The sequence below is a fragment of the Rhinoderma darwinii genome, chromosome 2 (assembly GCF_050947455.1).
Source record: "Rhinoderma darwinii isolate aRhiDar2 chromosome 2, aRhiDar2.hap1, whole genome shotgun sequence".
Taxonomy (NCBI): domain Eukaryota; kingdom Metazoa; phylum Chordata; class Amphibia; order Anura; family Rhinodermatidae; genus Rhinoderma; species Rhinoderma darwinii.
The window spans coordinates 357,220,143-357,364,321 of record NC_134688.1 but is presented as its reverse complement, the minus strand read 5'-3'; the positions used below and the strand labels follow the sequence as shown (position 1 = coordinate 357,364,321).

Genomic DNA, 144,179 nt, shown 5'->3' with positions numbered 1-144,179 from the left:
ACAAGTCTATGAGCTATACCCCATAAATTCATACAGTGTGATAGGTAAACCCCATAGGGTATGTTCACATGCGGCAGATTTATTGCAGAAATTTCTGCGAGTGTTCCATACATCTGAATAGGCTTTGCAGAAATCGATGCACACACTTGTAAAATGCAGATGGGCCCCATATAGTATAGGGCCCACTGAAGGTTTTGTCGAAGAATAGATGGTGTGAAGACAGGAGACAGTTGCGAAATTGAACTTGAGTTTAGTGCCAGTAGTAGACACAAGCACACAAATGCTCAGTTCCTACCAATATGAGGGCAAAGCCTTTACACACAGTTCAGATAGGAATGGTTGGTGATGACTGGCTTGCTGTGATACTGTAGCAGACAGGGCCATGGGTATCCTATCCTAAGGCAGGGTTTTGTTTGGAAATAAGGCCTAGTAGGCTGAAAAATGCCTGGCTGCCCACGTGCTGTTTGTGGGCTTTCTCCTGCCCACACACACCACTGCTCACACAATTAGAAATGACAAATGGAACAATGTTAAACAACATAACATTAACAAATATTGTCTCATTAGTCCTTCTGATGTCCCAATCAAGAATTGCCTCATTATGTATGCAATCTCCTTTAGCTGGACCCTTTCCACTTCTTATCACTGCTACACTGTCTGCAGGGTTCTCAATTTCGAGCATGTCTACATCACCTACAGGAAAAACACAGTCAAAGGTAAATCAAACATTGAGGCCATTCCTAGCCACATAAGTGCAATAGAATACAGAGGCTGGACTGACCAATTCCCCTCTGCAACACCACCTAGGGGCTAAATAGCAGATAGCAGCAGAAAATAGCATATCCTTAAAGGTACAGTGCCATATTATACTTTCATAATATTTCCGATACCACGGAGGGCCCAAAATACAATGACATGTAAAGAGTAACATTCACATTAAACTTAGCAACTTGTCCCCCACACTATATACACTGCCAGTATCGCCATTAGGAATTTCTTGGCTCCATACAGCCAAGGAAGCTAAATGGGTCAGAGGTGAGATGCAAATTGGCAGGGGCAGGGTGGAAACAGTAGGTGGGCAGAAGCTCTTTCAGGGGGAGAGACTAGTTGGCAGGGCTATGTGGGGCAAAGAAAAGGGCGGAGATGCAACCAAACAGGGGCTCCTTGGAGAGGCAGGAAAAAGATAGGTGTGCAGGGGCTTTGTGTCAGTGTAGGGTGGGGCAACATAAAAAAATCATTGCACTCAAGCTGCAGAGTCACTCATCAAGATGCAGTGCTGGCTGCTGCTTCTGGCTCCTGCAGGCTCTAAGATTGTCCACCAATGAAGCCTGCCTTCTCCTCACACGTGGAGCCCACAACAACTACATAGACCCCAGATCAGATAGTGAAATTAATTCAGAATCAAGACCGGACCACTAAAATAATTTAGACCACACACCAGACCTCTAAATTAATTGACACCAGACCAGACCCCTAAAGTAATTCAAATCCCAATACAGACCCCCAAATTAATTCAGATTGTAAATTAAAGAGATTTTCCAGGACTTTGATATTGATGACTTATCCTTAGGATACAGTAAGTCATCAATATCAGATTAGTGGGGGCACCCACTGATCAGATGATTGAATGGGACGCGGCGCTCCAGTTGATTGCTTGCCAGGCACAGCTTCGTACAATAAAAATAAGAATATAAGGTTAGATAGTTACTTAGGTTGAAAAAGACAAATGTCCATCAAGTTCAGCCTTTCTTAGATCAATTATACATAATTTATTGATAAATTATTTATAACCCTTAATGCCTTTTGTTATTAGATAAGCATCTAACCTTTTTATTTAATACTGTCATAATATCTGCCTTTACTACCTCTTGGGGTAGGGCATTACATAATTTAACTACTCTAAGGGTATGTTCACACGACAGCGTCCGTAACGGCTGAAATTATGGGGATGTTTCCACCTGAAAACATCCCCGTAATTTCAGCCGTAACGGCATGTGCAGGAGCTTGAACGCCGCGTCCATTACGGACGTAATTGGCGCTGCTATTCATTGGAGTCAATGAATAACGGCTCCAATTCCGGCCAAAGAAGTGACAGGTCACTTCTTTGACGCGGGCGTCTATTTACGTGCCGTCATTTGACAGCGGCGCGTAAATATACGCCTCGTGTGAACAGACAAACGTCTGCCCATTGCTTTCAATGGGCAGATGTTTGTCAACGCTATTGAGGCGCTATTTTCGGACGTAATTCGGGGCAAAAACGCCCGAATTACGTCCGTAATTAGTGCGTGTGAACATACCCTAACTATAAAGAACACTTTCCTATATTCATGTCTGAAAAGCTTTTCCTCCACACATAAAAAAATGGCATCTGATCCTTTGTACAGTTCTTGGAAAGAATAACTCATGCGCCTGTTCTTTGTATTGACCACACATATACACATGTTAATAAGATCATCTTTAGGGTGTCTTTTTTCCAAGCTGAACAAGCCCAATTTTTCTAGACTGTAATTGTAATGGAGACCTCCCTTATTTAATAATCCAGTCGCCCGCCTTTGAACCCTCTCCAGCTGTCCTATATGCTTTTTACAATGTGGAGCCCAAAACTAGTCTTTCAATGGATTTCTAAAGGGGTAATATTATATTGAGATCACAGGTTTTTCTATCTCTTTTTATACACCCTAAAATCTTTTCTTGCTTTGGGAGCTGCTGCTTGACATTGAGTACTTCTGTTCAGCTTGCTTGTAAGCAGAACGCCCAGGTCCTTCTCTTGTTTTGTTATCTGGGCTGTAGTCAGTGTTCTTGGGGTAGCTGTTGGATGGATTTAAAGAGGTAAGCATGGTGATAGTTTTTTTTAAGCACGGATACATTACAGTATAATATTACCATCTGTTATTTACAGAGCAGACAATCTTCTTACATATTCTTGAATACCTGGAACTCTTGAGTGGCATAAGTATTTATTATTATCCCAGCATAGAGAGCCCAAGGCATGTAATGGCCGCACGTGTACATGTGAAGACTCAGAGAATATTCCTGTGTTTATCGTTTCGTTTGGAGGAGGACAGGTATTTGTAGATTCTTGCCAGGTATCAGGGAAGCTTCTCATTACAAAATTTCACATGCTCATTTGCATTGTTAAAAACTTCAGAAAGATTTAAGTATTAACAAAATAACAAAGTTATTTTTAGATAGGAAATTCTGTGTAGTATAAAAATGTAATCTCAAGGTGGGTCCTAAATCTAAAAAAACATATAAAGACGTAAAATTCAGATATTTAAGTCTTTAATATTTTACAATATTTGATTATATGATTTTGATTTAAGGGGTACTCCAGCGACAAACACAGGGCCCCAGTGGTGGGGGTTGCAGTGATTGTACCCTTTACAATCAGACATTTATGGCATATGCTAAATGTCTGGAATATCCTATCGCCGGAATACCCGTTTGCAGGGGGTTTCTTCCAAAAACAGTGTCCCACCTGTCCACAGGTTGTGTGTGGTATTGCAGTTCTGTCCCATTTACCTCAGTGCAGTTGAGTTGCAAGACCAGACACAACCAATAGATAGGTGTGTCGTTTTTTCTGGAAGAAAGCAGACATGTTTTTCTAATCCTTTACAACAACTTTAAATATGCAACAAGTAAAAATAGGGAGAGAAACTCCAGCTCACCTGACACACTCCAGTGTGTCGTAGATGGCGCCCGGATCCTCGTGTCGGCACACGGATAGCAACAAGAGGGAAAGAAGGAAGGTAGGATCCAGCGCTCAGTAGCGTTAAAATGGAAAATGGTTTTCCAAGTTTAATTGGTATAAGTTAAAAGGAAAGTCCAGTTGTAAGATGTCCCGGGTGTGTAGGAAGTGGAGAGGTGGTATCCTCTAGGCCTACGCGTTTCGGACGACTGCCGCGTCCTTAAACTTGGCTGTGACCACAGCCAAGTTTAAGGACGCGGCAGTCGTCCAAAACGCGTAGGCCTAGAGGATACCACCTCTCCACTTCCTACACACAAGGGACATCTTACAACTGGACTTTCCTTTTAACTTATACCAATTAAACTTGGAAAACTTTAAATATGCATTTTGCTAAAGCGGATCTCCCAAACATGATGTGCAAGGGGCTTTACTGTTGCTGTGCATTATCTTTTGTTAATTGGGCTGTATTATAAAAATTCTGAGCATTTGGTCTTGTTGCACATTAGTTATCAAAGGCATCTACCTGATTACTACATTACTATTTCACATTCTTTGTCTCCTTCCCATGCAACAAACATGAAAGATGGGTAAGTTCAGGATGCAAAGAGCACGTTTTTATTTTGAAACTTTAATTGCAGGTTTGGAGGCGGCGTGGCTGAAGGTGTGGGATATTTGTGTTTGGATGTTCTTAAGGACATATTTTAACCTCCTCAGTATATCACTGACGCACTGGATGGTGCAGGTCCTATTTACTTCTGCTTGCCATAAGGTATGTGTGGCAAACTGACAAGTTACAAACTAAACTAAAGACCAAATTGAAAACAAGCATTATAAACATTAAAGGGTAACTAAACTTTTAAAAAAACGTTTGACATGTCATAGTGACATGTCAGAAGTTTTGATCAGTGGAGTCCAAGCGCTGAGACACCCACAAAGCGGTAGAAGGACTCAGATGAGCACTGAACAGCTTCGTTTCCAGGGTTGCCAACCGTCCGTAAATTTACGGACAGTCCACAAAAATGGGTGTTTTTTTCTGCCGCCCTCAGCGTCCGGCAGAAAAAAGCACTGTCCGGGATTTTTCTTTATTCTCCCAGAACTTTACACTGCGCATGCGCCAAAATGTACCAATCTAGTCACCTGACCGTACGTCAGCGACATGAGGTCTGGTGACTCAGGTCAGGTGAGCGGACTGGTCCACTCCCGGGCCGTCACCGACCCTAGTAAGAAGGAATTCCGCCACTGTGCTGCATGACCTCCTCGGCTCCTCCGGTGAGTCACGTCAGGCAGAGCGAAGAGTGTTAGACTACCACTACAGCTCTCCGCTCTGTTTACAGTGTGGCGCCCAAGGTGGGGGTGGTGCGAAGTACAAGGGGGTGCTGTGCGGTGCTATATACAAGGGGCGTTATGTATATATACAAGGAGGGCTTTGGGATGCTATATACAAGTGGGGGCTGTGTGGCACTATATACAAGTGGTGGCTGTGTGGCGCTATATACAAGGGGGGCTGTGTGGTGCTATTTACAATGGGGCTGGGTGTGGCACTATCTACAAGGGGGCTGTGTGGCACTGTCTACAAGGGGGGCTGTGTGGCGATATTTACAAGGGGGGCTGTGTGGCGCTATATACAAGAGGGGCTGTGTTTCGCTATATACAAGAGGGAGCTGTGCGGCGCTATTTACAAGGGGGCTGTGTGCCGCTATATGCAAGGGGGAGCTGTGTGGCGCTGTATACAAGGGGGAGCTGTGTGGCGCTATTTACAAGGGTGGGGCCGTGTGGCACTTTTTACAAGTGGGATCTGTGTGGTGCTATTTACAAGGGGAGCTATGCCGCTATTTAAAAGGGTGGGGCCGTCAGGCACTATTTACAAGGGGGCTGTGTGTGGCGCTATCTACAGTGGGCACAAAGGGGGCATTACTGTTGTGGGGGCAAGGAGGGGTTGCGCTAAGTACAAGGGGATGCTATTTACAAGGGGGTGCTGTGTGGCGCTGTTTAAAAGAGGGGGCTGTGTGGCCCTATCTAGAAGGGGGAGCTGTGTGTGGCGCTATCTACAGGGGGCTGTGTGTGGAACTATCTACAGGGGGCACAAAGGGGGCGTTACTGCTGTGGGGTCACAAAGAGGCCACGGTTACTGATAGAGGGATCATTACGAGTTTGTTTAGATGATGGAGTATAGGTGGGGAGGATGGGGGAAAAGCAGGAAACCAACATGTCTATGTGTCAAATTCTGTAGAGACGAGTCGGGGCTGGAATAAGTTGTCACAGTGGTCTGGACCAAATGGAGAAAAAAAGTGAAAGTGAACAACTCAGAAAACATCACCTAAGTTAGGGGGGGAAAGCTACAAACCGAGCTGTGATTGGCGAGTCACTCCTAGCACAGTGCACAGGCATTGATTTTGTAGTGCGTTCGTAAAAATTTGGTCTGTCCGTGATTTTTAGCTCAGTTGTCGAGAAATTTCTGAAGTGGAGGTTGGCAACCCTGTTTGTTTCTGATCTGCTTTCCTTGGTATACGAGTGGTGTATGGACTCATAGACTTACTATTGAGCCCGTACACCACTCCAAGGCAAGCAGATCAGAAATGAAGTGGCATAGTGCCCACCCGAGTGCTTCTGCTACTTTGTTTTAGCGAGCGGTGGGGGTCTCAGTGCTCGGACCCCACTGATCAAAACTTGTGACATGTCACTAAGACAAAAGTTTTTTAAAAATTTAGTTACACTTTAAGAATTACAGTATTGGAAAATACACTGTTTCATTAGGCTGGACTCACACATGCAGTTTTTGTGTTGTTTTTATTTTTTGCCAAACACAGTTGTGGACCTGCGAGTTGTACTCTAAAGTCCCATGCACACGACCATAGTGTATTTTACTGTCCGCAAATACAAATCCATAGTGATCCGCAAGTCATCCGCATATCTGGCGCTCCATCCACAAATTCAGTCCAGAGTGCATCCGTATTTATGAATCCGCAAAAAAAAAAAGGAGGCTACAAATGATGTCACCAAAATGTCCCAACCCCTTGAAAATGTAACATGATCGCTCATGCGCCATTTTTGGGGGAATCCCCTGCCGTTGCATAGTAACGCTTCTGCAATTACGGGCGTCGACGGATGCACATTCGTAGCCGTCTGTAATTTTGCATGCACTCATAAACTTCTATGGGCAAGTCCATGTCGAAAAAGAATAGGACATTTTCTATATTTTGTGGACCATTTCTACGGCCCGGATACACATCTGTAAATATACGGAAAGGTGTCCGTGGCCTATAGAAATGAATAGGTCCGCAGATTATCCATAATTAAGGATCCGTAATTATGAGTAAAAACTACGGTTGTGTGCATGGGTCCTAATGCTTTACAGTTTTCATTTGTTTGACACTTCAATATGTGGACTTTTGAATAAAAAGATTAGACAAATTCGAAAGAAAAAAGACTGATGTGTCTCCTGTATACTCTCCTGTGTTTGGCTCAATAAATTGCTGCAAAGACTGCATGTGTAACACCCATGGCCGCGGGCCGTCAGTATTACTCACCTCCTGATGGCCGCAGCCATGGATCTGTGAGCGCCGGCCCGCATCTCTTCCTCAGGAGACGCCAGCCCTCACTTCCGCTTCCCTCTGCTGTGTCCCGCAGGGTGTGCGCGCACGCTCGCGCCAAGTCTTAAAGGCCAGCGCACGCACCTGAATTTGTTACCAAATTAGCCCATGAGCACCCTGGACTATAAGAAGGGCCCTGCCCCTTCCTGCATTGTCTGAGCGTTGTTGTCGTTTACCTATGTTCGTCTCTGCAAATGGTCCCTTAAGTGTTTCTCAGTTCCCAGTGTTCCCGTTCCCGCTGAAGTCATGTTGTGCTGTGTACTACGCCTTCCTGGTTACACCAGGCCTGGTGTCTGCCTGCTGCTAAGGTCCCATCCGAGCTTCTTCGCTACTGTCTGAAGTTACCACAGGTAAACCTATCCAAACTATTGACTTTGACTTGTACCCTGTTGGCCAGCTTCTATACTGTCAAGGCGGTATGGCCCAGTGGGTCCACGCACCCAATGTAACAGTACGCTGAGGTCATGGACCCCGCTGGTCAATCCGAGACCATGACGACGTCACAAGTGATGCGGGTAGATATGCTAGACCTCCGGTCTCGACAGGACCAACTCCTCCAGGCATTGAACATTATTGCACGTCGGCTGGATGTGTAAGCTGCTGTTCCTCCATTCTGAGCTCATCTCATTTTTTGTCCTGTCCAAGGCCGTCAACCCTGTGCTGCTGGGCCTGCCCTGGCTCCGACTACATGCCCCAGTTCTGGACTGGAATTCTGGAGAGGTTCTCCAGTGGGGTTCCGAGTGCCTCAACCGCTGCCTGGTACAGATCCATCCGGCTCAGCCTCCTCTGCCTCAGTCTTTGACAGGATTGCCTTCTCATTATTCTATGTTCTCAGATCTATTCAGCAAAAAGGAGGCGGAGACGCTGCCCCCACACTGCGCATATGACTGTCCTATCGAGATGGTTCATGATGCATCCCTTCCCCGTGGTAAGGTATATCCTCTCTCCTTGCCAGAGACTCAGTCCATGTCCGCCTATATTAAGGAGAATCTGGAGAGGGGCTTCATACGGAAGTCCTCCTCCCCGGCAGGAGCCGGCTTCTTCTATGTCAAGAAAAAGGATGGTTCTCTGCGACCCTGCCTCGACTACCAGGGTCTTAACCAGATCACGGTAAATAAATAAATATCCGTTGCCATTGATTTCAGAACTTTTTGATTGCATACGAGGAGCCAACATTTTTTCTAAGCTAGACCTGCGGGGGGCTTACAACCTAATCCGCATTCGCCGGGGTGACGAATGGAAGACGGCATTTAACACCTGAGACGGACACTATGAATACCTGGAAATGCCCTTCGGCTTGTGTAACGCTCCCACGGTCTTCCAAGAGTTCGTTAATGACATCTTCCGTGACCTTCTCTATGTCTGTGTTGTGGTCTATCTTGATGATATCTTGATTTTTTTTCTCCAGATCCGATTACTCATCAGAGACATGTCCGTCAAGTTTTGCTGCGATTAAGGGAGAATCACCTGTACGCCAAGCTAGAGAAGTGTGTGTTTGAGAGAGATGCTGTAAAGGATCTGCCAGGCACAGCTTTGGGGTTAACTTCCAGAGGTAATCAGTCTTCACCTGAGTCTATCTCTCTGAGACTGACTCCAGCTTCCACCACTCTGGCTGGCAGGCTTAGGAGTGGGAGAGCCTATCGCAGCCTGGCCAGACTCATCGTGTCGGACACATCGGCACCAGAGGCTTCAGTTGATTCTGCAGCAGCATCGGCGTTAGCAGGTAAGTCGATGTAGCTACTTACCTGCAAACGCTGATGCTGCTGCAGAATCAACTGTAGCCTCTGGTGCCGATGTGTCCTCGCTCGTCTGACACGATGCAGGACCTGTGAGTGACGTCACAGCAGTGATCAGGCAGAAGCTGGGCATTCTGAAGAGAAGAGGATGATACTTCTCATCAGAACGCCCAGCTAGTAAAAGTATTAAAAACGCCCCGATGTACGCACATAATACACGCCCACTTGGACTTTTACTTTTAAACACACCCACTTGGACTTTTGCAAGCCTCATTTGCATAACTACAAAAATGGTCATAACTTGGCCAAAAATGCTCGTTTTTTTTAAATAAAAACGTTACTGTAATCTACATTGCAGCGCCTATCTGCTGCAATAGCAGATAGGGGTTGCAAAATCTGGTGACAGAGCCTCTTTAAGGTCCATACAGCGTTTCCTGAGATTCGCCAATTTCTACAGGCAGTTCATCCCAAACTTCTCCTCACTCACATCTCCTATCTCTATTCTCACCAAAAAAAGCATGAACGCCAAGGTGTGGACTCCAGAAGCGGAATCCGCATTTAATAGCCTGAAGAGTGCCTTCACATCAGCCTCTATCCTCCATTATCCTGATGTATCTCGACAGTTTTCGTTAGAGGTGGATGCCTCCTCTGTTGGTGCAAGTCCACTCCTGTTCCAGAGAGGTTCCTAGGGCAGGGCAGTGGTATGTGGCTATTACTCTCCACTCTTCTCTTACGCAGAACGCAACTACTCGATTGGGGATCGAGAGTTACTGGCCATCAAATTGGCCCTGGAGGAGTTGAGACATCTACTAGAGGGCACAGTTCATCCCATCCTGATATTCACTGACCACAAGAATCTCACCTATCTCCAGACGGCCCAACGGTTGAACCCTCGTCAGGCCAGGTGGTCGCTGTTCTCTGCTCGGTTCCAGTTTGAGCTCCACTACCGTCCGGCCAACAAGAATGTGAGGGCCGATGCCTTATCCAGGTCATTCGAGACAGAGGACACCATGGAGTCTCCACAAAACATTATTGATCTGTCTTGCATTGTCTCTGTCAACCCCCTGCAAGTTAGAGAGATCCCTTTGGGGAGGACTTTTGTGCACCTGGCAGACAGAGGGAGAATCCTCCGCTGGGGACACAGCTCCAGACTGGCAGGTCACGCGGTTACCCGTAAGACCCGAGACCTCATTGCCCGTCATTTCTGGTGGCCCACGCTGCCCAAGGACATCATGGACTTTGTTTCGTCCTGCTCGGTGTGCGCAGCTAACAAGGTTGCTCACTCCAAACCTGCTTGCCTGCTCCAGTCGCTGCCTGTGCCCGATGCTCCCTGGAAGCATATGTCCGTTATGTCCGAAGTGCCCGCAGCTGATTCTGCTTTTAGGGACTTCCTGCAGATCTGGCAGCAGACCCGATCCTCCATTCTGCTAGCGGTCGACCGAAAGAAACACAAGGCAGACACTAGGAGAAGAGCGCCTACCCAGTTCCTTCCAGGTACCAAGGTCTGGCTGTCCCCTAGGAATATCCGGCTGAGGGTGCCATCATACAAGTTTGCTCCCAGGTTCCTCGGACCCTTTGAGATCTTGCAACAGATCAACCCTGTCTCCTACAAGCTTCGGCTGCCTCCTACCCTCAAGATCCCCAACTCCTTCCATGTCTCCCTTCTGAAGCCTGTGGCCCTGAACCGTTACACCAAGATTCCTAGTCCTGCAGTTTCTCCCAGCGGTTTATCGGATATATTCGAGGTTAAGGAAATCCTGGACACCAAGAGAGTAGGAGGAAGAACATTCTATTTGGTGGATTGGAGGGGGTTTGGTCCTGAAGAGAGGTCCTGGGAGCCAGAGGAGAATCTCAATGCCCCTGTCCTCCTGAAGAAGTTTCTCTCTCGCTCTGGTCCCAAGAGGAGGGGGCATAAGAGGGGGGATACTGTAACACCCATGGCCGCGGGACGTCAGGATTACTCACCTCCTGACAACCGCAGCCATGGATCGTATGAAACGCCAGTCTTAATAAATTCCTCCCAAAGTATGCTAGAAAGTTGTAAAACTTGTAAACCAGGCTCAAGCACTCTTGGAGAAGTTGGTCCGTGAAGAAACTCTTTGACCAGACGCCCGCAGTCCGGCCACACCGTGCTCCTGTAAATACTGTAGTATTTAGCGCTGCTCCACTAACATGCCTAGATGTCAGCACTAAAACTTGTCAAGTACACAACAATTTCAGCTTCAGGAGTGTAACAATTTGAAGAGGGAGACATTCAGTGGCAGCAACAGTCTCTACAGTACAGAATTATCTTCTGCTTGCACACATTACATTCAATACCGTGTTGGGGGCTGCAGCACAACAGTCCTATCAAATAGATCTTGATGGAGGTTCTAATCCTAGTGCTGAAGAAGGGTGGGAGAGGATTTATAGGGGTGCAGAACTCAGAATTATTTGTGGGTCTGAAGAAATTCCTACATAGAGTTACACCTAACCTCCTTCCCTCAGGTTCCGCCACGCTTTTCAACCTCTCCCTCCGCTATCCCCTATTATATCTCTCCTCTCTCCATTAGCGTGCTCAATGGGGAAAACATGCGCTTGCGCATAGAGCAAGGGTGGCTGAAGCCTCCCTTCTCCACCACCTGACTCTTGGAGGTAACAACACACCTGAGCACAAAGACACAGAACAATATGCCTGTCCACTTTACAAACTTTCATTTATACAGTGATTAAGTATTATATGCATTAAAAAAAACGGAAAACCCCTGTAAGCTTCTACTCCTGGTTTGGGTTAAAACAATACAAAAACTCCCTTGTGTGAACCTGGCCAAGCAGCCACTGAAGTTTCCACAGACAAGCTAATTTATATGACTATTTGACCCGCCCAGAAGCTCTATTTATTTTTATTTATAGCAATCACCTAAACTAGCCAGTTGAGACATAAACTTCCTCGGTCACTTTCGCATGCCAATATTTTGGTCCCTTTTTCGCATCAGTATTTTGAAGCAAAAACCAGGAGTAGATCCTACACAGAAAAAAAGTTTAATGGAAAGATTTGCACCTCTTCCGTGTTTGGTTCCACTCCTGGTTTTGGCTTACAAATACTGAAGCAAAATACTGAAAAAAATACTGCCACATGAAAGTATCCTTAGGGGAGATTCACACGAGCGTTGCGTTTTTGCGCGCGCAAACAACGCGGCGTTTTGCGAGCGCAAAAACCATTTGACAGCTGCGTGTGTCATGCGTGTCTGATGCGCGGCTGCGTGATTTTCGCGCAGCCGGCATCATAGAGATGAGGCTTGTCGACGCCCGTCACTGTCCAAGGTGCTGAAAGAGCTAACTCTTTCAGCACCCTCGACAGTGAATGCCGAACACAACAGCGAAAAACCTGTAAAAAAAAAAGATAAAGTTCCTACTTACCGAGAACTTCCCGGCCGTTGCCTTGGTGACGCGTCCTTGGTGACGCGTCCTTGGTGACGCGCCTCTCTTGACATCGGGCCCCACCTCCCTGGATGACGCGGCAGTCCAAGTGACCGCTGCAGCCTGTGATTGGCTGCAGCCTGTGCTTGGCCTGTGATTGGCTGGAGCTGTCACTTGAACTGAAGTGTCATCCCGGGAGGTCGGACTGCAGGAAGGAGACAGGAGTAATCGGTAAGTTAGAACTTCGGTTTTTTTTACAGGTTCATGTATTTTGGGATCGCAAGTCACTGTCCATGGTGCTGAAACAGTTTAACTCTTTCAGCACCATGCACAGTGAATCTCTCCCGACGTCGCGTACCGATAATTTTTTTTCCGGGATCGGCCAAAACGAGTTTGGCCGAACCCGGTGAAGTTCGGTACGCTTGTCCGGCTTCGCTCATCGCAAAGACACTCCGTTTGGATGTTCGGAAACAGAAAAGCACGTGGTGCTTTTCGGTTTTCATTCATCCTTTTCACTGCTGTTGCGCGAATCACGCTCGTCCCACGGAAGTGCTTCCGTGTGGTGCGCGTGATTTTCACGCACCCATTGACTTCAATGGGTGCGTGATGCGCGAAATACGCAGAGTTATTGAACCTGTCGCGCTTTTTGCGCAGCAGACAAACGCTGCGCAAAAAGCACGGACTGTCTGTACTGCCCCATAGACTTGTATTGGTCCATGCGTGCCGCGTGAAAACCACGCGGCCCGCACGGACCGAATACACGCTCGTGTGAATCCCCCCTTATGCTGACCTTATATTAGACTTTTTTTTTATGTCTGATAAGGATGATTTAGACCATGTTCGTCTGACTGAAGACAGGTATCTGTGGAAAAGTTGATTTGCTGTGTTGGAATTTTTCACTCACTGATAGGAGCAGTCTTGTAAAATCGTTCATGCCAAACGACATATTTGTATCATCAATAGAAGTCCAGCAAACGGGCGTGTGAAATCCCAAATGAATGGGCAGCTTAAAGGCTATGTTCACACGGGGTCTTTTGCCGAGTTTTTTGACGCGGAAACCGCGTCGCAAAACTCGGCAGAAACGGCCCGAGAACGACTCCCATTGATTTCAATGGGAGGCGTCGGCGTCTTTTTCCCGCGAGCAGTAAAACTGCCTCGCGGGAAAAAGAAGCGACATGCCCTATCTTCGAGCGCTTCCGCCTCCGACCTCCCATTGACTTCAATGGGAGGCAGGAGAAAGCGTATATCTCGCTGTTTTATGCCCGCGGCGCTCAATGGCCGCGGGCGAAAAACGGCGCGATAATTGCTGTTCACACGGAGTATTTTGGTGGAGGAATATCTGCCTCAAAATTCCGTTTGGAACTTTGAGGCAGATATTCCTCCCCCAAAATACGTATGTTTGCACATTATATTTTGGTGCTGTTTCTGCCACAGATTTTTGCTGTTTTTCTTTTATCATTTTTTTAAATAAAAAATGACAGGATAATATACTATTTACTGGAATATTAGGAAAGACTACTAGTTTATTAGGAAATAATATGTTCCATTATGATCTATGATTACAAAATAAACAGCTTTATAAATAGCAGAAAGAGGAAGAGTGATGCAAGTAACCATTTGTTACAGTCATGTCTATTCATCTGTGCTTTGAAGAATGTTCCACTGAAATGTTCTAGTTTACATGTCTGTAATAATTTTGCCTTTTCTATTCACAGGGGTGGTTTGTCTATATTCGAGATTCTGACATGCTTTTTCAATTAGACTTCCAGCAAGGCTATTGAGCAGCACTAACCCAGATAGGGATAGGTGTACATGCCACAGATACAACCCATGCAATTGCTAGGGGGTCCTTGGAGAGGAAGAACCCTGTTCCATTTTTTCCCCTTTCTCGTGGGTGCTACAAACCAAGGGGCTATCCTTCCATAGGCTCCGGAAAACAAAAGAGGAGAAAACCAGACGAAGTGTCGAACCTCCGTTCTCTCCAACAGGGGATATGAGCAAGTGCCCCTATTCTCTATGAATGCCTATGTTAATATTACATTTTATTTGGTTGCTCAAAAAGTGAATACTCCCTTGAAATTCAATTTAGAATAAGGTCTGCATGATTATGTGCCCCCCCCTCCTCCTAAAGTGTTTTGCAAAAATAAAAAAATATCATTAGATTTACAAATCCTTCACTTGAACTCTTCTTTCAGGTTGCTAATAATTAGTCAGTAATTTCTTACTTATATAAATTTATGTGAAAGTTCTGTGGTAACTACAATATTCACAATTACAGCCTAAGGGCATGGCCAGACGTGGCATCTTTCTGCAGACCCTGTCCGCATCAATGCCGCACATAATCTGCGTTGCAGATTCCGTTGCGCCTTTGCATAAAATGTGCAGTAAATTGATACGGATTAGCCGTTGCGTATTCAGGTGAAGAGTACTTCCTGCTGTCTTTTAAAACATTTCATCTCAGTCTGGCTATAGACCTGGAAACACATAGGTCCAGCCAGAATGAAGAAATATCCTGTTTGTAAGGCCTCATTTACACGAGCGTATTATACGCGCGTGCGACGCGCGTGCTTTTCACGCGTGTCGTACGCACCTATAATAGTCTATGGGGCTGTTTAGACGATGCGTGAATTTTGCGCTGCGTGAGTGCGTTGCGTAAAACTCACGACATGTTCTATATTCTTGCGTTTTTCACGCAACACGCACCCATTGACTTCAATGGGTGCGTGAAAACAACGCATGCCACACTGACGGTCCTGCGTTGCATGCGCGAAAATCACGCAAGAGCTGTCAAAAGGATGAATGTAAACAGAAAAGCACCACGTGCTTTTCTGGTTACAAACATCCAAACGGAGTGTCAAATTAGAGATGAGCGCACCGAACTTCACCGGGTTCGGCCGAACTCGTTTTAACCGAACCCGGCAAAAAATGTTCGGGTACGCGACGTCAGGAGACAGTCACTGCCCACGGTGCTCAAAGACTTAAACTGGTTCAGCACCATGGACAGTGACTTTCGATCACAATATACATATACGTGTAAAAAAAAACAGAAGTTCTGACTTACCGATAAGTCCCGGCTCCTTCCTCCAGTCCGACCTCCCGGGATGACAATTCAGGCCAAGTGACAGCTGCAGCCAATCACAGGCCAAGCACAGGCTGCAGCCAATCACAGGCTGCAGCGGTCTCATGGCCTGCCGCGTCATCCTGGGAGGTGGGGCCGGATGACAAGAGAGGGACGCGTCACCAAGGCAACGGCCGGGAGCCCGGACTGGGGGAAGCAGGAAGTTCTGGGTAAGTATGAAAGTCTTTTTTTATTCACAGGTTGGTGTATATTGTGTTCGGCATTCACTGTCGAGGGTGCTGAAAGAGTTACTGCCGATCAGTTAGCTCTTTCAGCACCTTGGACAGTGACGGACGTCGACTAGCCTCATCTCTATGATGGCGGCTGCGCGAAAATCACGCAGCCGCGCATCATACACGGATGACACACGGAGCTGCCAAGTGCCTTTTGCGCGCGCAAAACGCAGCGTTTTTTGCGCGCGCAAAACGCACACGCTCGTGTAAATGAGGCCTAAAACCAATACGCAACGCAACACACATAACATCTGCGGATTTCATTGCGGAAATTTGAAACTCCATTGAAGTCAATGGAGAAATTCCGCAATAAGTCTGCAACTTGTCCGCTACACGTCCGCAACAGCCAGTGTATGCTGCGGACACCAAATTCCGCACCGCAGCCTATGGTCCGCAGCGGAGTTTTCCGCCACGTGTGCACGAACCTAACTAAAGAGGTGTGGAAACCAATGGAGAAAATGTCCGCTGCGGATAGGTCAGGCAGCGTTCTCTAAGGCCGGATTCACACGAGCGTGTGCGTTTTACGCGCGCAAAAAAACGCGGCATTTTGCATGCGCAAAAGGCACTTAACAGCTCCGTGTGTCATCCCCGTGGCTGTGTGAGTTTCGCGCAGCCGCCATCATTATGACATACTGTTTGTATGTTTGTAAACAGAAAAGAACGTGGTGCTTTTCTGTTTTCATTCATACTTTTCACTGCTATTGCGCGAATCACGCGCGTCCCACGGAAGTGCTTCCGTGTGGTGCACGTGATTTTCACGCACCCATTGACTTCAATGGATGCGTGATGCGCGAAAAACGCAGAAATATAGGACATGTCGTGAGTTTTACGCAGCGGACTCACACTGCGCAAAAATCACGGACTGTCTGCACGGCCCCATAGACTAACATAGGTCCGTGCGAGGCGTTTGAAAATCATGCCTGTTGCACGGATGTATTATACGTTGTCTGAATAAGCCCTAACAGTGAATATGTGTAGTATTAGACCAGGATTATATACACAGTTCTGATGCAGTTTTTGGTGCAGTTTGTAAATCAGTCTTTGGGACACAAAAGAAAGGAGATACATCAATGTTTTCTTTATAACTATACTATCTTTTGGATCCACTTCTGGTTTTGGCTCAAAAATCTGAACCAAAAACTGCACCAAAAGGCTATGTTCACACAGGGCGGATAAAAGCACGCTGCATAAAAGCACGCTGCGTAAAAGCACACAGCGTATCCGCCCTGTGTGCCACATGGAATTCTAGGCGAAAAACCGCATCAAATTGGGGTGCAGTTTTCCAGCCGAAATGTCCTCTGCAGAAAACTGCACAGAGAAAAAAAAAAGAATACTTACAATGGTGATGCGTCCCTCCAGCATCCTTATGTCATGACTGTCTGCAGCCCTGGGATGAAGTTTCATCCTATTTGACCGCAGCAGCCAATCACAGGCTGCAGCGGTCACATGGGATGAAACGTCATCCCAGGAGGAAGAAACACAGACTTCAGGGTAAGTATATATCTTTTTTTTTTCTGAGCTGCGATTCCACTGCAAAAAATGCAACATGTGCTATTTGTTGCGGGTTTTATCTCCCCATTGAATTCAATGGGAAATCCTGCAACACATAAGTAGCGATTTACGCAAATACAATTGACATGCTGTGGATGAAAAAAAAACACACCACATGTCACTTTCTAAGCGTTTTTTTTCTGCTCACCATTTACGCAGCGTGTGGATAAGATTTGTTTAAATCTTATCCACTTTGCTGTTACTGTATTATGCTGCGGATATTCCGCAATGGATTCCATTGCGGAAAATCTGCAGTATTTACGCTACGTGTGAACTGGCCTAAACCGTGTGTATGATCCTAGGCTTAGGGCATCATCACATGTGGCAGATTTGTTGGAAAAATTTCTAAGACTGTTTTATTCATCTGAACGGGGCTTGCAGAAATCACCCCTTTAAGATGTATGTGAACTTACCCTTACATCAACATATACGAGTTTATTGTATCACTGAATAATTTGGCAGGTTAAGTATTCAGAAGTTTGAAACAGCTGGGTGATAGCTCTTGTGAGAGATGTAATGGTGGACATTTTGTATGTGTGAATTAAGCCTTACATTGAGGAGTGATGTTGTCAGTATCACACAACCTGGATAACCATGACAACATTTACAAGAGTCCTACTTCTTCTAATAATATGCACTGTTATTCAGCCACAACATACCCCAGGCAAATTTGACATCTCATAAAATATAAAATTCAGTTTTTAAGTGGAATAAGATGAGACACCTATACGGCACAATGGGGCTACGGGTGGTGCTTAGGATGAATTTGGCACACTTAAAGGGGTTTTCCTACTACAGTCAGTGATTATTGCTAGGATATGCTACCACTTACTGATCAGTGTGGGTCCTACTACCTGGACCTGAACAAATCTCAGAATAAGGAAAAGTTAGCTCTGATTAACTTGTGCTTCTTCACAGATTGTCCCTGCGTAGGACCCTCCTGGCCTCCTGATTTGCAGTGAACTATAACACAGCTCCATTCACTTGAATTGACCACTGCCGCAGTACCCAATGAGTGTCCGGGAACCCCACAGTGCAGGGAATAAGCCAAAGAACCTTGGTCCCTTGTTTCTCCATGATCTGTAGGATCCCAGAGGTCGTACCACCGCCGATCATAATTTTTTGGCATATTCTAGTGATATGTTATTACATTGTCTAAAACATATAGTGAAATGTCCCCTAACTCTTGATAAGTTTCTCTATTGCAACACACTGTTATAATACGGTTGGCTTTAGTTTTGTCCAACAAAATTCTGTCTTTCGATATTGATTAGTGTGTGACTAACATGTCACATCCCAACCACAGCCCTGCCCCTCCCAATTTGAAATTTCTTAGCTGGTATTAGCAGTCTCAAAAAAAATGCCACAGTTTATTGATAAATATGGTGTACTACACCTGCAAAAGTTTTAAGGACCATCTTGCTCCACTTTTTGCACCATAGATAAATCTGCCCCACTGGGCAGAAAACTTTTTGCCCATAGCAACCAATCAGAGTTTATTGTTTAATTTTATATTTTGTGAGATGTCAGGAACATGAAAAAATAGACCATGGTCATTGTGAGTAATTCGGACACTATTTCTATGGGAATGTTTTTATATAGGCTTACTGTATGTATATAAAAAAAATCACAATGCAGTATAGATGAGTATTTAAGAGTAGTAAGGTTTAATCACTTGGCAAAGTCTCTCTAACCAAGTCTCATATGGAGAAGACCAGGGTGTGGATGTGAAAGGTTTAATCATGAGGAACATGTCTGAGCACAATTTACAATCGTGAGTTCAATATAAGCAACTGGTGACCTCAAAGAGCAAAAGGAAATTAGATCTATGTATAATAAATGGGGTGTGGCCATGAGAAAAGTTGCACACACCTAACCTAAAATCTGATGACGAATCCTCCAATTATACTCATGATTTATGTACAAGAGAAGACATGTTTATTGTGTTAAAAAAAAAGGGAACCGTACGCATAATGTAAAATATCCCCTATAAGTAACAGCTGAAAATAACTTCAAAAAATGTTACCCTTACAATATGGCTAAACCATTATAGGAAAATGCACTTTGTGTATTTTCCTTTAAGGGGTTGTATAAAATGAGATAAATATGGCAGCAATTTTTTTATAACCAGCGCCACTGTTGTTCATGGGCCGTGCCTGGTATTGTGATACTATGCAGCCCCATTGACTTAAATTGAGATGAGCTGCACTACTAGACACAGATGATGAACAAGAATGGCACAGTTTCTGGCGCTGGTTAAAAAAACAAAAAGAAAAAGAGGAGACTCCCTTTTCTAATCTCATATAACCCCTTTAATACTAGGCATGGACCTGGAGGGGCTGACACAGAGGCATGATATAAGTGAACCAATAGTATTTAAGCTAGAGCTATATGTTAAAGTGTGCGTACTATAAGGGCATGGCCCCACGTGGCGTATTTCTTCCGCAGCTGTCCGCATCAATGCTGCACAGAATCTGCGTTGCAGATTCTGCGGCGGATCTGCCCAAAATGTGCAGTAAATTGATGCGGACTAGCTGCTGTGTACTGCGGTAAAAGTGCTTCCCTTCTCTCTATCAGTGCAGGATAGAGAGAAGGGACAGCACTTTCCCTAGTGAAAGTAAAAGAATTTCATACTTACCGGCCGTTGTCTTGGTGACGCGTCCCTCTTTCGGCATCCAGCCCGATCTCCCTGGATGACGCGGCAGTCCATGTGACCGCTGCAGCCTGTGATTGACTTAGACTGAAACGTCATCCTGGGAAGCCGGACTGGAGACAGAAGCAGGGAGTTCTCGGTAAGTATGAACTTCTATTTTTTTGACAGGTTGCTGTATATTGGGATCGGTAGTCACTGTCCAGGGTGCAGAAACAGTTACTGCCGATCGCTTAACTCTTTCAGCACCCTGGACAGTGACTATTTACTGACGTCTCCTAGCAACGCTCCCGTAATTACGGGAGCCCCATTGACTTCCTCAGTCTGGCTGTAGACCTAGAAATACATAGGTCCAGCCAGAATGAAGAAATGTCATGTTAAAAAAGCAAGACGCATCCGCAGCACACATAACATGTGCATGACATCTGCGGACTTCATTGCGGAATTTAGAATCTCCATTGAAGTCAATGGAGAACTTCCGCAATGAGTCCGCAACCAGTCCGCCACTGGTCCGCAACATCCATTGTATGCTGCGGACACCAAATTCCGCACCGCAGCCTATGCTCCGCAGCGGAATTTTCAGCCACGTCTAAACGAAGCCTACTAAAAAGAAGTGGAAGGCAATGGAGAAACGGCTCCGCTGCGGATTAACGCTGCGGAGTGTCCGCAGCGGAATTCAAGAGCAATTCCGCCACGTGTGGCTTTGCCCTAAATCTGCTGGTAGATTCACTGCTGTCACATACACTATATGATGTATTCTTTATGCTTGTACTGTCTTTGATACCATGAGCCATAAGTGTCCCATTATGGTGCGTCCACAGTGCTTCTCAGCTATTTGTAAATGAATGTCACACAATGCTATGGCTACAAGATGTGTTACTACGTGATGACATCACATCTCATGCTGTCAGGTAGCTCCAAAATAAATTACAGTAAATGTCGATCTTTGAACACACCATCGGTACAGGAAAAGTAAGCAAAGAGTGGCGGGGATAACCAGAGCATCAGCGCTTGAGCGGCAGGGGATTTATTTATGTGAGTAAGGTTTGGTTTGTAATTCTATCACATTTCCCGCAGCTAGTTTCTTTTCTTATACTCTTACCCTAAGGCTGGGTTCACACACCCTATTTACGGACGTAATTCGGGCGTTTTAACCTCGAATTACGTCCGAAAATACGGCACCAAAGCGTCGGCAAACATCGGGTCATTCATTTGAATGGGCTTTACGATGTTCTGTGCCGATGGTCATTTTTTTTACGCGCCGCTGTCAAAAGACGGCGCGTAAAAAAGACGCCCGCGTCAAAGAAGTGCCTGTCACTTCTTGAGACGTAATTGGAGCCGTTTTCCATTGACTCCATGGAAAAACAGCTCCAATTACGTCCGTAATGGACGCAGTGAAAAGCGCCTGCACATGCCATTACGTCTGAAATTCTGGAGCTGTTTTCTCCTGAAAACAGCTCCGTAATTTCAGCCGTAACGGAGGCTGCCGTGTGAACATACCCTTAGGGTATGTTCACACGCAAACTCAAAAACGTCTGAAAATACGGAGCTGTTTCAGAAGTTTTTTAAGCCACTCGCGATTTTTGCAGCGTTATTCGCGGCATTTTTTACGTCCGTTTTTGGAGCTGTTTTGCTCCAAAAACGGCCCAAGAAGTGACCTGCACTTCTTTTTCTCGGCCGTTTTTTTACACGTGCTTCCGATTTTTCTACAGTTTTTTAAAAACGGCCAAAAATAGGCCGTGTGAACATACTCTAAGGCCTCATGCACACGACCGTAGCCATGTGCACGGCCGTGATTTTCGGGTCGGCCGGCAGCGGAGTGTCACCCGCGAGCTGCCCGCCAGTCGCGTACCGTGCACATGGCCGCGTCCATTATTTCCTATGAGCCTGGACCATGCACCGAAACCACGGTCGTGTGCATGGGCCCATAGGTATGAATGGGGCTGCAATTCTCCTGTGGATTTTCGGGAGAATTGCGGCCGCAAAAGCACGTTCGTGTGCATGGGGCCTTAAAGGCAATGTGTCGCTAGAAAATTATTATTTATTTTTTTAGTTAAACAGTTAGTGTATAAATGATTAAACATTCATGAGTCAGGAAATATTGTAAATTAGATTCTAATTTATAACATTTCCCAGTGCTGGTCACTAGATGGAGCAATTCCCAAAATTGCAGCATTGACATGTGGTAAAGCAACCACATTGCTTTATGCTGCAAAATTTGAGAATACACACTCGCTCTAGTGTACTCAAACAATCCCCCCTCCTTTATCCTGGCTAGTGCCAGGAGAAAGGAGGGGATTGAACGTTCAAACCTCCTACACTGTGTGTCGCCTTTTTTTGAGCGAACACACAGTGTAGTAGGTTTACATACAGTAGTAATCACACACTAAAACACGTACATACACAGAAATAACTTACCTGCTCCTGCCGCCGCCGCTCCCTCCGGTCCGTCCGCTCTGTCTGCTCCCTCCGCTCCAAGTGCTTGCTTCAGAACACAAGTCCGGAAGCCGCGACCGGAAGTAGTAATCTTACTGTCCAGCCGCGGCTTCCGGTCCACAAGAAAATGGCGCCGGACGTCGCTCGGCTGAAGACCATCAATTTGGACTGTGTGGGAGTGGCGCATGCGCCGTTCCCACACAGACGGCGTACAGCATAGTGGATGGAACGGGTCCCGTTCGCATTCACTATGGGGCTGTATGTGCCGTATTCCATGTCTGTATGTGTCGTTAATCGACACATACAGAGATGGAAAAAAAAATGGCAGCCCCCATAGACAAGAAAAAGTTAAAAAAAAAAAAAAAGTAAAACACAAACACACAAATAAATAAAACATTTTTTAATAAAACACTTAAAGCAAATTGATATAAAAAAAAATTTTTTCGCGACACCCGTCCTTTAATCTATGGCTTTGCAGGGAATTTAGAGCTCTGTATCAGAAAAACAAAGCTCTTACCACCATAAAGACATTTTATTTAACACAGAATTTCAGACTTAAAAATGAAATGGTGTTAAAAGGTGGACATGCATTTTAAAGAGGCTCTGTCACCAGATTTTGCAACCCCTATGTGCTATTAAAAAACGAGCATTTTTGGCCAAGTTATGACCATTTTTGTATTTATGCAAATGAGGCTTGCTAAAGTCCAACTGGGCGTGTTTAAAGTAAAAGTCCAACTGGGCGTGTATTATGTGTGTTACATCTGGGCGTGTTTACTTATTTTACTAGCTGGGCGTTCTGACGAGAAATATCATCCACTTCTCTTCAGAACGCCCAGCTTCTGGCAGTGCAGACACACAGCGTGTTCTTGAGAGATCCCGCTGTGACGTCACTCACTTCCTGCCCCAGGTCCTGCATCGTGTCGGACCAGCGAGGACACATCGGCACCAGAGGCTACAGTTGATTCTGCAGCAGCATCGGCGTTTGCAGGTAAGTAGCTACATCGACTTACCTGCAAACGCTGATGCTGCTGCAGAATCAACTGTAGCCTCTGGTGCCGATGTGGCCGACACGATGCAGGACCTGGGGCAGGAAGTGAGTGACGTCACAGCGTGATCTCTCGAGAACACGCTGTGTCTTTGCACTGCCAGAAGCTGGGCGTTCTGAAGAGAAGTGGATGATACTTCTCGTCAGAACGCCCAGCTAGTAAAATAAGTAAAAACGCCCCGATGTAACACACATAATACACGCCCAGTTGTACTTTTACTGTAAACACGCCCAGTTGTACTTTTGCAAGCCTCATTTACATAAATACAAAAATGGTCATAACTTGGCCAAAAATGCTCGTTTTTAAAAAATAAAAACGTTACTGTAATCTACATTGCAGCGCCGATCTGCTGCAATAGCAGATAGGGGTTGCAAAATCTGGTGACAGAGCCTCTTTAAAGAGATGTAGATTACAGTAACGTTTTTATTTTTAAAAAACGAGCATTTTTGGCCAAGTTATGACCATTTTTGTAGTTATGCAAATGAGGCTTGCAAAAGTCCAAGTGGGTGTGTTTAAAAGTAAAAGTCCAAGTGGGCGTGTATTAGGTGCGTACATCGGGGCGTTTTTAATACTTTTACTAGCTGGGTGCTCTGATGAGAAGTATCATCCACTTCTCTTCAGAACGCCCAGCTTCTGCCAGATCACGCTGTGACGTCACTCACAGGTCCTGCATCGTGTCAGACGAGCGAGGACACCGGCACCAGAGGCTTCAGTTGATTCTGCAGCAGCATCGGCGTTAGCAGGTAAGTCGATGTAACTACTGATAGTCCATATGTCCTGATGGGACAACCCCTTTAAAACAATGTAGGTGGCCCTTGTGACAGTTCTCTTTTTCTATCCCTATGTCAGTGGTAGAGTGTACATTACATAGGAAAAACAAGAAGTTAGCAGGTATTTATATTGGAATATAATCATCTTACATTGAAATGATTAAAAACTACCTTGTCTATTCTTTCCTTCCTTGTTGAGATATTTTTCTATGTGGTAGACCAAGGACACAAACCTGCTGGTAAAAAGATTTACCCTGCTTTGCTTACGTACTTACGTCAAAGAGGTTTCTTTAACTTTGAAAAAAATATGAAAATCAGACAGTGCCAAGTTGATACTGTAGGCAGGATGATCTAAGATTTCCCAGTTGTTACAGTCCAAGACATTGACATTTCCATGGGTGGTTCGTGACCAGGCTTGGTCATGCAGAAGCCGCACATACTTGGACACTAATTTTAGCTGTTCACAATGAATTTCAATTGAAGCAATGACATTCGAGGATGAGGATGTGAAAACTGCTGACTTGATTGATCCTCAGCACAGAAAAGCCACCACTTACTTCAGTTTTTTTAATTCAGTAATTGCACAATATCAGTTTGGTCTAGACACTCACTCATGGGGTGGCTTAGATTCCAAAACCAGCAAAGCTGTCATAAGAAAGTTATTTTGTTTTTTTCCCCATTCATAATTCATAAGTGTGACCTGCAAATACCCTTCTTCACTACGTAAATTCAGTGTCTGTTTTGCTGTCTGTTCCTTGACCCTGCATCCTATTCTACTGTTCAAGATTCCATTTATAGTTGTGGGGTGCAGTTATATGGAAGGAAATGTGTAGAAGAAAGGAAAGGCACTTTAGACTTTACATATGATGTATTTAATTTATTGCTGAGGAGTCAGACATTAATAGTATATGGTAATGAAAAATAAACCTAAAAAGATCTAAACAATAAAAAACATCATTCTCCATATTTTATCTGAATAGTACTTGTACTGTTTTAGATTTAAAAATATTAAAATACGTATACTTATGGTTGAATAGAGGTTATAACTTGACGGAATAAAATTCTCTCTAAAAATGTATTCTTTAAAACAAAAGCATACTTCCCAAATTTTTGGATGATAAAAGAGGGACATTTATGGTTCATTGCATAAAAGATCAATTTTTAATGCATATCTGGAGGCTTGAATGTTTTTTCAGTTACACATTATCTCAAAAATCATCTGCAAATAGACATTTTAAGGTCTAAACTGCATACAATCATGAAATAATATACAAGTTGGGGTCTAATATGCAGTTAGTCACAAGACTGACAATTTCTGAGCAATATCGTCAATTTATTAGTATTATTTTATTTTTCATGTCAAAAAGAGGAACATTTAAGGAGGAAATCAGGACAGAGGGATTTAGGTCAGAAATAGGGTCTGTCCCTCCATAACGGAGGTATGCATAGGTTTCTTCCCGTGCAATGTCATTATAAAACCAGGGGATTAACTTTTAAGTAGCATTTCATTGTTAGGATGATAACTTAGATTATATAAATACTGAATAGACCTCTTTATGGGATTATTCACACTTGCTTGAAGTTTTCTGAACGATGAACCAAGCGTTTCTTAAACGTGTGTATCTGTAACATGCCTTACTCAGCAGTTTTCAAAGCTTGAAGGATCAGATTGAGCTCGTAACACCAGGTCTCATATCTGTAAGACATCCTTATCTGGGCCACATTAGTCTTGCGGATATCATTGCCTTGTGGCCCTTCCATGTGATAGTCTTGCCCCAGAAAATGAGTCTTCTCCTACACAAACCAAGCATTTGGAATGTGAATATTGTGAAAATATAACAGGCACACATTAAAGTACATGATCATTTCCTCACATTTAAAGTGTAGCTATACGTTTGACAAACTTCTGACATGTCATAGTGGCATGTCAGAAGTTTGGATTGGTGGGGGTCCGAGCACTGGGACCCCCACCAATTTCTTGAACGAAGCAGCTGAAGCGCTCGTGTGAGTGCTCAGCCGCTTCGTGTCTGTTCGGCATTTTCCGCAAAGCCGATGTATCGGAGTACGGCTTGTAGACTTTCTATTGAGCCCGTCCTCCGATAAAAAAAAATTCGGAGATAGCCGTACAGACACGAAGTAGCTGAGCGCTCACATGAGCACTTCAGCTGCTTCGTTCTAGTGATTGGTGTGGGTCTCAGAGCTCGGACCCCCACCAACCCAAACTTCTGACATGCCACTATGACATGTCAGAAGTTTGTCAAATGTTTAGCTACACTTTAAGTATTTTCTACAAGCTTGCTCTACCAATCCATTAAATTGTGTCTTCCCATATACTGGTCTGTGTCAATTTTTCAACACCATCTTAGCATTCATTGCAAATAAAATGAAACCATCCGTACTATTATGTTTATTCTTAATGAGTTCGTAATGATAGCTAATACTGTGGCAATATATGTTATTATTTTATTGCTATATAAATCCATGTAATTGTGTTAAAAAGGCTTCTAAGCCTATTTATACTTTTCTTTTTTTTTCGTTTGTGTTGTTTAACCTACAAAATAGAGATGAGTTAATAGTAATTTACTTATTACTTGTAATTTATTAATAATTTTCTTATACTTCCATTTTTATCTTTAACAGTGATCACCTTTGTGCACATTTTCTATGTTCTGTTCATAGAGTTATGCAAGAAGATATCTGGGACCTTCACCAACTGTTAGTGGAGGTCTGTTTAAGCAGCGTAACCCTATGATTCAACTCATAGATTTTCGTATCTGAAGTCTATGCTGTCAGGTAAGTACATGAGACCTCCACTGAAGTCTATAGAGAGACTGACAACATAGTTGATGATACAAAATCTTCAAGCCATGAGCCTAAAGGGGCCATGACACTATCAATAAAAGAGCAGTCCAGTGATAGTGGGGAGTATGTTGAATACGTTGTTCAGTATGTTAGCAATAATTGATTTAAATTAATTTCAAGCAGTGAAACAAGTCCATAAACCAACACCTGATAACTGTACAACCATTAAAGATTTAGGTCAGCTCAAGCTAGGTACTGACCAAGTTTTTGGATTACATGAGATGTTGCTGAGTCTGTTCAAATGCATGAATAAAAGTACGAAAACTGAATAAAGGATAATAATAATCTTCTCTTGATTGTTAGAACATGGTAAACTGGCGGTTTTAAAATTCCAACTAATGGGCAGTGTATATTGTTGGGAGACTACTATGTCATATTATAGTGGCAATAGATTTTATAGCTTTTATAGAAAACACTGTACTGAGGTTGAGGAGATATTGCCGTTTTCTATATTCACACCAAGCGCATTATGTAAAAAACATTTCCGTCACTTTTCAGTTTAGAAATGGCAGTGAACAATGGTAGAAACAATCTGGCACCCGCTACACTAGAAGTATGCTACAAAAGTAAATATGCCCCATTGTAAGGGATCAAAAATGACATACCTCATGGGATAATCCACACTGTAAAACACTGCTCCTTGCAATCTCACACATGTCACAGGTGCTGAGCTTGAAAACCTGTGCAGCTATGGCATATTCTTCCATAAGAGGCTCCTGTAAGCAACAAGATCAATTCAAATATAAATTTGTTACACTATCAAGGCAAATATCCATGATCTAATCTATAGTTCTGTATATTTATAGATCTAATCTATAGTTCTGTATATTTATCGTTCTAATCTATAGTTCTGTATATTTATAGATCTAATCTATAGTTCTGTATATTTATAGTTCTAATCTATAGTTCTGTATATTTATAGTTCTATTCTATAGTTCATGTATCTTTTAAAATGATAAGGGTGATTTTAAAAAGGATTTTTTTAATGGCTTTTGACAGCCACCTGAAAGTTTAAAAGGTAACTAAACTTTCAAAAACCTTTTGACATGTCAGTGACATATCAGATGTTTTGATTGGTCGCAAGCACTGAGAACCCCACCGATCGCTAAAACGAAGCGGCAGTTTTTTAAAAGTTTAGTTACCCTTTAAGGGAAATTTTCCTTATAATCTACTTGTAATCTACTACCTTCATGCCCATAGTGTCTAGTGTTCCAGTTTCACCTTAATTTTCCAGTGAAAATGAAAAACATCACAATGCTCTTAGATCCTCTTCAACATTACCTTTGTGTCCCTTTAATTTTCAGTGGTTTGTGCTGCAGATCTATCCTTTGTCTCACTAAGGGCATGACCAGACGTGGCGGAATTGCTCTGGAATTCCGCTGCGGACAGTCCGCAGCGTACACGTTTCTCCATTGCTTTCCACAGCTTTTTAGTTGGGTTAATTTACACGTTGCAGACAATTCCGCTGTGGAGCATAGGCTGCGGTGCGGAATTTGGTGTCCGCAGCATACACTGACTGTTGCGGACGTGTGGCGGACTTGTTGCGGACTCATTGCAGAATTTCTCCATTGACTTCAATGGAGAGTCAAAATTCCGCAATGAAGTCCGCAGATGTTATGTGTGCTGCGGAGCATATTGGTTTTACTAACATGATAGTTCTTCATTCTGGCTGGACCTATGTATTTCTAGGTCTACAGCCAGACTGAGGAAGTTAATGGGGCTCCCGTAATTACGGGTGACTACGTGTGTGCACCCGTAATTACGGGAGCGTTGCTATGCGACGTCAGTAAATAGTCACTGTCCAGGGTGCTGAAAGAAAGAGTTAAACAATCGGCAGTAACTCTTTCAGCACCCTGGACAGTGACTTCCGATCACAATATACATCAACATGTAAAAAAAATAGAAGTTCCTACTTACCAAGAACTCCCTGCTTATTCCTCCAGTCCGGCCTCCCGGGATGACGTTTCAGTCCAAGTGACGGCTGCAGCCAATCACAGGCTGCAGCGGTCACATGGACTGCCGCGTCATCCAGGGAGGTCGGGCAGGGATGTCGAAAGAGGGACGCGTCACCAAGACAACGGCCGGGCAAGTAAGAATTTCTTTTACTTTTACTAGGGAAAGGGCTGCCCCTTCTCTCTATCCTGCACTGATAGAGAGAAGGGAAGCCCTCTTCCCCTCAATACGCAACTGGCAACGGCATTGATGCGGACAGTGTATGCAGAACTCCGCCCCGTCTGGTCATACCCTAAAGGTACTATTACATGGCCCGACATGGACCGTGTAAACCAGCGCGAGACAGCTCATTCGTTTGCTCCTATCACACGGAGCAATGATTTGATACGTATAGGGACGAGCGCTTGTTACTACAATCGCTCGTCCCTATACTTTTTCATCTGGTCCGCAGCGAATCTCCCTGATTACATAGAGAGTTATGTGCTGCCAACAACGATGATATTTAATTCTGCATAAAAGGGCAAATCAGCTGATGAACAAGCATTTGCTGATCCTTGCCCTTATTACACAGGACAATGATCGGTAGAGCGTTCAAATGAACGCTCTTTTGCCTGATCATTGGCCCATATAATAGGGCCTTTAGAGGAAGTTGTTATCATTATCTGCTGTGTTACATATACAGTGGAGCTGCAGCCCGGTCACAGGTCACAATGTCTACAAGCATGCTAGCTCACATTATTCTTGCACTCCTTCCTATCCCCTCTTACACTAGAAACTGCCTGCTTGAATCAGTGCTGATGCTGCTGTAATCAAAGGGCTTTATTAGCTATCAAGTTCCCTTTACACATGCACAGACAGAATGTAATTCACAATCTGGGTAAGAGCAGTATATCTCTCATTCTTTATCCTATCTATCTATCTATCTATCTATCTATCTATCTATCTATCTATCTATCTATCTATCTATCTATCTATCTATCTATCTATCCATCTTCCCCCTCCCTCAAGAAAAAGTAAAGGGCTGCAGTAGGTCACCTCCTCCTATTTCCATATACAGTAATGAATAGTGTGTGTCATCTGTAAGTAAAAAAAAAATATAAATAAGCTAATAAACAGCATAGAACACTCTTAATTTTGGATTAGAAACTTGAATTGACAAACTGAGGTGCATATCCTAAGGACGTATACGTTATTGGGCTACCCAACTAGCTAACCTTACTATATTTGTGCGGTTATCTACAGACCAAAACAAAGACAGATGGCTTAAAGGCTATGTACTCCTTTGCACTGAAATTATTTTTATTGTTCATTTGCTTCTTAAATGCAGAATTAAGCAACTTTCTAAATAGTGCACATTAAAAATGTCAGGGATGGTCGGTCGAGTGACATTTTTTTTATGGAACGTCACACTATGGGGCTATTCATGTCTATGGGGCTATTCACATGGGCTCTTTTTATGGACCGTGTAAATGGGCCGGAAAAAATAGGACATGTCCTATTTTTGCCCGTTTTCCTGGATGCCTCAATGGACTCAAGTATATGAGGAATCCGTGAAAACGGGTCCCGCACAGATGCAAATCGGCCATGCAAAATTGCAAAACTGCAAAGATTTGACACCCGGTCGCCTGAATAAGCCCTTAGAGATAGAAGCAGGAAGGGGGAGAAGGTTGTACACAGCAGAACAGAAAGTGGAGAGAGGGAAAGCATAAAAGTGGTTGGGGAGAGCAGATCATACGGGTTGTCAGTATCAGAGTGTAGATAGAGAGAAAAGCACAGGGGAGGGAGATGGGAGAGATCACACATACCATCAGTTAGATGCCCCCCACCCCCTCACACTCTGTTCTGCTAAGGGAGAGCAGTAGTCAGCCGTCAGGAGCAGTTGACTGATGGATTTCAGTAAGCAGCACAGCCAGTTATCTACAGGAATTACACAGACTCTACACCAGCCAAATGGTAGGAAACTCTTAATCCAGACTAGCTTAATTTTGCATTAAGGAAGCAAATGAACAATAAAAAAAAATGCAGTGCAAAGAGTTCCATAGCCTTTAATGTGGCTATACACATTGGATTAAAGTTGGCTAGGTCAGACATTTTTAACAGTCTAATATGTATAGCAGCAACCTGACAGTCCCATGGCAGACGTCACGAAAAAGAAAGTTGGTGCATGCTAGATTTCAACTTATTTTTTCCTTGTTGGGGGAGTTGTTGGCCAAAACGAGGAATCAGCTGACAGCTATCTAATGTGTGTGGAGAGCTTTATTTGGACATAGGATGGACATATGATGTATTTCTGTTTTAAGGCTTTAAAACAGATATTGCAACAATAACCAAGCCTGACTTGATGGAATCAGAAAGTAAATGAGGATTATTTGATTATTCATAAATTATTGTGGAACATGTGGAATGAGAGGGAAAAAATGCAGGTTCTGAGCATTTGGGAATAGAAGAAAATTATTGACAATTGGTTACATTGGAAAATACTTTTATAGGAAGTCCATAAATGTGAGGGCTTCAAATGCAGGTTGACTTATTTCTTATTTGATTGTAAACTAATCACTTTTTACCTTCATTCTTAAAAAAAATATACTGAATTTAGCATTTTATTACCTTGGTGTAATGGAATTGCATGGGATCATCTGTAGACAAGGATATTACCAGCCCTTTTTCATGAAAATCCAGCAAGGGGTTCTTGGCATACTCCAGAAACAGACTGTTGTTACTCAAAGGTGACATAGCAATGGGGAGTTTTGCCAAAAAGTAGAGGTATTGCAGCACAGGACTCTATAAAATACATACAATATAAAAAGTGTTGTAAATTCTACAAAAATAACCTACAGAAATATCAGATAAACAGAAAATAATCTGGATCTTAATCACAACCTAAATACTATTTTCACTGTATTGCATTAACCCCTTAAAAACGTGGCCAAGTTTGGTACCTATTGCCGCTGCAATTATTTTTGTTTTTCATCGTTAAATTCCAAGAGCAGTAACTTATCTATTTTTCTGCCAACGTAGCCATATGAGGGCTTGTTTTTGGCGGGACAATTTGCAATTTTAAACAGCGCCATCTTGCCATTTTTGGGGGTTGGAGAAATACGACAATTTCTCCATTTTTTTATGGTCACTTTTTATTCTGGTTATGGGGAAGCGGGATCAACAAAAAACATCAATTTTGGCATTGTTTATTAGTTGTGGTATTTTTTAGGGCATTTAACATGCGGGATTAATAACTTAATAATTTTATAGTTCAGGTTGTTATAGATGCAGCGATACTAAACGTGTCGTTTTTTTATTTTAGACATTTTTTACTTGGGATTTATATTTTCTCAGTAAACTGTATTAAATTTTTTTTTTTTTTGACTCACTACCCCCTAGTCGCTTGATTGCTTTAATAATACACTGCAATACTTTTGTATAACTGACAGCAAGCATTATGCCCTGGCTCTGGTAGAGTCTTATAATTGGGCTCACACAATTTGATCAAAATGTGCACTAAGAACCTCAGTATTGTAAGTAGGTTCAGCAGTAATGCATATTTATTTATATATACAGTGTATTAGGTAGTCTTGGCATTCGCAGAGTGCTGTCGCAATGTTTTTTTCTTCTTTACACAGAGTCTTATAAGCATACACTGATGGCAGATCTGGGGGCCTTTGTTAGCCACCCGGCTGCCGTCGCAACCCGACAGCAGCCCACGATTGTGTCGTTGGTGTGCCAATGGGGTGACAGAGGGTGCTCCCTCCCTCTTTCTAACCAATTAGATGCCACAGTGAGCATTGACCACGGCAGATAAGGGGTTAACACAGCCAAAACCTGCAAGGGATGGCACTGGCACAGCGTTTGTCCTGCACCATGAACTATTTTGTAATTTCGTGTAAATGACCCACTTACCATGACATAATAGTATGTCATGGGGTGGGAAGGGGTTAAAGTGAAAGTCCACGCTAGACTCCATTGTGTTGACAATTCTGTGCCAATTAATTTCTTAATATATCTTTATAGGAGTCGAAGTCCCATCTTTCTAATAAATAGATCCAAATCTCTTGCTCCCTTTCACACAGACATGGAGTTAAATGATAATATTCTGGCTGCTTACAACTGTATACAACTTAGAACTCAGAATTGCAGATGTTTGTCATATTAACCAGCCAGTGTACATAAGGCACATTCTTTTTTAAATAAAAATTCACACATTTACCTTTTTCAAGTTCAATCCATGAGAAATATTGTCTGCTGTCATGAATGCTGCCAGCAGATGAGTGACAGCGCCAGCCTCCCCACAGTGAGGGCGGAACAGGAAAGTGTTCATTCCCCTCTCCCTGGAATCAAACAGACCTTATCATAATTATATTATACATTTTTTACTTAGTATCTTCCATATCAGTGGGTAATAAAGCAAATTCAGAAAGATTGGAAGAAGAATGAAGTGTTCAGGTTTTTCCTGAATTTCTTTATCATCCTTGATAAAACGTAAATCAGTTTCACGGTAAATCAACGATTACAGATCAATAAGATACCCGAAGCATTGATAATGACCTCCAATATCAGGGACCATTTAGGAGCCCATAGACATTAGATTATTAATTCCCGATATGGCTCATTTTAGTCAGTTTACCAGCAGCAGTTTGCCTGCTTGCTGACAATTTTCAGGTAGTATAAAAAAAATTGACTTACTGTTTAGAGCAAAAATTAACATACAAATAAATGAAAATAGAAAAAATAATAAATATATATTAGAAACTTGCTAGATTTTACATTGGCTGGTTGCATACAGATGTATGTAATTTATCTTGACTTTGATAACGTGCTGCAGCGTGATATCACACAACAAAAGCCATTGAAAGGCTCTTGACACTTTGTATTTAATACGTTAAAAGTCAAGATAAAGATGTAGCCTCCCTTTAACCCCTTCCCGCCGCAGCCATTTTTCAACATTTTTAATTTCATTTTTTTCTCCCCACATTCCAAAAGCCATAACCTTTTTATTTTTCCGTCGATATAGTCCTATGAGGGTTTGAGTTTTGCGGGACAAGTTGTAGTTTTTCGTAGCGTCATTTATTGTGCCATATAATGTACTAGGAAATGGGAAAAATATTATTTGTGTGGTAGAAAATTAAAAAAACAGCGATTCCTCCATTGTTTTTTGCGCTTTGTTTTTATGGAATTCACTGTGCAATTAAAACATGTTAACTTTATTCTGCAGGTCAATAGGATTACAGCGATACCAAATATATATAGTTTTTTTTTATATTTTACTACTTTTACTAGTAAAAAACTAAGTGTAAAATTTTTTATTTATTTTGTGTCGCCAAATTCTGAGAGCCATAACTTTTTTATTTTTCCATCGATTATGTGGTATGAGGGCTTATTTTTTGCGGGATAAACTGTAGTTTTTAATGATACTATTTTGGGGTACATGCAATGTTTTGATCACTTATTTTTCAATTTTTTTGTGGGAAATGAGGTGACCAAAAAAGAGCGATTCTGGCGTCTACAAATTTATTTATTTTTACGGCGTTCACCGTGCGGGTCAAATAATGATGTATTGTAATAGTTCAGACTTTTTTACGGATGCGGCGATACCAATTATGTTTATTTTATTATTATTTTTTATTATGCTCTAGGGCGAAAATGGGAAAAGGGTTTTTTTTTGAACTTTTAATATTTTATTTTTTTTACATTAAAAAACAACTTTATTTTACAAATTTTTACTTTTTTATTAGCCCCCCCCCCCCCCCCTAGGTGACTTCAACCAACGATCGTTGGATCGCTTGCACTATATACTGCAATACTAATGTATTGCAGTATATCGTCTTTCTGACGGGCTTCTATTAAGGCCCCCAGGCAGCCATAGCAACCATCGGCTGTGAAGTGTCGGCTTTAACATACAGCCGACACCCACATCGTATGGAGCGGGTTCACTCCATGAGCCCGTTCCTTACTTCCCCTACCCAGCTATGACGTATGGATACGTAAAATGTCAGGAAGGGGTTAAATCACATTATATGCACCCTGAGTGGATTGTAATCACAGCTATGTGTTAAAATAGGATACTAATCTTGAAAGGTTAGCCGTGTGATCATTATGATTTTCCAGCTGAAAACTATGATTTTTATAGGATTGGGTCATTTGAAAGATAGTTGGTATTCACCAACAGAATACTGTGTACATTTTTAATCATCGTGAACTTATATACTTTCTGACTAACATAAATTATACATTTATGATAATCCTTGAGTCAATTGTCATACAGATGATGTCCTACTACCTAAACCTATCTAGTCTGTATTTTATACTCAACACAGTAATTATTAGTTTACAAGAGAATGAATCCTCCTAATCATCCCATTTACAAGTGTATTGTATATAATGGGATTTGAGCTATTGACATCTACTTAAAGGAAAGGTGTTACGAAAAAAAAAATTTTGATATCAATTTGCATTTAGTGTTTTATTATAACATCTTTTATTTATTTGTGTGTTTGTTTTTTACTTTTTTCTTTTTTCTAACTTTTACTTTACTATGGGGGCTGCCATTTTGTTTTTCATCTCTGTATGTGTCGATTAACGACACATACAGAGATGGAATACGGCAGCTACAGTGCATAGGAGTCAATGAACGGGAGCCGTCCCATTGACTTTGCACTATGGCTCTGTCCTGCGCAGATGCAGGTCAGAGTCACACAGAGCAGAGCAGCTGTTTGCAGGGAGAGAGCAGGCGCCATCTTGAAGACCAGCTGCACTGCAGGTAAGATGTGTGTCTCTGCATGTCCCACTCTCTACCTCACAGACCCCCGCTCTCGTGACCCCTGACGGGCCCCCCCACCCGACCCCCCCCCCCCCCCGAAACGGCCCCCCCTCCCTCCCTTGTGTGAAGGACACACGATGAAACTGTACTGGGAAAGCCCTAAACGGTAAATCTCTCTAGTTGTGCTGAGACTGTTTGGGGATGTGACTAATGAACCTCTCAGTCTCAGCACAATTAGAGAGATTTATCGTTCAGGGGTCTGGGAAAGCTGGGTGACCACCATTACCCCTCCTACTGGAGTGTGAGATTCATTAGTCACATCCCCAAACACACTCCAGTAGGAGGAGTAATGGTGGTCACCCAGCTTTCCCAGACCCCTGAACGATAAATCTCTCTAGTTGTGCTGAGACTGAGAGGTTCATTAGTCACATACCCAAACAGTCTCAGGACAACTAGAGAGATTTACCGTTCAGGGGTCTGGGAAAGCTGGGTGACCACCATTACCCCTCCTACTGGAGTGTGAAGAGGTTCATTAGTCACATCCCTAAACACTCCAGTATGAGGGGTAATGGTGGTCACCCAGCGTTCCCAGACGCAGATATAACCAGGAAAGGGCTGGATGGACGGGCTGAGGGTGCACAGGGTTTTTGGTGACCCCCTCTGTCATGTGATCGGACCTAGGTTAGCGGTTCTGATGCAGACGGGGTTCATATGACTATAACTCTGTCCATAACAAGAGACAGTGCACTCAGGACAAGCCCTGCCCTCATGCCATAGTTGTGTGGTTCTGTCTGCGGTGATGGCGGTGGGTGGCTCTGACACCCGCCTCCCCCGTCGGGTCATCTCAGGACAGAAGGGGTGTCCGGATTGGAGACACAGCGCCGCACCTGTCCTCAGGTTTTGTCTGGTATTGCAGTTCACCTCCATTGAAGTGAATAGGACAGAGCTGTAATACCACACACGACCTGAGGACAGGTGCGGCGCCATGTTTTCCTGGACGACCCCTTTAAGACTTTTCCCGTGTGTGTGTGTGGCAGAGCGGAGTGTGCACGGGCGCCGCTGATACTTCATAGCCGCTTATCAGCCGTTTTGAAGAATCAGCGGCGAGAACACACACACACACACACACAAAATCAAGTGTAATCAAGCATTTTTTATGTGTTTTTTTTGCACGTAAAATGTGCAAAAAAAACAAAACATGTCAAATACACAGCGTGTGAACCGGTCAACTGAAAAGTCATTCACTTCACTTTCATCATTCTAAGGCTGGGTTCACACGACCTATTTTCAGGCGTAAACGAGGTGTTTTACGCCTCGATTTACGCCTGAAAAGACGGCTCCAATACGTCGGCAAACATCTGCCCATTCATTTGAATGGGTTTGCCGACGTACTGTGCCGACGACCTGTAATTTTACGCGTCGCTGTCAAAAGACGGCACGTAAAATAACAGCCTCGGCAAAGAAGTGCAGGACACTTATATACAGGACACTTCTTGGGACGTAATTTGAGCCGTTTTTCATTGAATTCAATGAAGAACAGCTCCAAATTACGGCCGTAATTGACGCCTCGCAAAACGCGAGTACGAGCAATTACGTCTGAAATTACAGAGCTGTTTTCTCCTGAAAACAGCTCCGTCATTTCAGACGTAAATGCAGTTAGCGTGTGCACATACCCTAGGGGTATGTTCACACACAATGTTTTCAGCTGAAAAATCGGAAGCAGAATGCCTACAAGCATCTGCCCATTGGTTTCAATGGGAAACACGGCGTTCTGTTCCGACAGGGCGTTTTTTACGTGGTAGTTTTCCAAAAACGGCACGTAAAAAGACGCCCGACCAAAATGAAGTGCACATCACTTCTTGGGACGTTTTTGGAGCCGTTTTTCATTTACTTTATAGAAAAACAGCTCCAAAAACGGCCGTTAAAAAACGCGAGTTTGATTAAAAAATGGCTGAAAATCAGGATCGGTTTTCCCTTAGCCTTTTGGTGTGTCCTAGAACTTCTTCCAGCTGCAGAATGACACCCAATATGGCTGCCAGACACTGCTTAGCAATTTGAAGACACCTTTACCTGGCTTGTGAGAGGGGGGGTGAGGTTCCCTCCCACATTTACAGCAGCTATGCGTCAGGTTGCTTTGCCTTATTCACCTTGCTGTAATTCTGGGAAGTGCTCCCCCTGGTGGCCAACATTGGAAAACATGTCAAATTATTATTTAATTTTTAATACTTTCCACCATACGGAAAAAAAATAAAAATACAGCAAAAAGCTTAAAAAATATAATAGAAATAAGTAACGACACTTAAAAAAAAAGGTTTAATTTGCGACACATTCCCTTTAAAGACCATGGTAGGAATAATAATGATGTCAAGTGAAATCCAGTTAAGTCTGCTATTATTACAAAATAGTAGTTTTCCCATGGGGTGGATATGGAATGTGTAGAAGCAGTTGGCAAGCATCACGTTCTTGCTTAAAGAGATTTTGGACTGGTGTTAAGGGTAGGACAAACAATTTAATGTGGGTCAAAAGATAGGAGGATCTGAATAAAATGTCTGCCAAATACCTATGTTAGTTGTATATATTATACAATCAGTGTTACGGTTTGGTTGGCTACCAAATTGAATTCAGCTGTAGTCTTAAACATAATAGCTGTGTTAGAATATACTGCGCAGTCAACAGTCATACACTCAATTAATACAATTTCATTATTTTTCATTATGTTTTTCCCATATAGCCTTAAAGTGTTAGAAATATATTTTAACAAATTTGCTAAGATAAATGTATATTACAATGTGCAGTAATTGCACTGACTAATGCTGTTGAATATTATTATTATATAGGTATTTTAGGCAGATGTTTGCAGACTAGTGCAGTGATGGGGTTCACACCTACCCAATTTTGCTTAGTAGTGCACTTATAAGCTTGATAGAGTTTTTTAAATCCTAATATATATCTAGATGCTTAACAAGTACAAAAAAATCACGATCCCCCCAAAGGCAGCTGTAGATGCGCTTTAGCTATTGAGCAGACAAAAAAAGCTTGAGTCTAACCTGCATATTTTTTCTTCCCTCTGCAGGCTTATATAAATGCATATATCGCTTTGCATACTTGCTGTGTGGGGGGATCTTCCTGGTGTGTTGTATGAGCTGTGCTGTGAGCCAATCAGACGTATCCCTCTGTTGCTCCCCCTCCCCTCTCACAGCATGCAGTCTTATAAACACACTGAGGGAGAAATGCTGCAGCTGCACCCTCCTCCTCCCTGTCTAGTATTTACTTTTTTGCCACTAGAAGTATATATTGAAAACTAAAGAGGTTTCTGAACATTGAAAAAGTGTCTGCAGGCAGGGAAATGTGAACTACAGCCTTGTGAGGAATGTGAGGAAGATACGAGGTTCGCTTTAACTGCAATTATGAAGTTTACATTAAATACTTTGTTAATTATAAATGGATAGAATTTATTTACAGTACTGAAGAATGTGTTGACATTACATTAATACGGTTTTATAAATAAATAAGTAATAATGCTGTATTGTACCATGGTATACCACCACTGAGGGTTCATAGTAGTTTTGTCTTGCTACTGGACTAATGTAAGCAGGTGCAGAACAAAGACTTGAAGAGCAGTTCCACCCTAAACTTATTTATACATGGATGCAATTCATACAGTGTAAATTTAGCATTAGGGTGGAATTGATTTCAGTCCATGCTGTGATATTTGATTGTGTGCTAGAGCAAAAATATACTAAATTCTTAGAGACACAAGTGCACCTTTTTCTGCACTGTTTACGATATATTTTTGCAGAAATGTACCAATAGAATCCAAAACTAGAAAACATGCAAATACTGAATATTTCTATTATGAATTATGCAGCTTAATTGACTTTTATACAAATAATTCTAACAGTACTATTGGAAATCATTGGAAAGGGGGTGGAGGACTTAAGTATAGATTTATTTATTTTTACATTGGGCAAGAGAATTCAGGGCCCTGAATACTAGCTAATGAATAAATAATAAATCCATCATTTATGCACCTCTTTACTTTAACATATAATTTTTTATTTTTTTTGTGTTAATGAAATGTGACACCATCTGGATGATCTAGGAATTGCTAGAACTATGTGCCAGATACAATAAAAATACAAGTTTAAAATGACACAGTCATTAAAAGGATTACCTAGGATTAGAAAATAAGGTCTGCTGTTTTTCCAGAAACTGAGCCACTCGTGATAATGGGCCGTGTCTGGTATTTTAGTTTAGCCTCATTCACTTCAATCGAGATGAGTTGTAATACCCGACACAGCCCGTGGACAAGAATGGCACAGTTTCTGGACAAAAAGAAGACCCCTTTTTTCTAATCCTGGAAAAACCCTTTAAGTATACATTCACATCTGGGTCATGGTTTCCATTCCAAATGGAAACCATGACGCAGTGACGGATCTGTTATACGACGGATGTCAAAGCGCCCTATGGACTCCATTGAATTATAATGGTTTTGGTCAACGAGATGTCCGTTGTTTTGTGTCAGAGCCTCCGATGCATATGTGAACATAGCCTCACCTCTTGCTATCTGCTCCACATAAACTAACTGGCTAATGACGCGGCCCCTATGCCAGTAGCCCAATAATTTACATGATTTTTTTCATGGCACTCCAGCAAGTCAGCGTGACACAAAACAGCCCTACTCTGTACTGTGACAGGAAACTGAAATAATAATTTTCATGTCTGTGAAAGCCTAAATACTCATATTGATCGATCGGTGTCTTATCTGGCATGCAGATCACTGATCGAATGGACTAATATCGCATGGATTGTTATCATTTATCTGTATATTGGGACAGATCATGTGTTCTCTGCCACCCTGAGCCCCAAAATGATAAAACAAATAAACAAACTTAAAAAATAAAAAAGGCAAAATTAACAGCTATACCCCAAAATAAAACTGCATACCTCTCTGAATCCAAATGTGCCATTATTAGACCTCCTATGTAATACAAGAATATTTTGCATGGGCATCATGAGCTCATGCATTAATACATTTACATCATACAGATTGTACATGACCCCAAACATACAAAATCGGTTCTGTTTTGTCTATTCCGGTGATATTTGCTCTTCAGCCTTTAGTAACAAGTTTCTGTATCTGGATGATAATCACCCATGTGCAAAAGCTCTGTGGAAAGTTAAGGCAGAGAAATATAAGTAAAGCTCCAATGGTGTCCTTGTTCACAATGTTAGACAATGTACACATATTTGGCATATAAGGAAGAATTGGTGGTTTCATTTATTTTTTACCCATTTTTGCCTACGTAAGATTTACAAAGTAATTTGAAACAATAAGAAAGCCCTATGTGTCCCGCAAAAAAAAAGGAAAATTATTTGCTTAGACTAAGAAATAGAAAAAAATATCACCTTTAGAATGCAGCATTTCAAATGGTTAAATTGACTTTGCCCCACAACGACTTCAATTTAGCATTTCAATCAACATTTTTTAATAAGTAATAATTGCAGTTGGCCTTGTATTATACCTCCTCAGGTTGTTCAGCACTCTGATGTTGGCATACATGTAGTAGATGTAATATGTATATGATGGGTTCTTCTCGATGGTCCATTCTTGGGGAGGTGGACTCTTTGATGAAAACATGTGGCCGCTGTGTTTGGACTCATCATCCACGCTGTCAAAGCCAGTTATCTGTTAAATGGGAATGTTGCAATTAATATACAGTCATAGAAACTTTCCATTTAGCTTTAAAAAAAAAAGTCTAAACATCCACGACTGTAAACATAGGATATTTCTGTGTAGTCTGTATGTAATACTCATAATAACATGTGTTGTTAATATACAACCATCCTAATACCCAACGTACAGCATTACTATACTTGTGCCCAAGAACCGGACTTACATGTCTGAGGAGTACACTGAGCTCTTTGTTGGCATTTGGGTTGATTGTAGCTTCAAACACTGGCATGAAGATGTTCTCCAGCATTTTCCCAAAATGGGGCACAAACTTCTGAGCTCTAAATATATCACTACAAAAATCAATGATACACATGACATTATAATAAATGGTATCATTCCATAGAACTGAATTTCTGTTATATATAGTACGACATAAATCCATTTTCCACCATTTCAAGGTTGGGTCTTCCCTTCTTTCCTTTCACAGCACTGAAGTGCACATTCATACATTTCACATAGTATGATTGTTGGCTTGGGAAGTTGATGTAAAAGGCCTACTCACGCTACGTACTGATTCTAAGCAGGATGAGGTAGAGGCATGCATTGATACAGGCCGGACAAATACCTGATAACCTGGCATTGGAGTTAGGGAAGCATCCGCCAAGCAATGAGTAACGGAAAATATCTTTATCTTAGAACCTTGGCGCATCATTATTTTATAAGCACTCTTTAGAGTCCTTTCACTGCAGAGATCATTTGTGATCCAAGATCACAGACTTCACATATGTGATCATCTGGCATGTATTTATAGAAGGGGTGCACAACCTGTTCTTGACGGAGGACCAAATTGTCACATTGTGCTGTTTCAAAGGGCCGCAATAAAATGTAAGATGCTTAAAATAGAACTTCTATAGAGTCCCAATAACAGTGACAGCTATAGTGTCCCAATCACAGTGACATCCACAGTGCCTCTAAAAAAGTGACAGCCACAGTACTCCATAACTGGTCCAGCCACAGTGCCCCATGATAGTAGCAGCTAAAGTACTCCATAACAGTTCTGGTTACAGTGTTACCATAACAGTGACAGCTAGTGCCCCCTATGAGTGACAGCCTTAGAAAACCCCATAACAGTGACAGCTACAGTGCTCCATAACTGTGTAACCAGTGTCCTCAAAACAAAGCCACATACAAAGCCTCCAAAAGAGTGACAGCCAAAGAGGCCCATCATAAGTGCAAGCCACAGAGCCCCCATGTACCAAGTGCCAACCACAGACATCCTTAAATGCCACCCACAGAATAACATGATTGCACTCTTTTGTGTGTATTAGAAAGATGTGATTGACTTTTGGTTGCAGCATCTGTGCAATCGGAATACGGACAAGAGATCAGCTGTGACGGGACACCTAGAACGGCATTATGCAGTAAGCAGGTTGTTCACCCCTAAATCAATGGTATTTCATAACATTATTGTGACTGAATTTCCCCCTTCAAGATTTTAAGATTATAAGGATCCTGAAATAAAGCTGTAAAAAAAAATCTCCAAAGGATCTGTAGGACCTTGCGAAGATTGGTACAAACATACCTGTATAATTCGATCCATCAGTAAATCTATAGTATAGCAATGTAGGATACTGTATTTAGACCCTGTACTAATAATCACAAATAAGGCTTGTATTAATAAATACAGGATTAAATAGATTGCCATGAAGTGTGATATATTCGCATGCATTGGCAAACTGGTTTATTATTGCCTTATTTTCCTTGCTTAGTGGAAATGGATGTAGTTTGACAACCTTTAATGGAGGGAAAGGGGCATTTACCACATCTTCATCAGGTATTTACATGCCACCCCCTGCTTTCTCTGCTGAAATAATAACCTTTCCCTGTACCCACCCTAATTGTTCATGGTAGTCAACCTGCTGCCCTATTTATAATCTCACAGAATGGAAGTTGTTAATCTATTGACAATTGTTCCATCTGCACATAGGCTCATGTCTGGGAGGCCTTCTGAGTTGAATGACTCACTTTATGATTCAGACCTTCAAGATCTAAGTCTTACCAGAACAATAGATAGTTTTGGTAAATTCTTCATTCTGGGAAGTCACACGCAAATAATTTGTAAACACTCATAAAGTGTAACACTGATGATATAGAACATAAAGGCAAGGGTATAGCAACTGGGGCGGGTGGGGCATGTGCCTCGGGGTGTGGGTGCTATGGATGGGGATTGCCAAAAGTCACTCTGCATTGGCCAGGGTATTTAAATACAGTGCCAGGGCAGCAAACAGCCTCTTTGCCATAAGTAAAGGAAAGCCTAGATATGCCTCTGCATATGGAACCATTATGTTCCCAGATTATCTGATTTTTTTTAACTATTGAATATTTGAAGTTTAAATTATTTAAAGCAGATGTGTTGCCATAATATGCTGCTCTATTTAAAGGGGTTCTTCTAGAATCAACAATTATCCCCTATCCACAGGATAGGTGATATTTGTCTGATTGCAGGAACGAGGTTCCAACCCCCTAGATCCTCCTCAGTGCACCCTCTGCAGTGAGGAGGAACTTGAATGGAGTGGAAGTCCCATAGACTTTTTTTGGAGCGTCAATGCGCATGCTCGACTGCCACTCCATTCAATGTCCTCTTCACTGTGGTCAAGCAGTAAAGGGGGAATATGGGGTTCAGGCAATTATCACCTATCCTGTGGATAGGTGATAATTGTCAATTCTGGGAATACCCCTTTAAAGGCAGAATATTGTAATAACAGATCTGCTTGGCTATTAGCTCAAAACGCTGTTTATTTAATAGCCGCTAATAAATAATAAATATTATAAAGCAGACTTAGTTATCGAGCGCTACCCCTACCCCCTCACCATTGATTGACAGCCGCTGTGTTCTTTCTCAGCGGCTATTATCAAATGGCACAAAAAAAAATTGTGCAGTTTGGTCTTATAATAGAGACGGGCCTGTCATGATAATATTCTTCCTTTAAATAGGGCAGCATATTATGGTGACATATACAATTGGTGATCCACACGCTTTCAAACATGAAAATACTGGACACTCAAAATGATTTCCAGGTATTCCACCATTGAGGATTTGTCGGCTGTTGATAGCAGGAATCCTTTACCAATGATTTCTGGATTAACAGGGTTTTACTGTATTTAAAATCGTATACGACTGACCAATAGCTCAGGAAAGATCAATTCCATACAGAATTGCATTTAATCCTGCATGTTCTGCACATGAGTAGGTATAGGCCATGCAGTATCTCAGTGACCTACCTTGTGAATTCTTACACAGGTTTTCTGGTGTCCTTTACCAAGGGGCTAAAAAGTGAGAGCTAGAGGTAGACATTTTATGGACTACAATAAAGATTACCAGCCAGTTATACCAAAGAGAAGTTAAAGAGACTCTGTCACCACATTATAAGTGGCCTATCTCCTACATAATGTGATCGGCGCTGTAATGTAGATTACAGCAGTGTTTTCTATTTAGAAAAACGATCAATTTTGACCAAGTTATAACCTATTTTAGATTTATGCTAATGACTTTCTTAATGCCCAACTGGGAGTTTTTTAGCTTTTGACCAAGTGAGCGTTGTAAACAGAAGTGTATGACGCTGACCAATCAGCGTCATACACTTCTCTCCATTCATGTACTCAGCACATCTTGATCTTGCTCGATCACGATGTGCTGTCACTTACTCACACATTAACGTTACTGAAGTGTCTTGAGAGGGAATAGACATCGCTTCCAGCCAGGACGCGATGTCTATTCACAATACCGACACTTCGGTAACGTTTGTGTGGGAGTTAATGACAGCAAGCGTGATCTCGCGAGATCACGCTGTAAATCACAGCTTACAGTATGATCTCGCAAGATCACGCTTGCTGTCATTAAGTCCCACACTAACGTTACAGAAGTGTCGGTTTTGTGAATAGACATTGCTGGAAGCGATGTCTATTCCCTCTCAAGACACTTCAGTAACCTTAATGTGTGAGTAAGTGACAGCACAGCATGATCTAGCAAGATCACTATGTGCTGCGTATGAATGGAGAGAAGTGTATGACGCTGATTGGTCTGCAATATACACTTCTCTTTACAACGCCCACTTGGTCAAAAGCTAAAAAACTTCCAGTTGGGCATTAAGAAAGTCATTAGCATAAATCTAAAATAGGTCATAACTCCGTCAAAATTGATAGTTTTTCTACATAAAAACACTGCTGTAATCTACATTACAGCGCCGATCACATTATGTAGAAGATAGGGCACTTATAATGCGGTGACAGAGCATCTTTAATGGGGTTAATGGAGATCCTAGCCAGGCAAAACATGCACCCAGATAAGAGGTGATTGAATTTGCCATTCTTGTCAAAGTTAAACATGGTCCCAGATAGGAACCTAAGGTGAGATCATGAAAATAGTATTTGCAGGCAGATACTAAGGCTACATTTAAACGAGCGTAGCTAACGTCAGACGTGAAAAACTGCAGTTTATCACGTCCAAGGTGCACCCGTGTGGGACGCATTGTCACTAATCCTCCATAGACTAGAGTCTATGAAGGGATGCGTGACACACAGGAAAATAGGACATCTATTTTTTTGCAGACCCTTCACACGCTCCATTCAAACAACAGTCCGTGTGAAGGACGTTTTTTTAAATCGCGGTCACATGGACGAGATACACGCTCGTCTGAATGAGCCCTTAGGTGGATGTTTATTGGACATATATATGTGAGGAGCAAAGTTTAAAATACAGCCTCTAGTTCATATCGGAACATATATAGAGAGTTAATTACCTGTTAATACATTTTACATATCAGATAAACATGTAAACAATGTATTTCTTACCCACCTCACATATATCCTTTCTTTTACTATTTTATAATTTGACTTTATAATTAAATGCCCATTTATCACTTCTTCCTTTTAACTTAACAACACAGATATATTTTACTTCTGGTGTGGGAGGAAACTATTTAGGGCAGCTAACTCTACTTTGTCTGGTCATGCACATTCAGGTTATCCGACGCAATACTTACTATATTCTTGGAACTTGGATCATAAATTTCATGTTGGGACTGTAAACCCTGTGCTTGTTGAACCAATAAGCCAGTTTAGGCCACTCGTCAGGAGAACGTCCATAGATTGACAAGCGAGGCTCAGCATACTGATACCTTGCATCTTCCAAGTCTGATCCCACTTCCTGTTATCAATAAGATATGCGTATATGACATAGCTAGATATAACTGGAGTAACTGGTATATTATTTTTTTCGTTATTTCGATCCAAACATAAAGGGTCTGTTCACTTTTTGCAATCGCTTTTTGCAGTACCCCATAAATAAGTTGATCACTGGTTGTTCAACTGCTGGGACCCTCAGAAATTGCATGTAATCTGCAGGGGAACCAGCAACAAGTGTTTAATTCACCACAGGAAAAATTATGCATTGCATTGCCATCCATGTAATACACGGGTGTGTCGGGCCCCCCAAAACGAGAGAGAAATAAATATGCCCTTTGTAGGTGCTCTCTGTTACGGCTAATTGATGCAGGTCCTGAACAATGAACCCTTTCTCTGATAACTCAGAATGCCCTAAGAGGGTATTTGAAAATGGAAAAAAAATTGACAATACCTTTGTTAACTCATATTTTTCCATTTAAAACTTTATCTGATGAAACTACTTGGCTCTAATAATCAATAAAATAATTGTAAAAAAAAAAATCTATTAACGACACACCTTAACAAATATAGAAATGACAAAAAATAATAATCTGAAGTTACTCTACATTGACTGAGGGTCAGCACATCAGTAGCATAGAAGATAAACATATAATTGTAAGACTGCTACTTGATTGGCCAAGTCTGTGGACTATATATGTGTGTAAAAAATGCTAAAATTTCAAAAACTTTGCTTTTCGTGCCAAATATTACAACTAAACTTTCTGTCCGGCTTTTAATAGTATTGTCTGTTATATACGCATTAGCCATGCCATTAAAAACGCCTGCCTAAGATTGTGTAGGTCCCACTTGTCGAGGCATGGACAAGACCTCTGAAAGAGTATTGTGGTATCTTGCACCAAGACAGCAGAACCTTAACATCCCGGGTACTGCCTAGAAACTAATATATTATTTCCAGGCCATAAAACCTCACAGACCATGTTTGTTGTAATGAAAATTCCTGCTTCTTCTCTGAGAATCATAGCAAACCTGGTTGACCGAAGTTATATATGAGCTTTTTAGAACTAATCTGTTAAGTATGAGGTTAGGCCGGTTTCTGACAAGTCTAAAACTGGAGCAAATCCTGGCATTACCGCGGGTCTAATAACTAGAACTGACCGTAGATCGCTATGATGCTATTAGTTTGGGTCATAAGATCCATGATTGGACCGGGATTTGCGATATATATTTATATATATATATATATATATATATATATATATATATATATATATAGCTGCAAAAATGTGCAAAATCATATATCATATGGGTCAACAAGATTGGTATGATTCCTGTTTTGCTTTCCTCCCCCTTTTCCCTGGTGGAAGGTGATGAACATGATGTCTTTTTTTTAACCATATTTACTATGAAACTGTTAGCATAATACATGATATTCCTTAGGGCAAATGTTCATTTGGTGCCCCAAGTAGTCATAGGATGTCTTGATTTGTCAAGACCTTATTTCTCCAGAGGCCCTTACCTTAATGATAGTGGCAAAATATTCACCATCAATAAAGTTTTCAGTTTTCATGTACAGGTCTCGCAATTCGCTGGCACCAACTGGGTTGTATTTAGCATTAAACTTGTCGAAGCGTTGGAAAGTTTGTCTTCCCTGAAGAAGATGTAAAGTAAGGTTATTTATAAAGTTAACAGAAATATACTCTACATGTAGTGGAAGGTGCTGATCAAGAAACTTCTCCAAAGCACACCTCAAATCACATGTTCCATATATAAGAAAGATAGACTATTATACACATATAATGGTCACAATACTACTGCTTTCACTTAAAGGGGTTATCTCAAGATAAACAATTATCACCTATCCACAGGAAAGGTGATTGATGGCGGCCCCACCCCTGGGACCCCCATTGATCACATGACCACAGTGAGGAGAACTTAAAATGGAGTAGTGGATTAGCATGCGCGGTGCCACTCTGTTTGAAGTCTAAGGGACTGTTGGAGACAGCTGATTACAGCTCTCGGCTGTTTCCATAAGCTTCATAGACATTGAATGCAGCGGCACAGCTCCCGCTTGAGCACCGCTCCATTCAAGCTCCTCACTGAAGGGGGTGCAGTGGGGAAGGAGGAGGGGTTGGGACCATATTCTAGTGGTCAATGGTGGTCCCAGCGGAGAATCACCTAGCGATTAGACATTTATCACCTATTCTGTGGATAGGTGATAAATGTTGATTTTGAGATAACTCATTTAAAACGGTTTTCTGGGACTTTAATATTGATAGGTCATCAATATTTGATCGGTGGGGCCCGACTTCTGGCACCCCTGCTGATAAGCAGAATGAAGGCACCACAGAGTTCCGGAGAGCACTGTATCCCCTTCATATTTTACACAGGCACAGCGCTGTGCATACAGTTGTGGCTGTGCTTGTGACTGAGCTGCAGTACCACGCACTGCCACAACCCCTGACTAAACAATGAAGGTGCCCCTGCGCTTGCTGGAGTCCCACACCCCCATCATTCAGCTGATCGGTGGGAGTCGGATACACAACCCAATTAAATATTAAAGTACTGGAAAACCCCTTTAAGACATACATTTTACACCTGTAAGGCCGGATTCACATGAGAATGTTCGGTCCGACATACAGTCCGTATATCACGGACCGAACAATATCGCAAATGTAGCTATGACACTAGGAGTCCCTGCCTCACTGCTGGAAAACTGTCCCGTACTGAAAACATGATTACAGTACGGGACCGTTTTCCCGCAGTGAGGCAGGGACTCCTAGTGTCATAGCTACATTTGCGATATTGTATATAGATGATCATGAGGCCCACTAAAAAAATGTATTGATTACCCTAAATATTGTCTATTATTGGACCATGAAGCAATATGGCAAGGCACTGTCTCTAAGAGATTTCCATTCCTGTTCACTTCTGTGATTGAAAAGGAACTGACAACCACTCTGAGTACCCAAAAAATTGGGGCCAAGCAGTTTTCACAATTTAGTCCCCATTCACCACCTGTTACCTGAGGCTATTTTGTAATGTTCACTATCTGTCTTTTACCGTTCTTGATTTTTATATGTAGATACATAGTACGCTTGTTCAGCTATAATAAAACTTTAAGGGTATGTGCACACAATAACTGCATTTACGTCTGAAATTACGGAGCTGTTTTCAGGAGAAAACGGCTCCTGAATTTCAGACGTAATTGCATGTACTAGCGTTTTGCGAGGCGTCCATTACCGATGTAATTTGGTGCTGTTCTTCATTGGATTCAATGAAAAACGGCTGCAATTACGTCCCAAGAAGTGTCCTGCACTTCTTTGACGAGGCTGTTATTTTACGCGCCGTCTTTTGGCAGTGACGCATAAAATTACAGGTCGTCGGCACAGTACATCGGCAAACCCATTGAAATGAATGGGCAGATGTTTGCTGACATATTGGAGCCGTATTTTCAGGCGTAATTCGAGGCGTAAAACGCCTCCATTACGCCTGAAAATAGGTCGTGTGAACCCAGCCTTATGGGATGTTAATAAGTTGATACAATGCATCCAGAAAGTCTTCAAACCCTTTCAGCTTTTTTGATATTTTGTTATGTTGACGCCTTGTGCTAAAATTAAAATTCAGGTTTTCCCCCATTATTCTGCACTCAATACCCCATAATAAAAAGTGAAACTAGAATGTTAGTAATCTTCGCTAATTTATTGAAAAGGGAAAACTAAAATATTGCATTGACATAAGTATTCAGACCCTGTACTTGAAGCACCTTTGGCAGCGATAACAGCCTCCATTCTTCTTGGGCATAATGCCACAAGGTTTGCACACCAGGAGGTGGGGACTGTCAGTGGACAGATATTTTCAGGTCTCCTCAGAGATGTTCGTTTGGGTTCAAGTCAGGTCTCTGGCTGGGCCACTCAAGGACATCCACAGAGTTCTCCCTAAGCCACTCCTGTGTTGTCTTGGCTGTGTGCTTAGGGTCATTGTCATGTTGGAAGGTGAGCCTTTGGCCCAGTCTGAGGTCCAGAGCACTCTGGATAAGGCTTTCATTAAGAATATCTCTTTCTTTCTTTTTTTATTTAAAATATAAATATAAAACTAAATAAAAATAAAGAATATCTATTTACTTTGCACAATTCATCTTTCCCTCAACCCTGCCAAGTCTCCCTGTCCCAGCCGCTGAAAAACACCCCCACAGCATGATTCTGCCACGACCAGGCTTCACTGTAGGGATTGTATTGGGCAGGTGATGAGCAGTAACTGGTTTCCTCAAGACATGACACTTAGAATTGAGTCCAAAAAATGTAATCTTGGTTTCACACAGTCTAAGAGTCCTTTAGGTGCTCTTTTGCAAACTCCAGGTGGGCTTTTGTGTGTCTTTTACTGAGGAGATTCCTCTTTCTGGCCACTCTGCCATAAAGCCCAGATTGGCGGAGTGCTGCAGTGATGGTTGACCTTCTGCAAGCTTCTTCCATCTGCACACTGGATCATTGGAGCTCAGCCAGAGTGACCATTGGGTTCTCGGTCACCTCTCTTACCAAGACCCTTCTCCCCTGATTACTTAATTTGGTAAGGCAACCAGCTCTAGGAAGAATCCTGGTTGTTCCAAACTTCTTCCATTTAAGAATTATGGAGGCCACTGTGCTCTTGGGAACTTTCAGTGCAGCAGAATTTTTTCTTGTACCCTTCTCAAGATCTGTGCCTCCACACAATCCTGTCACTGAGCTCTAGAGGCAGTTCTTTCCACCTCGTGACTTGGTTTTTGCTCTGATATACATTGTCAGCTGTGAGACCTCATATAGTCAGGGGTGTGTCTTTCCAAATCATGCCCAATCAAATTAATTTACTACAGCTGGACTCCAATCAAGGTGTAGAAGCATTTCAAAGATAATCTAGAGAAATGGGAGGCCCCAGAGCTAAATTTTAAGTGTCATAGCAAAAGGTCTGAATACGAAATTAGAGTTTTTCATTTTTAATAAATTTGCAAACAAAATATAATATTCTGTTTTCACTTTGTCATTATGGGCTATTGAGTGCAGAATGATGGGCAAGAACTTGAATTTTTTGTTTATTTTAGCACAAGTCCTCAACATAACAAAATGTGAAAAAAGGGTCTGAAGACTTTCCGAATGCACTGTACGTCAAAATCACAGGCCCAAAAGGTGAAGTGCTTGGGAACCCATAGTAATATGCTGGTACGATTCACAAGTAAGTAAAACTTACAGGGGCAACTTTTCCCCAGTAAAACGATATTACTAAAACGTAACCTTGAAAAGGCGTATTGGCGGTCACTAACGGGCTTTATTCTGATGCATATGCCTTTTTACGGCACTGCATCAGGATAAAGTAAACAGAGCAGGGAGTCGTCAAATCTCCCTGCTCTCAGCTGCCAGAGGCAGCTGAGGGCTAGGGGCGTCCCTGCTCTGCCGTGTGAGATCGATATAAGTATCGATCTCACCCGTTTAACCCCTCAGATGCGGTGCACAATAGTGTGCACCGCATCTGAGTGGTTTTGGAGAGAGGGAGGGAGCTCCCTCTCATCCCACTGACACCCGGCGATAAGATCACCGAGTCTCTGTGTCTCAGATGGCAGCCGAGGGCCTAATAAAGGCCCCCAGGTCTGCCTGTGGTGAATGCCTGCTAGATCATGCCGGAGGCATGACCTAGCAGATGCCTGCCCGTTTTAAACTGACAGGCAGTAATAGACTGCAATACAAAAAGTATTGCAGTGTATTATAATAGCGATCGGAGAATCGCCTATTAAAGTCCCCTAGTGGGACTAGTAAAAAAGTAAAAAAAAAGTTTAATAAAGTTAATTTAAAAAAAATGTGAAAAAAAAATTAAAAACCAAGCTTTTCCCCTTACAAAATGCTTTACTATTAAAAAAACAAAATAAAGTAAAAAAGTTACACATATTTGGTATCGCCGCGTCCGTAACGACCCCGACTATAAATCTATTACATTATTTAACCTGCACGGTGAACGCCGTAAAAAATGTAACAAAAAACTATGGAAAAATTGCTGTTTTCTGTGAATCCTGACTTTAAAAAAACGTGATAAAAAGTGATCAAAAAGTCGCATCTACTCCAAAATGGTACCAATAAAAACTACAAGTCTTCCCGCAAAAAAAAAGCCCTCATACAACCGCATCGGCGAAAAAAAACAAACGTTACGGCTCTTCAAATATGTAGACACAAAAACAAATAATTTTGAAAAAAAAGCGAAAAGCGTTTTTACTGTGTAAAAGTAGTAAAACATACAAAAACTATACAAATTTGGTATCGTTGCAATCGTAACAACCCGCTGAATGAAGTTATTGTGTTATTTATATCACATGGTAAACGGCGTAGATTTAAGACGCGAAAAAGAGTGGCGAAATGTCAGGTTTTTTTCTATTCCCCCCCAAAAAAAGTTAATAAAAGTTAATCAATAAATAATATGTGCCCCAAAATGGTGCTATTAAAAAATACAACTTGTCCCACAAAAAACAAGACCTTATACAGCTATGTCGACGCCAAAATAAAAAGGTTATAGCTCTTGGAATGCGACGATGGAAAAACGTAAAAAATGGCTTGGTCATTAAGGTTTAAAATAGGCTGGTCATCAAGGGGTTAATAGTAGTATAATAAAAAATGGACAATACTTAAGGCATATCTACCCAGTAACACTAATTAACCCTAGTGTTACCCTTTCTAATCAGAGCTACCGCCCTGAGAAGAGCAACCCGGACCTCCACCCCAACCCTGGAAAGACCCTGCTATAGCCCTATCAATGTCTAGCAATGTATAGCTTGATCAATATTTACTGTGGCTAGACTCATCTGCAGGCCCATACATTATAACAACAAATGCGGACTGCCAATTGATAATGGTCAAGTAGAAAAAGTATACAAACAAATTTGTAGAAAAATTCTAAAATGTAGCAACATATTACTCCCAACCTCAGTCCGATATATCATGCTGAAGTCACACAGGGACGATATGGTCACAGCCACATAGATAACGTTTAAGGGATGGTGTCAGAATTTATTTGTAACTTTACACTCGTTGGCACAAACATACAAATGTTGAAAATAAGGACTGAGACACTTACTGCATGGACATCTAGAGAATCTACTGTCAGGTCATAAGGGTGAAGCTTCAGCTTTTCGAACACTTGCTTTAGGGTGAACTCTTTGTCCTTGGCGTTATATACCACACGTTCTGAATCCACTCTGTAAGATTTCTTGATGAAGCGGAGAAGGTGTTTTTGGTTCATGCAGGCTGCAGCATGTATATGAGTATCAACCTTAAAAAATAAACATCAGCATATTTAGTGAGAAGCCAGTAGTTAAAAATTGTCTCATTTCTGTTCACAATGATATATGAATAAAGTCTTTAACTTTATTTCAAACATAAGTCATTGTATTAGTAGTTTCTGTGAGTTGGAATAAATTGATAGGAGCCACACATATTATTTATATAGTATTGAGTGACAGACATTATAATAATATTCTTTGTTATATATATAACGCCTACATATTCCGCAACGCTTTTGCCATTCAGAGGGCACATGTACAAAGAAAATCTGACATTACAGAGTGATAAGTACAGTAAAACAAGAGGAGTGAGGGCCCTGCTCGCAAGAGCTTACTATCTAAAAGGAAATAGGGTGGCACAAGAGGTAAAAGTGCTTGATATGTACAATGGTCCAGCCATCTTTTGAACAAAATTGTGAAGACATAAAGAGCTGCGTGAGCCAGTCACCCAGACAGTGCTTCTGCAGACAGAACTATGAAGTACATTAGTGTGAGGGATATTTCTGAAGTCATTGGCTACAAAGGAAAAAGTAGAGGCGATGTTAAAAGGGAAAGTAGTCAAATTAGGAAATGTTCTAGGACTTCCTAAAAACATGTGTTTTCAGGCCGCTGTGAATGTTTGGAACTAATCTGATTGTCTGGGGTAGTGCATTCCAGAGGACTGGGGCAGCACGAGAAAAATCTTGGAGACCGAATGGAAGGTTCAGATTAGGGATGATGTAAATCTAAGGTTGTTGGCAGAATGTAAAGCATGGGTAGGGTGGTAGACAGAGGAGATGTAAGGTTAAGAAGCACTGTAGAAAGTTATGTGGGTGAGAGTAATAAGTTTAAATTGTATTCTAAAATGAATTGGCAAACAATGTAGTGCATGGCGCAGGGTACAGCCATTGGCATACATAGCAGTAGGTTAGAAAGATGAGTGTAGCTGCTTCTAGATTGGAGAGGGGAGAGTTTAGTGAGGGGAAAACCGATTGGTAATGAGCAGTGGCGTAACTACCGCCGTAGCAGCCGTAGAGACTGCTACGGGGCCCGCGGCATGAGGGGGCCCGTGTCGCCCGCCGGCACGGGCCCCCACCATGGCCGCAGGCTCCGCTTGCAGCCGCTATGGCTGCTACAGCGGGACGCCACTGAACACTACGGCAGAGCAGTGAGATATCTCCCCGCTCTGCCATTAAACAAAAGGATATCCACAGGATAGGGGATACATGTGTGATCGCTGGCAGCGATAGGGAGAACGGGTGACTGAAAGTCCCCTGAAGTTCTCCCTCACAAACCTCGGACTCCCGGGGTCTGTGTTGGCAGCTCCACAGAAATGAATGGAGCGGCGGTCGCGCTTGTGCGCGTGCGTGACCAGTGCTCCTTTCATTTTTATTGAGCTGCGCAGATGCCGGAAGTCCGAGGTTAGTCATGGAGAACTTCAGGGGACCTTCAGTCCCCCGTTCTCCCTATCAATGCCAGCGATCAACACATGTATCCCCTATCCTGTGGATAGGGGATGCATGTTATTTGTAGGACACACTATAGGTCACATTTTTTTGGGGGGGGGGGGCTGTATGGCGTTCCCTGCAGGGGGGTGCTGTATGGCGTTCTCTGCAGGGGGGGGCGCTGTATGGCGTTTCCCTGCAGGGGGGGCGCTGTATGGCGTTCCCTGCAAGGGGGGGCGCTGTATGGTGTTCCCTGCAGGGGGGGGGCACTGTATGGCTTTCCCTGCAGGGGGGGGCGCTGTATGGCGTTCCCTGCAAGGGGGGGCGCTGTATGGCGTTCCCTGCAAGGGGGGGGCGCTGTATGGCGTTCCCTGCAAGGGGGGCGCTGTATGGCGTTCCCTGCAGGGGGGGGGGGCGCTGTATGGCGTTCCCTGCAAGGGGGGGCGCTGTATGGCGTTCCCTGAAGGGGGGCGCTGTATGGCATTCCCTACAGGGGGGGCGCTGTATGGCGTTCCCTACAGGGGGGGCTGTATGGCGTTCCCTACAGGGGGGGGCTGTATGGCGTTCCCTACAGGGGGGGCTGTATGGCGTTCCCTACAGGGGGCTGTATGGCGTTCCCTACAGGGGGGGCTGTATGGCATTCCCTACAGGGGGGGCTGTATGGCGTTCCCTACAGGGGGGGCTGTATGGCGTTAGCGCCATACAGCCCCCTCTGTAGATAACGTCATACAGTCCCCTTGTAGATAACGCCATACAGTCCCCCTGTAGATAACGCCATACAGTCCCCCTGTAGATAACGTCATACAGTCCCCCTGTAGATAACGCCATACAGTCCCCCTGTAGATAACGCCATACAGTCCCCCTCTGTAGATAACGCCATACAGTCCCCCCTGTAGATAACGCCATACAGTCTACAGGGGGGGGCGCTGTTTGGCGTTTTCTACAGGGGGGACTGTATAGCGTTATCTACAGGGGGGGCTGTAAAAAAGGCACTATCTACAAGGGGGGGTTGTGTGACACCCAGGGGAGGGGGGCCCCAGTCAAAAGTTTGCTATGGGGCCCAGTCTTTCCTAGTTACACCCCTGGTAATGAGTTACAGTAGTCAAGACGAGAGTGACTCAGAGCGACAATGAGAGTTTTGGCTATTTCCACAGTTAGAAAAGGACGGATTCTAGAAAAGTTTTTGAGGTGGAGGTGGCAGGAGTGTGCAAGTGATTGAATGTGTGAAGTAAAGGAAAGATCTGAGTCAAAAATAACCCCAAGACAGCGGGCGTGCTGCCTAGGAGTTATGGTAGTGCCACACACTGAGATGGAGACATCAGGTTTAGGTAGGTTAGTAGATGTGGGAACACAAGGAGCTCAGTTTTAGAAAGATTCCGTTTCAGATAGAGAGAGGACATGATGTTAGAGACAGCGGACAGACAATCACTGGTGTTTTGTATTAGATCGGGGGGTGATGTCACATGTAGTGGTATATAATTGGGTGACATCAGCGTAGAGATAGTATTGGAAGCCAAATCTGCTGATAGTTTGCCTAGTATGGGCTGTGTAGACGTTATTCTAGAACTGATACCTTTAATTCAGCCAAATCCAACCTGGGATAAAGCCGCAACATACTGTAAGTTGTGGTCTGCTCCTTGTTCCATTCACTGCAACTGATGTCATCAAAGTATAGGGTGACAATTGTGTGATTGCTTTACTATCAGATCAAACCAGTGACTGGCTGGGGAACAAATATGGTGGTAATGCCATTGCTATTGAGGCAAGCATACTGCTGTATTTTCATACAATGGTATATAACATTTAGTACTATGTCAAATCTTCATTTGAAAAATAAATGCAGCATTCTACATAGAATGCTGTATATCAGACCTTATCCTCCTCTGGAAAAACTGGTTCAGAGCTGGTAGGGAGTATACGGTGCGATATGCGAGACACTTTGGAAAGGCCCTGTAAACATAGAGACTATATGTTACCTTTCTGCAGTTGTAAAAATCTCGATGTGGGTTGTTTTTCAGCTCTTTTAGTTCTTCCAGCTCGTTGAGCATTTCATGGACCTTATATTTGGATGACAGAAACTTCAGGCGCCGATGGGTATATGTCTTACTGCAAACATAAAAATACCTAGATTGTAAGCTCGGGGTCCCATAGGGTTTGTTCTCAAAACTCAGAATGGGCCCTGCCCTCAAAAAGGGGAACAAAGTAAAAAAAAACTACGATAGAAACCTAAAGGGGTTTTCCCATCTTAGGCATTTATGGCAAATCTGCATATCTTATTTCTAGGACCGACACCTATCTCTAGAATAGGGCCCCCTGACCCCTGTCTGACCTTTTCCTACTCCCATTGCTCTGAGTGCCGAGATGGTCGGGAGTATGGAAACAGCAGATCTCGCTGAGCTATGCAGTTTCCATAACTCCCGCAGAAGCGAATGGGTATTACGTAAACAGAGAAGCATGGCGAGTATGGCTATTTCCATTCTCTTGACAAGCCCATCAGACAGTGAAGGGAGAGCAGCAGGAGCGGGACAAGGTAGGACTTGGGTCAGGGGGCCCCGTTCTAGATATAGATGCAGGTGAGGAGGAGCCCGCATCTATCGAACATTTATGCCATATCCTGTGGATGTGCCATAAAGGTCCAAGACGGGAAAACCTCTCTAAAGTGTGTGTGGGCTGGTATAAATAAATATATGTATATATATATATATATATATATATATGTATATATATTTATAAAACGTTCAGTCATTTTATTAAGACCACCTGGCTAATATTGTTTAGCTCCCCTTGTGCTGCCAAAACAGCACTGACCTGCTGAGACATGAACTCCACAAGACCTCTGAAGGTGTCCTGTAGTTTCTGGCACCAAGATGTTTGCAGCAGATTCTTTAAGTCTTGTAAGTTGCTTGGTGGAGCCTCCATGGATTTTACTTTTCCAAACAATCCCCATTCTTATATACAAGGTAAGCTGAAAGGTCCATTTATATAATACAATTCTGTCTCCCGTCAGCTACCACTAGGTGGAGCTCACTGAATTTATACAGCCGTCATTAAAGGAACAGTGTCACCAAAAAAAATGTTTTTATATCAGTTTGATGTTAGTGTTTTATTAAAAACTTTTGTATTTATTTGTGTGTTTGTGTGTTACTTTTTTTTATTTTTTTACTTTTTCTTCCCTATGGGGGCTGCCATTTTTTTTTCCATTTCTGTATGTGTCGATTAACGACACATATAGACATGGAATACGGCAGCTACAGTCCCATAGTGAATGCGAACGGGGCCCGTTCCATCCACTATGGTGTACGCCGTCTGTGTGGGAACGGCGCATGCGCCGCTCCCAAACAGTCCAAGTTGAACTGAGCGCCGTCCGGCGCCATTTTCCTGTAGACCGGAAGTCGCGGCCGGACAGTAAGATTACTACTTCCGGTCGCGGCTTCCGGACTTGTGCACTTGGAGCAGCGGCAGCGGACGGACCGGAGGGAGCGGCGGCGGCAGGAGCAGGTAAGTGATTTCTATGTATGTTCGTGTTTCAGTGTGTGTTTACTAGTGTATGTAAACCTTCTACACTGTGTGTTAGCTCAAAAAATGGCGACACACAGGGTAGGAGGTTTGACCGTTCAATCCCCTCGTTTCTCCCGGCACTAGCCAGGATAAAGGAGGGGGGGATTCTGAGAGCTCACTAGAGCGAGGGATTTTTTTCCAATTTTGCAGCATAAAGCAATGTGGTTGCTTTACCACATGCAATGCTGCAATTTTGGGAATTGTTCCATCTAGTGACCAGTGCTGGGAAATATTATAAATTAGAATCTAATTTATAATATTTCCTGACTCGTGAAAAAAATAAAAAAAATTAGAACAATGTTTAATCACCTACACACTAATTGTTTAACTAAAAAAAAATAATAATTTTTTGCTAGCAACACATTCCCTTTAAAGCTGTCTTTGTAGCTGTCTACATTAATAAACAGTGAGCTCCCCCTAGTGGTGGCTGCAGGTAAACAGACTTTTATCATTGCATACAATGACATTGTGGAATGTTTGGTCCGATATGAATAGGGAGCAACTGGCATGAGTACGTATTGTTATTTTAATTTTATAATTAAAATGATAGGCTGGTTGTACTTACACAGGTCCCTGAGAAATAAGCGTTATTAAGAAGTTCATATCATCTACAAAGACGTGGATATCTGGGTAGTTAAGATCCATTGGTTTGCCTTTTGCCTGAGCATCATCATCTGGATAGACAAAAACCACACCATCTTTGACCTGTAGTTTGTATCCAAGATCAGCAGGTAGATTATCCATCCTAAAAGGGTCCTCTCCTTTATTAGCTCGAGAAGTAAAGACTGTATAGAGAAAAAAAATTCCATTACATTTATACTAGTTATTACAATTAGAAAATTGTGACTCAAGCAATCCCATGATGGAGATACAGATACTGGTGTTCCCATGTGTACTAACCCAAGAAGGTAGAAAGGGATTAGAGGGGCATTACTATGGGGGTCAGGATAGATTCACAGTCACATTGTTTTTCAGGTATGTAATTTTGACAGGTTGCATCAGAATTGTAATCCTCATGATCCATTTTGGTTTTCAAAAAGTAAAGCAAATAAACAGAAAGTGTTGGCAGTGTCCACACTGGAATTATTATGTAAGTTTATTTAGAATTTACCATAACAAAAAAACACATGTAAAAAAAAAAAAAAGTACAGTATACTGCTTCTACTTCCCAATTGACAGTGATCCCATAATGAAGACTGAAGGACCAGTTGTAGCAAATGGGATTTTATGAAATCCCATTTAGACAGTGAGGCTGACATCCACACAGTTTTTATAGCATGCTCTGGTTTTTTCGTTTAAGCCATTGCATTCCCTTTACGTGGCATTTTTGCTGTGGTTTTGCCCATTGATTTCAAAAGGAAAAACCATGGAATTGAACTGTGCCTTTTTTAAAACCTCAACCATGATGCAATCTGTGTATTTAAATATATACTGTGATGTACCCATTGGGTTTTCATCTGCCAAATGTATGCCAAGGGGGGCGTGGCCAGCAGTCGATGGCGCCGGTCGCATAAACTGAGAGCTCCGCGCCCTGCCACGCAGATCCAGCAGCCTACAGCGGGGAAAGGTGCCTCATATGGGGAAAAAAAGACCCCAAGGGTCTAGACTCACCCCTGCAGCACAGCACCAGGTCGCCGCCGCTCCACCAACGATCGACGGCTACTTTCTTCGGCGGCAAGCCACGCCGCTCCCTCAGCCGCAGCCATCTTGGACAGCCTCGTGTCAGAAGGAAGGGGAGATGTCCGAGCAGGGAGAGGAGACAGTGCCCCACGTACAGGGTAAGCTGAATAGCCGGATGGCTAAAGTTCACCCTCCCAGCTCCCCTAAGCTGTCCTCCACCTCGTCCTGTGAACAGCAGGGAAGGGGGTCCCCTATCCCAGGAGCAATGGAGGCCAGGCCACGAGGAGCATCAGCTCAGTCAGAGGCCCCAGTACACCTGCTTGAACCACCAATGTCACAGCCCTCAGCACAAATGGCCCTACAGATTTGGCCTGCACCTAAACCTCAACGGCCCACGATCCAGCAGCCGGGGAGGAGAGACGATCTGGGGGATACACCATCTTTGACCCCCTATGCCCAGGCCCCTGTATATGCCTCAGATTCTGACCTGGAGGATTCAGCCTCACTTCCTTCAGATGTGCCCCCTATGTGGAGGGAATGTTTCTCACAGTTGCCCACTAAAGAGGACTTTAAGAGTATGATACAAGAAGTGAAGGCAGCTTTTCGTTCAGAATTGGCGGGGGTGTCGCAGCATATACAGCAGATTGCTACGAGGGTGGAGGCTCTAGAAGATGACCACGATGCCACTAGGCGCCATGTCTCTGTGATACAGTCTTCAGTGTCCTCCCAGCTGGCGTCCATTAGAGATATGCAACTGCATCTAGAGGATTTGGATAACAGAGGTCGCCGTCATAATATAAGGATAAGGGGCATACCGGAGCCCTCGGGGTCTGAAGATCTTCCCATCGTGTTAGAGACTATCTTTAACGACCTTTTGGGTGCACCCCCGTCTAATCGGATACCGCTTGACAGAGCGCATAGAGCACTGAAACCAAAATCCATTACATCTCAGCCCAGAGATATCATCTGCTGTGTCCAGGATTTCCGCACTAAGGAGGACATTATGCTTAAAGCCCGTCAGCGTAAAGACCTGGAGTATGCCGGTGTGCCGATTCAGTTATTCCCGGATCTCTCCTGGATTACGTTACAGAAAAGGCGTCTGCTTCGTCCGCTTCTCGCAGCCCTACGGGACCACAATATTATTTATCGATGGGGGTTTCCGTTCTCCCTTACAGCCCGAAGAGATGGTGTTTCTGCAACCCTGAGGTACCCAGGGGATTTGCCTCATTTCTGTGACTCCCTTGGTATACCAACGCCCAAGATGCAGAATTGGGAGACTCCTTTGCCGCCTTCGTCTCCACCTCCAGTCTGGCAGTCGGTCCGAAATAAGCGGAGGACCTCTCCAAGACGACAGTCTAACCGAAGTTCACCAAGACCTGATTTGAATTGATGGACGCTGCGCAGATACACGGCACCTCCGTAATATATGTGAAGGAGCCTGGTCACCCATACCAGCTGCTCCCTTCGCCAGTTGCACTATCCTAGGCTAAAAATGCATTTAGGATTATATTTCTGATTTTATGTTGCTTCTCTTTAATTCGTTAACGTAAATTGTGGCAGGGCGCGATTGCCCGGGATACACTTGGCTCTTTCACCCCCTTTTTGTTTTTTCTCGGCCTGTACGTATTTATACGTACTTTTGTACTAGGTTCCTCGACTGTTGAGACCCGACCTCCTTTTTTGATAGGGGTAATTTGTTTTGCAGTTCTCCCTCTGTTTTTAGAGAGAGTTGCAAAGGGTAATATTGTATTACCAGTTTTCTTTTGCTTTAATATCACCCGCCCCAGGGTATAGTATTCTCCCTGGTAGTATTTTCTGAGTGTGTTTGAAATTCATTGATCTCATGCATTTCTCTTTGTTCTCACTGCAGATATGTGTATTGTCTCCCTGGTACGTCTTTACCCCAGTGTCTTTCCCTCCCCTCCTACTTTCATCCGAAATAACACTTGAGACGACAGTGAATCCTCCAAGAACCTCCAAGGTAGAAGGACGCCGTAGAACACTGCTTGCTTTGAAACCGACATGGGACTGGCCCCGACATAACTGTGAGCTGTATACATCCGCACTTTCCACATCATTCTTTGCTCTTTCATACATCTTTGACCATGGTTAAATTTGTCACACTTAATGTCAAGGGTCTCAACTCCAATGTGAAGAGACGCTTGCTTCTCAGGGAGTTGAAATCGCTTGGAGCGGAAGTTGCTTTTCTGCAGGAAACACACTTAGATTCATCCGGAACTTTCCAATTTGCCCGAGGGGCGTATCCTGCTGTGTACTCTGCCTCGTCAGGTCGCAAAAGGGAGGGGGTGGCCATTTTGATAGCAGCTTCCTGCCCCATACAAGTTCACACCTCACATCTAGATCCGAAAGGCAGATATGTTATAATAGAGGGGACTTTGCTTGGACAGCCCATTGTATTATGTAACGTTTACTCTCCTAATACCGCACAGATTCCATTCCTACGTAGACTCCTTTCTAAACTCCAGAAGCTTCCTAGGGGGGCATGGCTGGTGGGAGGAGATTTTAATGTCCCGTTCTCCACGTCCATGGATAGGGTCTCTCTTACACACGCTACTCCGACGCCCACCCTTACAGGACTTTCTACACGTTTTAGGCAACTAATTAGAGAGCACCAGCTCTATGATTTGTGGCGAGTGGATCACCCAGGTGATAGGTCCTATACCTTCTTCTCCCATACGCACAGCACTCATACACGCTTAGATTACTTTTTTGGTAATGTCCCTGCCCTCCGTGCGCTCCAGGGGGCGAATATAGACCCCATCTCTTGGTCAGATCACGCACCAGTTTCTGTGTCCCTACAGATAGGGAAACCAAATACGAGAGTATGTCATTGGCGCTTAAACGAAACTTTGATTAAGTCCCCTGCTCTTAGGGACAGCCTGGCAGGACATATGCGGGAATTTTATGCACTTAATGAGGGATCGGTTCCTTCAGTATCCACTCTTTGGGAGGCGCATAAGGCGGTGATGAGAGGGCAATGCATAGTAATGGGATCTAGATTGAAAAGAGACTCTCGGGCCAAGCGGGTGGCTCTCCATCGGACAATTACTAAGTTGGAGAGAGAAATGGGGATTAAACCGGCGGTCCCGACACTACGGAAATTGATAGAGGCTAGAGCACAACTCAAGGACTTAGCTATGAAGGGGGTAGAAAAGTCATTACTATACACAAAAAGGAAATATTACGACAAAGGTAATAAGGCGCACTCGCTTCTGGCCAGACTATTGCGGGATCAGGCGACTGTTCGTACTCCACAGGCGGTTCGGGATAAGGCGGGCATACTCCAGCATCACCCAGACACGATAGCCACACTTTTTCATGACTATTATAAATCCTTATACCACCTGCCAAATACCTTACCACCTGATCCGGCTCGTCGGAGGGAAACGCTGCAGGCATATCTCTCTTCCTGTGCTCTCCCTAAACTGAAAGATGAGGAGCTTTCATCCCTGAATGCCCCGATCTCTGCGGAGGAATTGTTTGATATATTGAAGGACCTCCCTAGTGGTAAGGCCCCTGGACCAGATGGCTTTACATATGGGTATTATAAGACCTTTGCAGAGATCTTGGTTCCACGGATGGCTTCCTTATTTAATGAATTCCTACAGGGTTCTCCCATCCCTCAAACATTCCTGCATTCTCATATCACGCTGATCCCTAAACCGGGTAAAGACCACGCAGAGTGCTCCAATTACAGACCCATAGCCCTTCTGAATTCGGATCTAAAAATTTTCACCCGTCTTCTAGCTAATAGACTCAATGTTTGGCTCCCTTCTTTGATTCACAAAGACCAAGTGGGCTTTGTGCCTCTTAGGCAAGGAGGAGACAACACACGAAGGGCCCTTGACCTCATTGATGCCCTCCAAAAGCAAAAGGAATCGGCGATCCTTCTTAGTCTAGATGCAGAGAAGGCGTTTGACCGCTTGGGATGGCCATTTATGTTCGAAACTCTAAATTCATTTGGGACTTCGGGCCCTTATTTGACAGCACTGCGTGGTCTCTACTCCAAACCGACAGCGGCAATTAAACTCCCACACTCCACCTCCCCTCCGTTTCAAATCTGGAATGGTACACGTCAGGGGTGTCCCCTATCCCCACTTTTATTTGTGCTATGCATAGAACCTTTAGCAGCTCAAATACGGAAATCCAGGGATATAGCGGGGGTCCAGATACAAGATAAAGAGTTTAAGGTTTCCCTGTTTGCAGATGACGTCCTCTTGACTATCACTAAACCTCATACCTCCCTCCCTAACCTTACTACAGTTCTCCGTAGGTATGGGAGGCTGTCAGGATATAAAACTAATACATCTAAAACGGAAGCGCTCCCTCTTAATGTACCACTCCAGGAGCTCCAGCTACTCAAACACAACTACACCTACAACTGGAAGGAAACCTCCCTGACTTACTTAGGAGTTCAACTCACTCCCTCCTATACGTCGGTTTACAAGGCTAATTTCCCCTCTCTGTTTGTAGAGCTACGTCAGCTAATGGCCAGGTGGGATCCTCTTCCCATGTCATTTTTTGGGCGCATAGCAGCGGTCAAAATGACCTTGCTCCCTAAATTACTGTACTACTTTGAGACTTTGCCGGTAGCAGTACCTATGAAGGAATTGCGGGCCATGCAGTCTTCTATCCTCAGGTTCATATGGCATTCCGGCAGACATCGAATTCCGAAATCAGTTTTATTATCGGGTCGATCTGCGGGTGGGCTATCGGTCCCTGATGTGGTGAAGTACTACTGGGCGGCACACCTCCGTCGCATACCCAGCTGGGTGTCTTTAAGGGCGTACAATAAATGGACCGAAATAGAGAAGCTATGGATGGCCCCGGTCCACCCAAACTCCCTGTTATGGGGTGACCCACTGGTAATGCCGACTGCATCTTTATTGGGTCCCATGAGATTTCAAAGGGAGGTGTGGGAAACCTGTAAAAACCGCTTCCATTTGGCATCGGGTTGCCCGCCCTTGACTTCGGTACTCTACACTCCCACTATTCCGGGGGGCACTACCTCCCGAATAGTCCGATTGTGGACGGGAATTGAGGTATTTCACCTGGCTGATATGGTTGATCCCCACACGCAAGAGCTTCACCCGTTTTCATACTTTCAAAAACATCATAATATCCCCTCCGCTGCGTTCTTTCACTATCTTCAGGTCAGACATTACATGCAGCAAACTTTTAGATCCACGCGGGTTACTGCACCTACAAGCTTCGAAAGGTTATGTCGGTATGCTACCACCACTAGGGGGCTTATCTCAGCCATTTATGCATTATTGCTATCCCCGGAGGGTTCCCCTCCGCCTGGGCATAGATACATGTTGAAGTGGGAGGCCTTACTGAATAAATCCATCCCGCTCTCATTGTGGCAGATTATTTGGTCGCAAGCAGCTAAAACCTCCATCTGCACTGCATATAAGGAAAACCAATATAAAATCCTTATGTTTTGGTACCATACCCCTGCCTTTCTGCATAGCTTCAATCCGGGTATTCCGTCGGATTGCTGGCGATGTAGAGGCCAGAGAGGTGATCTGTTCCATATTTTCTGGAGCTGTTCACTGGTACAACAGTATTGGTTGGAAGTTAAGAACTTGGCATTGGCGGTGTTGCAGCAGGATATTCCCTTAGACCCTCTTCATTACCTCCTAAATGTTCCCCCTAGGTCTTTGGGGAAATCACCAGCTCGACTCTTTCGACACTTTCTCACAGCCGCTAAGACGTTGATAGCATGGAAATGGAGACAGACAACCCCTCCCTCCCACATCGACTTCGTAACTAGAATTAGGGAAATACGTACAATGGAGCATATGACGGCCTCTATTGACAATGAACTGGACAGGTTCAAAGTGGTGTGGGACCCGTGGGACAAGTATTGGATACAGGGAACTCAAGATTAGGTGGTAGGTGGAGCTCCGACTATCCCCCCCCCCCCCCCTCACCCCCTTAAACCCCTGTGTTTTTTCCCAGATGTTTTGTCTGTCTATTGAAAGTTACTGTCTTACTGTGTGAATTGCATGGCCCTTCATGCTGCTCTAAGTTATATGTATATTTTTGAAAAATTTTCAATAAAAACACAGTTGAAACCAAATGTATGCCAAATGAGTGTTATTTTGGTGTATGCATGAAAAGTCAACATTTGGATGCTTTTTCTTGCTGTTTTTAATGACAAGGGTGCTTCACTATTCAATACCACAAAAAACCTAAACAGTGTTACTGTAAAGGATCTGCCAGACACAGCTTCTGTGTCGACGCCCATGGTTAATCAGTCTGCATCTGCTCCTAGGTCTGAAAGAGTGACTCGATCTGCTTCCACTCAGGCTGGTAGGCTGAGGAGTGGGAGAACCTATCACAGCCTATTGACCTCTGCTTCAAATTGACCCTGGCTTTACTGACTACTCTCCTGCTCTGCGTTTGGTACCTCGTACACTCCTGGTTTGACTCGGCTCGTTCACTACTCTTGTTGCTGTCCCATTTCCCTTAGCTTCTGTGTACCCTTGTCCGTTTGTCTGTCGTTCACTTATTAAGCGTAGGGACCGTCGCCCAGTTGTACGCCATCGCCTAGGACGGGCCGTGAAAGTAGGCAGGGACTGAGTGGCGGGTAGATTAGGGCTCCCCTGTCTGTCTCCCTACCCCAACATTACAGTTACCCAACCATTGGCTCTTGGGCACATTGCATGTGTCCAGCTGTTGGCAGCTCTAGAAAATCTTGTGCATTAATGGCACCAGGGATGTCATGCCTGGTGCCACTAGAATTTGGTAGTAGGGTCAAAACCATATCACTGCATTTAACACTAGAGAAGAAACTATATCGCCAGGCCATATATCTAATAGAATTCTTCACTATCCAGTGTTGCTTGACATGATTTGTCATATTTGAAAGTGGCTCATGACCTCAAAGGCTGAGGTATACCTGCTCATCCATAGAATATAAATAAACTCACAGACTGTCTCAGGCCCTGTTCACATGATGTAGGCTCACCATATATGTCTGGAGCCATTCTCATAGACTATTAAAGGGGTTGTCTGGGAAGTAAAGCATGTGCCAAGAGCAGGAAAGTGGATAAAATCTTTAAAAAAAAAAAACACGTGTTCATTCTCTGCCACTTCAGCGCCGCCACTCCGGTGGTCCTCGCTGGTCTTCGTTGACTTCTCTGCAGCGATGACGTGACCGCTGCAGCCAATCAATAGCCTCAGCGGTGATGCTGCACGAGCCTGCTGAGGCCTGTTATTGGCTGCATGAACGGCACGTCATCATTGCAGGACAATTTAACAAAGCCTGGCAGCGCTGGAGTGGTGGGGAATTGAACAGGTTAATATTGGTTGTTGTTTTTTAAATTAAATCGACTATCCTGCTCTTAGCACATTTATTTTAAGTACTGGACAACTCATTTAATAGCCAACCATATGCCAAAAAAGTCTCCTCTTGGCAAATGTTTGGCCAGTATGCATGGGTACTAAATTTTTTCAATAGATGTGAATTCTGCACAAAAAAAAAACAAAAAACGCATGGAGTCAATGGCAGATGTATGGACCTGTACAGGCTTATACGTCTAGCACATACGTTCGGTGGCACTCTTCAAACATGCAGGGTGTATGTAGGGTCTGCTTAGGAGTTGAAAGAAAAGCTGCAGGGAATCTGCATAAGACATAGTCATACTTGTTAAGAGAGCAATTCCAAAAATAGGTGGATATAAAAGAATTGCTGTTTAAGCAATGAGTAAAGAAAGCGAAGGTCATAAGGATGAGTCTGTAGTCCGTTTATGGCGAAGCAGCAAGCATGCAAGCATAACCCCTCTAATCTGATAAACAAGAGGGGGAAAGTACATTATAAATGTCCCTATATCTTTATAGATTTATCAGTGATACATCATTTATCGTCAATAACTATATTTCCATTTTATAACTTCTTCTCATACCTGGATGTATCTCATCTTGCTCTTTCCAGCCTACACCTTCAATGTCACGGAGATACTGGGCAACTGTTCTTGGGAATCTCTGGCCGGATGCTTTCATATACTTTTCTCGTATGTTCAGTGCCCGAAACAGACCCTTTCCAGCCAGTTCAAAGTCATCTACAGTCACCTAAAGTTTAGTGTATAGACAGGGAATATATTAACTGCACAATTTTATCATCTCTGAATTCAAAAGAGCACAATGTTATCAATTCTGCCAAGTTTTCCAGATTTTAAATAACCGGAATCTATTTCTAACATTGCACTGCAAATTCCACTGCAACTACGCCATATTATTTAAGTATATATATATATATATATATATATATATATATATATATATATATATATATATATATATATATATATATATATATATATGCCAGTAGTGTTTATTTTGCGTTGAAGTTGTTTTAACACTAGGGTGCGCTGTTGCACAGTTATAAACATATGCTGTATATATGCACAATAAATGTGAATATTAAACTGAATCTAAAAACAAAGAGCCATTGTACATTTTGATTGATTTACAATATGTTTTATATTGTTTTTGTAAATGGCTCCTGAAAACTCTCTCAGGTAACTTGTGCTATATTTTTCAAGCAGTTTAAAAAAAAAAAAATAGAATATTTTATATCATCTAAGACTAGGGCATTTTTTCTTTTTTTTTTTTTGTTTGTTTTTGTTTTTTGCCTTCCCGCTTTTCAAGGGCAATAACTTTTTTACTTTACCGTCGATATAGCCAAATGAGGGCTTATTTTGTACCATATAATGTCCTGAAAAACGGTAAAAATATCTTTGGAGATGGAATAGATAAAGAAACAGCGAATAGGAGATAGTTTTTTGGTTTAACTTTTATGTAGTTCACCATGCGGTTAAAACGGCATGTTAACTTAATTCTGCACGTTAATAACATTTCGGTGATACCAAATGTATATGTTTTTATATATTTTACTACTTTTACTAAGAAAATCACCTTATTTTAAAAAAAAAATGTGTGTCTTGTGTCGCCATATTCTGAGAGCCATAACTTTTTTTATTTTTCTGTCGATAAAGCGATATGAGGGCTTGTTTTTTCATGGGGCGAGAGGTATTTTTTGTTGGTACAATTTTAGGTTACATATGACTTTTTGATCACTTTTTATTTTATTTTTTGGGGGAGCAAAGGTGACCAAAATTCAGCAATTCTGGCAATCATTTTTATTTTTTTTATCCTGCAGGTTAGATAACATTGTTATAATATATATTATATTAGAATAGGTCAGACTTTTGTGGATGCAACAAAACTAATTATGTTTTTTTTTTTACATTATTTGGAAAATTACTGGGGAAAAAGGGGATTTTGTAATATATTTTTCTGTATAAACTAAAATCATTATTTAACTTTTTTTTGTCATTTTTTTAGTATCCCTGGGGAACTTTATTCAGCTGGTAAAATACACTGACATACTTATGTATTGTGCTATTTACTGACCCCTATTAAGCCCGCTTTATGGCAGGGCTTAATAGGAGAACCAAAATAGGCTCCCAGGCTGCCATGACAACCATTTGCACAACAAGATCGCGTCTCGAGAGGCTTAATGGCTTAGGTGCCGCAGTCGCTATTGATTGCAGCCTCTAAGTAGTTAAAGGGCATTAGTGCGGGTGCAAGGTGTCAGCCATAATACATAGCTGACAACCGTAGCGTGTAGAACGGTCAGCTCAGCCTGTTAGCCCACACTATACTTCTCCCGCCATGACATACAGTTACATTATGGTGCAGGAAGGGGTTAAAAGAGGCTGTGCTTGTTTTACAAGAATCTTTAGTAGTGACAACGTTTCTCAGGAGCCATGCCAATGAGACATTTTATATGGGTGCTGCACTTTAAGTAAGTACCTTTAAAAAAAGGTTTACTGACATTATAAGACTAGACAACTGCATAGTAAGAACACTTCCATACATCTAAGGCTTTGTTCACATCTGCGTTGGAGGTTTCCGTCAGAACGGGATCCTGAACATACACAAACTGACATGAACAGAAACCAGAGGTTTCCGTTTCCATCACCATTGATTTCAATGGTGAGGGATCAGGTGCCCATGGTTTCTGTTTGTGTCTGTTGTGCACCGGACCCGTCGTTTTGCCGGAAACAATAGCGTAGTCGACTGGTTTCAGTTTGTGTCTATTCAGGGTCCCATTCTGACAGAAACCTCCGACGCCACGTCAGAACGGGACCCCAACGCAGATATGAACGAAGCCTAAATTCCAAGCATCTTGACAGTAGTCCCTTCTACTGATGTAGTCAATAAGAATTTCTAATGTGGCTGGTTTTTGGAGTAATCAACTATAGAAACAGTCAAAACATAATATTATCCTAAATAAATCTTAAATTAAAAATAAAAAACCCTAGGGGTTATATGGATTTGGTCATATAAACTTTCTGATGTTGTTGTTTATTCTTTTAGGTACCTTTGGTATTTGGTTTGGACCTTTGTATTCCTTATATCTTTTTTTGGGTGAATACTGCGGCAGGTTCATTATTATTGTTTATGGATCTAGACTATATGATTTATTTTTAAATGTTTTTAACAATAGCCTGTGAAATATTGTACCTACTAAAATTGACATTATTACTACGATGGATGGGTGAGCGCATTTTTCTAATGTGTTCTTTCGCAAATAAGGACACCCTAAGATTACCTTATCACCGTAGGGATATGGACAAATCTAACAAAAAAAGTGATTGGCATTTTTCACTTTCACTAAGGTATCACTAAATCTAAAAGTTATACATATTTATATGACAATGGCATCATGAATCAGTCTTTTGTGATATTGAATTTGTGTCCTGACACCCTAAATTATTTTCAAGGAAAACCATGAATGGGAGGGTATGCAGTGGAAACACTGACCTTCAACAGTCGCTTGTGACTAAACTAACAGAAACATATTTGGTTCAGAAATGAATAAACCTACTCGATTGAGCTCCAGATTACTGTATCACATTAAAACTAAAACGCAATATTGCCATCTGATCCTACTGCTGTCAAAGCTGTATCTCTTACTCTTTGTATAATGAAAAGTTATACAATTTTCCAATATATTTTCTGTATCAAATCCTCATGGTTTTCAATATCTCTGCTTGAAGTCATTCAATAGGAAACTTCATTATTTACTAAGTACCTGTCTGTCCAAACATTTGACCAGGAAATATTTTTATTCACTGGAAGTAAACAAGGAATGACAGCAAGCAGAAATCTTGAAAACCGCAATTTGATAAGGAATTAATAGAAGTTTATTAGAAAACTGTACACATTTTCATTATGCAAATAATTACATTCATTTTCTAAAACCAGAATAGCCCTTAAGAAATATTGGCTCAACATGTACAAAAAAATATAGATTTAAAATGCTGTATATTAATAATATCCTCTCATAGTGCACTCCAGTTAATGCTGAAAAGTCTAGAAGCCACGAGGTCTATTTTAAGTAGACTTAATAAATGTCATATTTATACAGGTCAACAGCTGGCATCCATCTGTAAACTGATACCAATGTCATAGCCATATTTATGAAGGTGGGAGACATAAACCGACATAGATCCTCTTCGACCAGACTTGTCATGCAACAGTCTGGTAATAGTCAAACAAGTTTTCATAATTATGTAATACATGTTATGATCTTGGTGCATTAAAATTGTGTTAAACAGTTCTAATTACATGGCCATGCTACGACTCCTAGCTTTGGGTGGCCGGTTGATTGGGTGGACCGTTACTAGTTGCTACTTGTCCTATATCCAATCGCACTTTGCATTTTTGTCTTAAGCTGGTCATAGACATACAATAAAGTCAGCTGATAGGACAATCTCATAAAAGTTATAGGTTATATTAAAATAATTTTCTGTGAAGATAACTAATACGTTATTAGTTTAAAGGTACATGCACTGGACTGTGTGCACAGTTTGTATGAAGCTTGCATGGCCTCCGTGTGCTGCTAAACAGGCTGCATTGAGTGCTGTACACATAGAATTGGATGGAACATGCCACAATTTAATTGTTGTATAGTGAAAAGATGTGCAATTTTCTAATGTACTTCTACCGAGTCTAGTGCCTCGCCATTTTCAAGATTTCTGTCTGCTGTCAGTGAATGGAAATATTCTTTACATTCAGTGTTTGTAATCATCTCCTGGCAATTCCTATTGAGCTAAACACAGCAGAACAAATCTGATAGACCTTACCTACTCTAATACATTGTAATATATACAAATACATTGTAAAATGGTAGACTTGCTTGGTGAGGAAAATGTTCTTAAATTTGGTACGTTTACTCGCAGTCCTATGTTAAATCACAGATAACACACTATGATATACCCACAAGTTAAGTCACGATGCAGAAAACCACAACAACACAGTTATTTGTGCATACACTGTTCATACATAGTATAATTCAGTTGCGTCTCTTCATCTTCTATTCACCTTCCAAAGAATGAATTCCTCTCATACGCACCAGTCACAAAATACCCTTACTGGTAACTTATCCACTCCTCCACACATACACATTTAGTACCAGAAGAGGGAATGGGTTGTAAGGGGTTCACATACTTTTGGCCATATAGTGTATCATCTGTATCTTAAATAAATCTCAACACTTTTATTGAATTATCTATTTTATCTAAAAACTGTTGAGCCATCTCTAAACAGCACAAAAAGGTTAATCATGGGCAATCTGTAAACCATGTTGTCTCTAGGGACAGTCCATGATGTCCATGATAGATTTATGGCATGCAGCTTACACTGAAATAACAGATACCCCCCCCCCCCCCCCACCACCTCATTGACTTTATTATGTGGGTTTAGTTTGCTATTTACTTGTGTGATTGTATTAGTGAGGACAAATAGGCAAGTAAAAGTGTAAATTCCTAGTATAGGAGAATGGAGGAGTGAGAAGGACCTCTACAGAAGAGAGTTATGATGTCATTGTGATGTCATAAATTAGAAGGTCCACTATAATCTTCATGATCTGATTTGTATTATTTACATTTGATTCACTTACCCCAGATGCAAAGTCTCCTGTGATCTTTACTCTCTGGAAATCCGGGACAATTTTATACAGAGGGGATGAATCTGTTACGGTCACAGCAATAGGTTTTGGTCCATCTTCAGGAACTTTGGCAATAATTGTCTTTAGACGCTGTAAACGCTTCTTCCTATCAAGGAGCAATACCATCATTTCACTAGAGACACATTTCAGACCAGGAGATAAAATAGCAAGCAACCAGAGTAGTCTGGATTTAAACAGAGAGATTATGGTTCAAATTAAGTTATCCCAGTAATAAATAATTTACATGCTGTGTGTGTTAAGGGGCCTGCACAGAGTCCCTGCGGCTCGTCCAATCCGGGGAGCAGCATCTAGGAGTCCTTGGAAGTATCCAGGCCCCCTTCTACATGTCTGATCCTTCATCTTGGACTCCACTATATACTTTTAATAGACACCTGGGATGATAAACTAACCCTTTTCTAGCATAAGGATTATCCCTTTCCCACACATAGCGACCTGTTGTCAAATTCAGGGTTTATACAAGATATCTGTTAGGTAACTGGAGCCTAGGGAAACATAAGACTAAATGGGGCTTGTGTAGTTTTTAGTTGCATAAAATAAATCTGCCTCATTTTTGTACATTATTAACCTAATAGGTCCTGTCTTTTTAATGTAAGGGAAATTGTGCAGTTCCTATTGGCTGAATACTGGGCTGCAGGTGAGAGCTGACAGGTGAGAGAGGCCCCTTTTTAGACTGGGCCCCTGAAATCAATGAAACTGCCACCTGAACTGACCCCGGGCATATGGCCAGTGGTTGTCCTAATGGGATAACCCCTTTTGTTATATGAAATTACACAATTTTCGTTGATATTACCTTTTATCCTGAGCCTCTTTGGTATCCTGCTTAGCCATGTGATCTGCCAATTCATATTGTGCAATGGGGCAATTTTCTAACACATCAAATGGAGATAGCTCTTCCTTGGTATCCACATCAAGAACTTCTGTGGCAAATACTTTCTCAGCCAGAGTTCGGATTTCATCAAGACTTTCTGAAGAAACCAATGCTATTATCAGAGAAAATAACCATAACAATCCCTATATGATAAGGACATTAACCCCTTAATGACCAGCCTATTTTAAACCTTAATGACCAAGCCATTTTTTACGTTTTTCCATCGTCGCATTCCAAGAGCTATAACCTTTTTATTTTTGCGTCGACATAGCTGTATAAGGTCTTGTTTTTTGTGGGACAAGTTGTATTTTTTAATAGCACCATTTTGGGGGACATATTATTTATTGATTAACTTTTATTAACTTTTTTTTGGGGGGGGGGGGAATAGAAAAAAACCTGAAATTTCGCCACTCTTTTTCGCGTCTTAAATCTACGCCGTTTACCGTGTGATATAAATAACACAATAACTTTATTCAGCGGGTTATTACGATTGTAACGATACAAAATTTGTATAGTTTTTGTATGTTTTACTACGTAACGGTTTTATTTTTTCGCCGATGCAGTTGTATGAGGGCTTTTTTTTTGCGGGAAGACTTGTCGTTTTTATTGGTACCATTTTGGAGTAGATGCGACTTTTTGATCACTTTTTATCACATTTTTTTAAGTCAGGATTCACAGAAAATGTTTCCATAGTTTTTTATTAAATTCTTTACGGCGTTCACCGTGCGGGTTAAATAATGTAATAGATTTATAGTCGGGGTCGTTACGGACGCAGCGATACCAAATATGTGTAACTTTTTTACTTTATTTTGGTTTTTTAATACTTTTTTACTAGTACCACTAGTAAGTAATAATATGCGATCGCTATTATAATACTTTTGTATTGCAGTGTATTACTGCCTGCCCGTTTAAAACGGACAGGCATCTGCTAGGTCATGCCTCCGGCATGATCTAGCAGGCAATTCGCTCCAGGCAGACCTGGGGGCCTTTATTAGGCCCCCGGCTGCCATTGGAGACACAGACACTCGGCGATCGTATCGCCGGGTGTCGGTGGGAGAGAGAGGGAGCTCCCTCCCTCTCTCCAAAACCACTCAGATGCCGTGCACGATATTGTGCACCGCATCTGAGGGGTTAAACGGGTGAGATCGATACTTATATCGATCTCACATGGCAGAGCAGGGACGCCCCCAGCCCTCAGCTGCCTCTACCAGCTGAGAGCAGGGAGATTTGACGGCTCCCTGCTCTGTTTACTTTATCCTGATGCAGTGCCGTAAAAAGGCATATGCATCAGAATAAAGCCCGTCAGTGGCCGCCGTGAAAAGGCGTATTGGCGGTCACTAACGGGTTAAGTGAACCCAGTGGATACTTTATGATGCTATAACTAACAGCTTGTCATACAAAAGACAATAGAACATAAGCTGACAGCTGAACATGTTATGGCTGATAACTGAGCTTTTTTTTGGATAGGGCATTGACTCCAAACATAAGCGTTCATAAGACAATGGTCATCTCCAACACTGCCACATTTATAGCTCTCCAGAACCATCAGTGTTATTTATAATGTGAATCAGTATTATTTATAATGTGAATTTAAGAGACATTTAGTAATTTTAAAAACATTTGCCATGAATACTCTTGACCACTACTGATTTCCAAAATAAAAGAGCTCTGTAAAGCACTCAAACCCCTTTGGTACTTTGGTACTGCTCCGACATTTGTGGCAACATTCTAAGAACATTTCCATTAATTTGAATAGAAAGTTGCGCCAGATTTTCATGAACAGAAATCAGTACCAAAGGGGTTTACCCACCTTGCCCTTTCATATTGGAAATCAGTGGCGGTCTGAGACCACAGACTTTAATAAAGTATTTACAACATATGAGAAGATAACTTTTTTTTTTTAATCAACTAATTTTGTATTGGTTTTTCACAAGAAAGCAACATTTCACATCAAATCCAAGGTCTCCTCTACCCATCCCCACCCCCCAACTCCTCCCAAGCATTGAAGATGAATCATAAACATGTGCAATTGGGAACATACGCAAATGACATCACCCTCAAGCCATGTGATGTTGCATATAGAGGTATACAATGCATTCGGAAAGTCTGCAGACCCTTTAAGTTTTTTCACATTTTGTTATCTTGATGTCTAAGGCCCCATGTACACGACTGTATATTTGTTCCGTAATTACGAACCCATTCATTTCTATGGGCTGCCAACACCTTTCCGTATTTTTACGGATGTGTGTCCGTGCCGCAGAAATGATAGAACATGTCCTTTTTTTGCCCGTAATTACGGCACGGACTCCCTATAGAAGTCTATGGGCGCTTCCGTAATTATGGATGGCTACGGATGTGCATCAATAGCCGTCCGTAATCATGGAAGCATTGCTATGCGACGTCAGGGGATTACCCAAGGTTCCTCCCTGGTTATTTTGCGGATCCGTAAGTACGAATGCATTACGGACCATATTTACGGACACTGGCATTTTCGGCTCATGCTCTTATACAAAGTATGGAAGCATGGCCCATAAAAAGGAAAAGAACTTCTACGACCCAGACACCTTCCCGCAAATAAACGGGAAGTTATCCGTGGTCAATAGAATTGAATGGGTCCGCAATTATGGACGATTTTTACGGCCGTGTGCATGGGGCCTAAATCAGACACACAGTTATCCAATAATGACTTATCAGCCTACTTATTCCTCAGGGCTTATTCAGACGACCGGGATATACGTCCGTACAACGCGCGTCGCACGGACCTATATTAGTCTATGGGGCCGTGCAGACCTGTGCATGATTTTTACGCAGCGTGAGTCCACTGAAAAAAAGTCACGTCATGTCCGTTCTTTCGAAGTTTTTCGCACATCAGGCAACCATTGAAGTCAATGGGTGCGTGAAAACCACGCATGCCACACAGAAGCACTTCCGTGCGACCAGCGTGATTCACGCAACAGCTGTGAAAAGGATGAATGAAAACAGAAAAGCACCACGTGCTTTTCTGTTTACAAACATCCAAACGGAGTGTCATAATAATGGCGGCTGCGCGAAAAGCACGCAGCCACGCATCATACGGGGCTGACACACAGAGCTGTTAAGTGCCTTTTGCACACGCAAAACATCACGTTTTTGGCGCATGCAAAACGCAGACACTCGTGTGAATCCAGCCTCATAGTGATAATCTTGATACTTATCAAGTGCCAGATTAATATGAAACAACTTGTCCTTTAGGAATTTCAGATACTACATCATGTTCCTCTTTGGAATGGATGGTACTTTACACTATTTAGGTGTCAGTCATAAAACATATTTTTTTTATTAAAACAAGTACCTGTAGGACCCTGTTCACAGTACGCTTGTGATGTACTTTTAGCGTGTACAACAGGAAAGCATTTGCTAACACGCTAAACGTATCCATAGAGCTTGACTGAGGCCAAATGAGTGTCTTTTCCACCTCTGTTGGTCTGGTATATGTCAGTATGCAACAAAAAAAGGTATGGAATAGCACAGTAAACGTTTTTTTTTTATATGCGAGCCTATAAGTGACAGATGCCACTGTATGGCATCCGTCTTTGGCATCCATTTACGTAGATGCCGTGAGCTTTCCATTACGTATACCTATACGTTAAATAGAGGCCATATTAGCCTATGGGTGACGGCTATTAAGGCATCCGTTTAACGCATATGTCATGAAAAGCTCATCGCGTATATATGGAAAATGGATTTCATAATGTCTGAGCAGAACAATGGAATGGCAAAGGCTGGTGTGAATTCTAAAGAATTTTTTAAACACCCTCAAGTTCAACACTTTTATGATAAATGTTTGTTGATCATTAATGAAATGTAAAACTGTTATCATCATTAAAGACATTGGATATTGTGATAGAATGAGTGAGTTGGTTTATTAATTATATAACTGATGTACAAAAAGGATTCATCCAAGGCTACGTTCACACTACCGTTAAGCTCAGTTTAGGTATCTTCCATCAGAGGAAGAGATGAACAAGAGTCCAAACAGAAAGCATCGCTTCCGTTAGAATTACCATTGATTTAAAATTCTTTTGTTTCAGTTGCATTCCGTTTGCCTCCCTTCGCTAGGTTTCCGTTTTTTTTTTCACTGAAGCAAAAGTGCTGCAGAAACGTTTCTTCCCGATCATTGCACTGTGTAAACAGGGTAACAATCAGGCAATGACTGAGCAAAAACAGCACAAAATATTATCGTTATCGGCAGCACATTTACTGTGTAAACAGGGAGATGTGCTGCCGACACGATGGAAATGCATGGTAACGAGCGATCGTAGTAATGATCGCTCGTCCCCATGCATTACTGATCATAGCTCCTTTTGAAAGAAGCGCCAATCGACCCTCATTTTTATGACCAAAATTGGCCGATGCAAAAGGACCCCTAGAGATAGGCTGGAAAATGTATTTATTTTCAAACTAATAATTGATATGGAGGGACCACTGGTGTTCTTACCTGCTGTCTCACATTTCTTATCATAGGATATATTGTTTTCTTACACTATTATCACCATTGGTTGTGTGCCAAGATTGTGGATTGGGCATTTAATATTTACAGGGGCTTCCTGTACATGAGCTGTGGTTAGAGCATTGTTGTGAAGGTGTGTAGTCCGTTTCACTAGGATTACTGTTTTGCCAAAAGGCAATAAGAAGCTCTATTTTCCAGCTACCTAATAAACCATGAACTTTTGGTTAAACCTAAAATATAGCTTTTATTAAATAATTCTAAATGAGACATAAACCAACACACTAATAAAAGTAGCCAAAGTAAGCTGACAGGGTATAGTAAGTCAGGCTAGTTTCCAGTGTATAGTAAATTGGTGCATATGGATGTGTTAGTATCTCCAGCCAGCGGCTCCAGTACGCTGTTCTAACACTAACTGACTATTATTTGTATATTCTATCTAATGCCTCATGCACACGACTGTTGTGCCACTTGGGCCGTTTTTGACGGCATCCGAGTGGCACCCGATAGTCTTCACGGACCCATTGTAAAGGATTTGCCAGACACAGAGGGGGATGAGTGGAAGACTGCGTTTAACACGCCCGAAGGTCATTTCGAATACCTCATCATGCCCTTTGGGTTGTGTAATGCTCTCGCGGTCTTCCAGAATTTCATAAATTAGATTTTAAGAGACTACCTGGGGGTATTTCTTGTAGTGGACCTTGATGACATACTTGTCTTTTCCAAGGACTGGTTCTCCCACATTGAGCATGTCAGGAAGGTGCTCCAGGCCCTTTGGGAAAACAAACAGTTTGCTAAGACCGAAAAATGTGTGTTTGGGGTGCAAGAGATACCATTTTTGGGTCAAATCCTCACTCCTCGTGAATTCCGCATGGACCCCGCCAAGGTCCAGGCTGTGGCGGAATGGGTCCAACCTGCCTCCCTGAAGGCGTTACAGTGCTTCCTGGGATTCGCTAATTATTACAGGAGATTTATTGCTAACTTCTCGGTCATCGCTAAGCCTCTTACGGATCTCACTCGCAAAGGTGCTGATCTCCTCCACTGGCCTCCTGAGGCTGTCCAGGCTTTTGAGGTCCTTAAGAAGTGCTTTATCTCGGCCCCAGTGCTGGTTCAGCCCAACCAAATGGAGCCATTCATCGTGGAGGTTGACGCCTCCGAGGTGGGAGTGGGTGCTGTCTTGTCCCAGGGTACCAGGTCCCTCACTCATCTCCGTCCCTGTGCCTACTTCTCCAGGAAGTTTTCGCCCACTGAGAGTAACTATGATATTGGCAACCGCGAACTCTTAGCCATTAAATGGGCATTTGAAGAGTGGCGCCACTTCCTGGAGGGGGCTAGGCACCAGGTAACAGTCCTTACCGACCACAAGAATCTAGTTTTCTTAGATTCTGCCCGGAGGCTAAACCCGAGACAAGCTCGATGGGCGTTATTTTTTACCAGATTCAACTTTTTGGTCACCTATAGGGCTGGGTCTAAAAATATTAAGGCTAACGCACTGTCGCGTAGCTTCATGGCCAGCCCTCCTTCGGAGGAAGATCCTGCTTGTATTTTGCCTCCAGGTATAATCATTTCCTCTATTGATTCTGATTTTGTCTCAGAAATTGCAGCTGATCAAGGTTCAGCTCCCGGGAACCTTCCTGAGAACAAGCTGTTTGTTCCCCTGCAATTCCGGCTAAGGGTACTTAGGGAAAATCATGACTCTGCACTATCTGGCCATCCAGGCATCCTGGGTACCAAGCACCTCATTGCCAGAAACTACTGGTGGCCTGGGTTGCTTAAAGACGTTAAGGCCTACGTCGCCGCTTGTGAGGTTTGTGCTAGGTCCAAGACTCCCAGGTCCCGACCAGTGGGCTTACTATGTTCTTTGCCCATTCCCCAGAGACCTTGGACCCATATCTCCATGGATTTTATCACCGATTTGCCTCCATCTCAAGGCAAGTCGGTGGTGTGGGTTGTAGTAGACCGCTTCAGTAAGATGTGCCACTTTGTGCCCCTCAAGAAACTACCCAATGCTAAGATGTTAGCTACCTTGTTTGTCAAACACATCCTGCGTCTCCATGGGATTCCTGTCAATATTGTTTCTGACAGAGGGGTACAATTTGTTTCATTGTTTTGGAGAACCTTCTGTAAAAAGTTGGAGATTGATCTGTCCTTCTCCTCGGCTTTACATCCTGAAACTAATAGCCAAACGGAGAGGACTAATCAGTCCCTAGAACAATATTTAAGGTGTTTTATCTCTGACTGTCAACATGATTGGGTCTCATTCATTCCCCTCGCCGAATTTTCCCTTAATAACCGGGTCAGTAACTCGTCAGGGGTCTCCCCCTTTTTCTGTAATTTTGGGTTTAATCCACGGTTCTCCACCGTTTCACCTGGTAGTTCCAACAATCCCGAGGTAGATGTCGTTCATCAGGAACTGTGCACAGTCTGGGCCCAGGTTCAGAAGAACCTAGAGGCGTCCCAGAGCATACAAAAGACTCAGGCAGATAGAAGACGTTCTGCTAACCCCTTGTTTGTGGTCGGGGATCTGGTGTGGCTATCTTCTAAAAATTTGCGCCTTAAAGTCCCGTCCAAGAAGTTTGCTCCCCGGTTTATAGGGCCGTACAAGGTCATTGAAGTCCTTAACCCTGTCTCCTTCCGACTGGAGTTACCCCCGTCTTTTCGAGTGCACAACGTCTTTCATGCCTCCCTCCTTAAACGCTGCTCCCCGTCCTTGGCTCCATCGGGGGAAACCTCCGGTCCCTATTCTCACCCCTGAGGAGGTAGAATTCGAGGTGGCCAAGATTGTGGACAGCAGGATGGTCCAAGGCTCCCTCCAGTACCTGGTCCATTGGAGAGGATACGGGCCTGAGGAGAGGACTTGGGTACCCGCCCGGGATGTTCACGCAGGGGTATTGCTCAGGAGGTTCCACCTTCGTTTCCCCAATAAACCAGGTCCACCTAGAAAGGGTCCGGTGGCCCCTCATAAAAGGGGGGGTACTGTAAAGGATTTGCCAGACACAGCTTCTGTGTTGACGCCCGTGGGCAATCAGTCTGCACCTGCTCCTATGTCTGTGAGACTGACTCCATCTTCCACCACTCAGGATGGCAGGCTTAGGAGTGGGAGAGCCTATCATAGCCTGGCCAGACAGAGCTAGCTCCCGCCCGCTGTCTATTTATACCTGCCTTTCCTGTTCCTCCTTTGCTTGTGATTCTGCTCTGCTTGTTTCCTGGCCTTGCTGCTACTGCTTGTACTACTCATCCTCTTCTTGTTATAGACCTTTGCTTTCTGACTACTCTCCTCAGCGTTTTGTACCTCGTTCACTCCAGGTTTTACTCGGCTCGTTCACTACTCTTGTTGCTCACGGTGTCTCCGTGGGCAGCTGCCCCGTTTCCCTAGCTTCTTTGTACCCTTGTCTGTTTGTCTGTCTTGCACTTACTGAGCGTAGGGACCGTCGCCCAGTTGTACCCCGTCGCCTAGGACGGGTCGTTGCAATTAGGCAGGGACTGAGTGGCGGGTAGATTAGGGCTCACCTGTCAGGCTAAAATCGCGCACAGCTACAAAATACAGAACAAACTCCTCAGGCGCATGTCAGGACACTTAGAAATCTCTGACAAGTGTGTTGAGCAGGCTACGAGACTTAGTTCATAGAGATTTACTGCTCAATAATCGCTGTCTTTTGAAAGAATGGATCAAAATCTAAGTATAAAAGATGATCAAGTGCGCATGACGGAGTACTTAGAACCCCTGAAACAAACGGGATAAAATGCGCATGCCTGTGGACTTAGAACCTGGAAGCCTGTTAATGTATCAATATAAACCATAAAGGTAACAGACTGTTTATCGGACTCACTATATGTATGCCATTACAATTAATTGGCATTTTTAGGGAATCAGTTAAATAAACAAAGAAGTTTCAGGGAAATATGGGAAAGTTAAGATTCAATGTGGTCGTTAAAGCCTAGGAAGTTTATACAAAGGCCATAGAAATAATAAAGGTTACAAAAGTTAGGTATGAGCTATATAAGTAGAATAAGATTGTGATTACTGGGTGATAAGCAGGAGGACAAATATAAAATATCAGGAAGGACTAAGATCGAATTATTATAAGGAACTAGAAAAAATTTTTTTAAAAAGTGTTTTGTATTCCAGCAACATGATAAAGGAGTATCCCAGGTAGTATCTTTTAAAGAAAGGCCACAAAGGTGAAACCTTCATTGAGCCCATTGGGTCTCAGGAAACCTAGTCTATTAATCCATCGGGCTTCTTCCTGCAATAGTTTTGTATCCAAATTTCCGGCTCTAGGGCCCAATTTAAGATGGATAATGCCCCAGAATTGGGGGATGCTACTATAGCCGTCATGTGTCGATCTAATGTGTCTAGACAGAGGCCTGTCCTCTTTCTTATTGATGGTACTGAGATGCTTTGAGATCCTTCTTCTCAATTATACTCTGGCAACTAGCCTGACTTACTATACCCTGTCAGCTTACTTTGGCTAATTTTATTAGTGTGTGGGTTTTTGTCTCACTTAGAATTAATTAAAAAAGTTATATTTTAGATTTAACCAGAAATTCATGGTTTAGGTAGCTGTAAAATAGGGCTTCTTATTGCCTTTTGGCAAAACAGTAATCCTTTCGAATTTTCTATGTGCCCGCCGGTTACCAGGGTCTTTCTAGTGTCCTATTGCAGTCAATTTCACTTGCACAAAATTACAAATGTTCCGCCTTCTTAGAGAGGGAAGATTTAGGGTACGGTCCCGCGTAACGGCGTTCGCATGTGGTCAAAACTCCGCTCCCTTGCATTGGCTAATGGCCGCATGATTCTGACAGAGATATTTGAGTTAATGTGATGTTGCTGGTATATCTTTCTGGTGTGAGTTCTGATAAAACAACAGTATGAGTCCAACTGAAACTGATGGATCCCTATCAACATCAATGGGAGTTAACAACAAGCAACACAATTAGTAAATACATAGCACAAAGTAGCATAAGAACAAAGAAGTAAATGGAAACGGTCAATGATATGACCAGAAGAAACCGCAATCAATAGCGAACATTATGCATGTTATGGAAATTATAGATTCCGGTCAGGACGTTTATTTAGGTATATAATAAAATGCATGTGTGAGAATTTCAACGGTATAGTGATACTCAAATGATCTGACATGCATGAGGCTGGAGAGGTGCTGGATTATTTAGATCTTGTTTATGGTGTTTCTTGCTACTCTTATGATTTATATTTAATCTAAAATGCTGCAACGTAGGACAATTCTCTACTAATATGGCGTTGGACCTACCTTCATTGGGTGATGGATTGGCATGAAGTCCAAACCATCAGGTTCTGGAGTAGGATCAGACTGTATCTACATATGGAGCTCCTTGTCACCAGTAGTACATGATTAGAATGGCCTCATTGATCATTGACCACTATGGTGCTGTAAACTCGGTTCAGTAGAACTGCGGGGTGGGGGATCCAGGTATTACATTAGTAACACAGATAAATAAACTGGGTGCAATACGCCTGTCTGAATAAGTTTGATAACAGTAACTGACTGCCAATACTTCCAAGTGTTTCGTAATCTATAGGAAAATGTCATATGTGTTGCATGATACAATAGTGATTGTTGTTGTAGCAATAAGATGGACAAATAAATGCAGCAGTATTACGGCAAAGTTGTATGTATATATTTTTTTTACACATAGTTATATAGTAGTGTTTTAGAAAGGGTTATGGTATACAGAATATACAAGAATTGCACTAGTTAGTCTTTAGGTACCACGTATTAGTAAGTATAGGGTTATATTCATATGAAGTCACAGCCATTACCCCATGATATGATGGCAACAATAGGCCTTTATATACAATACATGCTTATATGTGGTCTGGGAGACTCTCCAAATAAAAGTGGCCTCTTGGATTATAGAGAGCAGGCACGTTTCCTGCATAGGCAGGAGCCGTCCAGCACTAGCGGACATTCATGAGAGAAAAGTGTCTGCTTGTATTTGTGGCAGTGGATGAGTGCAGCACGGGATGTGTAGCAGGTAAGAAGGTTCTGTTATGGAGGAACTATTCAGGGTTTTCTGTCATTATGGAGGAACTGTGGTGATTATTGTAGGTGCACTGCGGTGATCTCTAGGGGCACTGCATCTAGCACAATGATGATATTTGAGGGTAGAATGTGGCAAGAATGTGGTCGGCTGCATTCACTTTTATCTTGATGTAATTTCTTAATGATATAATCCCCATTCCACTTGCACAGCGGACAGTTATTTATTGTAACCTGGTTGTACCATTTCTTTTGGCACCTTGAGGGTATGTTCACACAGCCTATTTTCGGCCATTTTTCTGGCCGTAAACGCCTGAAAAATCGGAAGCAGAACGCCTCCAAACATCTGCCCATTAATTTCAATGGGAAAAACGGCATTCTGTTACGATGGGCCATTTTTTGGAAAAACGGCCGCGTAAAAAACACGGCCGCGAAAAAGAAGCGCAGGTCACTTCTTGGCCCGTTTTTGGAGCCGTTTTTCATTGACTATAGAAAACAGCTCCAAAAACGTTCGTAAAAAACACTGCAAAAATCGCGAGTGGCTTAAAAAATGTCTGAAAATCAAAAAATATTTTCAGACGTTTTTTGCTAAGCGTGTGAACCTACCCTTACTGTGCAGAATTGTATACTTCTAAGTATATGGTTTATAATTTACTACTGCAGCAATGACTTTCTTATTACTTCGATAAAACACAGTCTGCAGTATAAGAGGGGCTTTCTATTCTGTGGTTACAGTAACGACTGACAATTTCACTTTCACAGACGTTAGTGAATACAGGCTTCATCAGGTAAAACATAATGACAAGAAAAACAAAATCCATTTAGTAAATTTAGACTTCAGTTAATGTATAAATCAGAAATGTCATCATACCAATAACTGGAAACCATGTTGAATTACTGTAAAAGGGTTTTTCATTTTCCATTGTGAATAATATAAATTGGCGTCTCCAGCATAAGAGAGACAGACCTCCATATTGCCCGTCATCTTTAGTTTTCATTTTTAGCAAAATACAGTAATGAATAACATCAGAGAATGATGGAGGTGTGATACCGATTTTTTTAATTTACTGTATCCAGACCAAACTATGTATACAGCTTCTGTACACGGCTCTGTTGTATGCATGAGACCTAAGGCTCATTACATGTAAAAGTTTTAGAAACCACCACTCATTCTTCAGTGGTTTAAAATATCGTTACGAGTATCTGACGAACATTATTGTTAGTACATTGATAACATCTGCCGCCATTTTCCAATGCAAGTTCAATTGTAGTGGCATATTGTAAATGGCGGAAAAGCAGGATCTATTTTACTGATACCAATAACAATGATTTTTTTCTGCATACACAGGAAAGTTTGATCAACAACACACAATAACTTTTTGTGAATCTAGACATGGCAATAATCATTATGATCATTTGGGAACCTAAGAAATTTTAAGGAATATTACTACATATAAATGTTGACTTGATGCGGTCATAGTATTTTGAACCTTTCCTTTTTTTCTTTGTGCTATACCAAAAAAACTCCTGTTGCTACAAGGAAACCATCAACAAGCTGATGAGTCTGTTAGGGTATGTTCACACGGTTGAAAAAACGGCTGAAAATACGGAGCTGTTTTCAAGGGAAAACAGCCTCTGATTTTCAGCTGTTTTTTAATTAACTAGCGTTTTTTTACGGCCGTTTTTGGAGCTGTTTTTCTATTGAGTCAATGAAAAACGGCTCCAAAAACGACTCAAGAAGTGACATGCACTTCTTTTTACAGGGCGTCTTCTTACGCGCCGTTATTTGAAAATGAGGCATTAAAAAACACCCCGTCGGAACGTTTTTCAGTCGTTTTTCGGGACGTTTACGGCCCGAAAAACAGCCTGTGTGAACATACCCTTATTCTTATTAGGGGTATTTTCAGTGTGCAGATTTGTACTACTGTTAATGGGCTGGCTATATTAACACCTTAGCACTTCTTATGTTCAGCTCATTATCACGTATATTCCCAATTAATGGCAATGTTACATTTTAACCATTTACATGCTAAACAGATTATTTCGACGTTAATGTAGTAATCTGGTATTTGTGTTATTTTTCTACTTTTTGCAGCTTAAAAACAAACTGAAACATATGTAAAAACAGCAAAGAAATATGGGAAAAAAATTGAGCATTTCTTGAATGATGCATAAACCTAGACATCTGTATCCATCACTGCATATATTTGAAAAAATTCAAGCAACTCAAATTTAATTTGTACTATAGCGATACATTTTGAACAGTTGTACTGTATATATTGAAAACTGATGAGTACTACAGATCAGATGAACATAAAAATGGTTCTCCACCTGCTCCTTGCATGCTTTGTCAGTCACTATATACTACAAGGAAGATCCACGTTGGTGGTTTCTGCTTGTGTTTGGCTGTTACTTTCTTTTTATCATGCATTGGAGATCGCTAAAGTACACACACAAAAACTTACTATCTGCTTTTGACATTTTGCCGCTGGGTCTTCACAGGAGGAGGATAAATGGATAACACAGCAAGCTGGTACTGGTTAGGAGTGTCAAACAGCAAGTGTGTGCAGTCTCCTTTTGCAGTAATGTGATCTATACACTTTAAAAGGATAGAAAGCTATTTCCAGCATGGGGGTATAAAGTAGTTGCCAGAAAAGCAGATGCAATGAAACTCATTCCCTACTACAGCTTTAGGAATTATTTACAAAGCTGCAATGAACACTGCTGTGAAAAAGTATTTGCCCCCAACACCCGGTTTCTTCTATTTTTACTAGTATGTCAGATTTAAATGTTTTAGAACATCCAACTAATTTGAATATAAGATAAAGGCAACGCGAGTAAATACAAAATAAAGATTTGATGGCTCTCACCGTGGTTTGCTGGAGTATCAGAGCCTGAGCAATGGATTTATAACCCTTTCCAGACTGGTAGAACTCAATGACATATAGACAGGTAGGGCTAAACAGCATTTTTCCTTTAATAAATGAAGTCATCATTTAAAAACAGAATTTTGTGCTTACTTGGGTTATATTTGTCTAATATTAAAAGTGGGTGGACGCCTATCTGTCGCTCTGGCACTTTATGGGTCAATATGCGTGTGGAGTTGTTCAGATACCACTAGTTTTTCTCAGGTGCGCAGAATAGGGTCCCAACCTAGTTGAAGGAATGGAAAGAATTGTATTCGGCACACTCTTAGAAAGGCAAACTGAATTTTATTTAGATTTTTTTATCGTGATGCCAGTGCCTATATGTGCAACGTTTCGGTCGTTAAACCTTCATCGGGCACTGAGCCGTGCTGGGGAATGTTTTCACGAAGCTGGCACTCTGTAAATAATGGCGGGCTTGCCGCTTCAATCGCGCCATTGAAAGCGGCAAGCTATCATTATTTACAGAGCGCCAGCTTGGTGAAAATAGTCCTCAGTACGGCTCAGTGCCCGATGAAGGTTTAACAACCGAAACGCTGCACATATAGCCACTGGCATCACGATAAAAAATCAAAATAAAATTCACTTTACCTTACTAAGAGTGTGCCGAATACAATTCTTTCCATATGGGTCAGTATGGTTATATATTTTTCAGATCACTGTTGTCTGGTTGATGCAGATCATTATTGAACATGTTCTTATATACAATTATTTGTACATCTTTGTCTGCATTTTCATGATCTACCTCATTATCTGATCCATGCATATGCTTTTTTTTTATCACCTTGTATGCATGAGTTTGTGATGTGCGTCCTTCTTTTAGTGTGCCTGTGGACCTTTTTATATACTTTGTTTTAGTGTTCTCAAGAAAGATTAAATTTTATATTTGATACGTTACAAATGCACATTGCAACTTTTTTCATTTTTGGTTTGGTCATTTAGTCTGGATGCAGGAAAATATATACTAACTGACTTTTCTGGTCAACGCCCTAACAAAAAATTTTTTTACACATATGTATTTGGTGGGTGATCACCACTATACTTCTCTCTTTGGTTGTATTAATATTGAAAGTAGTTGAATGATCTGAAACATTCAAGACAAATATGCAAATATAGATGATATTCCTGGATTATAAACTCAGATTACTTCACAACACAAGTCATCAAAATTAATAAAGCACATAGTCTCCTCAACCTTGGAATTGCAACACCAAAAAGGAAAAGTTTTGGAATTGTGAACAGGATTCATAGACACGTTAATGATATGCAAATGATTTAAAAAAATGGGAACAAAATATTCCAAACATCTTGATTTATTCAGTATCGAATATGAGCGCCATTTACACGCCTTGGCATGCTATCAATGAGGTTATTAATGGTTGTCTGAGGAATGTTATGCCACGTGGTCACGCAAATCATCAAGATTGGCTACTGTCAGCTCCCTTTGCAATTGCTGACCAATGACGTCCCAGATGTGACCAATGACCAAATGACCAATGACGTCCCGGAGACGCTGCAGGCCATGGTAGCACGTTTAGGCCACGAAGGCTGCTCACAGTAGCACAGACAACCGCGGCCTTGCATAGTCCTGTTGAGAAACACTTTAGAGAAATGGCCGTACCACTGTTTGTCTGACCAAATCATTGTACCGCCGAGCTGTTAAGTGTACCTGAAATGAAGACTTGGTCTGAATACCGTTCATTATGCCACCTCACACCATAATTCCTGGGAGTAGGACCGGTGTGACGTTCCCTTGTGAAGGCCTCTTCATGGCGTTGACTAATTTCCAGCTATCATTGTGTCCGATAAAAAAGCGTGACTCATTGCTGAAGAGGATAGACCTCCATTCTCCTCTTGTTGTGCACCTTGATAGCCTTTGAGAGCTGTGGCGTGTTGTCAATGTAACACCTGTAGCGGGACGTCTGGCTCGTAGTCCACTGTCAGGCAAATGCCTTCTGATGGTTTGTGTCGACACTGCTTGCCGCCCTGGGCTTGGGATGTGACGTCCAATTTCACTTGTAGTACAGGATGGATCACTACACGCCAGTCTTCTAATCAGACGATCCATCCATGCAGAGGTTCATCGTTGTTCTCCCAACCTCTGGGACATGCAACGTTGAACAGTGCTGACATCTCGGCCAAGGCACATAGCGATCTGCCGGAGTGATAAACCAAGGTCTCTCAGTTCAAGGATTCTGTCCCTCTCAGTTGGCGACAAGTGACGATACTTGGCATGTCGATGAACAGGAGGCATCGCACAATCATCCCACACCACTTGATCTGATTTTTTCATGTGTTTAAAAAACTTTGAATTCAATCCGGCTTTTACTCCCCACCCACATGCCACAGATTGGAGCTCGGTGCTTTAAAATTTTATCATTTGCAGATCTTAACGACACCTGCTACTTCCTCGATTTGCATAACCTTACGACTTGCCCTTCTTGGTGCTGCAATTTCAACGTTGAGAAGTGTATTAGACACCAAATGGGCCATACTTGGTTCTCACTACTTTCCATGTCCCCATCTTATTTTCCTCATGTCACACACATATACACTAGAGTTAATTCCATAGATAAGCAGACCAGTAACATTTTAGATTTGTAATTCAGATATTCTCCATGCACAAAAAATAATCTACGAGAAGAACTGGGATAAACTTTTGGAGATTGCCATAAGATCACGGAGGTTGCAATTTTGCATGTACTTTTTTAAGCAAAAACAGGACTGTAACCTAAATATAGGAAACTTATAAGGGAAGGCCTTAAAGTGTCTCTTCTCCTGGATCCAATTCTGGTTTTTGCTTATAAAAACGCATGCAAAATTTGTGTAAACAGGGAGACGCGCTGCCGACATGATGATAACGTATGGGGACGACCTCATCAATAGCTCCATGTGACAGGAGCAAACGAGCCCCGATCAACGAGGTCTCGTTGATCGGCGCTCGCTGCACCGGCCGGTGTCATAGGGCCTTAAGGCTATGTTCACACCCTATGTTTTCAAGCGTATTTCGGGGCATAAACACCTCAAAATACACCAGAAAAACCAGTAGCTGAATATCGACAAACATCTGCCCATTTAATTCAATGGGGAAAAACTGCGTTTCGTCCTGACCGGGCCTTTTTTTATGCCATTTAAAAAAAACTGTTAGTTGAGCGGTTAATGGAAAAACAGCTCCAAAAAAGTCTAGAAAAAACGCCTCAAAAAACGTTTTCAGCTTCAAAAACATTTGAAATCCAGAGGCTGTTTTCTCTGAAAACAGCGCCGTCATTTTCATCGGTTTCTTACTTTGCATGCGAACATACGCTCAGGGTCCTCTTACACGGCCCAACATGGGCCGTGTAAACGAGTGCCGAACAAGACAGCTCATTGATCGGCACTCGTTTGCTTGTTTTACAAGGAGCTATGTCTGGGGACGAGCGCTCATTACTACGGTCGCTTGTCCCCCTACATTTCTATCACGTCGGGAGCACGTCTTTCTGTTTACACAGGGAGATGTGCTGCAGACAACGATAGTATTTTAGGCTGCATAAACGATATAATCAGCCAATGAACGTGCGTTTACTCGTTTATCGGCTGATAGCTGCCCTGTTTACAGGACTGCGTAAAAGGGCCTTTAACAGCAGGTGAAGCCGACATGTTTGGCTTGCCTTAACATTTAAATGGATAAGGAATAATGGTCTTTAACTATTCCTAATGCTTGGGATGAGGATCCAGGGAGAGAATATGTCAAGCATTGTGCTTTCAACTTTGTGTAAACAGTTTGGGAAAGGCTTTTTCTAGTTGAAGTATAATTATACACAAAGCAAGTTCCATTTAAAACGTAAAAAAGTTTGGCGAATATTATGTTGAAAAACTCCCAATCTTTAACCTACTGAACTTTTGGATAATTTGGAATGCCAATACAAGCTACACTTATTGCCAACATCAGTGCCTAACCTCACCGCACTCTTCCGAAAGGCTGGATTCACACGGTCATTACGTCCGTAATTGACGGACGTATTTCGGCCGCAAGCCCCGGACCGAACACACTGCAGAGAGCCGGGCTCCTAGCATCATAGTTATGTACGACGCTAGGAGTCCCTGCCTCGCTGCAGGACAACTGTCCCGTACTGAAAACATGATTACGGTACGGGACAGTTGTCCGGCAGTGAGGCAGGGACTCCTAGCATCGTACATAACTATTATGCTAGGAGCCCAGCTCCCTGCACCGTGTTCGGCCCGGGACTTGCGGCCGAAATACATCCGTCAATTACGGACGTAATGACCTAGTGTGAATCCAGCCAAAGGCTTCCTAGAGGACCAAAGGCTGTTACAGCAGCAAAGGGTGGACCTACCATAGAGGTCCACTTTTGGCCAGTGTATACTTATTTTTACATGAGGAAAATGTTTAAACTGCACTTTCAGTTTTAGGCTGGGTTCACGCTGAGTTTTTGGAATTTGGAGGCAGATTTTGCTCTGCCTGTACGCCGATTTGCACAGCGTATTTTGCCCGCGGCCATTGAGCAAAAAAAAAAAAAAAAAAAGCAGCAAAATACGCTTCTTTCGCCTCCCATTGATGTCAATGGGATGTCAGAAGCATAAATGCCTGAAGATAGGGCATATCCCTTTTTCCACTCGCGGGAAAAAACCGCCTCCCATTGAAATCAATGGGAGGCAATTTCGGACGTTTGTTGGCATGTTTTCCGACGCGGTTTCCACATCGAAAAACTCAGTGTGAACCTGCCCTTACTCTGGCAAGCTTGCAGAACTCAAAGCTTTGCACTTGAAAAGGATTAACAGCCACATCCAAGTAATACCTGTGGATATCTCGTTTTTTTAACACCTCTCAGTAAAAGCTCTTCATGTTAGGTGGTTGTCTAATTAAAAGTGACAATCACCTCAAAATAACTCATTGCTACCCACCAGATGAGCTGTAGATCAAGAACGGAGAGAGAGAGAGAGAGAGAGAGAGAGAGAGAGAGAGAGAGAGAGAGAGAGAGAGAGAGAGAGAGAGAGAGAGAGAGAGAGAGAGAGAGAGAGAGCGAGAGCGAGAATGCAGTTGCAGTTCTCACTGCAAAGAAACATGGGGCGGGGTTGGGGGTAGCTAAGAGAAATTTCTGATTGGCCTAGAGCTCACAGCACAGATCTTATCAAACCATGAAACCCCCCCCCTTTTATTTTTTTAAAAGACTACGTTTCATATGGACTAGAATGCGGTCCGTACGTCGACCACATTTCCCGGACCAAACACACTGGATGGAGACGGGCTCCTAGCATCATAGTTATCTATGACGCTAGATGTCACTGCCTCGCTGCAGGACAGTTGTCCCGAGGCAAGGGAGTGACACCTAGCGTCATAGATAACTATGATGCTAGGAGCCCGACTCCCTGCAGTGTGTTTGATCCGAGAAATGCAGCCGACATACGGACCAAACACGTTCGCGTGCGTGTGGAAGGCCTAAGTGCATGTTCACATGGGCTATTTTCAGCTGTTTTTTGCGCCGTAATGATCCTGAAAAATCAGAAGCAGAACGCCTACAAACATTTCAATGGGAAATACGGCGTGCTGTTCAGACAGGGCGTTCTTTTACGCCTCATTTTCAAATAACAGCATGTAAAAAGAAGCGAATGTCATTTCTTGAGCCGTTTTTCATTAACTCAATAGAACAGCTCCTCTTATTTTTTCACCGATGCAATTGTAGGGCTTTTTTTTTTGCGGGACGACTTGCAGTTTTCATCGGTACCATTTTAGAGTAGATGCCGAATTTTTATCACATTTTTTTTTTTTTTAAGGCTGGATTCAAAGAAAACAGCAATTTTTGCATGTTTTATTATTTTATTTTTTACGACGTTCACCATGCGGGTTAAATGATGTAATAAGTTTATAGTTGGAGTCATTACGGACGCGGCGATACAAAATGTGTAACTTTACTTTATTTTGTTTGTTAATAATAAAGCAATTTGTAAGGGGAAAAAGTGTTTTTTTTTCACTTTTTATTAAACTTTTTTACTAGTCCCACTAGGGGACTTCACTATGCGATGGTCCGATCGCATATATAATACACTGCAATACTTCTGTATTGCAGTGTATTATGCCTGTCTGTGTAAAACGGACAGGCATCTGCTAGGTCATGCCAGAGGCATGATCTAGCAGGCATTCGCTACAGGCAGACCTGGGGGCCTTCGGAGAAACAGACACTCGGCGATCTTATCGCCGGATGTCAGTTGGATGAGAGGGAGCTCCCTCCCTCTCTCCAAAATTGAGCACCGCATCTGAGGGGTTAAACGGGTGAGATCGATACTTATATCTATCTCACCCGGCAGAGCAGGGACGCTCCCAGCCCTCAGCTGCCTCTGGCAGCTGAGAGCCGGAAGATTTGACAGCTCCCTGCTCTGTATACTTATTCCGATGCCGCGACGTAAAAATTCTATTGTATCGGAATAAGGCCCGTTATTGACCGACGTAGAAACACTATGTGCCGGTCACTAACGGGTTAAATAATTGTTACTTTTTAAGATACAGCTGCTCTATATACAGGATAGAAAGCAGCTGTATCTAGTACTGAAACCTGTATCTGTCAGGTCCACGGGACTGACTGGTTCAGTGTAAATACACAGTTACAGTTAGTACGGCTGAAAAAAGCCACATGTCCATCAAGTTCAACCAAGGGATGGGAAAAAGGAAGGGAAAAATTTCTACACATAAGCTAATACTTTTTTTGTTCTAGGAAATTATCTAACCCTTTTTTAAAGCCATCTACTGTCCCTGCTGTGACCAGCTCCTGCGGTAGACTATTCCATAGATTCACAGTTCTCACGGTAAAGAAGGCTTGTCGCCTCTGCAGGTTGAACCTTTTTTTCTCCAGACGGAGGGAGTGCCCCCTTGTTTTTTGAGGGGGTTTTACATGGAACAGGATTTCACCATATTTTTTGCATGTGCCATTAATATATTTATAGAAGTTAATCATGTCCCCCCTTAGTCGTCTTTTTTCAAGGCTAAATAGGTTTAATTCTTTTAATCTTTCCTCATAACTTAGATTCTCCATGCCCCTAATTAGCTTCGTTGCTCTTCTTTGTATTTTTTCCAACTCCTGGGCATCCTTTCTATGAACTGGAGCCCAGAACTGAACTGCATATTCTAGATGAGGCCTCACTAATGCTTTGTAAAGTGGCAATATTACATCCCTGTCCCGTGAGTCCATGCCTCTTTTAATACATGACAATATCCTGCTGGCCTTTGAAGCAGCTGATTGACACTGCATGCTGTTATTTAGTTTATGATTTACAAGTACACCCAGATCCTTCTGAACAAGTGAATCCCCCAGTGTAGTCCCCCTAGGACATATGATGCATGCAGGTTGTTGGTACCCAGATGCATAACTTTACATTTATCTACATTAAACTTAATTTGCCAAGTGGACGCCCAAACACTTAGTTTGTTTAAATCCCCTTGCAATTCACGAACATCTTTGATAGACTGAACTATATTACATAGCTTGGTGTCATCTGCAAAAATAGAACTAGTGCTATTAATCCCATCCTCTATATCGTTAATAAATAAGTTAAATAATAGTGGTCCCAGCACTGAACCCTGGGGTACACCACTTATTACCGGGGACCATTCAGAGTAGGAATCATTGACCACAACTCTCTGGATACGGTCCTTGAGCCAATTCTCAATCAAATTACAAAACTATATTTTCTAAACCTATAGTTCTTAATTTACCCATTGGGCGTCTATGGGGGACAGTGTCAAATGCCTTTGCAAAGTCCAAGAACACTATAGCCACAGCAGCCCCTCTGTCACGCTTAGCAAAAACGTCTGAAAATACGGAGCGGTTTTCAAGGGAAAACCGCTCCTGATTTTCAGACTTTTTTTTAGCGACTCGCGATTTTCGTGTCTTTTTGGAGCAGTTTTTCTATAGTCAATTAAAAACTGCTCCAAAAATGTCCAAAGAAGTGACATGTACTTTTTCGCGGGCGTCTTTTTGCGTGGTTTTTGGAAAACGAGGCGTAAAAAAAACGTCCCGTCGGAAAATAATTACGTATTTCCCATTGAAATCAATGGGCAGATATTTGAATGCCTTCTGGTTCCGATTTTGCAGCCTATTTTTGGGATGTTTACAGCCCGAAAAACGGCTGAAAACACTACATGTGCGCATACCCTAAACGGGTCTTGCTTGTCTCTGACACGCAGGATTGAGCTGCTATCAATCACATCTAACATTATAACTTAGATGTGATAGATTACAGGTGGATCCTGCGTGCCCGCTGTCACTGAACCAGTCAGTACCTTGGACCTGACGGATTCAGGTATTAGTGCACGATACAGCTACTCTGTATACAGGATACATAGCAGCTGTAGCTCAAAAAGTAAAAATAAATTTTTAATAAAAAGTATTTTGAAAGTTGCACCGATAGACATTTAGAAAATAAATAAATAATTAAAAACGTTGTACATGGCTTTGAAGGATTCAGGAGCTTACAACGGCGCTATGCAGCTTCTATGTATATTGCTTACATAGAAGCTGCATCGCAAGAAGAACACTTTTATTGTGTCAATTTGAAAAAAAATAGTTATCCCACTACACATACATTTCCTTAAAAAAAATAAAAAGCTACAAAAGGTTTACAGCATTTAATGTGTTAAGTGTCTTTCATATAAAGCTTTTCAGAGTTCCCCTGCAACGGTCCAAGGCTTACTAATCTCCTTAGAGTTCATACAAGTTCAGAAGGCTTTTAGCTGTTCAGTCTATCGCAAAGAACACAAACTCCTCAGAAGGAAAAGGGGCAGTGCACTATGGTAAGGGTAAGAATTTGGCACATCCATTGGTCAACTAAATACAAATGCCAGTTCTGAGCCTCGTTCATCAATTCAGTCAGATTTAATGGCAAGAATAGCGCAGCATGCATCCCTATGTTCTATCCACGCTGGAACACAAAACGGACCCCAGATGTGATCGAATATGATATTTTAGAAGGAAAATAAAGTGTTGCTATATTATAAACAAACAAGTTACATTTTAATCACATTGATTTACTTCAGATATCTTTATATTTTTCTTGTCTTCTTATGAAATCTTACAATAAAGAATTGTCGAAAAATGAAGAATTGTGAAAAAGGTATATTTTAATTTTGGATCAGAGCTAAGGACCTGTAGTCATTAAATATAATCACAGACAGAAAGTGTCACTCCGTGTTTCTTGGTTTTACATAAATCTATATTTGAATTTAATATCATACTTGTTTTTTTCTGAGGAAAAGATACGGTACGTACATAAGGACAATTGTTGTAAAATACTGATTCAAGCAAAAGGTTTAGTTTAATTTGTAGGCCCTAACATTCTGTAATGTGCTACTATTAATAATGACGAAACAGCGTAAGGCAGATGGTGAATAACTACAAAACAGATAGTCTTCACTTACAACAGTTTATACAAACATTATTTGTTGGTCCTATAATCATTATGTGCATTGAAATAGAACTGACGCAAGAACCGGTCAGAAAGTAATGTTCTGCAAAGACCATCAATATCATTCTTCTTAAACACTTAGGGTATGTGCACACACACTAATTACGTCCGTAATTGACGGACGTATTTCGGCCGCAAGTCCCGGGCCGAACACAGTGGAGGGAGCCGGGCTCCTAGCATCATAGTTATGTACGATGCTAGGAGTCCCTGCCTCTCTGCAGGACAACTGTCCCGTACTGTAATCATGTTTTCAGTATGGGACAGTTGTCCTGCAGAGAGGCAGGGACTTCTAGCATCGTACATAAGTATGATGCTAGGAGCCCGGCTCCCTGCAGTGTGTTCGGTCCGGGACTTGCGGCCGAAATACGTCCGTCAATTACGGACGTAATTAGTGTGTGTGCACATACCCTTAGGAGGGATTCTTTTCTGAAGAAGGCAAATATTTCTACTTAGGTCATAAGGAACAAATAGAAAAAAATGGACCAAATATACTAGGCACTGCTGCTTACATAAGGATTTAATAAATGCTACGCGTTTCGATGCAGTATATGCGTCATCAGGCCATAAACATATGGTAATAACATTACATTTTATATATATATGATAATGTGACCAATCAATGAAAATAAAAACCAGGGAGGGAATGAGGGGCGGGGAAACTCCGAAGGGCCTGATGAAGACGCATATCCTGCGTCGAAACGCGTAGCCTTTATTAAATCCTTATTTAAGCAGCAGCGCCTAGTATATTTGGTCCATTTTAATCCTATACCTGGCGGTAAATTTCCGTTTACCTGTTTGGACCTGGGCAGCAGCTGCATTTCTGCATTCTCAATACTTCCTACACACACTTTTGGTGTCTGCCCAAGCACATCCTCTGCAGTGGATAACATCACGTAGGCTATTTCTTGTTGCTTTTACACCAGCGTTGTGCCTGCTTTGCACAACCCTTTTAGGTGAGCATATTCAATCCTTTCCTTTTTGCATTTACCCGTGGGTAATCTACACTATGTGGCGCCGTGTTTTGTCTCTCTCTTTCCTTGTTTAATAAGGAACAAATGTCTGAAAACAGTGCATCAGGCATCATTGTCAGTTCAAAATAAAGGGACACCTCCCCTTATATTCAGATATACTTTACTGGAGTATAGTGGTATAGACCCAAAAGTTATTCACACAGCAGGTGGTCACTACATGACATAAAATTCCTTGAGATAAAATGTACGCAATGCAAACATCTTCACATCACACTCCTTGTATAACCACTTGAAGTGCAAAAATCAAGGTGATTTCCTTTGGGGTTAGAGCTTCACAACAGGTGCAGTTAACATGTTGGTCCACACGGCGGCAGCAGCTGTGGGGTAAGTGCACACACAGTGATAAGACCATCCATGAACGAGGTAAAAGATTTGTCAAGTGGAGTTTCTGTTAGAACAGTCTGGTAGGTGGCATGTGAGTTTTGGTCTTCTTGTGGAGAACAAGATCTCCAGTGCTTTAGCCAAAAAGACTAGAAAAAAATAAATATATAAAAAATAAAAATGTAAGTATCCACCAACACTTTCAATACAGGATTGGGTACAAAAATCACTGTTTTCATATGTAATTCCTCTTATCACTTACCGGATTACATTAGGGAACAAGGCATTTTAATGCAGCCCTGGCTACTATCTTCATTGCTATCTAGTTTTTTCATCCTGTACTGATGGATTTCCCGAACCAGAGTATAAAAAGCATCCTCAACACCCTGAAAAGAAAGTTCATAATCTAGATTATAATGACATTTTTTTCTAGCATAAGGAACTTCCCAACATGGTACATGAAAGAAACACAAGGTCAAACTCATACTTGTCTTGTTTTTGCCGATGTCTCAACGAAAGGGATTCCGTAACTCCTGGCTAGTTCTTGGGCTTGCTTGGTGTCAACAGTCCTTGTCGGCAGATCACATTTGTTACCAACAAGTACCATAGGAACATCATCGGAGTCTTTTACTCTTTTTATCTGCTCCCTACAAATAGGAGAAAGGTCATTTGTAACATATAGTTATAGATGCAGCATGTACATATTCTATGTACAAATGTCCAGTGGGAAGGATGCATGTTTACCAATAAGCTCCCTTTCCAGTGCTAACATTTATGGCAATATTTAAATTATTTATGAGGATTATACAAAAACTACATCAACTAAAAAACAACTGGTGGAGCATGCAGGCCTTCAAGACAATACAGATCTCACGTCTCAAACATCAAACCTGTACAGCGCTGCAGTGGAGCCGAATGGTTGGTACAAGTAGAACTGCGGAGTGCTCTACTACTACTAGGACCTTAAAGGGGTTATAGGAGTTAGGATAGGCAATCAATATTAGATCGGTGGGGGTCCGACTGTTGGCAACTCTGCCGATCATTGTTTAAATGGTTAAGAAAAGAATGGCCATCAAGTTCAACCAAGGGATAGGAGCGGATATTTTTTTATTCTAGGAAATTATCTAAGCCATTTTTAAAGCCATCTACTCTTCATGCTGTGTTCTCCTCTCTGTGTGTGCGCCGTTGATTCACAGATGAATACTTTTTAATATTCCTACGAGTTACTTTTTACAGGCAACGCAAGTGTCGGATCTAGCCTTAACAAAACAAAGATTTATTCAAAGTGAAGTAGTGAAAACGTAAAAACAAACCAAAACACTGCACATTCTGCCTCAACCATGTGGAAAAAGCAAGGCTGCATTCACTCCAGCCTTAAGGCTTTCCGTTGTTCTGGTCTGTCAGAGCAGAACATCAGAAATAACGGAAGTGCAGGTTCCATTGCACAACGGACACCACCCGCCGCAGACGGAACTCATGTACTTTACTTAAGTCGAGGCATCCATGGTTTTACCGGATACAATAGCGCAGCGTGCTGTTTCCGGTATTTTCTGCTGGATCTGACGGGAGGCCCCAAACGGAGCCTCCAACGCAGATATGAACGAGGCCTAATTGAACGCTCTCTTTTAAAAGATGTATTCAGGAAGTGAGCTTAATTAAAAGTCACTGCCATTCCTATACTTCGCACCCCAAGTCACATGCTTGTAAACGCCAGTATGAAAAACGGTTGCCACCACAGAATAATAGTCACCCATTATATTGAGCAAGCTTAAATATATAGAACAGTTGTGGTTTACCTATAGGAATTAATATCAGCAAAAGATTTGCTATTGTTGATTGCAAACACGCAAAGGAAGCCTTCCCCAGTGCGCATATACTGGTCACGCATTGCGCTATACTCTTCTTGACCTGCAGTATCCAAGATATCCAGCAAGCAGGTTTCTCCGTCAATCACCACTTGCTTCCGGTACGAATCCTATGGGAAGACAGAAAAATAGTTTAAAGAAATAGATCTAGTTTACAATTTGTTTGCTTAATTCATTGAGATTCATAACAGAAAATAGTAGTTCTCTTTAGGCCTTGTACACACAGAGCAGACTTTGCATATGTTTGTTAAGCCAAAACCTGAATTGGATACGGGAGAGCATAACTATATGATAGATTTTTCTTCTGTTTAGGTTCCGCGCCTTTTTTTGGCTTAAATAAATACATGCAAAATCTGCAGTGTGTGAACAAGGCCTTAAAGGGATTTTTGGTCCCCTAAAATCTAATTCAAGCAGATGAACGTGGTTTCCGTTTTTCTCCGTTCCGTAGGTTTTCTGTTTTTTCCCAATGGAAACAATAGAATAGTCGACTACGCTGTTTTCGCTAAAAAAAAACAAAAAAAAACAGAAACCATTTGCAACGGAAGCATTACCATTGAAATCAACAGTAATGCAAACGGAAGATTTGTCTTTCCATTCATGCGTTCCTCCAACGGAAAGCTGCAACGGAACCCATGAACGGTAACCAAAGCTGATTTAAACACAGCCTAAGCAGACTTTTCACTATGTCCTGTTACCCTGTTTGATTTTTAACTTTGTGCTGCTAAATAAAGCAGAACATTTTACGGACCTCCAAATGGTGCTGGGCGTCTCTATTCTGAACCATATCATCCCAGTCTTCCATGACATGCAAGTGCACATGGGATTTAATAGCTGTGGTGAGCTGCCTTCTACATGCGATTTCTCCTTCTGATACATTTGCAGCGGTCAGGTTTTCGTTCCTTTTCAGTGGGGGTCTGACCTCTAGGAACCCCCACCGATCCCGAAAATGATGTCATACGTAGCCTTTTACCCTTTTTATCTCTGCACAGCAGTGCTTCCGATCGACCACAGTGCAGGGAACTGCAAGATAGTTCTATTCAAGAGAATGGGCCTGTGATGAGGTTCTCTATACAGAAGGTGGCCGAGAGTACCACTGTGCAGGGAAACACTGAAGCAGCACTACATTCGTTCTGAGGTTTATTAGGGTCGGATCTCTGCCGAGTAAGAACATATCCTAGCTGTATTCCATCACTTGTAATAGTGGGAAAACTGTAATAACTAGTTTAGCAGAGATCCTAATAGTCCAAATAGAAAGTCCTGATGTTGTGACCATAATTGTGCAAACAACATTCATTTCCTTGATAATTCATTGAAACTCGTTATAAAACTATCAACAAAGCATCACTGTAGGTATGGTAGACTGTACCTCAATGGTAGGATCATATTCATCCACAAAATGGTTCTGTATAAGCTGTATTGTTAAGGCACTTTTTCCAACACCTCCAGCTCCCACCACCACTAGTTTATATTCCGTCATTTCTGTAGAGTGGCTCCCTGGAGGAAGAAAAAAATTATTTCATATGTGAAAGGCGTACAGCAGGAAGCCATAAATGTTAAAAAGTTCAATGTTCGGCTCTGTTCACATTAGGTTTGTGCCCTACATCGGGAAAAAGCTCCCAGCATATATGCCAAACATACATCATTCACCAGACAGAGGCTAAAAGAGTTCTTGGACATGTCTTGTATACGTCGGCATTCTTTTTTCCGCATAGAAAAAGTGTTATCTACTACGCTTTCTATGCAGAGGCATCCTGCAAAAAAAAAAAAAAAGTGTTTTTTTGTTTTAACATTGGATCCCCCTTTATGCTTATACAGTGGCATACGTCAGGGGTATACATTGCTCAATACTCTCGGCTTATATGTCTGACAGGTTTAGACGCAATTTTCTTTCCAATCCGAACATTCAACCGGGAAAGGGCAAAGATATTTCCTATGGAGAATCGTTAATTTAGTAAGAAATAATGTGTTTTCATTGCTTCACATGTACTTTTTTTAATCCAATAATAAAAGTTAAATGTTACAAGTTTGCAGAATGAAGATAGATTTATGTTTTACATGGGCTCTGGAAAAGTCTTTACAAAACTTTTCCAATTTCCCATACACATAATTTTTGTCTGCAAAGGCAATTAATTTCCATCCTGACTTAGACATTTCTGCCGCATGCTGAGTTTTTCGATATGAAAGACCAAATGAAATCTGTATTCCAGAGAACTTATTTAGTGCCTTCACAGCAAAAAATTCAACCAGTGCCAAGTGAGTTTCTATTATGTGTCCATCCATCGGTTTATAAAAACAAGATTGTAGTCATGGAGAAAACGTAACAACCAGTAAACTGAAACCACAGAAGTCAGGACTGGGTCCGATGGCTTCCTTTTCCGTTTGACACGTACATGAACCCCTCAAGTCACACATAATGGGAGATTCCTGAAGCTGCTCAGGGGCCTTCTCCATATTCACAGGAGAAACACTTAAGTTGTGGCCTGGGAAAGAACACCTGAAGTGGAGGAAGGAAGCAGCAAGGGTTCAAAGGGATGTGCTGAGGAACAAAGAAGCATGCTTGATTTTCATCTGGTTTATCTTCTGCCCTGATGTGTTCTTACTGATTTACTAATGCTGTCTAAGGCTACATTCACACGAAAGTGAAAAATGGCCGTGACACAGAAGTTTTTGTGTTTTTTTTTTTTTTTTAAACAGACGTTCTCCAAGCAATGAAGACGGCTCCCATAGAACTCAATGGATCAGTTTTTACCGGCTGTTTTTCAGGAATCAATCCTTGCAACGGCCGGTAAAATGTTATCTTGGCGGAGGACTCCTCGGACACTACACTACTTTGAGCACTGACCCCAGGGAAACCCCTGACATCACTGTCCATATATGGATAGTGATGTCGGGTTTTCAACAATGGAAGATCTCCTGTCTTGGGAAAGTCCTTGACGTCTCTGTCCATATATGCCTCTGGACTTGATGTAGCTCCCTCGGGAGAAGAGAGCGCGCGCCGGCACATCTTCATACCGTCACACAGCCCCATGTAGCAGATCGCTCTAGGAGTGGAATCCCCAGCCAGAGCATTACCGACGCTTTGGCCAGGGGTTCTTCTGCTGGAGGAGCCCCTGAAGCCACTGTCCATATATGAACAGTGATGTCAGGGGCTTCCCCAGAGAAGGAGTCCCAGAGCAGAGACTATACTAGCGCTCTGCTCTGAGACTCCTGCCCTGGGGAAACCCCTGACATCGCTGTCCATATATGGACAGCGATGTCAGGAGCAGAGCAGCAGTCCCAGGCAGAGCGCTAGAAGCGGCTCTACTCCGGGACTCCGGCGCTGGGGAAGCCCCTGACACCACTGTCCATATATGGACATCGATGTCAGGAGCAGAGCTGGAATCCCAGGCACACCGCTAGTAGCGCTCTTCCCAAAACTTTGGCTCTGGGGTGAGTGATGTCAGGGGGTTCCCCCAGAGTCCAGGAGCAGAGCCTATACTATCACTCTGCTCTGAGATTGCGGCTCTAGGGTTTCCCTTGACATCCTTGTCCATATATGGACTGTGATGTCATTAGCAGAGCTGGAGTCCCAGGCAGAGTGCTAGTACCATTTTCCCCAGGACTCCTGACTGGGGTTGCCCCTGACATCACATTTTGGTCCAGGAGTATCCCGACATCACTGTCTATCGACAATACCGTCAGGGGCACTACCAGCAGAGGAATCCCTAGCAATGCGCTGGCTGGGGATTCCACTGCTAGAGGGAGCCATCTACAGCGGGCGCTGTGGCACTATCTACAAAGGGCACTGTGGCACTAATAAGTGGCTGCCCAACCTTGACATTCTTGTGTCTACCAAACGCTGCCAACTGAGCCGTCTGACTGCATTTAGCAACATTTAAACTGGAAAACTGGATTGTTAAGACACACGTAGAGTAAACACGCAAATTTCCAGTAAGTTTAAACCAAACGGTATTATTACAGTAATGTAGCATTATGGTTATAGTAGTTCGAATAACTAATTGATTAACAATAATTTTGTATTGTAGCAAATTTGAAAGTAATGCGGCCCGTCAACTTCAAATTTTTCTATTTACCCGGTCGAGTTTGAGACCCCTGCACATACAACACCATTTAGATGAATGGAACTTTCTGCAACAATGTCTAAAATGTGTGCATGGGACCTAAGGGTGCAGTTGGACGCGGAATATTTTATGAAATTTCTGCGACTGAAAATCAGTTCCGATCATCAGGTGCATGGATTTCTGCAAGTTGCATTCAGATGAATTTCAAACCGCAAAAAAAACCTCAACTGGCAAATTGACATGATGCGGATTTGAAAGCCGCACCACAGAGCATTTTCCAAATGACTTTTCTACAAAAAAAATTTTTACGCAGCGTGCGGCTGAGATTTGCAGAAATCTGTTCCACTTTACTGCTACTGTAAATGCTGCGGAATTTCCACATAGAATTCTGTTTCAGAAATTCTATAGCGTATCTTGCCTGTGGGAAAATATATATATATATATATATATATATAAGAAAAAAAAATGTTAGGCCTTGTTCACACGGGAAAAAAAAAAAACGAATAAAAAAACGACGTGTAAACGTCAAAAGCGCTAGCGTTTTTGCAAAGTGCTTTTTAAGTACAGGCTTTTTTGACGCGTTTTCGGGCGCCTAATTAGGACTTCCATTGACTGTGAATTAGGCACATTTTCGGTGCACTTTACACGCCGAGAATTGACCTGATGCTTTTTCTACACGATACGTTTTTTTAAAAACGCGTGCATAAAAAAAAAAAAAAAAACGTTTTATGCACTGCAATGCATTTTTCCATTGAGGTCAATGGGAAGCCTCAAGCATGCATTTTTTACGCGTTTTTCGCTGCGTAAAGCGCTGCAAAAACGCTGTGTGAATAAGGCCTTGCAGTCACCAGAAAACCAAATATACGAGGGTTATGTTTTAGTTCGTTTATTAGATAAAACCTCAAAACGACGGATTCCTTGCACAACATATAAAGCCGGAAACCATTGGCACCGGATCCGTCACCATTGAAATCAACGGTGATCGAATCGGAAACCGTAGGTGTCAGTCAGGGCTCCGTTTTGACGAAAATCTCAGACGGAACAGAGCCCTGACGCAGATGTGAACGAAGCCCAAGTCCAACTTTACTTTTTTATAACATTATGCTGGAATTTCTGCATGTCACCATGTTGTGCATTTACGTAAGCCATAATAGGCATTTGCAAGGGAACGCCCTGGAAACCTTGGTAAAATCCTGGTCTCTCTCCATGGTGATGGCAGACCCTGCGAATAAGCCGCTGGGACACGCGATCACCATGAGAAGGGTGTACTCCCTTGTACAGTACTGCGATCATCAGTGATTGCTACAATGAACAGGTCAACTGCACTGCTGCTCTCATGGGTACATTATTTCTGGCCATTATATCACTGGGCTGCCATTGTTATTCCTCATCTATACATACACACACACACACACACACACAAACAACTTATTCTGAAAAGTCACCTGAGTAGTTCGGTATGCTTTAAGGACACTGCCTATTTAGAACCAAAAGGATGAAAAAACTTTTTATTTATCCGTTAAAGTAGTCACATAAGGGCTTATTATGTGGGATAAGATGGCACCTTTTTGGGGTACATATAATTGTATTACTTTTATGGGGCGAGAGGTGACAGCAATTCCGCCATTGGTTTTTGTGTATTGTTTTTACTGAGTTCACCGGGTTGTATAAACGACGATAACGTTATTCTGTGGGTCACTACGATTACGGCGATACCAAGATGTATAGAGTTTGTGGTTTTTTTCTACCCAATAAAAACTATTTAGAAAAAAAATTTTTTTTAGTATCGCTGCATTCAAAGATCCCTAACATTTTTATTTTTCTGTCAATTGAGTTCCATGAAAATGAGTTGTAGTTTTCAATTATATTATTTTGGGATACATACTGTTTTTTTTCTCTTTATTCAACTTTTTTTTTAGGATGCAGGATGATCGAAAAACAGCAATTTTTTAATTTGTCTTTTTACGGCTTTATTACGAGTCATTACGAATGCAACAATGCCAAATACGTATAGTTATAATTTATTTTTACATTAGTTTCCAAAATACAAGGCTTTGTAAGGAGAAAAAAGGGGATTTTTTTTATTTTTTATATTTGAACAAAACTTTTTGGGTAACAACAATGTTTTTAACTTTTTTCTTTTTAAGGGACTTGAACATCTGACCTGCTGATCACTCATAAAATGCATTGCAATACATCTGTGTAAAACGGACAGTCAGCCTATTAGGCTCTGCCTGTGGCCATGGTTAGACCCCCAGGTGCCAAAGCAATACACAGGAACCATGCAATCGCATTTGTCGGGTGCAGATAGGGTGACAGAGGGAGTACCCTCCGTCTGTCCAGCCACTTAGATGCCACGGTCAGCACTGACTGCGGCATCTAAGGGGTTAAACGGCTGGGAACACTTATTTGCGATTCCGGCCGCTAGAGCAGGGTGTCGGCTGTACATTACAACCTACATCCACAAGTGGGTGCGCCGGCTCAGCTCCTAATACTGTGCCATCACAGCACCGCAATAGTACTACGGCTCCATTAACTGCAAGCCGCAGTGTACTAATGCGGTGAAAAATGGGAAGGGGTTAATTAATGTGCTCGCAAACTTAAGGCTTTGTTCACATCTGCGTCAGGGCTCCTTTCCGACTGAGCTTTCTGTCGGAACGGAGCCCTGACTGACAAACGGAAACCAGTGGTTTCCATTTCCACGATCATTGATTTAAATGGTGACTGATCCGGTGCCAATGGTTTCCGTTTGTCTCAGTTGTGCAGTGGTTCCGTCGGGTTTAGTCGACTACGCTATTGATTCCGTCAGAACAACGGAACCCCTGCACAACTGAGACAAATGGTGAAATCAATGGTGATGGAAACGGAAACCTCTGGTGTCAGTTTGTGTCTGTTCAGGGTCCCGTTCTGACGGAAAGCTGAGACGGAACCCCAACGCAGATGTGAACGAAGCCTTAGATTGCGTGTTCAGTAAAAAGCAGATGCCAGAAACCTTATCTGTATCTTGGGTATGTTGAAATCATGCCTATCCATCTTCCCCCCCCCAGATATCTGCCGTCAAGGAGAGTTGGGAGACCCCCACCCCCCACATTAGAGCGTTGTCTAGTGCCACCAAAACTAGCAGGTTTGGTTGACTCATCTAAAGTGTATGGGCACCTTTACATTTATGACAAAAGCAAAATATTAAACAAACTTTGCATAAACCAATAGTGCAAGCGAATATAAGAAACTTTGTAATATACCTTATTAGAGAAAAACGCCTCTTTCTCCAGTTACCAAATCCTACCCACCCCAAAAAAAAAAAAAAAAAAAAAAAAAAAAAAAAAAAAAGACTCTTCACTGACTTAGGCCCCATGCACGCAGCCATAAAAAAAAAAAAAAAAAAAAAAACACGTACATTGCAGACCGCAATACAGTCCGCAATTACGGACACGCCCGGTGCAATTGGCTGCGAACATCTTTCGGTACCGCTACGGATAGGTGTCCGTGCCGGGGATTATGGAGCATGTCCTACTTTCTTGATTTTACGGGCCGTGCTCCCATACTCCGTATGGGAGCACGGCACGAAAATGCAGCCCACGGCAGTGTGCATGAGGCCTGAGTTTACTACTTTTTACGTCTCCTCAAGACAAGACAGAGCATCAGTTCACTGAAGGATCACGTTACAACTGTTCTTACAAGTATATGAAGAGGGGAGGAGAAGGGTCAGAGAGGCAGAGAGATTCAGACACTGCTGCAGCTGCCTGGTAAGTGTTCTCTCACACCCAGGGCTGGCATCAGCACTCGGCGAACCTGGAGCCCACTCGTCCGCCGGGTGCTGATGCCGCCATCGTCACCGCATCACTGTCTATATATGGACAGTGATGTCAGGAGGAGTTCCAGGCAGAGCGCTAGAAGCAGTTCTGCTCCAGGACTCCATCTCTGGGGAAAAGCCCCCAAACATCACTGTCCATAAATGGACTGTCAGGGGCTTCCCCAGAGTAGGGGCTTCCCCAGAGACGGAATCCCGGAGAAGAGCTGCTCCTAGCGCTCCGCCTGGGACGCCTTCTCTCCTCCTGACATCACTGTCCATATTAGGGATGTCACGATACCAGAATTTGGACTTCGATACCGATACTTTGTGTAGTATTGCGATTTCGATACCAAAACGATACTTTGCAAACAGGAATAAAAAAAAAAGTTCTTCCATTTTCTGATGTGAGGCACGAGGTGTGATGAATTTTGAATGTGCCTCACATTAATAGTAATTAACCCCATCATGTTTCTCAGTCATAATGGGTTAATATGTAAGGTACATGATGGGGTTAATTACTATTAATGTAAGGCACATGGAGGTTAAATTTATAACACCACGTGCCTCACAATAACTGAAAGAAAGCAGTTTTTTTTACAGCGTACACATCATAAATTGCGCAAAAAAAATTGCTGTGCATATTATTACGGCCACGCCAATACCGAATGTGTATATATTTTATGTATTGAGACTTATTTTAATGTTTATTGTAAAAAAGGTGTATGTGTATTTTTTTTAAATTTAATATTACTTTATATTTTGACATTTTAATGTACTGGCATATCTATATACTGATAGTACACAGGCATATATCTATATTACAGTACATTATGCTGTGTACTGATAGTACACAGGAAGTTGTTAGGACATACCCAAGTATGCCCTAACAGGAAATATGGTAGGACAGCCCTGGGGTCCTTCAATGGACCCTGGGCTGTCTGCCCATATATGGTATGTCCCTCAATCGCGTCACAGGGATTCCTGTGATGCAATTCAAGGGGAATCCCCCCTTCTCATTTTCCCCTGAATGCTGCAGTCAGCTTTGATCGCAGCATTCAGAGGAATAACGGCGGAGATGAGAGGTTTCTCTGATCTCCGCCATTAATAGCTTTGTAATACAGCCATTGCCCCGCTCCTGACAATAGGTTCGTGTGTGGTCAGCCTGAGGTGATGCGGCACGCGCTGCACTAATGAGCGGCAGTTCAGGCACTGAAGACAGAACATGGGGGTGTTTTGTAGTGCGCCCGCCATGTCGTGTCTTCAGTGCCGCGCTGGCCGCATTGCATCATCTTAATAGCGCGCGCTTGTCAGAACTCAGGAGCAGGGTAATGACTATTACACTGCCTTAGCCCCGCTCTCATACATTCATGTGTTACTATACTTAGCTGGGGGGGCCACACAGCTTAGTATCGAAATACATGAAACAACGGTATCGAACAGTTTTGGGGTGCACGGCATCGTGCATCCCTAGTCCATATATGGATAGTGATGTCAGGAGCAGAGAAGGCTTCCCAGGCAGAGAGCTAGAAGCGGCTCTGCTCCGGGACTATGTCTCTGGGGAAGCCCCTGACATTACTGTCCATATATGGACAGTGTTGTCAGGAGCAGAGCAGTGACCCAGGCAAAGTGCTATTAGCGATCTGCCTGGGACTTTGGCTCTGGGGTTGCCCCTGGCATCACTAGCCGTATATAGACAGTGATGTCAGGGACTTCCCCAGAGCCCGAGTACCGGAGCAGAGCCTTTACTAGTTCTCTGCCCGAGACTACAGCTCTTCACCAGACATCCCTATCCATATATGGATACTGATGTCAGGAGCAGAGCAGGAGTCCCAAGCAGAGTGCTAGTAATGCTCTGCCCGGGACTATGGCTCTGGGCTTGACCCCAACAACACTGTCCATATATGGACAATGACGTCAGGTGCTTCCCATGAAGCGGAATCCCCAGCCAGAGCGTCGGCAATGCTCTGGCTGGGGATTCCACTCCTAGAGGGAACCACAAAAGCGCTACCTATAGGGAGGGTGGCTGTGTGGCACTACCAGGTAGGGTGTCTGGGACCCCCCTGGGACGTGGGGGCTGTGTGGCACCACCTGAGAAGTGGGGCTGTGTGGCACTATCTACAGAGGGCACTAAATTTATGGGGGTACAAACTGGGGGACCTAACTTCTATATGGGCGCATAAACCGGGCCGAACGTCTATATGGGGCACAAAGTGACGTTGTCTGCCATTTTACTGCCGCCATAAGTTCCCCCGCAAAGGGGCCTACTAAGTCTGTGTCGCCCAAGGGCCCACAAACCTGGAGCTGGCCCTGCTCACGCCAGTGCTGAATTCTCAGCTACACTGCCCATTACTGCTATATAATGTCCACTGGTTGGAGATGGGTGCTAGGAGTGGAAAACTTCAACAGGCCATAAATGTGTTTTCAATATCTGACTTGTTCCATGAGTGGCTAGCTGAGACTACCTACCTTCCCCTGCTAAGCAGCCCAGCAGAGAGCTATGAATGAAGAATACAAGCTAAATCCACACAGAAAAGTCTGCAACAAAGCACAGTACAGTGCAAGTGAATAAGGTTTTGCAAGAAAACCAGAACAACAAAATCTTCATTGGATGGTAGTCATGGTGGGGATTTTCTTATCCACAGCACACCCGATCAGTTAGATTTTTGCCATGGATTTCACCCGTTGCAATGAAAATCTGCCATGCAAATGTTGTCGCTTTTTAGGCTAATTCCACTGTGTATTTTATGGGGAATCTGTCACTAGGAGAGACATCGTTAATTGAAGGCATCTAACAGATAAGCCAGGCCCAAAACTACACTACTGGGAGATTGTGATGACAACATTTGCCCCTATTCCTGCCAGGTGCAGTGTTGAGATCTTTTGGGACACACATCTGAAATATGTGTTTGTATACCAAAAAGGTAGTGTACAAACTTATACTGTGACGTTTCGATTGGACAAGCACATCTGACAGGTTTAGGTCTGGATCTTTTTTTTTTTTTATTAAATGGAGCCTATTTGCCTTCTGTGGGGCAGCAGCTAGGATAAATCCCCAACAGATGCTCGGTTTATTTTCAGAATATGAGGAATTCCATCAGATAATTATATTTAAGGGGACTGCAGATTTAATATGGATAACCTGTCCGTTTATCAAGATTGAAGCTCTAGTAAGTGCTCCGGCCCGTTTCGCACCAGACACCGCTGCATGGACAAGAATGCTGCGGTGTCCGTACCTGTATTAATGGGGGCACGGTACCCCCTTCATTCTGCTGATTAGTAGGGTTTCCAGCGTCGTACCCAAACCAACCACACACTGAAGGTCTCTATCCTAAGGTCCCCCCCTCCCCTTTAAATGACAGGACTTTACATATATTCTGACCTCTGCATTCTTTTAGCATTGTTCCCCTGGGGCTTTTAGAATAGGAACCTCAGAGATGTTTTGATGGCTTGAATTCAATGGGACTTTGATCATATCCAATCTGTTTTCTGTTAATTATTGATATAAATGGTGTTTTTTTTTTTTTTTTTTTTACTTTCTGCTTAGCCCCCCTGCTGATTCCTGCAGAGGCCCCCTCTCCCACAACAGTCTTACTAGAGCGCCACTGAAGTCAGTATAACCAGACCCCACTAACATTTTAGCTGTACGTCCCCTTTAAGGTAACCGCTCTCCTGATAGAGTCCAGAACAGCAGGCGCTATAGGAGCGGCGGGGGTTTCCCTCCTACTCAGTACTCGGGAATACACGTGTTGGGTAGAAGTGACTACAACATTCACACTGCTGGTGCTCACCCTCCACACCGCGTAGCGCTGCCTCCCTCCCGGTCCATGCACCGGTCACTGTGTCCCGGGATTTCCAACCTTTCTGGCTCCTCACCGGGAGCGACCACTCTGTCCGGGCGCACCCTGCACCCCTCCTCTTCCCCAGCAGCCGCTTCCGCGTCCTCTGCTCCAACACTCGCGAGATCTCCGCCCTCTCCACGCCTCGCACGCCAAGCTTGTCTTTATTCCGTCCTGTCTGCTTCTGTGTCCGGCACTGATAATGGGGTGACCGTGATCAGTACTAACTCTGCAGGTGTTCTGTACTGCCTAAATACAGCCCCTCAAGCATAGAGATTATGGTGCATTTACAAATAACCAGACTTTGAAAAAAAAAGGGTTTCTCAAGAAAATTGACTGAATGAATGAATGAAATGGCATAAAATAACAAAAAAAACTTTATACTCACCTGATAAACCCACCACCGCTCCACGACTCTCCTGCAGTGATGATGTGCCCGTATACCCACGTAGCTGCAGCAGCCATTCACTGGCCTCAGCGGTATACGGGCACGTCATCATTGCAGAAAGGTAAACAGATTTTCCGGGACCACAGCAGAAGCGGCGGATTTCCATACCCAAACTTATGGGTACCAAGGTAACCCAGGTTACCAGTAGCCGCTTGTCGATGCAGCCAGGATAGCTGGCTTCCGTAGCTAGTAACTTGTGTCCTAGGGTTACCATAAGACGCCACTTGATGCAGTGATCAATAATCACATAGCGAAACCGATAGCTCAGCGATCAAACACCAAAATAAAGATTGCAGGGACAAACTGCTGGAAAAACGTGATCCCCCAGATCAGGGCCGGACTCGGACTGAAATTTAGCCCTGGCATTTGAAAGCCCACAGGCCCACTTGCTGTGCGGTGAATGGGAAATAGTAGCTGTTCTCAATGAATTAGAATATCATCAAGAAGTTAATTTATTTCAGTAATTCAATTCAAAAAGTGAAACTCAGATATTCTATAGATTCATTACACACAGAGTGATCTATTTCCAGCATTTTTTTATTTTAACGTTGATGATTATGGCGAACAGTTAATGAAAACCCCAAATTTAGTCCCTCAGAAAATTAGAATATTAAATAAGTCCAATTTCAAAAACGATTTTTAATACCGAAATGTTGGCCTACTGAATAGTATGTCCAGTATATGCACTCAGTACTTGGTCGGGGCTCCTTTTGCATGAATTACGGCATCAATGCGGCGTGGCATGGAGGCGATCAGCCTGTGGCACTGCTGAGGTGTTATGGAAGCCCAGGTTGCTTTGATAGCGGCCTTCAGCTCGTCTGCATTGTTGGGTCTGGTGTCTCTCATCTCCCTCTTGACTATACCCCATAGATTCCCTATGGGGTTTAGGTCAGGCGAGTTTGCTGGCCAATCAAGCGCAGTGATACTGTGGTTATTAACCCCTTCAGGACTGTTTTCGCCTTGTGGATGCAGCCAATTTTTTCAAATCTGACGTGTCACTTTATGTGATAATAACTTGGGAATGCTTTTACCTATTCAAGCGATTCTGAGATTGTTTTCTTGTGACATGTTGTACTGTATGTTAGTGGAAAAATGTGATCAATAAATTCAGTATTTGTTTGTGAAAAACACCAAACTTTAGAGAAAATTTGCAAAAATTAGCATTTTTCTCAATTTAAATGTATCTGCTTGTAAGACAGATAGTAATACCACACAAAATAGTTACTAATTAACATTTCCCATATGTCTACTTTATGTTTGCATCATTTTTTGAACATCCTTTTTTTTTTTCTAGGACGTTACAAGGCTTAGAACTTTAGCAGCAATTTCTCACATTTTGAAGAAAATTTCCAAAACCTATTTTTATAGGTACCAGTTCAATTCTGAAGTGGCTTTGAGGGCCTTCTATATTAGAAACCCCCATAGGTCACCCAATTTTAAAAAACTGCACCCCTCAAAGTATTCAAAACAGCATTTAGAAAGTTTATTAACCCTTTAAGTGTTTCACAGGAATTAAAGCAAAGTAGGGGGAATTTACAAATTTCTTCTTTTTGTTGGAAAATCCATTTTAATAATTTTTTTTTCGTAACACAGAAGGTTTTACCAGAGAAACACAACTCAATATTTATTGCCCAGATTCTACAGTTTTTAGAAATATCCCACATGTGGCCCTAGTGCGGTAATGGACTGAAGCACCGGCCTCCGAAGCAAAGGAGCACCTAGAGGATTTTGGGGCATCCATTTTATTTGAATATATTTTAGGCACCATGTCAGGTTTGAAGAGGTCTTGTGGTGCCAAAACAGTGGAAACACCCCCAAAAAGACACCATTTGGCAAACTACACCCCTTAAGGAATTCATCAAGGGGTATAGTGAGCATTTTAACCCCACAGGTTTTTTGCTGAATTTAGCGGAATTAGTCCATAAAAATGAAAATCTAAATTTTTTTCCAATAAAACGTAGAAATTATCCATTGTTACAAGGAATAAAGAAGAGAACGTGCCCCTAGATTTGTAAAGCAATTTCTCCTGATTACGGCAATACCCCATATGTGGTAATAAACGGCTGTTTGGGCACACGGCAGCAATCAGAAGCGCCATTTGGCTGTCAAGGATCTGCCAGGCACTACGTCTGTGGATACTCCCAGGATTAATCAGTCGACACCTGAGGCCAGACCTCTTAGACTGACACCGGCTCCCACCAATCAGGGTGGCAGGCTCAGGAGTGGGAGAGCCTATCGCGGCCTGGTCAGTCGGAGTTAGCTCCGCCCCCTGTCCATTTATACCTGCCGTTTTCTCTTCCTCATTGCTTGTTATTCTTCTTGGATTCCTGGCCCCACTGCTGCCTTGCTCCAGCCTGCTTCTGCCTTGCTTCAGTTCCCGCTTATCCTGCTTCGCTCTGCCCCTGGCTTGCTTCCTGCTCTGTGTTGGTAAACTCAACTACATCCTGATCCTGACTGGCTCGTTCACCACTCCGTTTCCTCACGGTGTTCCGTGGGCTACTGCCCCTTCCCTTGCTTGTTCCCTGTTTGTATCCCTTTGCACTTAGTCAGCGTAGGGACCGCCGCCAAGTTGTACCCTGTCGCCTAGGGCGGGTCGTTGCAAGTAGGCAGGGACAGGGCGGTGGGTAGATTAGGGCTCACTTGTTCCCTTCACCTCCTTCCTGCCATAACATTGCTTTTGGAGCCCAAGTTTGCTGGATTGGTTTTTGGGTGTCATGTCGCATTTGCAAAGCCCCTGAGGGACCAAAACAGTGGACACCCCCCAGAAGTGACCCCATTTGGGAAACTACCGCTTTAAAAAGAATTTATCTAGGGGTATAGTGAGCATTTTGATCCCATAGGTTTTTTACTGAATTTAGTGTAATTAGGCCGTCAAAACTTCTTTTATTTTTTATAATAATTTTTTACGGCTTTCACCGTGCGCCATAAATGACATTTAATTTATTCTGCGGGTCGATGCGATTATGGCGATACCATATGTATATAGGTTTTTTTATGTTTTACTGTGTTTGCATGATAAAATCACGGTTTTAAAATAATTATTTCGTTTTCCATCAAGAAAGCTGTGTGAGGGCTTGTTTTTTGAGGAACAAACTAGTTTTTATTGGTACAATTTTTGGGTACATGCGACTTTTTGATCCCTATTTATGCAATATTTTGGGAGCTGAAGTGACTAAAAATAGCGATTCTGTTATTGTTTTTTTATTAATTTTTTTTATGGCGGTTACTGTGCGGAGTAAATGACATTAGATTTTTATAGTTCAGGCCGTTACGGACCCAGCGATACCAATTATGCATTGTTTATAATTTTATTTTTTTCTAATAATAAAGGACTTTATAAGGGAAAAAGGGCGATTTTTAAATCTTATTATTTTGAAATGTTACTTTTTTACTTTTGTAAATTTTTTTGTAACTTTTTTTTTTTTTTAGTCCCTCTAGGGATTTGAAGATCCAACTGTTGGATCGTTGTTATAATACCCTGCAATACTTATGTAATGCAGGGTATTATACCTGTCAGTTTCACACTGACAGGAGGCATAGTCACCATATTCGCTTTCCATAGATGGCAGATGGGAAGCCTTTGTTAGGCTTCTGGTTGCCATAGCAACAATCGGTGCCCGCAATTGCGCCGCGTCGTGCCGATGTTGCTATAACAACTTAAATGCGGCGGTCGCTATTGATCGCCGCATTTAAGGGTTTAATCGGTGGGGATCACAACTGTGATCCAACCCAATGTTTTCCCCCAGTACTAAGGCTGCTAGTAGCAGCCTGCACTGGGAGATGCCAGGCTGCGGGGAGTTCCTCTGTGCTCAGTTAGGAGCACACGTAGATTAACGGGCTGCAGGCACAAGGACCAGTGCTGCAGCCCGTTAATCTATGTGGGGTGGTCGGGAAGGGGTTAAACTAGGTATTAGTGCTTTTGGCAGTGTGGGCATGTGCCAAGTCCTGCTGGAAAATGAAATCCGCATCTCCATAAAGCTTGTCAGCAGAGGGAAGCATGAAGTACGCTAAAATTTCCTGCTAGACGGCTGCGTTGACTCTGGACTTGATATAACACAGTGGACCAACGCCAGCAGATGACATGGCTCCCCAAACCATCACGTACCGTGGAAACTTCACACCGGACCACAAGCAACTTAGATTTCAGTCACTCTCCACTGCTCCTCCGGACTCTAGGACCTTGATTTCCAAATGAAATGCAAAATTTACTTTCATCTTAAAACAGGACTTTGGACCACTGAGCAACGGACCAGTCCTTTTTCTCCTTAGCCCAGTCCCCTTCACTGTTTTTCACTGCACGGCGGCATCTCGGCCACCTGCAGTGCCCTGAACTGCAGCACTGCCCCATTCAAGTGAAAGGGGTCATGCTGCAGTTCCTTGCACCGCCATGTAGCCAGGGTGCTGCTGTGCAGGGAAAAACAGTGAAGGGGTCGCAGTGTTAAATCAGCACTGTGGCCTCTTCATTCTCAGGTGGGGTACTCAGTGGTCGAATCCCCACCGATCATAAAGTGATGGCATATCCTAGCGATATGCCATCACTTTGCAAGATGGTGATACCCCTTTAACACCCCTAAAAGTTCCTTGTTGAATGCACTCTGTGAGGGAAACTACAAATCCTAGCTGGTCCTGAGGGTCTGCAGCTGTCAGGATATGCTGGAAGTTATAGTTTCCTATGCATTGGAAGAGGATGACAGTAATGTGTAAGTGTATTTGCTTTAATTACCTAGTAGTGGGGGGTGGGCACTGGGCAAATCATTATTTTCATACTCCCTGTCCAGCCCTTGTCTTAGGTCTTACTATTTATGACTGTGCTCAGCTGTGTGAGCCAATCCAGCGCTGTAACTGCAGATGAAGGATGTGGGCGGACGACCGCAGTGGCGTACACAGAAATCACAAGGCCCCCCAAAAAGGAGAAATGTTACATGCACACTGCTAAATGACACTCCCGAAATATACTGTGTAGGGATGCACGGTGCATCGAAACTTCGATATTGTTTCAATACCGTTATTTGATGTATTTCGATACTTAGCTGTGCGGCCGCACTGCTCAGTATTGTAACACATGAATGTATGCGGCTGTGTAATACATGTGTGATACAGCCATTGCCCCGCTCCTGAGTCCTGACAAGTGCGCGCCGTCAGGATGATGCGATGCAGCCAGCGCTGCACTAATGAGCGTCGGCACTGAAAATAGAACATGGCGGGCGCACTACATGGCGGGGCAATAACTATATTACACAGCCGTAGCCCCGCTGGCGGAGATCAGAGAAACCTCTCATCTCTGCCGTTATTCCTGTGAATGCTGCGATCACAGCGGACTGCAGCATTCAGGGGAAAATGAGAAGGGGGGATGCCCCTTGGATCATGTCAGGAATTCATACCATACCATATATGGGCAGGCAGCCCAGGGTCCATTGAAGGACCCCAGGGCTGTCTTGCCATATTTCCTGTTAGGGCATACTTAGGTATGTCCTAACAACTGCCTGTGTACTATCCGTACACAAGCTAATGTACTGGCATATATCTGATATATGCCAGTACATTAAAGTTTAAAAAATAAAGTAAAAACATAAAGTAATGTTAAATTTAAAAAAAATACACATACACCTTTTTTACAATAAACATTAAAATAAGTCTCAATACATAAAATATACACACATTCAGTATTGGCGCAGCCGTAATAACCTGCACAACAATTTTTTTGCGTCATTTATGATGTGTACGATGTAAAAAAATAAAATAAAAACTGCTTTCTTTCACTTATTGTGAGGCACGTGGTGTGATGAATTTAACCTCCATGTGCCTAACATTAATGTGCCTTACACATTAACCCATTATGACCGAGAAACATGATGGGGTTAATTACTATTAATGTGAGGCACGTGGAGGTTAAATTCATCATCACACCTCGCGCCTCACATCAGAAAATGGAAAAACTATTTTTTTTGTTATTACTGTTGGCAAAGTATCGCAATACTACACAAAGTATCGGTACCGAAGTCCAAATTCTGGTATAGTGACATCCCTAATACTGTGTACTATGTCCAAATAACGCCACAGTGTACAGAACGTACTTGGGGGGACTATATCAATAGATTTACGCCAGTTTTCTGCCATAAAAAAGTCAAACATTTTGGCGCACACGATTGTGCTAAAATTTGTGACTTTATTTTTCTCGCTACTTTTGAAAAGGGGAGCAGGTTTTAGCAAAAGTACGACAGATTTATCATCATTTACACAAGAAAGTAGCTTAAAGAGGCTCTGTCACCAGATTTTCAAACCCCTATCTCGTATTGCAGCAGATCGGCGCTGCAATGTAGATAAGAGTAACGTTTTTTTTAAAAAAAACGAGCATTTTTGGCCAAGTTATGAGCATTTTTATATTTATGCAAATTAGGCTTTCTTAAGTACAACTGGGCGTGTTTAACCCCTTCGCGCCATTTCACGTACAGTTACGTCATGGGAGATGGCCTTTTCGCGCATCTCCACGTAACTGTACGTGAAGGAGATGAAGCTGGCTCAGGAGCTGAGCCAGCGACATCACCGCCGGGTGACAGCTGTATGTTACAGCTGTCACCCTGAGGTATCGGCCAGGACCGGAGCTAGCCTCCGATCCGACCGATTAACCCCTCACATGCTGCGTTCCATAGAGATCGCAGCATGTGAGGAGTTTATAGCCACCGGCACCCCAGCAACGTGATCGCTGGGTTGCCGGTGGCTGCAAAGGCGATCGGAGGGCTAATACTTACCTCCCGATCAGCCTGTAACGGAATCCTCCTATGTCCCGTCGTCGGCGGGGCCCAGGAGGCTTCCGGTACCATCGGCAAGATGGCGCCGGCTCAGCTTCCGGTTCAGAAGCTGAGCCGGCGTCATCAGCAGTGGGTGTCCGCTGTATGTTACAGCGGACACCCGATCTATCGGCAGGAACCGGAGCTAGCTCCGATTCCTGCCATTAACCCCTTCAATGCAGCGATTCAATGCAATCGCATCAAAGTGGTTTGTATGCAATCGGCAGCCTTGCCATGCGATGGCAAGGCTGGCGACTGCTACTATGGCAACAGGATGCCTAACAATGGCTTCCTATCTGCCATTACGTTAGCCGATTAGGCCCCGCCCGGAGGCGGAGCCTGATCGGCTTGCTGTCAGTGAACAACTGACAGTTCTAATACATCGCACTACATAGGTAGTGCAATGTATTAGAACATCAAACAAACAGTTAGACCTTCAAGTCCCCTAGTGGGACTAAAGAAAAGTGTAAAAAAAGTAACAATAAAAGTTTTAAAAAATACAATAAAAGTTTCAAATAATAACACAAAACACAATCGCCCTTTTTCCCTTATCAAGTCATTTATTATAGAAAAAAATAATAAAGCCATACATATTTGGTATCGCTGCGACTGTAACGACCTTAACTATAAAAATATTATGTTATTTATTCCGCACAGTGAACGCCGTAAAAAAAAAATCCCCAAACTTCAAAGGTGCCGAGTGTGGACCAAAAGGGGAATAAGTAAAGACCATTTATTAGTGCGACACCGGCCTGTGCAGAAAGGATTGTGTCACAGCATAACACACATCTATGGATTATTTTATTGTTTTTTTTTACCCCACTATACCACCTGACTATGCCCCTTATATACTCCGCCCGCCTTACATGTACCCCCACATTATAAACGGAAACACCAGTAAGACTCAAAACAAAACTACTACAAGCAAAATCCACGCTCCAAAAGCCAATTGGCGCTACCTCCCTTCTGAACCCTACAGTGTGCCCAAACAGAAGTTTACTTCCACATATATGGCATCGCCATACCCAGGAGAACCCTTTTAACAATTTTTAGGGTGTGTGTCTCCAGTGGCACAAGCTGGGCGCCACATATTGGCATATCTATTGAAAAAACATTTTCACTTTGCAACATCGAGTGCACACCAATTTCTGCCAATCACCTGTGGGGTTAATATGCTCACTACACCCCTAGGTGAATACCTTGAGGGGTGTAGTTTCCAAAATGGGGTCACTTCTGGTGGGTTTCCACTGTTTTGGTCCCACAGGGACTTTGCAAATGCGACATAGCGACCAGAAACCAATCCAGCAAAATCTGTACTCCAAAAGCCAAATGGGCGCTCCTTCCCTTCTGAGCCCTACTCTGTGCCCAAACAGCAGTTTATGACCACATATGTGGTATTGCCGTACACAGGAGAAGTTGCTTTACAAGTGTTGCGGTGCTTTTTTTTCATTTATTTCTTGAGAATATGAAACATTTTCAGCTAAAACTACGTCTTATTGAAGAACAAGGATTTTTTTTTATTTTCACTGCCCAATTCTAATAAAATCTATGAAACACCTGTGGGGTCAAAATGCTCACTACACCCCTAGATGAATTCCTCAAGGGGTGTAGTTTCGTGAATGGAGTCACTTTTGGGGAGTTTTCACTGTACTGGTACCTTAGGAGCTTTGCAAAAGTGACATGGTGTCAAGAAACCAATCCAGCAAAATCTGTGCTCCAAAAGCCAAATGGCGCTCCTTCTCTTCTGATCCTTGCCGTATGCCCAAACAGCAGTTTATGACCACAAATGGGGTATTGCCGTACTCCAGAGAAGTTGCTTTACAAAGGTTGGGGTGCTTTTATTCCTTTATTTGTTGAGAAAATGAAAAATTTTGAGCTAAAGCTACGTCTTATTGGAAAAAAAGGATTTTTTTTATCTTCACTGCCCAATTCTAATAAAATCTATGAAACCCCTGTGGGTTCAAAACGCTCACTACACCCCTAGATGGATTCTTCAAGGGGTGTAGTTTCCTAAATGGAGTCACTTTTTTGGTGTTTTCACTGTTTTGGTCCCTCAGGGGCTTTGCAAATGCGACGTGGTCTCCGCAAATCATTCCTGCTAAATTTGAGCTCCAAAAGCAAAATGGCGCTCTTTCCCTTCTAAGCTCTGCCGTGTGTCCAAACAGCCGTTTATGACCACATGCGGGGTACTGTTTTACTCGGGAGAAATTGCTTTACAAAAGTAGTGGTGCATTTTCTCCTTTTAGTCCTTGTGGAAATTAGAAAAAATTTGCTAAACCTACATTTTGTTTGAAAGAATGTAGATTTTCATTTTCACGGCCTACTTCCAATAATTTCTGCAAAAAACCTGCGGGGTCAAAATGCTCACTATACCCCTAGATAATTTCCTCAAGGGGTATAGTTTCCAAAATGGGGTCACTTTTGGGGGATTTCCACTGTTTTGGTGCCGCAAGAGCCTTTCAGACCCGACATGGAACCTAAAATATTTTCTAATAAAAAGGAGGCCCCAAAATCCTCTAGGTGCTCCTTTGTTTCTGAGGCCGGTGCTTCAGTCAATAAGTGCACTAGGGCCACATGTGGGGTATTTCTAAAAACTGCAGAATCTGGGCAATAGATATTGAGTTGCGTTTCTCTGGTAAAACTTTCTGTGTTACAAAAAAAATAGATGAAAAATGAATTTCTGCAACAAAAAAAAAGAAATGTGAACATTTCACATCTACTTTGCCTTAAAGGGGTTGTCCCAAGTTGACTCAAATTTTTTTTTTTTATACATTCTAAGCAGGAAATGAATTTTAAAACATTTGGTGTTAAAAAAAATTTAAAATTCATTTCCTAAGTGCCTTTTTTTTACACTTGATAACTCAGCAAGTGCTGGTTATCTTTTCTAAAAAGGGGCGTGAGCGGCTCGATGTCAATCAAGCCGCTCCGCTCTGCAGTGTGCGCGCTCCCGATGTTGCTAGATACTGTAGTTCTAGCAACATCGGGAGAATGTTCGTCTCAAGCGGGCATGGTAAGCCCGATTGAGACGAACTTACCGTGAATGTACTGTACACTACACTACATTCACCCCGTTTCGGCAAGCCACTTTTCCCTCCCCCACCCTGTCACTACATTTTTGTACCCGCTGCATCGGTGCTGCATCAGCACCCGGCGAACAACTAAAAATATATAAAATAAAATAATAATCACCTAAGACGTTCTAACGGCGCTCTGAACGGTCCCGTCACTTGCCATCTTCCTTCTTCTTGGCGCCGCTCGCATTCATAGTAACAATGCGTTGTGGCGCAGATGACGTAATCATATCAGGCCCACGTGATTACTTCATCTGCGCCCACCGCTCTGTTATTGTGAATGGGAGAAGAAAAGTGACGGGACCGTTCAGCTCTTCGTGGGAACGTCTTAGGTGAGTTTATTTTTGTATGTATGTTGTTATGTATGTATGTATGTGTGTATGTATGTATGTTGTCATGTTTGTATGTGTATATGTGCATGTATGTGTATATGTGCATGTATGTTTGCATGTATGTATGTTTGCTTGTATGTATGTTTGCTTGTATGTATGTTTGCATATTTGTATGTGTATATGTGCATGTATTTTTGCTTGTATGTATGTTTGCTTGTATGTATGTATGTATGTTTGCATGTATGTATGTTTGCTTGTATGTTTGCTTGTATGTATGTTTGCTTGTATGTATGTATGTTTGCTTGTAGGTATGTATGTATGTTTGCATGTATGTATGTTTGCTTGTATGTATGTTTGCTTGTATGTATGTTTGCTTGTATATATGTTTGCATGTATGTATGTTTGCATATACGTATGTTTGCTTGTATGTATGTTTGCTTGTATGTATGTATGTTTGCATGTTTGTATGTGTATATGTGCATGTATGTGTATATGTGCATGTATGTTTGCTTGTATGTATGTATGCTTGCTTGTATGTATGTATGTTTGCATGTATGTATGTTTGCTTGTATGTTTGCTTGTATGTATATTTGCTTGTATGTATGTTTGCTTGTATGTATGTGTATATGTGCATGTATGTTTTCTTGTATGTATGTTTTCTTGTATGTATGTTTTCTTGTATGTATGTTTTCTTGTATGTATGTTTTCTTGTATGTATGTTTTCTTGTATGTATGTGTGTATGTTTGCATGTATGTATGTATGTTTGTTTGTATATATGTCTGTATGGCCATGTATGATACTGTCTGCTGGCACCCTGTATCTAAGCCAACTTTGCCGCAGGCTTCTATACATGGTATAACAGTCAGTATCACACATGAAAGTGAAAGTAAGCCTACGACATGTTTTATTTCATTTTTTTTTTTATATTTTTGATTTTTTACAGGTTTGGTGTTTGGACTACATCGGTTTCGAGGACTACTTAGATGACGCTTTTTTTTTCATCAATAAAATGGTTAATGAGGGTTGTGTTGGGGGTGCTTTATTTCAATAAAATATTTTATCTATATCTTTGTCTTTTCTTTTCAAGTTTTATTACTATCACTTTAGTAATGGCCGCTGTCTGAGTGACAAGGTCCATTACTAAGGGGAGGCTTAGTGTTAGCCGGTACAGAGGCTAACACTAAACACCATTATTACCCCGGTACCCACCACCACCAGGGGTGCCGGGAAGAGCTGGGTACGATCCAGTACCCGACCATCTGTTGTGATGGTCGGGTACTGGGGCGGCCGCAGGCTGGTATTATGAGGCTGGGAAGGGCCAAAAACAGTGGACCTTCCCACCCTTGTAATGCTAGGCTGCTGCTGCTGTGTTGTATCTGGCTGGTTATAAAAATGGGGGGGACCCCACGTCATTTTTTTTTATTATTTATTTATTATTTTTATTAAAAAGACATGGGGTTCCACCCAATTTATCATAACCAGCCACATACAACACAGTGTTATTAGCCTGGGAATGTACTAAACCAGTGGCCCCTCCCACCCGTGTAATGCCAGGCTGCTGCGGCCTTGTATATGGCTGGTTATTAAAAATGTGGGGGACCCAACGTCTATTGTTAAATTTTACAAAAAAACGACGTGGGGGTCCCCCCCATTTTTATAACCAGCCCGATACAACACAGCAGCAGCAGCCTAGCATTACAAGGGTGGGAAGGTCCACTGTTTTTGGCCCTTCCCAGCCTCATAATACCAGCCTACGGCCGCCCCAGTACCCGACCATCACAACAGATGGTCGGGTACTGGATCGTACCAAGCTCTTCCCGGCACCCCTGGTGGTGGTGGGTACCGGGGTAATAATGGGTGGTTAGTGCTAGCCTCTGCACTGGCTAACACTAAGTACCGCCTTAATAATGGACGCTGTCAATCAGCCAACTGTCATTATCTAGGCACTAATAAAGTTTGAAAAAAAAACACAAAGACAATTTTTTTTTATTGAAATAAGAAATCCCCAACAAAACCCTCGTTAACCATTTTATTAAAATGTGAAAAAACGTAGATCTACGCAGTAGTCCAACGAATCGAAAGACGTAGTCCAATCGGTACATCAAAATCTGCAACAACATTAAAAAAAAGTTAGCAATGTGAACAATACCGATACTTATACTCACCTACACACACACAAACAACCACACACAAACATATACACAAACACATATAAACACACACCCATATATTACACAAACACACACATAAACACATACACACACACATACACACACACATATACACACACACATATATACACACACATATATACACACACATGTACACAAACACATGTACACAAACACACCCATATATACACAAACATATATACACACACACACACATATACACAAACACACACACATATACACAAGCACACACGTATACAAAAACACACACAAACATATACACACAAACCTATACACATATGCACAAACACACCCATATATACACAAACACACACACACATATACACACACACATATGCATACATATACACATATGCACAAACACACACATATACATATACAAAAACACACAAACATATACACACAAACATATGCACAAACACACCCACATACACAAACACACACACACATAAACACACACACAAACATATACACAAACACACATATACACACAAACATATACACAAACACACATATACACACAAACATATACACAAACACATGTACACAAACAAACCCACATATACACAAACATATACATATATACACAAACACACCCATATATACACACACACACATATACACAAACACACCCATATATACACAAACACACACACATAAACACACCAAAAAAGCACACATATACACACAAACATATACACACAAACATATGTACACAAACACACCCATATATACACAAACACATACACAAACCCACACATATACAAAAACACACACACACACAAACATATACACAAACACACCCATATATACACACACACAAATATACACAAACACAAAAATATACACAAACATATACACACAAATACACCCATATATACACTCACACATAAACACGCACACATATACACAAACACACCCATATATACACAAACACAGACACACACACACACACACACACACACACACTTACCTTTAGCGGAGCGCAGACTTCTCGCGACGGGTGCCTTCCACTTCATCTCCTTGCATCTCCTGCGCATGCGCCGAGATGCGCCGAGATGCGCGTTCATGAGTAAATGACATCCTCTGCTCCGGACGCAGAGGATGTCATTACGCATGCGCGGCCACCGCTAAAGGTAAATAGCGGTGGCCGGGAACCTAGGCAACGAGCAGGATACAAAGAGGGACCGACCGCAACTTCAATCAACGATATCAAGAAAACGACATCGCTGGACGACGGACAGGTAATTAGAATTCTTCTTATTTTTACATGGGGGAGCTAACTAGCACCATTTATCAACTTGGGACAACCCCTTTAATTCCTGTGAAACATCTAAAGGGTTAAGAAACTTTCTAAATGCTGTTTTGAATACTTTGAGGGGTGAAGTTTTTAAAATGGGGTGACTTATCGAGTGTTTCTAATATGTAAGGCCCTAAAATCCACTTCACAACTGAACTGGCCCCTGTAAAAATCGCCTTTTTAAATTTTCTTGAAAATGTGAGAAATTGCTGCTAAAGTTCTAAGCCTTGTGATGTCATAGAAAAATAAAAGGATGTTCAAAAAACGATGCCAATCTAAAGTAGACATATGGGAGATGTTAATTAGCAACAATTTTGTGTGTATTACTATCTGTCTTACAAGCAGATACATATAAATTCAGAAAAATGCTAATTTTTGCAATTTTTCGCGAAATTTTGGTGTTTTTCACAATTAAATACTTAATGTATCGAGCAAATTTTGCCAGTAACATAAAGTCCAATGTGTCACGAGAAAACAGTCTCAGAATCGCTTGGATAGGTAAAAGCATTCCGGAGTTATTACCACATAAAGTGACACGTCAGATTTGAAAAAATAGGCTGTGTCCTTAAGGCCAAAACAGGCTCAGTCCTTAAGGGGTTATAGTTAAGTCCAAGTGGGCGTGTATTGTGTGTGTACATCTGGGCGTTTTTACTTGTTTTACTAGCTGGGCGTTGTGAATAGAAATGTATGATGCTGACGAATCAGCATCATCCACTTCTCTTCGTTAACACCCAGCTTCTGCCAGTGCACAGACACACAGCGTGTTCTCGAGAGATCACGCTGTGATGTCACTTCCTGCCCCAGGTCCTGCATCGTGTCGGACGAGCGATGACACATCGGCACCAGGCGACAGAGGCTACATCGACTTACCTGCAAACGCCGATGCTGCTGCAGAATCAACTGTAGCCTCTGTCGCCTGGTGCCGATGTGTCCTCGCTCGTCCGACACGATGCAGGACCTGGGGCAGGAAGTGACGTCACAGCGTGATCTCTCGAGAACACGCTGTGTGTCTGTGCGCTGCCAGAAGCTGGGTGTTAACGAAGAGAAGTGTATGATGCTGATTCGTCAGCATCATACACTTCTATTCACAACGCCCAGCTAGTAAAACAAGTAAAAACGCCCAGATGTACACACACAATACACGCCCACTTGGACTTAACTTTAAACACGCCCAGTTGTACTTAAGAAAGGCTAATTTGCATAAATATAAAAATGGTCATAACTTGGCCAAAAATGCTCGTTTTTGAAAAAAAAAAACGTTACTGTAATCTACATTGCAGCGCCGATCTGCTGCAATACGAGATAGGGGTTTCAAAATCTGGTGACAGAGCCTCTTTAAATTCTACAACAGACACGAAACAGCTGAGCGCTCACACGAACGTGTCAGCTGCTTCATTCTAGCGATTAGTGGGGGTCTCCGTGCTCGGACCCCCACCAATATAAACTTCTGACATGTCACTATGACATGTCAGAAATTTGTCGAACATTTAGCTACACTTTAAGGCTCAGAGCCCATTTTTCAAATCTGACATATTTCACTTTATGTGGAAATAACTTCGGAATGCTTAAACCTATCCAAGCGATTCTGAGATTGTTTTCTCGTGAGATATTGGCCTTTATGTTAGTGGTAAAATTTGGTCGATATAGTCAGTGTTTCTTTGTGAAAAATAGCAAGATTTAGAGAAAATTTGTAAAAAAAAAATCTGAATTTAAATGCATCTGCTTGTAACACAGAGGGTTATACCACCCAAAATAGTTACTAGTTCACATTTCCCATATGTCTACTATATGTTGACATCATTTTTTTAACATTCTGTTTTTTTTTTCTAGGACGTTACACGGCTTAGAACATAAGCAGCAATGAATACAATTTCAAAAGCCTCTTTTTTTTAGGTAGCAGTTCAGAAGTGGCTTTGAGGAGCCTATATATTAGAAACCCCTATCAAACACCCGATTTTAGAAACTAGACCCCTCAAACTATTTTTAATTTTGACAAGGAATAAAGGAGAAAAATGCACCTCAACATTTGTAAATCAATTTCTCCCGACTACGGCAGTACCCCATATGTGGTCATAAACTGCTGGTTGGATAAATGGCGGGGCTCAGAAAGGCAGGAGCACTATTTGGCATGTAGATATTGCTGGATTGGTTTCTGAGCACCATGTCGCATTTGCAGAGCTTCTGAAGTACCAGTACAGGGGAAACCCTTAAAATTTTGGAAACTAGACCCCATGAGGAATTCATTGTAGTTTTCAGGGACTTTTTGATCAGTTTTTATTCTATTTTTAAGAGGCATGGTGACTAAAAAACAGCAATTCTACTATTGTTTTTTATTAAATTTTTTTAAAATTACATATCCACTTTATTCGGCGGGGCGATACGATTACGGCGATACCATATGTTTATAGTTTTTTCATGTCTCATGGCGTTTGCACAATAAAATACTTTTTATAAAAAAATCATTTACTTTTTGTGTTGCCATATTCTAAGAGTCATTACTTTTTTATTTTTCCATCAAGAAAGCTGTGTGAGGACTTGTTTTTTGCGTAATGAACTGTAGTTTTGATCAGTACCATTTTTAGGTACATGCGACTTGTTGATCTCTTTTTATTCCATTTTTGGGATGTGAAGTGACCAAAAAATTGTGATTCTGGTATGGTTTATTATTATTTTCTTTTATGGCGTTCACCGCGCGGGATAGATAACGAAACACTTTTGTAGTTCAGGCTGTTACGGATGCGGCGATACCAATTATGTATAGTTTATTTGTTTATTTATATGTATTAATAATAAAGGACTGATAAGGGAAAAAGGGGGACTTTTACTATTATTACTTTTAAAACTTTTATTTTTTTATTTTTACACAACTTTCTTTTACTTTTTTACACTTTTTTTACTTTGTCCCACTAGGGAACTTGAAGGCAGGAGGCCCTGATCACTATTCTTATACACTGCACTATGTGCGTAGTGCAGTGTATTAGAGCTGTCAGCTACTCACTGACAGCAAGCATAGTGTGACTTTGTCAGGACCCACTAGGCTTCCGTAGATGGCATAGCCGGATGCCATTATTAGGCCTCCAGTTGCCATAGTAACCATCACCGCCTGGTATCATGTAGCGGGCCGTCGATGGTGGTTTAGCTCCTAAGAAGCTGCATCGCTATTGAACGCGGCAAAAAAGGTAACCGCGTTGGAAAACGCGCCAAAAGATGGTCGAAAATGCCTCCCATTGATTTCAATGGGAGGTGTTTTTCTTTCGTGAGTGGAAAAACCGTCTCGCAGGAAAAAGAAGCGACATGCCCTATCTTTGGGCGTTAACGTCTCTGACCTCCCATTGCCATCAATGGGAGGCAGAGAAAGCGTATTTCGCTGTGTTTTTGCCAGCGGCGCTCAATGGCCATGGGTGAAAAACGCGGCAAACGTCGTGCAGGCAGATCAAAATCTGCCTCAAAATTACAGACGGAATTATGAGGCAGAATTATCTGCCTGCAAAAAAACTCAGTGTGAACAGGGCCTAATATATGAGATTGAGCAACAATTATTTAAAAAAAGACCACACCCATTGTAAACTATTGGCAAACCACTGCCATCCTGCCTCCCCTAGTGGCCGCCAGCGTCTCTCACCTCTATGCCTGCGTCTCCCTTCTCCCTGGGGACGCCGGCGTGTGTTGCTTCCTGGTCCCCGATCCCGTAGTGCGCACGTGCGCTCTGGTGGTCTCTTAAAGTGCCAGCACACGCACCACTAAAGGTTTCCCTAGCCTATCATTATACACCCTGGGATATATAATCTGGCCTGCCCTCTTCCCCAATGCCTAAGCAATGTTGTGTCTCCCTATGTATGTCTTGAAAATAGTTCCTTAGCGGTTTCCTGAATCCTGTTTCCCATATCCAGTATCTGTGTCTAATTCCCAGTGGGTCCACATTTCCCACAGCCATGACAGTTTGCTCAGGCCATGGATCCCGCTGGTCAACCCAAGACAGCGATCCAGTTAATGCAAGCGGACATGCGTGACCTCTGTGCACGACAGGATCAGCTCATACGGGCTGTTAACTTAATAGATAATAGCTTGGATCTTCCTTCTGTGGCTGCTCCCTCTACTCCACCTGTTAACCCTCCTGCCAGTTCTGGGCCTGGACTTTCGTTGCCTCTACCACCTTGTTAGGATGGAGATGCAAAGACCTAGAGAGGATTCATCAACCAGTGCAAGATCCACTTTAAGTTGCACGCTAATTGTTTTTCCCTCTGATGTGACCAAGGTCGCTTTTATTGTCTCTCTCCTCTCTGCAAAAGCTCTGGCATGGGCGAACCCTATCTGGGAACGTGAACGGCCGGAATCATCGAATCTACAATTGTTTCTGGAGACTTTTAGTACTGTAGTTGAGGAACTGGGCCGAACGTCTTCTGCAGCTGCCTCTCTTCTGACTCCATCAAGGGGAATCGACGTTAGGAGAATACGCCGTACAGTTCCGTACGTTGGCAGCGGAACTTGCCTGGAATAATGAGGTTTTGGTAGCAACTTTTTGGCAAGGACTGGCTCCTCAAATAAAGGATAAGCTGGCAGCTCGTGACCTATTGTCCACCCTGGATGCCCTAATTCTGCTGGCCACACGGATCGACATGAGGATCCAGGAACGCACCCAAGAAGCTCGCCGGGAGAAAAGGTCTTATAAACTGGCGCCCAGGTTCCAGGGACCCCTACTGCCTCTTACAGTTGTTCCTCCTGAGGAGCCTATGCAGGTAGACAGACTCAGACTGTCTGACCAGGGGCAGCAGCGCAGACTCTCTGCAGGACTATGTCTGTACTGTGGCTACAAGGGTCATTTTGTGTGTCAATGTCCACAGAAGCCAGGAAACTGCAGCACCTAGGAGAGACTACCTTAGGTGGATCGACGCTAATTGCTAAATTCTCTCCCAAATTATCTATTCCCGTGACTATCTTCTCTGGTGAAGAATCACACTCTATCCCCGTTAATCTGCATTCTGGAGCAGCTGCAGATTTCATCCAACAGGCCTTAGAAGATCGTTTCCACTTGGCCACAGTTCCTCTGGAGAAAACTCTGGCTGTCGCTTCTGTAAATGGTCAACCTCTGCCAGACCTTATTTCCATCACCAAACCTCAGAGGCTACAAGTAATTCTTCACTCGGAACAAATAGCTTTGTATGTCCTGCCAAAAGCTATTATCCCCATCCTGCTGGAACTGCCATGGCTTCGCCAACACGCTCCTGACCTCAACTGGAATTCCGGAGAGGTCCTCCAATGGGGACCCCAATGTCATCACCGCTGCCTGTCTCAGGTTCGTCCTGTTCTGTTCCCATTGTCTCAGTCACTTTCTGGACTGCCTCCACAGTATGCCTGTTTCGCGGATGTTTGTAGCAAGGAGGCAGAGGTCCTTCCTCCTCATCGACCCTACGATTCTCCTATAGATTTGCTCCCTGAAGCTTCACCCCCTCTTAGACGGGTATATCCTCTCTCCTTACCCGAAACCCAGGCCATGTCGGCTTATGTCAAGGAGAACCTCGAGAGGGGGTTCATCAGGAAGTCTACTTCACCAGCCAGAGCCAGGATTTTTCTTAGTCGAAAATAAAGATGGATCACTCCGACCATGTATCGATTACCATGGTTTAAACCAAATCACGGTAAAAAACAAAGTACCCATTGCCGCTAATCTCCGAGCTCTTCGATAGAATTTGTGGGGCCAAGATTTTCACGAAGCTGGATCTACACGGGGCTTATAACCGGTCCGTATCCATAAAGGTGACCAATGGAAGACTGTATTCAACACCCAAGACGGTCACTATGAATATCTCGTGATGCCATTTGTACTGTGTAATGCTCCAGCTGTGTTTCAGAAACTTGTAAATTACATCTTCTGGGATCTACTATATGTCTGTGTGGTGGTATATTTGGACGACATCCTGATTTACTCACGAGATCTGACAACGCACCGGAAGCATGTTCACCCAGTCCTGTCGCGGTTAACGGGGAATAGCCTATATGCCAAACTCAAGAAGTCCTTGCCCTTCCTGGGCTACATTGTCTCAGATCGTGTACTCAAGATGGATCCAAAGAAGGTGAAGTCCGTCTTAGAGTGGCCATGTCCACGAAGTCTCCAGGCCTTACAGAGAATTCTTGGGTACGCAAATTTCTACCGGCAATTCATCCCAAACATCTCATCTCTTACTGCTCTAATCTCTGCCCTCACCAAGAAGGGAGTGAACACTAAGGTTTGGACCCATGAGGCAGGGTCGTCATTCACCAACTTCAAGAGTGTCTTCACTTCAGCCTCTGTTCTTCAGCATCCTATTGTGACTCGGCAGTTCTCGATGGGGGTTGACACTTCTACCATTGGTGCTGGAGCACTCCTGTTTCTAAGAAACTCTAAGGGTAAGGCAGCAGTCTGTGGCTTATTCTCTAAACTCTTCTCGCCTGCAGAGCGCAACTACTCTATTGGGGACCGTGAGTTACTTCCCGTCAAATTGGCTTTAAAAGCATGGAGGCACCTGCTAGATGGGGCTATTCATTCTATTATCACCTATACCAATCACAAGAATCTGACTGAACCCTCGTCAAGCTGTTTTTTGCCAGATTTCAGTTCCTGCTTCACTTCTGTCCTGCAGACAAAAATGTAAAGGCCGATGCCCTGTCCCGGTCATTTGAAACTGATGACTCTGAGGAAGATTCTTCCACTATTATTGCTGTTAACTCTCTGCAGATTAGAGACATTCCTCCTGGAAAAAATGTTGTTGGTCCGGCAGACAGAAAAAAAATTCTCATCTGGGGACATAATTCCAAGCTGGCTGGGCACTCTGGTGTCCATAAGACATGGAACTATATCTCTAGTCAATACTGGTGGCCTACGATGCATAAAGATATTATGGACTATGTCTCCTCTTGTACCAACTGTGCCTAAAACAAATATACAAATTCCAAGCCTGCTGGTCTGCTCCAACCTCTGCCTGTTCCTGATGGTACCTGGCAACACATTGCCATGGATTTTATCACCGACCTTCCTCCTTCTGCAGATGTACCACTGTCTGGGTTGTGGGGGATCGCTTTTCTAAAACGGCACATTTCGTCCCTCTGTCTGCCCTGCCCTCCTCGTTTGGCAGATTTGTTTGCTAAACATATCTTTCGTCTGCACAGACTACGCCTCCATACTGTGTCTGGCCGGGGTGTACAATTTACATCTAAATTCTGGAGAGCCATGTGTAAATTTTTGGATGTAAAATTGGACTTTTCTTCTGCTTATCACCCACAATCTAACGGCCAATTTTAAAGGATTTATCAAATACTGGAAAATTATCTTTGTAATTTTATTTCTGTTCAACACGACAATTGGGTGCATCTTCTTCCTTTGGCCGAATTTTCTTATAACAACCACATGAGTCAGTCTACTACTTCTTCTCAATTCTTCATTGTTTACAGCCAACATCCACATGTTCCTCTTCCTGTACCGGCTACATCTCAAGTGCCTGCAGCTAATTCTTTTTTTGGAGGCTTTCATCACATCTGGCAGCAAACCAAGTCCTCGATCTTACAGGCAGTGGACCGTATGAATTATAATGCTGATAAAAAGAGAAAAATCCCTTCTCAGTTTCTTCCCAGAGTCAAAGTCTGGTTATCTTCAAAGAATATTCGTCTGAAAATCCCCTTTTACAAATTCGCTCCCACATTTCTTCGTCTTTTTTCAATTCTTCAACAAATCAACCCTGTGTCTTACAAGCTACGGCTGCCCCCGACTCTCAAGATTCCTAACTCGTTTCATGTGTTTCTCCTGAAGCCTGTGGTCCTGAATCGTTACAGAAAATCCCCTGGCCCTGCAATTTCTACCAGTGGCGCTTCCGGTGACTTTGGGGTAAAGGAGATCCCGGACTACGAGAAGGTAGGGGGAAAAAAATCTTCTACCTGGTGGACTGGTAAGGGTTTGGTCCTGAGGAGAGGTCGTGAGAACCTGAAGAGAATTTTGATGCCCTCCGCTCATCAAAAGATTCCTTATGCGCTCTGGTCCTAAGAAGGGGTGTAAAGGGGGGTACTATAATGCTGACGGCCGCTGACGATCACCATCCTACCTCCCCTAGTGGCCACCAGTGTCTCTCACCTCTACGCCGGTGTCTCCATCCTCCCCAGGGACACCGGCGTGTGTTGCTTCCTGGTCCCCGTTTCCGTAGGGCGCGTATGCACACTATGGTGGTCTCTTAAAGGGCCAGCGTGCACATAACTATAGGTTTCCCTAGCCTATCCCTACACACCCTGGGATATATAAACTGGCCTGCCCTCTTCCCCAGTGCCTGAGCAATGTTGTGTCTTCCCTACATTTGTCTTGCAAACGGTTCCTTAGCTGTATCCTGAATCCAGTATCTGTGTCTAGTTCTAGTGCCAAGTCAAGTGTCCGAGTCGAGTTCACCATCTGTGTCCAGTGCCTGTGCCAAGCCGAGTGTCCGTGACGAGTTTACCATCTGTGTCCGGTGCCCGTGCCAACCCGAGGGTCTAAGACGACTGCACTACTCCAGTCCGGTGTCAGTGCCAGGTCCGGTGTCAGTGCCAGGTCCAGTGTCGGTGCCATGTCCGGTGTCGGTGCCAAGCCCGGTGTCAGAGACATTTTCTGTATCTGTGTCAAGTATCCAAGACTAGCCAGCTTCCGATTGTCCGGCATAAGCCATCTACCAGCAAGTACTCTCTTCCTAAAAACTATTATAGACTTTTGTTTAATCAGTTGCTACTCCTAGAGACTATCATTGACTTTGCTACTCCTAGAGGCTATCATTGACTTTGTTTGATCAGCTGCTACTCCGCTGCGGCGGCCCAGTGGGTCCACATTACTGCCGTGACACCTGTAAAGCTTTAACCTGTGATGCTTTACTTTGACGGTCTATTACCTATATTGTCCTCAACTCGGGGAAACGGTTTGATATGTGTTATGCCTGAGGAAGAAGCCGGTTCGAAACACTTCACTTAGTCACATTGCAATAAATTCCTTGAGTTTACCACCTGTTTGAATGGCTCTCTCTATGAATAATTTGGAGAATAAGCAGCTTCAAGGGAACAATCCAAAAACATTTTTCTCCCATCTGTTTGCTTATCTCTGGATTAAGGTTGTCCAGATCTCTAGATGCAAGTCGCCATTTCCTTCATTCAGTAATTTTTTGGGGGATCTGAGGCAATTTTGACCTTGAGGACATGAATGTATTTTTGATTTTGCCTCTCTGCATTCTGATGGTCATAACTTTTTTTTAAATTTTTTGTTCTGTATACTGTAGTTTTATCTTGTCCTGGGTCCAGTTGTACTTTGTGACTTTTTTTCGAATACATATTTATTAGAGTTTAAACCCTTTTCGCCACACCACGTAATTTAACAAGCTAATGGACTGGTCCTTGGGCGAGAAGCAGAGTTTGATGGTACTGCCCGCTCCTGCACGAAGTGCCATCAGCAGAATCAGGATGTAACGCTGACAGCCCAATCCTGTACTGTAATAGCGAACTAAAATAATGAGTTTCCTGTCATTAAAAGCCCATTAACACAGTGCTCATATTAAGTGCTTTGTTCCTGAATAGGAGCGCTGCTTCTGTCTTCTGTCGGTTGCTAGGTAACAACTTGGTGTCAGCAATGATGTCTGTACAGTCTATGGCCACGGCCCGTAGTTCTGACTTAAACCTCGACGGCCGTGGCCATGGACATCCTACCTGTGTGCAGCGTCATCCTCCTGTGAGGCGCCGGCACTCACTTCCGGACATCGAGACTGTCTCCAGAGGGCACGCGCACCTGTGCGTGCACAGTCTTAAAGGGCCAGTGTGCGCATATTGCAGGAAGTCTGCAATCTAGCCCAGGATGCCCTGGGCTATAAAAAGGGCTCTGCGCTCTTGCTCTTGGCCAGAGCGTTGTATGTTACCCGAAGTTTGTCGTGCTAATGGTCTCCCAGTTTCCCAGTGTACCTTGTTCCTGTATCCCGTATCCTGTTTCTATTGAACTATTGAACCGAATAGTACCGAACTATTGAACTCTGTACTTTACCTGTTTGGCAGGAATTTAAATGTTGGTAAGCGCCACCACAGGGGAAAGGAATCATTACATAGTGCCCATTCAAATGAATGGGCTGTATGTTTAATGCCGGACAGGATATATCGTTCAGAGGGAGAGATGCTCTCCACTCTTGGCAAGAGATGAGGATCCTGAACAGTGGCCTTCCCCTCTATTAACTGGGACTGGGCCCAAAAGGTCTGTGCCTCATATGAGGATACCAGTACCAGAAATTACTCATGAAAGTTTGGAGGCCCTGTTACAGATTTTGCATTAGGGCCCCATAGCTATAACCCTCTTAGAGTGGCCTTGAGTATAAAAGGAAAAAAAAGTGGGTGTTTTTTCGAATTATTTTCTCCCACAATCCTCTGCAGCATCTCACATACTTGAATTTATAGAGTGAAGAACTACATAGATGGTATGATTAAAAAGCTGCTTGTGTATATATGCAGCGTATTATTTACTTTATCTGTAATATAGCGTCCATAGAATTATTTGGCTCCATCCTGCTGGGGAAAAAATGTGGGATACTCCATTATATACCATATTAATGATATTCTTATGCTTCTACAGCAAAATAAGTGCCACACGGAGACCTCTTATGGTGGCACATGGACCTGTAAGGACTCCACGTGACGTCATACAGGATCCATACACACGCTGCATTGCAATGGAAATCAGGCTTTTGTATTACTCATTTTCACAGGTAGCAAATATGTTGATATTTGAGTAAGTGAATTTACAGGGACTTTACATGCTGCAAAAATGCATAGAATGTGAGTAATTATGATCTTCATATTTCAAGCATTGAAGCATCTAAACATTCCAGTTTACTTGCAGGTTTCAACGCATTTTCTAATTAGATTTGTTCATTTACTTCTCCAGAATGGTAGGGGGATGTTCACACAGGGCGGATAAGCTGTGGATTTTCCTTCTGAATTTTAACAAATGTTATCCACACACTGCAGAAGTAATCCATATAAATTGATTTGCGGTATATATTTTTAAAGGCTAACTAAACTATCAACAATATTCTGACATGCCATAGTGACATGTCAGAAGTTTTGATTGTTGGGGGTCCGAGCGCATAGACTCCCACCAATCGCTAAAACAAAGCAGCAGAAGCAATCGTGTGAGCGCTGAGCCGCTTCATTTTAGTTCGGCTTTGTTCCGGAAATCGATGTAGCGGTGTACAGACTCAATAGAAAGTCTAGGAGCCGTACTCCGCTACATCGGCTTTCCGGAAAAAGCCGAACAGAAATGAAGCAGCTCAGCGCTCACACGAGCGATTCTGCTGCTTCGTTTTAGCGATTGGTGGGGGTCTCCGTGCTCAGACCCCCACCAATCAAAACTTCTGACATGTCACTATGGCATGTCAGAAGATTGTTGATCGTTTAGTTAGCCTTTAAGTCGCAGCATGTCAATTTTTCCTTTGGAATCATTGAATTTTTTGTTGCAGTGTTTTCCCATTAAAGGGGTTGTCCAGTTTTATCAACTTAATGTTATTTTTGTATAATTAAAAGTTACGTACTTTTCCAATATACTTTCTATATAAATTCCTCACAGCTCTCAAGATCTCTGCTTGCTGTTATTGAGTAGTAGCATTCATTGTTTACTTCCAGTGGATAAAATTGTGTCCATACACACTGTAAGGGTATGTGCACACACACTAATTACGTCCGTAATTGACGGACGAATTTCGGCCGCAAGTACCGGACCGAACACAGTGCAGGGAGCCGGGCTCCTAGCATCATACTTATGGACAACTGTCCCGTACTGAAAACATGATTACAGTACGGGACAGTTGTCCTGCAGCGAGGCAGGGACTCCTAGCATCGTACATAAGTATGATGCTAGGAGCCCGGCTCCCTGCACTGTGTTCGGTCCGTTACTTGCGGCCGAAATACGTCCGTCAATTACGGACGTAATTAGTGTGTGTGCACATACCCTAACTGTAACTGTAACGAGCTGTGCACCTGTGTGTCTATCACATGACCATGGACAGAATTGTATCCACTGGAAGTAAACAATGAATGTTCCTACTGAATAACAACAAGCAGAGATCTTGAAAATTGTGAGAAACTAATACTGAAAGTATATTGGAAAATTTTATAACTTTTAATCATACATAAAACCTCATTAATTTGCTGAAACCGGACAACCTCTTTAACCCCTTAATGACCAGCCTATTTTACACCGCGTTCCAAATTATTATGCAAATGTTATTTTTCCCTGATTTTCCTAAATAGTCCATGCAAATGACAGTCAGTATAATCTTCAAGCCATCAACCGTTGGAGTATAATGCAAATTTTATTGAACAAATCTCCTAATTAGAGATGAGCGAACTTATCAAAAGTTCGGTTCGGCTAGTTCGCCGAATTTCACAAAAAAGTTCGGTTCGGACCGACATGCTACTGTCCGGGGTGCTGATAGAGTTAATGGGCTGCACTAACTCTTTCAGCAACCTTCACAGTACATGCTCGACGCGCTGAAAATACAATTTAAATGTAATAAAAAAATAAAAATTATACGTTCGTACTTACTTTCCTCCTGTCCGGCCTCCAGCGATGACGTTTCATCCCTTTCGCCGCTGCAGCCAATCACAGGCTGTAGTGGCGGTCACGCACGTCAGGATGACGCTTCATCCCACGTGACCGCCTCTGCAGCCAATCACAGGCTGCAGCGGCGACATGGATGAAACGTCATCGCTGGAGGCCGGACAGGAGGAAAGTAAGTATGAACGTATTATTAATTTTTTTTGGCATGTATGTATGTTGGCATGTATGTATGTATGTTGGCATGTATGTATGTTGTCATGTATGTATGTATGTATATCTGTGCATGTATGTTGGCATGTATGTATATATGTGCATGTTTGTATGTATATTTGCATGTATATATTTGCATGTATGTATGTATGTTTGCATGTTTGTATGTTTGCATGTATGTATTTTTGCATGTATGTTGTCATGTATGTATGTATGTATGTATGTTGTCATGTATGTATATTTGTATGTATGTATGTTTGCATGAATGAATGTATGTATGTATGTATGTTTGCATGTATGTGTGTTTGCATGTATGTGTGTTTGCATGAATGTATGTTTGCATGTATGTATGTATGCGTGTTTGTATGTATATTTGCATGTGTGTATATATATATATATATATGTATGTATGTTGTCATGTATGTATGTATGTTGTCATGTATGTATATATGTGCATGTATGTTGGCATGTATGTATATATGTGCATGTATGTATGTATATTTGCATGTATATATTTGCATGTATGTATGTTGTCATGTATATATGTGCATGTATGTTTGCATGTATGTTGGCATGTATGTATACATGTGCATGTTTGTATGTATATTTGCATGTATATATGTTTGCATGTGTGTATGTATGTTTGCATGTATGTATGTTGTCATGTATGTTTGTATGTATGTTGTCATGTATGTATGTATATATGTGCATGTATGTATGTTTGCATGTTTTTATTTTTGCATGTATGTTTGCATGTATGTTTATATATATGTGCATGTATGTAATTATGTTTGCATGTAATTATGTTTGCATGTATATTTGTGCATGCTTGTATATATGTATGTATATATCTTTGCATGTTTGTTTGTATGTATGTATGTTTTCATGTGTGTGTGTGTATGCATGTATATATGTGTGTATGTTTGCATGTATGTATATTTGCATGTATATATGTGCATGCTTGTATGTATGTTTGTATATATGTATGTATGGCCATGTATGATACTGTCTGCTGGCGCCCTGTATCTAAGTCAACTTCACGGCAGGCTTCTATACATGGTATAACAGTCAGTATCACACATTAAACTGAATCTAAGCCTACAACATGTTTTATTTCATTTTTTTTATTTTTTTACAGGTTTGGTGTTTGGACTACGTCGGTTTCGAGGACTACTTAGATGACGTTTTTTTTTCTACAATAAAATGGTTAATGAGGGTTGTGTTGGGGGTGCTTTATTTCAATAAAATATTTTATCTATGTCTTTGTCTTTTCTTTTCAAATTTTATTACTACCACTTTAGTAATGGCCGCTGTCTGAGTGACAACATCCATTACTAAGGCGAGGCTTAGTGTTAGCCGGTGCAGAGGCTAACACTAACCACCATTATTACCCCGGTACCCACCACCACCAGGGGTGCCGGGAAGAGCCAGGTACGATCCAGTACCCGACCATCTGTTGTGATGGTCGGGCTCTGGGGCGGCCGCAGGCTGGTATTATGAGGCTGGGAAGGGCCAAAAACAGTGGACCTTCCCACCCTTGTAATGCTAGGCTGCTGCTGCTGTGTTGTATCTGGCTGGTTATAAAAGTGGGGGGGACCCCACGTCATTTTTTTAAATTATTTATTTACATTTTTTTTAAAAAAAAGACATGGGGTTCCACCCAATTTATCATAACCAGCCACATACAACACAGTGTTATTAGCCTGGGAATGGACAAAACCAGTGGCCCTTCCCACCAATGTAATGCCAGACTGCTGCGGCCTTGTATATGGCTGGTTATTAAAAATGTGGGGGGACTCGTCTATTGCTAAATTTGTTAAATTAAAAAAAAAAAACGACGTGGGGGTCCCCCCCATTTTTATAACCAGCCCGATACAACACAGCAGCAGCAGCCTAGCATTACAAGGGTGGGAAGGTCCACTGATTTTGGCCCTTCCCAGCCTCATAATACCAGCCTACGGCCGCCCCAGTACCCGACCATCACAACAGATGGTCGGGTACTGGATCGTACCAAGCTCTTCCCGGTGGTGGTGGGTACCGGGGTAATAATGGGTGGTTAGTGCTAGCCTCTGCACCGGCTAACACTAAGTACCGCCTTAATAATGGATGCTGTCAATCAGCCAACTACCATTATCTAGGCACTAATAAAGTTTAAAAAAAAACACAAAGACAATTATTTTTTATTGAAATAAGAAATCCCCAACAAAACCCTCGTTAACCATTTTATTAAAATTTGAAAAAACGTAGATCTACGCAGTAGTCCAACGAATCGAAGATGTCCAATCGGTACATCAAAATCTGCAACAACATAAAAAAACAGTTATCAATGTGAACAATACCAAAACTTCTACTCACCTACACACATATATACACGCACACACAAACAAACAACCATACACAGACACACACATATATACACAAACACAACAAGATATACACACACACACACACACAAACAGACAAACTCACACATATACAAACAAAAACACACATATCCAAACACACACACACACACACACAGTTAGGGCATGGCCACACGTGGCGGATTTCCTCCGCAACTGTCCGCATCAATGCCGCACCTAATCCGGGTTGCGGATTACGGCTGCGGATCTGCCCAAAATGTGCAGAAAATTGATGCGGACTAGCTGCTGCGGACTGCGGGAAAAGTGCTTCCCTTCTCCCTATCAGTGCAGGATAGAGAGAAGGGACAGCACTTTCCCTAGTGAAAGTAAACGAATTTCATACTTACCGGCCGTTGTCTTGGTGACGCGTCCCTCTTTCGGCATCCAGCCCGACCTCCCTGGATGACGCGCCAGTCCATGTGACCGCTGCAGCCTGTGCTTGGCCTGTGATTGGCTGCAGCCGTCACTTAGACTGAAACGTCATCCTGGGAGGCCGGACTGGAGACAGAAGCAGGGAGTTCTCGGTAAGTATGAACTTATATTTTTTTACAGGTTGCTGTATATTGGGATCGGTAGGTACTGTCCCGGGTGCAGAAACAGTTACTGCCGATCGCTTAACTCTTTCAGCACCCTGGACAGTGACTATTTACAGACGTCTCCTAGCAACGCTCCCGTCATTACGGGAGCCCCATTGACTTCCTCAGTCTGGCTGTAGACCTAGAAATACATAGGTCCAGCCAGAATGAAGAAATGTCAAGTTAAAAAAGCAAGACGCATCCGCAGCACACATAACATTTGCATGACAGCTGCGGACTTCATTGCGGAAATTAGAATCTCCATTGAAGTCAATGGAGAAATTCCGCCATGAGTCCGCCACTGCTCCGCAACAGACAGAGCATGCTGCGGACACCAAATTCCGCTCCGCAGCCTATGCTCCGCAGCGGAATTTTACGCATCGTCTAAACGAACACTGCTAAATTAAAGTGGAAGTCAATGGACAAACGGCTCCGCTGCGGATTAACGCTGCGGAGTGTCCGCAGCGGAATTTAAGTGAAATTCCGCCACGTGTGAACCCAGCCTTATACACACACATACACGAACACATATACACAAACACATATACAAACAAAAACACACATACCCAAACACACATATACACAAACACATATACACAAACACACCCATATATACACACATATACACAAACACACACATATACAAAAACACATATACACAAACACACCCATATATACACAAACACATATACACAAACACACATATAAAAACAAAAACAGACAAAGTCACATACCCAAACACACATATATACACAAACACACACATACACAAACACGGTTTCTTTTAAATGCTGCTGGGGAACCCGCTCGATCCACTATATAAGGCTGCGCTACAGTGCAGCATTTAAAAGAAACAGGATCCTGACCTGTCCATAGAGTTTAAGGCAGCACAGAGTATTTCAGGAGATGAGCGTGCAGATTCAGTGCTGCTGTGAACTCTGCTCTTACCATTACGTAGCTCTCAGTCTGTTACCTCTCCTCCACTCCTGTCCTCCAGAACACCTTCACATGATTGGCAAGTCACCACGTAATGGTAAGAGCAGAGTTCACAGCAGCACAGAGTATTTCAGGAGATGAGCGTGCAGATCTTGTGCGGGGTGGTGACTTGCCAATCATGTGAAGGTGTTATTGAGGACAGGAGTGGAGGAGAGGTAACAGACTGAGCTACGTAATGGTAAGAGCAGAGTTCACAGCAGCACTGAATCTGCACGCTCCTCTCCTGAAATACTCTGTGCTGCTGTGAACTCTGTTCTTACCATTACGTAGCTCAGTCTGTTACATCTCCTCCACTCCTGTCCTCTATAACACGTTCACATGATTGGCAAGTCACCACCACGCACAAGATCCGCACGCTCATCTCCTGAAATACTCTGTGCTGCTGTGAACTCTGCTCTTACCATTACGTGGTGACTTGCCAATCATGTGAAGGTGTTCTTGAGGACAGGAGTGGAGGAGAGGTAACAGACTGAGAGCTACGTAATGGTAAGAGCAGAGTTCACAGCAGCACTGAATCTGCACGCTCATCTCCTGAAATACTCTGTGCTGCCTTAAACTCTGTGGACAGGTCAGGATCCTGTTTCTTTTAAATGCTGCACTGTAGCGTAGCCTTATATAGTGGATCGAGCGGGTTCCCTAGCAGCATTTAAAAGAAACAGGATCCTGACCTGTCCACAGAGTTTAAGGCAGCACAGAGTATTTCAGGAGATGAGCACGGGCAGCCGTTCGTTTTTCCGAGCCGTGCTCCCATTATGCACACGACCGTAAAAACACCCGTTATTGCGGGTCGTAATTACGACCCGCAATAACGGGCTCATAGACTTCTGTTACCCACGGGTACCTTTCCGTTTTCTCACGGGAAGGTGCCCGTGCCGTTAAAAAAATAGAACATGTTCTATTTTTCTATTTTACGGGCCGTGCTGCTATAATTATAATGACAGCACGGTTCGCAAAAGCGGCCGGCTGCCCGTGGCCGGCCGGCCGTGCTCGTAGTTACGAGTCGTAATTACGAGCACGGCCCGT

At 42.7% G+C, this 144,179-nt stretch overlaps 2 protein-coding genes across 3 annotated transcripts; both read right to left on the bottom strand.

Annotated features, from left to right (window-relative positions):
* Positions 1-25,773: 25,773 nt before the first annotated feature.
* AMPD1 (adenosine monophosphate deaminase 1) lies at positions 25,774-84,103 on the bottom strand. 2 transcript variants are annotated; one of them, XM_075850724.1, is made up of 15 exons: positions 84,088-84,103; positions 74,397-74,571; positions 73,538-73,691; positions 68,472-68,637; positions 59,483-59,702; positions 57,336-57,465; positions 53,731-53,925; positions 48,161-48,292; positions 46,503-46,666; positions 41,684-41,810; positions 41,309-41,472; positions 33,234-33,354; positions 31,640-31,813; positions 27,685-27,795; positions 25,774-26,011 (listed from the first exon to the last, which is right to left on the bottom strand). In XM_075850724.1, the coding sequence occupies exons 1-15, from the start codon at positions 84,101-84,103 to the stop codon at positions 25,853-25,855; spliced, it is 2,208 nt and encodes a 735-aa protein (XP_075706839.1). In that variant the 3' UTR covers positions 25,774-25,852. The 2 variants fall into 2 exon arrangements, with proteins under 2 accessions (XP_075706839.1, XP_075706838.1); XM_075850723.1 differs by lacking the exon at positions 84,088-84,103 and adding an exon at positions 82,183-82,198 and having other exon boundaries at positions 74,397-74,586.
* A 14,371-nt stretch (positions 84,104-98,474) lies between these two features.
* On the bottom strand, positions 98,475-112,301 carry NRAS (NRAS proto-oncogene, GTPase). Its single transcript, XM_075853816.1, has 6 exons — positions 112,220-112,301; positions 101,944-102,071; positions 100,509-100,687; positions 99,200-99,359; positions 98,975-99,098; positions 98,475-98,861 (listed from the first exon to the last, which is right to left on the bottom strand). The coding sequence occupies exons 2-5, from the start codon at positions 102,052-102,054 to the stop codon at positions 98,979-98,981; spliced, it is 570 nt and encodes a 189-aa protein (XP_075709931.1). The 5' UTR covers positions 102,055-102,071; positions 112,220-112,301; the 3' UTR covers positions 98,475-98,861; positions 98,975-98,978.
* Positions 112,302-144,179: the final 31,878 nt, after the last annotated feature.

Coding starts and splice junctions, on each gene's coding strand:
- AMPD1 (XM_075850723.1), bottom strand. Junction 48,293..53,730: donor ATTCTCTAGATGTCCATGCA/GTAAGTGTCTCA, acceptor CATCTTCTTCAG/GGAAGACAAACTTTCCAACG. Junction 26,012..27,684: donor AGTGTGGATTATCCCATGAG/GTATGTCATTTT, acceptor TGGTTTGTGTAG/GAGAAGACTCATTTTCTGGG.
- NRAS (XM_075853816.1), bottom strand. CDS start 102,054: ATGACGGAATATAAACTAGTGGTGGTGGGAGCTGGAGGTGTTGGAAAA. Junction 100,688..101,943: donor AATATGATCCTACCATTGAG/GTACAGTCTACC, acceptor GTCTTCCCATAG/GATTCGTACCGGAAGCAAGT. Junction 99,099..99,199: donor CATCGGCAAAAACAAGACAA/GTATGAGTTTGA, acceptor CTTTCTTTTCAG/GGTGTTGAGGATGCTTTTTA.